A 130,440-nucleotide genomic window follows, 5' to 3' on the forward strand; every position below is an offset into this window, starting at 1 on the left:
CCTTTATTTATGTAAAAAAGTGGATGCCATTTGGATGGACAAAATGGACATATGAATTGAATACAGATGGAAAAAAATGGACAAACTAACAGCATACAGGTAGCACATAGATGACAATATGAATGAAAAATTGACATTTTTTTCTGGATGTAAAACGGATAATTTTTTATACGCTCATTTTAACCCAGCATAAGTCAATGAATGTATAAAAAACAGATCATATACAGGTTACCATCGGTATGTCATGCATTTTTCACAGATAAATTATGAAACTGTAATTAGCATTTATTACTTATTATCGTAAATTGTTCATGTAAAAAAAGGATGCCATCCCTAGGAACACTTATTACCTATGTATAGGAGAAATCACAATCTCCTACGAGCACTGGCACCGGAATCGTGTGACAGGGGCACTGACAGGCGGGATTTATGAGGCACTTCCAGCTGGCGTGAGTTAAATCCCGCTGTCAGGAACAGGGGCGGTGTTAGGGGCAGGCAAACTAGGCATTTGCCTAGACCTTCACTCCCCAAGGAGCCCCCAGCCAGGGGTGGCCACTATGAGGCAATTGAGTCAGGGGGCGTCTCTTACCCCGCATTACACAATTAAACTATCTGACCATGACATGCAGGTATTTCAAATGTCGTGAAGGGGTTAATGTGATCATATAGATACAATAACTATTCGTGATCAGTTAACTGTTCATGTTCATTTCAGTAGGTACAGAAGAAGAGAAGAAGGTATAAACCATCCAGCTTGTAGCATTAAAACACTGCCGTTCAGCTACTTGTTTCCGCTTTTCTTATGAGCACAGAACAAACATTAATTAACTTCATCGCCTCCCCTCTCCTTCTATCCGACCACCATCTGCTCACCTTCTCATCCCTGTCCTCCTCACCGGTCACCCATGTCCAGCAACATGCGCACCCCCGCAGAAACCTTGCACACCTAGACTCCCACATGCTCTCTGACTCTATCCTACCACTGGCATCCATATCCTCACTCCACGACACAGACAGTGCCACTGCTTTCTACAATGCCACTCTCGCATCAGCTATTGACACAGTCGCCCCTCTCTTCCATGGCAGAGTGCGACGTATCAATAGACAACCCTGGCACAATAACACCACTAAAAAGCTCCGGCAAGTGTCCAAGGTTGCAGAGCGGCATTGGAAGAAAACACATTCGCAAGACGACTTCACTGCATTCAAACAGGCAACACTCGCTTTTAAATCTGCTCTCACCTCTGCTAAACAGGCCTACTTCACAACCCTAGTATCTTCCCTATCCTACAACCCCAAACAGTTATTCCAAACCTTTAACTCCCTCCTCCGCCCCCCCTCCAACCTCCCTCATCTCTGCTGAGGACTTTGCCACACGCTTTAAAAATAAGATCGATCAAACAAGGCAAGTCTTCATTGTTCAACCATCACAACCCCTTTGTATACCAGGCCAATGCCCAAACCCATAACCTCCCTCTCCAAGATCACTGATGGGGGGCTTAATTGTCTCCTCTCCAAATCGCACCTCACCAGCTGTGCGCTTGACCCCATCCCATCCCACCTCCTCCCCAACCACACCACCACACTTGTCCCATCCCTAACCCACCTCTTCAACCTATCACTAACTTCTGCCACCTTCCCTTCTGCTTTCAAACATGCCACAATCACGTCTATCCTTGAAAAGCCAACCCTCGACCCAACAGCTATGTCCAGCTATCGCCCAATATCGCTGCTTCCATTCGCTTCCAAAATCCTGGAGCAGCACGTTCATGCTGAACTTTCCTCCCACCTCTCATCTAACTTGCTATTTGACAATCTACAATCTGGTTTCCGCCCCATCACTCAACTGAGACAGCCCTGACCAAAATGACTAATGACCTACTTACAGCGAAAGCTAACGGACAATATTCTGTACTCCTCCTTTTAGACCTGTCCTCTGCTTTTGACACAGTTGACCATTGCCTCCTACTACAGATCCTCTCCTCCTTTGGCATCAAAGACCTTGCCCTATCCTGGATCTCGTCAAACCTTTCCAACCGCACATTCAGCGTCTCCCTCCTCATTCCACCCTCTCTCTGTTGGAGTCCCCCAAGGCTCTGTTCTAGGACCCCTACTCTTCTCAATCTATACACTTGGCCTGGGACAACTCATAAAGTCCCATGGATTCAAGTACCACCTTTATGCTGATAACACTCAGATCTACCTTTCTGGCCCAGACGTCACCTCTCTGCTGTCCAGAATCCCGAACTGTCTATCAGCCATATCCTCCTTCTTCTCCTCTCGATTCCTCAAACTTAATTTGGACAAATCTGAACTCATCATCTTTCCTCCATCTCATAGATCTTCCATACCTGACCTATCGCAATTAACGACATCACGCTTTCCCCCATACCGGAAGTCCGCTGCCTCGGAGTAACCCTTGACTCTGCCCTGTCCTTCAAACTGCACATTCAAGCTCTTTCCACCTCCTGTCGCCTCCAGTTCAAAAATATCTCCAGAATCCGTCTTTTCCTCAACTGTCAATCTACTAAAATGCTTGTGCATGCCCTCATCTCCTGCCTTGACTACTGCAACATCCTTTTCTGTGGCCTCCCTGCTAACACCCTTGCACCTCTCCAGTCCATTTTTAACTCTGCTGCCCGACTAATTCATCTCTCTCCTCACTACTCCTCCACTTCCCCCCTCTGCAAACCTCTTCACTGGCTCCCATTCCCTCAGCGTGTCTAGTTCAAATTACTAATACTGACCTACAAAGCCATCTATAACCTGTGTTCTCCATATATCTCTGAACTAATCTCCCGATATCTTCCCTCACGTAATCTCTGGTCCTCCCAAGACCTCCTTCTCTCCTCCACACTTATCCGCTCCTCACCCAACCACCTCCAAGACTTCTCCAGAATATCCCCCATCCTCTGGAATTCTTTGCCCCAACACATCCGACTATCAACCACATTTGGATCCTTCAGACGGAACCTGAAAACCCACCTCTTCAGGAAAGCCTACAGCCTGCACTGACCCTGCTGCCTCCTCACCACTACCGAAGCTACCGCCTCACCAACACCGAAGCTCCTGCAACACTCAGCCTATTGTCTCCATCCCCTCCATCCTGTAGAATGTAAGCCCGCAAGGGCAGGGTCGTCACCACTCTGTTTCAGTCTGTAATTGTTAGTTTGCTTACTGTAAGTGATATCTGTAACTTGTATGTAACCCCTTCTCATGTACAGCACCATGGAATCAATGGTGCTATATAAATAATAATAATAGATCGCATTGTGTGCATAGACTGCTATTGGTCTTGGCACTACATGTCCTGTTTACAAAAGATGATGTAATGCCAAGTATACTGATTTGTAAGCCTGATTAAAATAATTTCACCTGACAAATTAGAGTTTTGATGAATGTATCATACGGACCTGTGCTTTTCAAGTAAAAATCGGACTGTACATCGACCAATGTAATTCAATATGGGCTGTTCGTATGACAGTTTTTCTCACATTAATTCCATGGTGCTGTACATTAGACGGGGTTACATACAAATACAAATATCACTGACAGTAAACAAAACTAACAATCACAGACTGATACAGAGGGAAGAGGACCCTGCCCTTGCGGGCTTACATTCTACAGGATTATGGGGAAGGAGACAGTAGGTCGGGGGTTGCAGTAGTTCCAATGGTGTTGAGGTGGCCGTGTGGTCATTACAGGTTGTAAGCTTTTTTGAAGAGTTAGGTTTTCAGGTTCCATTTGAAAGATCCAAATGTCATGGGGCACAGAATTCCAGATGATGGGGGATATTCTGGAGAAGTCTTGGAGGCGATTGGGTGAGGTGAGGAGCAAATAAGCGTGGAGGAGAGAAGGAGGTCTTGGGAGGACCGGAGATTACTATAGAGAGATTAGTTTGGAAATGTATGGAGGAGACAGGTTACGGATGGTTTTGTAGGTCAGTGTTAGTAGTTTAAACTGGATATGCTGGGAAATTGGGAGCCAGTGAAGTGATTTGCAAAGAGGGGAAGCAGGAGTGTAGTGAGGAGAGAGATTAATTAGTCGGGCAGCAGAGTTAAGGACAGAATGAAGAGGTATGAGAGTGTTAGAAGGTAGGCTACAGAGGAGGATGTTGCAATAGTCGAGGCACAACATGATTAGGGCATGCACAAGCATTTTGGTAAAGTGAGGGTTGAGGAAAGGACGGATTCTGGAAATATTTTTGAGCTGGAGGCGACAGGAGGTGGCGAGAACTTGGATGTGTGGTTTAAAGGACAGGGCAGAGTCAAGGGTTATTCCGAGGCACCGGATTACCTGGATAGGGGAAAGTGTGAATTAATTTATTGTGATAGATAGATCAATCAAGTAGGGAGGGTATGCGAAATGTAGGAAAGACAATTAGTTCAGCTTTGTCCACATTGAGTGTATGAAAAACATTCTCAGCATGCATGCTTCTCTTCTGAGTGTCGGATGAGAATCGCCTAGTCGGGTGAGCAAAAAACAATTGTATCCCATACAAATAATTTGTGTAGCATCTGATTTTTATGGATACATTGCTATTATTAACCCAGGAAACTATATTTGATTATGCATCTTTTCAAATGCTGATGTATTCAAAAGCATTCTGTCATGATTCCTCTTATCTGAGTGTCTGGACACAGTGAAAGACAGTTCTGCCATCCAATCTAGAAGTGGGGCGTACTGAACTGACAATGTGGTGATGCACAGCTCATCTATCCAATCGGATGCAGGGACGCGCTGAGCTGTCAGTGTCTAGAGTGACAGTTTAGCTGTGCAATCAGGGTGTGCCGAGGCTTCATCCATTTGTCTGTTATCCAGAGTTATTGTCACGGGAAAACTGTGACAGAGAGGGGCCAGAAGACTGCAGTGTCTGGTTTCCAGAACTCCTGCACTGGTTAGAAGTGCAGTATTTTTCCTTGCTCGCAGTGCAAGGGTTCAGTTGAAGCTCCTGGAGCTTTCCTACTTAGATTGTCCCAGCTGTTCAGTGTTGGACACTCCCCTCTGCTATATATGCTCCCTCTGGCACTTAAGGATTGCCAGTGTTAGTTCTTACTGCCTGGTTCTGGAGTTGGAGGTATAGTTTGTGGCTGGAGTTGGAGATTGTTCTGGAGATTGTTGCTTGGAGTTTTGTCTGAATCCACATCCTCATCCTATTTTGTTTTTCCTTCCTTAAACTTCTGTGTCCCACTTTGTTATTTGGTGTGTGACTTTTGTATGGTTGGTATTTTCATTTATCCCTATCTGTCTTCTCTTGTTTGTCTGGATAGTGTGTTCCTATACTCTTCAGCTTCCCACTACCCTGGGCGAGGGAGAGGACAGATAAGGGTTGATACAGGCGCATAGCAAGGCACATGAACCCGGCGTCACCACCTTCAGGAGTAATCCGGGGAACAGGAATAGACTAGGGTGTTCCTAGTTCTAGGAACCTGGTTAGCGCCTATAGTCCCAACACCACTGTAACAGTTATTTCCTGACCAAACATAGCTTTGCCCATGAGGTGTGTGCTTGCTCTGTGCTCCTTGTCTGGTATTCTGATCTTTGCTGCTCAATCTAGGATTTGTCTTGAATACCAGGTTGCCTAGGCCTTTTGTTGTGATCCGCTACCTTCTTCGATTATTAACATCAGACACTTTCATGACTATGCCTTCAAGAAGAAGGTGAAAAGTGCACCTCGTGCAGATCAACAAGGTAGGAGAGCTGTTAACAAATAAAATTGTGCTCACCTATGAAAGATGTGCAGCTGAGGCACATCAATGGTTAAAACTGGATGAGAGTTCTGTTACCTGTATATCCACCTGCAAGATCCCATTGGGGTCCAGAACATAGTCGGTAGAAAAAAAAAATGTGTTTTCAGGTGATACATGGAGCGCTGCCCAGAATTCTGTGTCCAACCATGTGAGAAAAATCCAAGCAATGAAAAAATATTTTAATTTTTTTTTGCTACGTGTTTCAGAGCAGAACTTGCTCCTTCATCAGGCAAAATACAAATATACCATATACAATTACTCCAGGCCATTATATACACCCTAGGGTGTCTACTGACAAATCAGGTCTTAGAACATTCAGGTGGTAATTAAGTAATCAATTATCTTTGAATGTCATTCACATGGGTTGTTACAATATAGCATTAACCATTTACAATAAACATACCTGTAAGAAAAAAAAATATATATAACCTGAGATAATGAATAAAACATTATAAAACCATTGAGAATCTGTAGGTACATGAAAACTAACAAAAATTAATTATTGATTGTAAGATAAAACCCTTTTCTCAAGGTGCACAAGACTCCCCATCCCCACAGTGTTACCCTGTATATTCTATATATTCATTCAAGCCGTCTGACTTGAGCATGAAAAGTTACAAAGGCTGATCAATAGGAAATCCAATTGGATTTTCAAACTTTCCCCGCTCAAGCCAGACAGCTTGAATGAATGTATAGTAAATAGCGTAACGAGAAAAATATCAAAACACCAAAAAAAACTGCTGCAACATTGCAATAAAGTGCAATCACATGCAATCAAAATATCATATCTACTCTAAAATGGTATGGATAAAAACGTCAGTTCGGTGCACAAAAAATAAGATCCTGAAAAAAATGGAGATGCTACGCGTCTCAGAAAATTGAGGGTTTCTTTTTACCTTTTAAACAAAAAAGAACCTAAATATGTTTGGTATCTGCAAACTCGTAATGACCTGAAAAATCATAGTGGCAGGTCAATTTTAGCATTTAGTGAACATGGTTAACAAAAAAAAAGGTAAAAAAAAAATTGTGGAATTGCCCTTTTTTTTGCAATTTCACCGCACTTGGAATTTATTTCCCATTTTCTAGTACAATATATGGAAACACCAAAGGTGTTGTTCAAAAGTACACAGTGTCGGCCTGTTAGGCTGCTGTCATACTAGCAGTATTTGGTCAGTATTTTACATCAGTATTTGTAAGCCAAAACCAGGAGTGGGTGAAATGCAGAAGTTGTGCATATGTTTCTGTTATACTTTTCCTCTAATTGTTCCACTCCTGGTTTTGGCTTACAAATACTGATGTAAAATACTGACCAAATACTGCTAGTGTGAAGGCAGACTAATGCCAAGGGCCCACCAGTAACCAACTCCAGGGTCCCACTTTTCTACTACATGCAAATGTGACATTACCCTCAATTATAAACTTATATAACAAAGAACTGAGTATATTGTTAAATGAATAAGATTCTGCCTTTGTCTGTACATAGTGATTCAAGTATATTGTGCCAAATACTGCTCATATAAGAGGGTCGTGGCCTTCTCTGGCACAGGGGCCCACTGGAGGATTCTGCTGTTCTGCTGTGGGCCAGTCCGAGCCTGAAAGTACACCTCGTGCCCCAAAAACAAGCCATCAACACAGCTATATTGACGGAAAATTAAAAGAATTATTGGAATAATGGTAGAAAAAATGAAAATGCAAAAATAAATAAGTTGGGGTGGTGGAGAGGGCAATGATGGAGGTGGTGAAGAGGGCAATGATGGCGTGGGGGAGTGGACAATGATGGGATGTGGAGGGGAGGACAATGAGGGGTGTGGGGAATTGGGATGGGAGTAAGGGAGACTTACTGTATAAAGGACAGGGAAGGGGGAGGAAGACATTAGATGTGGATGTAAAATTAATTGGGTGGTGAAGGAGGGTGCTAAGTCCCTTGTTATTTTCAGGGCTAAGAAGATCATCGTGACAAGACGAGTCATGGCTGGGAGATGTCAACATGAAGGTCTGACCAGATGGAGAAGAAACAAAAGAAAACGGCTATAATTAGACGAGACGTCAGCGGTAAGTGCCTGGATGTAGATATTATTCTGTATCTGCACTGTGTGACGGGGAGTGATAATGTTATCTGTGAAATCCCTTATTCTACATTCTCACATTTGTGTGAAATGTCCGTGTGATTCCAGATTTTTTTTATCGGACGGCACACGGACGAGAGTTTTAGGGTATGTGCACACATTGCGGATTTTGCTGCGGATCCGCAGTGGTTTTGACACTGCGGATCTGCAGCTGTTTTCCATGAGTTTACAGTACCATGTAAACCTATGGAAAACAAAATCCGCAGTGCACATGCTGCGGAAAAAAACACGCGGAAACGCTGCGTTGTTTATTCCGCAGCATGTTCATTCTTTGTGCAGATTCCGCAGCGGTTTACATCTGCTCCATTATAGGAATCCGCAGGTGTAAAACCGCATGTAAAATCCGCAAAAAAACCGCAGTAAATCCGCGGTAATTCCGCAGGTAATCAGCAGTGCAGTTTACCTGTGGACTTACCAAAATCAGCCAGGAAAAATCCGCAGGACATTCCGCAATGTGTGCACGTAGCCTCATAGGTCCATTCACACATACATGAAACATACATCAAAATCACAGATCTGACAATGAGATCCGTGAGGGTCAGAGAATGTCCTCTTCTGATCCAATTTTGAGGATCAGAATAGGACATGCTCAATGCGTCTGTAACAGCTCGCTGCACACCGACACTGCACACGCATACAGGAATATAGACTTATTATGTAGAGCACAGTCTCTTAGTATATAGTGTACTCACTCATACCATCCTCTCTATTTATATATGGTCTGTTCCTTATTATATAGCTTCCTCTGCTGTCATGTACAGTGCTGTCTCTTACATAGTGTATTTTTGTAATTTTTGTTATTCACAGCGCCCTCTTTTATTACATAGACCCCTCTCTTGTTAGATATAAAATGACTGCTGATGAAGTAGCTGGTGACCAGAAGACCAGCCCATCAGCTCCTCCATTAGAAAAGAAGCTTTCCCATGCTCCATCAGCTGTCATAGTATTATATATTTAACAAGAGAGGACGGTATGTAATGAAAAAACAGGGTTCTATACACTCTGATATGTAAGGGACGGTCACGGTGCTGTACATAGTGGGGCACTGTGTAATAAGGGGCGGCAATATACATAATAAGGGCTCATACTCATTTGTGTGAGACTCGGATGAGTCTCACATGTTGATACCCGGCGCTGCTGCCGGCACTCAGATCGGAGTGTGCGGCCGCATAGGAATACATGCAGCTACACGCTCCGCTCCTCTGTGCCAGGTGCAGTGCCGGGTATTGCCATGCGAGACTCATTCCAGTCTCACGCAAGTGAGTATGAGCCCTAAAGGAGAGACTATGTAAGATATATATAAATATACAGCTCTGGCAAAAATTCAGAGACCACCACATCAAAACCCTGTCATGGGCAGCCCAGTCTCCAGACCTGAACCCCATTGAAAACCTCTGGAATGTAATCAAGAGGATGATGGATAGTCACAAGCCATCAAACAAAGAAGAACTGCTTACATTTTTGTATCAGGAGTGGCATAAGGTCACCCAAAAGCAGTGTGAAAGTCTGGTGGAAAGCATGCCAAGACAAATGAAAGCTGTAATTAAAAATCATGGTTATTCCACAAAATATTGATTTGTGAACTCTTCCTGAGTTAAAACATTAGTATTGTTGTTTCTAAATGATTATGAACTTGTTTTTTTGCATTATTTGAGGTCTACAAGCAATGCATTTTTTTTGTTATTTTGACCATTTCTCATTTTCAGAAAATAAATACAAAATGTATTGCTTGGAAATTCAGAGACATGTTGTCAGTAGTTTATAGAATAAATGAACAATATACATTTTACTCAAAAATATACCTATAAAGAGAAAAATCAAACTGAAAATTTTGCAGTGGTCTCTAAATTTTTGCCAGAGCTGTATATGCGTTTGTTTGTGGCTCTATATATATCCATAAAAGGAGGGGGGCCCAGACACATTTCTTGAACAGGGGCCCCAAGCTGTCAGAGTCCGCCCCTGAGCAGAGAAAAAGTATAATAGAAACATGTCACCACTTCCGCATTCATCACCCACTCCTGGTTTTGGCTTACAAATACTGATGTAAAATACAGACCAAATACTGAACGTGTGAAGGTGGCCTGAGGGTTTGTTCACATGGTCAGTAAACGCTGCGGGTTGGATGCTGGGTACATCCGCAGTGTCCAGATGTTACAGCATAGTGGATGGGATTTTAACAATTCCCATGCCCACTATGCATGCTGAGACGCCCGCGGCTTCCCTGCGGACACTGACATGCGGAGCGTCTTTCCAGACCGCAGCATGTCTATTTATCTTGCAGAGACGCGAGTCTCCGAAAGATAAATTTCACCCATCCAATGTATAGGGCGCGGTGATTCCACACGGTTCAATAAACACATGCAGAATCATCTGTGTTCAAAAGCCGGCAGCACTTTGGATACAGGGGACATGCGCTGCGTTCAAAGCGCTGCCGATTACTGACCGTGGGAACGTACCCTAAGAAGTGGAAGGGATTATGTCCATATGTCATCTGTATCTGTTAGGGCACTCATTGTTTAAGGGGCAAGTCTGATCTGTAAATGGGGTCAGAGTAGAGCAGTTTGGTGAGTGGACTACGGGTGTAATCACATTCATATGACCTTTACCACTGACCTGCGCCGTTCTTTGCAGGGCCGTATTTGCCACTAGGCATGTGAGGGCACGTGCCTAGGGCGGTGACAATGCAGGGGGCGGCACCTGAGCAAGGATTGTTGTGTTTTTCTTTTTGTTTGTTTTTTTTTTCTTAATAAAAGCTGGGTCACTTACCAACCGACCCCGCCCCGCCCCCCTCGCAACCCCCTGCGCCCCCCGCCCGGCCACCCGCCTGCCTCCCACCCACCCTCCTTGAAGACGATACTCACCCTGCTCCAGCGATACCTGGTCTCGGCTTCTGCAGCGCTCCTGAATGAGTGGTCACATGGTACCGCTCATTAAGGTCATGAATATGTGCATATTCATGACCTTAATGAGCGGTATCACCTGACCGCTCAAGCAGGAAGAAGGTGCTGCGCCGGGAGTCGGGACAGAGCCAGAGGGATGTCGGCGCGGCCGCGCGGTGAGGAACAGGTAAGTATGAGGGATGGGGGAACAGGGGAGGGGGGATGAAGGAGGATGGTAAGCCGCGCCATTCAAGATGGGAGCGGGGGTGGGGGGTGGGGGGTGGGGTGGAGAGATGAGCCATGCATACAGGGGGGGGGGAAATATGAGCCATGCATACGGGGGGGAAATATGAGCCATGCATACAGGGGGGAATATGAGCCATGCATACAGGGGGGGGGAATATGAGCCATGCATACAGGAGGGGGAAATATGAGCCATGCATACAGGGGGGGGGGGAATATGAGCCATGCATACAGGGGGGAAATATGAGCCATGCATACAGGAGGGGGAATATGAGCCATGCATACAGGGGGGGGAATATGAGCCATGCATACAGGAGGGGGGAATATGAGCCATGCATACAGGAGGGGGGAATATGAGCCATGCATACAGGGGGGGAAATATGAGCCATGTATACAGGAGGGGGAATATGAGCCATGCATACAGGGGGGGGGGACATGAGCCCCATGCATACAGGGGGGGGGGGTTATTATACAGTATTAGGCATCATGTGGGATCATTATACAGTATTGAGCATCATGTGTGGCCATTATACAGTATTGAGCATCATGTGTGGCTGTTATACAGTATGGAGCATCATGTGTGGCCATTATACAGTATGATGCACTGTGGCCATATTTTTTTGGTTTATAATTATTGTATATAAAACAGTGTGATCAGCAGTGTTAAATGGCTGTGGTTGGGACGTGGATATGAGTGTGACTAGTTGTGAAATGGGTGTGGTCAGAGGCGTGGCCTAAAATTTGCAGCGCCACACTACGCGCGCCGCAAACTTTATACCTCCTTCCCTTCTTCAAAAGTTGGGAGGTATGGTACCGCATTTGCCAGATCATGGCAAGTGCCGCAAATCCCATAGGGAATGAATGAGGCCGAACGCAGTGTTGCCGTGAGTGATCCGTTACGCAGCACATGCAGAAGAACTGCCCGATCTGCTGCAAAAGGCGACTTTCACATCAGCCATTCTTGCCAAAGTCACTGCCGATAGTGTCATACTCACCAAAGGGGGAGGCAGCACTAAAAGTGCCTAAGGCTGGTTTCACACTTGTGTTTTTGTCTGCAGCGTTTTTTTGCACAAAAAACGCATGCGTTTTTTTCCCTATATTTAACATTGAAAACGCATGCGTTTTTTGCACATGCGTTTGGTCGCGTTTTCAAACGCATGCGTTTTTTGTCTGCATGCGTTCATTTTCAAAAATGCTACCTACAGTATTTTCTTGCGCGTTTTTTTGCCGCGAAAAAACGCATGCGTTTTTTCGCGGCAAAAAAATGCATTGCTGTCTATGTAAACGCATGCGTTTTTAAGGCTACGTTCACATTCGCGGCGGGCGCCGCAGCGGCGGGCGCAGCAGCGGCGCCGCATGCGTCATGCGCCCCTATATTTAACATGGGGGCGCATGGACATGCGTTGCACTTGCGTTTTGCACCGCATGCGTCGCTGCGGCGCCCGCGTCCGGCCGCAGAGGACGCAGCAAGTTGCATTTTTGCTGCGTCCAACTTTCGGCCAAAAAGGACGCATGCGGCGCAAAACGCAGCGTTTTAGCGTGCGTTTTGCCGCGTTTTTGTTTGCGTTGTGCGCTGCGGCGCCGACGCTGCGGCGCACAACGCAAATGTGAACGTAGCCTAAGCACATGCGTTTGTTTGCGCTAAAAACGCATGCATTTTTATAGAAAAAAAACAGAAAACACACTGAAAAGCCACCCACCACCATCAAGGTGATAAAGGGATCCAAACCCTAACCCTAACTCTACCCCTAACCTCACCCCTAACCGTTTAATGAACATTTTCTGACAGTCATATTGCCACGTATTTAAGTGCCACGTATCACGTATTTCAGTGCCACGTATGCCACGTGCCACGTATTTAAGTGCCACGTGCCACATATTTAAGTGCCACGTGCCACGTATTAAAGTGCCACGTGCCACGTATTTAAGTGCCACGTATTTAAGTACCACATAATTAAGTGCCACGTGCCACATATTTAAGTGCCACGTGCCACGTATTTAAGTGCCACGTGCCACGTATTTAAGTGCCACATGCCACGTATTTAAGTGCCACGTGCCACGTATTTAAGTGCCACGTATTTAAGTACCACGTATTTCAGTTGCACGTATTTCAGTGCCACGTATTTCAGTCACGTTTAGGGTTAGGGTTAGGGGGAGGGTTAGGGTTAGGGTTTTCTTGTGTTTTCTTGTGTTTTCTTGTGTTTTCTTGTGTTTTTCTATAAAAACGCATGCGTCTAAAAAACGCATGCGTTTTACCGCGTTTACATGCGTTTTCGCAAGTGTGAAACCAGCCTTTGGCAGCAGAAACTCTAAATACGGCCCTGGTTCTTTGTCCTATCTGTCCGCCATCCTTCCGCATATGGACTGCACACGGATGTAAATTACACTCGTCTTATCGGGAACTTAGGAGGCCAGAAATTCTAATGTCTCGCTAAGGAAAAATATTTAATCAGTTAAAAATGATTGTCTTTATTAGGTAAAGTGGAGGGAAAGCGGTGCAAGAATAAAGTGCAGCACTTCCAATGGCTACCAATCACAACTACTTCACTTTGAAAATGGTGTTTGAAAAACGACTGCAGAAATAGTTGCTATGAGCAACAGCACCACTTTCACGTTGCACATTAGGTGCTGTTTCCAGCTCCCGACCTCTCTTTCTCCACTTTTGGTTCTCAGTGTATCGGTGACGCCTCAGCTGTGCACAGACCGAGCGGCTTCGTACACACTCGGAACAGGTCGAGACCTAATGAGTTGACGCATGCGTGGTGTGTAGCGGCTTTGCGCCTGCGTTGGGTCTGCGGGCCAGTGTGAGGAGTCTCACGTACTAGAACGGTTGAGCCTAGAGTGTATGGGCTCCTTCCAGGTCCTGACTGCAGCCCATACACTCTAGCCGGCTCACTACTGAAGATGCTAGAGTGTATGGGCTCCTTCCAGGTGCCTGACTGCAGCCCATACACTCTAGCCGGCTCACTACTGAAGATGCTAGAGTGTATGGGCTCCTTCCAGGTGCCTGACTGCAGCCCATACACTCTAGCCGGCTCATTACTGAAGATGCTAGAGTTTTATGGGCTCCTTCCTGGTATATATTATTGTAGATACAGACTGTACAGACTCCTTTCTGGCATATATTATTGTAGATACAGACTGTACGGGCTCCTGTCAGGTATATATTATTGTAGATACTGACTGTACGGGCTCCTGTCAGGTATATATTATTGTAGATATAGACTGTATGGGCTCCTGTCAGGTATATATTATTGTAGATATAGACTGTATGGGCTCCTGTCAGGTATATATTATTGTAGATATAGACTGTACGGGCTCCTGTCAGGCATATATTATTGTAGATATAGACTGTACGGGCTCCTGTCAGGTATATATTATTGTAGATATAGATTGTACGGGCTCCTGTCAGGTATATATTATTGTAGATACAGACTGTATGGGCTCCTGTCAGGTATATATTATTGTAGATATAGACTGTATGGGCTCCTTCCTGGTTCCCTGACTGCAGCCCATACACTCTAGCCGGCTCACTACTGAAGATGCTAGAGTGTATGGGCTCCTTCCTGGTATATATTATTGTAGATATAGACTGTACAGACTCCTTTCAGGCATATATTATTGTAGATATAGACTGTACGGGCTCCTGTCAGGTATATATTACTGTAGATATACTGTAGACTGTACGGGCTCCTGTCAGGTATATATAAGTGATGATATCAGAATGTATGGGCTCCTATCAGGTATATATATATATCATTGACGGTATCAGAATGTGTGGGCTCCTGTCAGGTGTGTATTAGTGATAATATCAGAATGTATGGGCCTCTGTGAGGTATATATTACAGTAGTGATGATATCAGAATGTGTGGGCTCCTGTCAGATATATATTAGTGATGGTATCAGAATGTATGGGCTCCTGTCAGGTATATATTAGTGATGATATCAGAATGTATGGGCTCCTGTCAGGTATATATTAGTGATGGTATCAGAATGCATGGGCTCCTGTCAGGTATATATTAGTGATGATATCAGAATGTATGGGCTCCTGTCAGGTATATATTAGTGATGATATCAGAATGTATGGGCTCCTGTCAGGTATATATATTAGTGATGGTATCAGAATGCATGGGCTCCTGTCAGGTATATATTAGTGATGATATCAGAATGTATGGGCTCCTGTCAGGTATATATTAGTGATAATATCAGAATGTATGGGCTCCTGTCAGGTATATATTAGTGATAATATCAGAATGTACGGGCTCCTGTCAGGTATATATTAGTGATGATATCAGAATGTATGGGCTCCTGTCAGGTATATATTAGTGATGATATCAGAATGCATGGGCTCCTGTCAGGTATATATTAGTGATGATATCAGAATGTATGGGCTCCTGTCAGGTATATATTAGTGATAATATCAGAATGTACGGGCTCCTGTCAGGTATATATTAGTGATGATATCAGAATGTATGGGCTCCTGTCAGGTATATATATTAGTGATAATATCAGAATGTATGGGCTCCTGTCAGGTGTATATTAGTGATAATATCAGAATGTATGGGCCTCTGTGAGGTATATATTACAGTAGTGATGATATCAGAATGTGTGGGCTCCTGTCAGGTATATATTACTGATGATATCAGAATGTATGGGCCCCTGTCAGGTATATATTAGTGATGATATCAGAATGCATGGGCCCCTGTCAGGTATATATTAGTGATGATATCAGAATGTATGGGCTCCTGTCAGGTATATATTAGTGATGGTATCAGAATGTGTGGGCTCCTGTCAGGTATATATTACTGATGATATCAGAATGTATGGGCCCCTGTCAGGTATATATTAGTGATGATATCAGAATGTATGGGCTCCTGTCAGGTATATATTAGTGATGGTATCAGAATGTATGGGCTCCTGTCAGGTATATATTACTGATGATATCAGAATGTATGGGCCTCTGTCAGGTATATATTAGTGATGATATCAGAATGTATGGGCTCCTGTCAGGTATATATTACTGTAGATACAGAATGTATGGGCCCTGTCAGGTATATATTAGTGATGGTATCAGAATGTATGGGCCCTGTCAGGTATATATTAGTGATATCAGAATGTATGGGCCCTGTCAGGTATATATAAGTGATGATATCAGAATGTATGGGCCCCTGTCAGGTATATATTATTGTAGATATAGACTGTATGGGCCCCTGTCAGGTATATATTACTGATAATATCAGAATGTATGGGCTCCTGTCAGGTATATATTATTGTAGATATAGACTGTATGGGCCCCTGTCAGGTATATATGCTGCGATTGTTCTCGTATGCTGATTTGGCATGAAAAAATAATCACAGATGTGATCTGCCCCATAGATTAACACTGGTCCGAGTGCCATGCGATGCTTTCTCACATAGCGCTCGTCCATATTCTACGCTAGTGTGACCCCGGTCTTAAACTTATGAAGCGACACAGACCACCTGCAGTTCAGCCACCATCAATATTTAAATTACAAGTTTTTCACCATCCAAAAAAATGCTAATTTTAACCTAGTTCCATAGGTTTCTTAAAGGGAACCTGTCACCAGGTTTTCCCCATATATAGTACCACCAGCACCTATATGGCCTTATACACACCCTTCTAGAGTGCTGTACCGTATATACTCGCGTATAAGCCGAAATTTTTGGGGGCAGAAAGAGACCCTCTCGGCTTATACTCGAGTCATTGTCGGCGGGGAAGCGGCGGCTGTCACATACTCACCTGCTCCTGGCGCGGTCCCTGCATGTCCCATGGTCTCCGGGCAGCTCTTCCTGTGTTCAGCGGTCACGTGGTTCTGCTCATTAATGAATATGGACGCATAATGGTTAAGGCTATGTGCGCACGTTGCAGATTTGCTTGAGGAAATGTCTGCACGGTTAGTGCGTCTCTTAGCAGAAAACGCAGTGGAAATTCTGTACTTTTTTATGCGGATTTGATGCGTTTCTGTAAATCGTGAGCGCTAAATAAAGATATATTAAAAAAAAATAAATAAATAAAGGAATTTGATGCATTTCCTTATTCAAACTCTTCACGAGATACCCTCATTAATATTAACTAAAGACACACACACACCCATGTAGGAGCATTAACATAATTAACCTACATATGCTGTAAAAAAAAACAACTAAGAAACCTGCGTGAAATGCAAAATGTTTATTTTTCAAAAAATAAAGCCTGCATGGGCTCCCGCATAATTTTCATAACCAGCAGTGGGAAAGCTGACAGCTGATGTTACTATTCTGGAAAGGAAACAATAACCATAAAGGTTCCCAGGCTATTAATATCAGCTCACAGCTGTTTGCTTAGCCTTTACTGGCTATTTTACAGGGGAACACAAAATATTGACATAAAATCCAACCAGCAAATGCTAGGCAGACAGCTGTAGGCTGATATTTATAGCCTGTGAAGAGGCCATGGATATTGGCAGCCCCACAGGCTAAAAACCATCAGCTCTCAGCCGTCGCAGAAATGGCGCATCTTATAGATGTGCCAATTCTGGCACTTAGCCTCGCTCTTCCCACTTGCCCTGTAGCAGAGGGGTTCATAATTGTGCGGTTGATGTCACCTTTTTATTGTCAAGTAACATCAAGCCCACAGGTTAGTAATGGAGAGGCATCTATCAGACATCTCTCCATTACTAAGCTGGCCTAATGTCACCTTACAATACAAAGGTGAAATTAACCCCTTATTACCCCATATGCCACCGCTACAGGGCAGTGAGAAGACAGAGGCTGAGTGCCAGAATTGGCGCATCTTACAGATGCACCTTTTCTGGGGTGGCAATAACCATGGTCCCTCTCTAGGCTATAATATCTGTCCTCAGTCACTGGCTTTCCCTCTGTGGCACAGAAAATTGTGCGGGAGCAGTTTTTTCAGTGAAAACATTATTAAATACATACAGGCCCCAAATTTTACACACACACACACACACACACACACACACACACACACACACACACACACACACTACTAACCGTATTAGTCACTGACCTATATAAGTCTAACTGTTCTGCAATGGTTTACTGTATGTAAACCATGTCTCCTATCCTGTCAGCCTCTGCAATGATTTAACAGAAGCCGACAAATTAACTATCAGCTATTCCGCTGTCCGTGTGATATATTATATATATACACATATACATATACACACACACACATACATACATACACACAGACAGTATAGACCAAATGTTTAGACACACCTCATTTAAAGATTTTTCTGTATTTTCATGACTATGAAAACTGTACATTCACACTGAAGGCATCAAAACTATGTGGAATTATATACTTAATAAAAGTGTAAGGCAACTGAAAATGTCTTATATTCTAGGTTTTTCAAAGTAGCCACCTTTTGCTTTGATGACTGCTTTGCACACTCTTGGCAGTCTCTTGATGAGCTTCAAGAGGTAGTCACTGGGAATGGTCTTCCAACAATCTTGAAGGAGTTCCCAGAGATGCTTAGCACTTGTTGGCCCTTTTGCCTTCACTCTGTGGTCTAGCTCACCCCAAACCATCTCGATTGGGTTCAGGTCTGGTGACTGTGGTGGCCAGGTCATCTGGCGTAGCACCCCATCACTCTCCTTCTTGGTCAAATAGCCCTTACACAGCCTGGAGGTGTGTTTGGGGTCATTGTCCTGTTGAAAAATAAATGATGGTCCAACTAAAAGCAAACCGGATGGTATAGCATGTCGCTGCAAGATGCTGTGGTAGCCATGCTGGTTCAGTATGCCTTCAATTTTGAATAAATCCCCAACAGTGTCACCAGCAAAGCCCCCCACACCATCACACCTCCTCCTCCATGCTTCACGGTGGAAACCAGGCATTTAGAGTCCATCCGTTCACCTTTTCTGTGTACAAAGACACGGTGGTTGGAACCAAAGATCTAAAATTCGGACTCATCTGACCAAAGCACAGGTTTCCACTGGTCTAATGTCCATTCCTTGCGTTATTTAGCCCAAACAAGTCTCTTCTGCTTGTTGCCTGTCCTTAGCAGTGGTTTCCTAGCAGCTATTTTACCATGAAGGCCTGCTGCACAAAGTCTCCTCTTAAGGGCTTGTTTCCATTTGCGAGAAACACGTCCGTATCTCGCATGTGGAAACCAAGCTGTAGCACCGGCACTCCAGAGCGGAGCATGCAGCCGCATAGGAACACATGGAGCTGCACGCTTTGCTCCAAAGTGCCGGCGCCACAGCTTGGTTTCCACATGCGAGATACGGATGTGTTTCTCGCAAATGGAAACAAGCCCTAACAGTTGTTGTAGAGATGTGTCTGCTGCTAGAACTCTGTGTGGCATTGACCTGGTCTCTAATCTGAGCTGCTGTTAACCTGCGATTTCTGAGGCTGTTGACTCGGATAAACTTATCCTCAGAAGCAGAGGTGACTCTTGGTATTCCTTTCCTGGGGCGGTCCTCATGTGAGCCAGTTTCTAAGTAGCGCTTGGTGGTTTTTGCCACTGCACTTGGGGACACTTTCAGTTTTCCCAATTTTTCGGACTGACTGATCTTCATTTCTTAAAGTAATGATGGCCACTCGTTTTTCTTTACTTAGAATTTGTATTATGGCAGGAAAAAAGCAGCTAACAGTCTATTCAGTAGGACTATCAGCTGTGTATCCACCAGACTTCTGCACAACACAACTGATGGTCCCAACCCCATTTATAAGGCGAGAAATCCCACTTATTAAACCTGACAGGGCACACATGTGAAGTGAAAACCATTCCCAGTGACTACCTCTTGCAGCTCATCAAGAGAATGCCAAGAGTGTGAAAAGCAGTCATCAAAGAAAAAGGTGGCTACTTTGAAAAACCTAGAATATAAGACATAACAAAAAAGTGTGAAACTGAAATTAAGTATATAATTCCACATGTGTTAATTCATAGTTTTGATGCCTTCAGTGTGAATATACAATTTTCAGTCATGAAATACAGAAAAATCTTTAAATGAGGTGTGTCCAAACTTTTGGTCTGTAGTGTATCTCTTTAGATTTTATATACACCTATACTGTGTGTATATGTCTATTCTATTGTAACCTGTCAGTGTGATTTTACTGTACACTGCACCTGAATTGTCGGCCTTTCAAAGGACACCGTTGCGTATTTCTCGCAAGTCACACTGATGGCCCGTGTGGTGCGAGTTTTTCTTGCACAAATAGACTTTCATTGGCGAGTCTCGGCTGATATACGGTGCAAATCACAGCATACTGCAATTTCACTCGCACATATACGGCTGTGAAAAAAAAAGTGATGGGAGATTAACATTGGTTCGAGTGCTATGCGATTTTTTTCTCGCATAGCACTCGTCCGTATTCCTCTCTAGTGTGACTCCGGCCTTAAAGGGAAAATCATTAAAAATTTATATTTTTTAAAATTTGTAAAATTTCTGATTTTTTACAAAATAAATCAAAACATATCAACTCAAGTTTACCATTATCATAAAGCCTAATATAACACGAAAAAAAAAAATTATCTCAAAATCAATGGGATGTTGAAGCATTCCAGAGTTATTACTATATAAAGTGACACTGGTCAGATTTTAAAAAATTGGCCCCGCCACAAAGGGGCTAAGAGCTTGTACATGTGAACATTGTTTCAAAGGTGGCTTACCTGTCTCAGGCAGGTTTCACACCAGCGTTCGGCAGCCTTCTTCCTCCGTTAAGCCCCGCCCACTGCTGCGCCTCTTCCTTCAGCTCCGCCTAAGTCTGCATGCATCCCCCATCTAACATTGGGTACGCAGGCATGCCTCATTTTGAAGATGCGCTGAACTGCATTGAACGCAACATGTTGCATTTTATTGCAGTCGGCGCAGCGTTGAAACAACACATGTGGAGGCATCCGCTTGGCCTGCGTACCCAATATTAAAGATAGGGTATGCAGGACGCATGCAGACGTAGGCGGAACTGAATGAAGAGTTGTGGCAGTGAGCAGGGCTAAGGCTACTTTCACACTAGTCAGTCGGTACGGGCAGTCGCAAACCGTCGGCCCGACGGACAGTGTGTTTTATGTAGAACAACGTGGGCAGCGGAGGCAGTTTTACAACGCATCCGGGGCCTATTGTGAGTTCCGGGGAGGAGGGGGCGGAGTTTCGGCCACGCATGCGCGGTCGAAAATGGCGGACTCGACGCACAAAAAAGTTACATGGAACTTTTTTTGTGCCGACGGTCCGCCAAAACACGACGCATCTGTCGCATGATGGATGCGACGTGTGGCAATCCGTCCCAATGTGTTGCTAATGAAAGTCTATGGAGAAAAAACGCATCATGCAGGCAACTTTGCAGGATGCGTTTTTTCTCCAAAATGACGCATTGAGACGTACAGCAAGCGACGTTAGTGTGAAAGTAGCCTTAACGGAGGAAGAAGGCTGCCATCCGCAGCCCTGCCGAACGCTGGTGTGAAACCAGCCTACGGCTGTTATTATAGCACCTACCATGTGTTACACAGATACATCATGGGCTTGTCCTGCCCTGCGCATGAAATGAAAGGCGAAAATACAATGTGGAGACTTCATCAGAGCAATGTTTTATTTACATTGAGAACTGGTTTAAGAGGAACAAATGACCATTTCCCACAGAAATCTCAGACTTTTACTTATAGAAATACTGGATAAATATCATTTTACCATTAGATATAGAAACATTTCCAATTTTATAAGACTGCATTTTTTTGCATTGAATAACTTTATGCCTTTGCTTGTTTCATTTTATGCATTTCTAAAGTATTGTAAAACTGTAGTATGCTGTTGGTGCATGCGGGTTGGACTGTCGGTTTGGTATGTGGCTCTGTTCCCCCCAGGCCTGCCTCCGATGTCTGAGGTTTCGGTGTCCCAGACCAGAGATCGTAATACCGGCCTTGAATTGTGAAGGACACGGCAGCCGACCCTGAGAAACATCCAAGGTGGGAACGCCCCATCATGTCGAAGAGAGTCTGCTAGATCCAGGCCTAGCAGACCAGTGCTGGTGGGTTCATGGATGCCAGGAGGGGGTTGGCCTAAAGGAAGGTCTCATCTTTTCCTGGCGGGTCGGAGAGTTGTCCCGTCGGTTTTTTGGACAGAACATTTCCAAAACAAACAAAATTGAACAGCAGATGTCTTGGGAGGCAGACTTTAGTCCTCTGTTGCAGAAGCGAAGTACTCTTAAACTGATAGGTGCAGAGTAGGACACACTAGAAAGTTGGTGTGCATGATTGTTCAGGGCACTGGCGGTGTGGACCGGCCACCAGAGAAGGCCTAGACCGAAGCCTGGATATTTTAAGAGCAGGGTCACAGGAGCCTCTGGAAAACATGGAGGCTGCATGAATAGGAAGGTTTCCCCAGAAGATGTCCATATTGCTCAGGGGCAAACTAGGGCATACTTGTCCTGTCCTTTCCATTTTTTTTTTTTTTTTTTAAAGTAGCCCCCTCACTGCCTGGTAGGATATACCTGTCCTGAAGGTCACACATCATTCTTCACAGACAGATGATGAAGATGGGCATGGAATAACCTGGACGCAGACCTTTCGGCGGCTGGCACATAACGGATTAGTCTTCCCTCCCTACTCCATCTGGCTCTGGGGGGGCCAGAGGGTAGGGGGATTCGTGGCGTGGACCGTCCTCTGGGGAACCACAAACACTCTTGATGTGTTAGGGCCTTGCCTCGTACACCACAGATGATATGGTAGTGACAATTCTAGGTGGGAGATTAGAGTGACAATTCCACTGTCGCCCTCAAAAGCCGTATCTGAAAAAAAAAAAAAAAAAAAAAGAAAAAAAAAGAAAAAGGAAAATCGTTAATAAAAAAAAAAACCCAAAACCTAAGTCAGAACTGAGCTGGGTGGTCCAGACCCATGTCTGCCTCCTACTGACATTAAGCTAAAAAGGATTAGCTTCGTGCCAGTTGGTGGTGTGGCCTACTCTACAGGGAAATACCTTTTTTTTTTGCATAGCATAAGCAGCATACACTCATATTTTTTTTGTGTACCCCAATGAAGCATTAGCCCCCCCCCCCCCCCCCACATCAACCAGATGGCCACACAGCATAACCTCGCTCCCCCAGTCAGGAACATCCACCTCACATTAACCAGCGGACCCCACAGGATAAATCCAAAGCCCACTAGACATTCCCTCCCCTCAAGCGTAAATCCAAATATGGCGCCCCCTGCCCCAACCATAAATCCCATCAGACACCCCCTCCAATCGAACGCCACCCCAGCTTAAACTCTCATCGGACGTCCAACCCCCACAAACCCCCATCGGACGTCCAACACCCATCGGACGTCCAACCCCCACAAACCACCATCGGACGTCCAACCCCCACCGGACGCGGAACCCCCCACCCAGCAAACCCCCAGATGCAGACCCCCCACCCCGCACAAACCCCCATCACACGTGGACTCCCCCTCCCGAGCACAAACCCCCATCGGACGTGGACCCCCCCACCCAGCACACACCCCCTTCGGACGTCCAACCCCCACAAACCCCCATCGGGCATCCAACACCCATCGGACGTGGACCCCCCCACCCAGCACACACCCCCTTCGATGTCCACCCCCCACCCAGCTTAAACCCTCTTCAGCCCCCCCCAAACCCAACCCATAAGCAGGTCGCCCCCAATAAAAGGGATCCCCCAGTAAGCAGCAGGTCACCCCCCAATAAAAGGGTTCCATCTGTAAGCAGCAGGTCATCCCCAAATCCCACCACGGGATCCCCACATTCCACGACAAGCAGGTCGCCTCCCCACATTCCACGACAAGCAGGTCGCCTCCCCACATTCAACGACAAGCAGGTCGCCTCCCCACATTCAACGACAAGCAGGTCGCCTCCCCACATTCAACGACAAGCAGGTCGCCTCCCCACATTCAACGACAAGCAGGTCGCCTCCCCACATTCAACGACAAGCAGGTCGCCTCCCCACATTCAACGACAAGCAGGTCGCCTCCCCACATTCAACGACAAGCAGGTCGCCTCCCCACATTCAACGACAAGCAGGTCGCCTCCCCACATTCAACGACAAGCAGGTCGCCTCCCCACATTCAACGACAAGCAGGTCGCCTCCCCACATTCAACGACAAGCAGGTCGCCTCCCCACATTCAACGACAAGCAGGTCGCCTCCCCACATTCAACGACAAGCAGGTCGCCTCCCCACATTCAACGACAAGCAGGTCGCCTCCCCACATTCAACGACAAGCAGGTCGCCTCCCCACATTCAACGACAAGCAGGTCGCCTCCCCACATTCAACGACAAGCAGGTCGCCTCCCCACATTCAACGACAAGCAGGTCGCCTCCCCACATTCAACGACAAGCAGGTCGCCTCCCCACATTCAACGACAAGCAGGTCGCCTCCCCACATTCAATGACAAGCAGGTCGCCTCCCCACATTCAATGACAAGCAGGTCACCTCCCCACATTCAACAACAAGCAGGTCGCCCTCAAATCTCACCACAGGGGTCCCCCAAATAGCCTGCAGCAGGTCACCCCTCACATGCAGGTCACCCCCGCATCCCACCACAGGGGTCCCCCAATAGCTTGCAGCAGGTCTCCCCCCACATCCACCACAAGGGTCCCCCCCAATAGACAGCAGGTCACGCCCTCCCAAAACCCGACCACAAGCATGTCGCCGTCATACCCCATCACCAGGGTCTCCCCAATAGCCAGCAGCAGGTCGCCCCCACTAAAAGGGGTCCACCCCGTAAGCAGCACGTCACCTCCAAACCCCACCACAGGGGCCCATCAATAGCCATCAGCAGGTCACCCCTCCACAAGCAGGTCGCCCCCACTAAAAGGGGTCCCGCAACAAGCAGGTCGCCTCCCCAAACCCAACCATAAGCAGGTCACCCTCACTAAAAGGTGCAGGTCGCCCCCAAATCACACCACAGGGGTCACCCCAATAGCCAGCAGCAGGTCTCTCACCCCAAACAAGTCTCCCCATAAGCAGGTCACCCCTAAATCCCACCACAGGGGTCCCCCCAATTGCCAGCAGCAGGTCCCCCCCCCACAAGCAGGTCACCCCCCCACTAAAATGGGTCACCCCCAATTGCATGCAGCAGGTCGCCCCCCCCCCCCACCACAAGCAGGTCAGGGGTCCCCCAATAGCCTGCAGCCCCCCTCACAAAAGCAGGTTGCCTACCACAGAAGTCCACCACAACAGCCAGCAGCAGTCCCCCCCCACAAAATCCCACAATAGCAAGCAGCAGCAGGTCCCCCCAAAAGCCCACCACAGGGGTCCCCCACAATAGCCAGCAGCAGCGGAGCCTCCCAAAATCCCACCGCAGGAGTCCCCCACAATAGCCAGCAGCAGCAGAGCCCCCCAAAATCCCACCGCAGGGGTCCCCCACAATAGCCAGCAGCAGCGGAGCCCCCCAAAATCCCACAGCAGGGATCCCCCACAATAGCCAGCAGCAGCGGAGCCCACCAAAATCCCACCACAGGGGTCCCCCACAATAGCCATCAGCAGCGGAGCCCACTAAAACCCCACCACAGGGGTCCCCCACAATAGCCAGCAGCAGCGGAGCCCACCAAAACCCCACCACAGGGGTCCCCCACAATAGCCAGCAGCAGCTGAGCCCACCAAAACCCCACCACAGGGGTCCCCCACAATAGCCAGCAGCAGCGGAGCCCACCAAAACCACACCACAGGGGTCCCCCACAATAGCCAGCAGCAGCGGAGCCCACCAAAATCCCACCACAGGGGTCCCCCACAATAGCCAGCATCAGCGGAGCCCACCAAAACTGCAGCGGTCCCCCACAATAGCCAGCAGCAGCGGAGCCCCCCAAAACCACACAGCAGCGGTCCCCCACAATAGCCAGCAGCAGCGGAGCCTCCCAAAATCCCACCGCAGGAGTCCCCCACAATAGCCAGCAGCAGCAGAGCCCCCCAAAATCCCACCGCAGGGGTCCCCCACAATAGCCAGCAGCAGCGGAGCCCCCCAAAATCCCACAGCAGGGATCCCCCACAATAGCCAGCAGCAGCGGAGCCCACCAAAATCCCACCACAGGGGTCCCCCACAATAGCCATCAGCAGCGGAGCCCACTAAAACCCCACCACAGGGGTCCCCCACAATAGCCATCAGCAGCGGAGCCCACTAAAACCCCACCACAGGGGTCCCCCACAATAGCCAGCAGCAGCGGAGCCCACCAAAACCCCACCACAGGGGTCCCCCACAATAGCCAGCAGCAGCGGAGCCCCCCAAAATCCCACAGCAGGGATCCCCCACAATAGCCAGCAGCAGCGGAGCCCACCAAAATCCCACCACAGGGGTCCCCCACAATAGCCATCAGCAGCGGAGCCCACTAAAACCCCACCACAGGGGTCCCCCACAATAGCCAGCAGCAGCGGAGCCCACCAAAACCCCACCACAGGGGTCCCCCACAATAGCCAGCAGCAGCGGAGCCCACCAAAACCCCACCACAGGGGTCCCCCACAATAGCCAGCAGCAGCGGAGCCCACCAAAACCACACCACAGGGGTCCCCCACAATAGCCAGCAGCAGCGGAGCCCACCAAAATCCCACCACAGGGGTCCCCCACAATAGCCAGCATCAGCGGAGCCCACCAAAACTGCAGCGGTCCCCCACAATAGCCAGCAGCAGCGGAGCCCCCCAAAACCACACAGCAGCGGTCCCCCACAATAGCCAGCAGCAGCGGAGCCCCCCAAAAGCCCACCGCAGGGGTCCCCCACAATAGCCAGCAGCAGCGGAGCCCACCAAAATCCCACCACAGGGGTCCCCCACAATAGCCAGCAGCAGCGGTGCCCACCAAAACCCCACCACAGGGGTCCCCACAATAGCCAGCAGCAGCGGAGCCCACCAAAACCACACCACAGGGGTCCCCCACAATAGCCAGCAGCGGAGCCCACCAAAACCGCAGCGGTCCCCCGCAATAGCCAGCAGCAGCGGAGCCCCCCAAAACCACACCGCAGCGGTCCCCCACAATAGCCAGCAGCAGCGGAGCCCACCAAAACCCTACCACAGGGGTCCCCCACAATAGCCAGCAGCAGCGGAGCCCACCAAAACCCCACCACAGGGGTCCTCCACAATAGCCAGCAGCAGCGGAGCCCACCAAAACCCTACCACAGGGGTCCCCCACAATAGCCAGCAGCGGAACCCCCCAAAACCACACCACAGGGGTCCCCCACAATAGCCAGCAGCAGCGGAGCCCACCAAAATCCCACCGCAGGGGTCCCTCCACAATAGCCAGCAGCAGCGGAGCCCACCAAAACCCCACCACAGGGGTCCCCCCACAATAGCCAGCAGCAGCGGAGCCCACCAAAACCCCACCACAGGGGTCCCCCCACAATAGCCAGCAGCAGCGGAGCCCCCCAAAACCACACCGCAGCAGTCCCCCACAATAGCCAACAGCAGCAGAGCCCACCAAAATCCCACCGCAGGGGTCCCCCACAATAGCCAGCAGCAGCGGAGCCCACCAAAATCCCACCACAGGGGTCCCCCACAATAGCCAGCATCAGCGGAGCCCACCAAAACTGCAGCGGTCCCCCACAATAGCCAGCAGCAGCGGAGCCCCCCAAAACCACACCGCAGCGGTCCCCCACAATAGCCAGCAGCAGCGGAGCCCCCCATAACCACACCGCAGCGGTCCCCCACAATAGCCAGCAGCAGCGGAGCCCCCCAAAACCACACCGCAGCGGTCCCCCACAATAGCCAGCAGCAGCGGAGCCCCCAAAATGCCACCGCAGGGGTCCCCCACAATAGCCAGCAGCAGCGGAGCCCCCCAAAATCCCACAGCAGGGATCCCCCACAATAGCCAGCAGCAGCGGAGCCCACCAAAATCCCACCACAGGGGTCCCCCACAATAGCCAGCAGCAGCGGAGCCCACCAAAACCCCACCACAGGGGTCCCCCCACAATAGCCAGCAGCAGCGGAGCCCCCCAAAACCACACCGCAGCGGTCCCCCACAATAGCCAGCAGCAGCAGAGCCCACCAAAATCCCACCGCAGGGGTCCCCCACAATAGCCAGCAGCAGCGGAGCCCACCAAAACCCCACCACAGGGGTCCCCCCACAATAGCCAGCAGCAGCGGAGCCCCCAAAACCACACCGCAGCGGTCCCCCACAATAGCCAGCAGCAGCAGAGCCCACCAAAATCCCACCGCAGGGGTCCCCCACAATAGCCAGCAGCAGCGGAGCCCACCAAAATCCCACCACAGGTGTCCCCCACAATAGCCAGCATCAGCGGAGCCCACCAAAACTGCAGCGGTCCCCCACAATAGCCAGCAGCAGCGGAGCCCCCCAAAACCACACAGCAGCGGTCCCCCACAATAGCCAGCAGCAGCGGAGCCCCCCAAAATCCCACCGCAGGGGTCCCCCACAATAGCCAGCAGCAGCGGAGCCCACCAAAATCCCACCACAGGGGTCCCCCACAATAGCCAGCAGCAGCGGAGCCCACCAAAACCCCACCACAGGGGTCCCCCCACAATAGCCAGCAGCAGCGGAGCCCCCCAAAACCACACCGCAGCGGTCCCCCACAATAGCCAGCAGCAGCAGAGCCCACCAAAATCCCACCGCAGGGGTCCCCCACAATAGCCAGCAGCAGCGGAGCCCACCAAAACTCCACCACAGGGGTCCCCCCACAATAGCCAGCAGCAGCGGAGCCCCCCAAAACCACACCGCAGCGGTCCCCCACAATAGCCAGCAGCAGCAGAGCCCACCAAAATCCCACCGCAGGGGTCCCCCACAATAGCCAGCAGCAGCGGAGCCCACCAAAATCCCACCACAGGGGTCCCCCACAATAGCCAGCATCAGCGGAGCCCACCAAAACTGCAGCGGTCCCCCACAATAGCCAGCAGCAGCGGAGCCCCCCAAAACCACACAGCAGCGGTCCCCCACAATAGCCAGCAGCAGCGGAGCCCCCCAAAATCCCACCACAGGGGTCCCCCACAATAGCCAGCAGCAGCGGAGCCCACCAAAATCCCACCGCAGGGGTCCCCCACAATAGCCAGCAGCAGCGGAGCCCACCAAAATCCCACCACAGGGGTCCCCCACAATAGCCAGCAGCAGCGGAGCCCACCAAAACCCCACCACAGGGGTCCCCACAATAGCCAGCAGCAGCGGAGCCCCCCAAAACCACACCGCAGCGGTCCCCCACAATAGCCAGCAGCAGTGGAGCCCCCCAAAATGCCACTGCAGGGGTCCCCCACAATAGCCAGCAGCAGCGGAGCCCCCCAAAATCCCACAGCAGGGATCCCCCACAATAGCCAGCAGCAGCGGAGCCCACCAAAACCCCACCACAGGGGTCCCCCCACAATAGCCAGCAGCAGCGGAGCCCCCCAAAACCACACCGCAGCAGTCCCCCACAATAGCCAACAGCAGCAGAGCCCACCAAAATCCCACCGCAGGGGTCCCCCACAATAGCCAGCATCAGCGGAGCCCACCAAAACTGCAGCGGTCCCCCACAATAGCCAGCAGCAGCGGAGCCCCCCAAAACCACACCGCAGCGGTCCCCCACAATAGCCAGCAGCAGCGTAGCCCCCCAAAACCACACCGCAGCGGTCCCCCACAATAGCCAGCAGCAGCGGAGCCCACCAAAATCCCACCACAGGGGTCCCCCACAATAGCCAGCAGCAGCGGAGCCCACCAAAACCCCACCACAGGGGTCCCCCCACAATAGCCAGCAGCAGCGGAGCCCCCCAAAACCACACCGCAGCGGTCCCCCACAGTAGCCAGCAGCAGCAGAGCCCACCAAAATCCCACCGCAGGGGTCCCCCACAATAGCCAACAGCAGCGGAGCCCACCAAAACCCCACCACAGGGGTCCCCACAATAGCCAGCAGCAGCGGAGCCCCCCAAAACCACACCGCAGCGGTCCCCCACAATAGCCAGCAGCAGTGGAGCCCCCCAAAATGCCACTGCAGGGGTCCCCCACAATAGCCAGCAGCAGCGGAGCCCCCCAAAATCCCACAGCAGGGATCCCCCACAATAGCCAGCAGCAGCGGAGCCCACCAAAACCCCACCACAGGGGTCCCCCCACAATAGCCAGCAGCAGCGGAGCCCCCCAAAACCACACCGCAGCAGTCCCCCACAATAGCCAACAGCAGCAGAGCCCACCAAAATCCCACCGCAGGGGTCCCCCACAATAGCCAGCATCAGCGGAGCCCACCAAAACTGCAGCGGTCCCCCACAATAGCCAGCAGCAGCGGAGCCCCCCAAAACCACACCGCAGCGGTCCCCCACAATAGCCAGCAGCAGCGTAGCCCCCCAAAACCACACCGCAGCGGTCCCCCACAATAGCCAGCAGCAGCGGAGCCCACCAAAATCCCACCACAGGGGTCCCCCACAATAGCCAGCAGCAGCGGAGCCCACCAAAACCCCACCACAGGGGTCCCCCAATAGCCAGCAGCAGCGGAGCCCCCCAAAACCACACCGCAGCGGTCCCCCACAGTAGCCAGCAGCAGCAGAGCCCACCAAAATCCCACCGCAGGGGTCCCCCACAATAGCCAACAGCAGCGGAGCCCACCAAAATCCCACCACAGGGGTCCCCCACAATAGCCAGCATCAGCGGAGCCCCCCAAAACCACACCACAGCGGTCCCCCACAATAGCCAGCAGCAGCGGAGCCCCCCAAAATCCCACCGCAGGGATCCCCCACAATAGCCAGCAGCAGAGCCCCCCAAAATCCCACCACAGGGGTCCCCCACAATAGCCAGCAGCAGCAGAGCCCCCCAAAATCCCACCACAGGGGTCCCCCACAATAGCCAGCAGCAGCAGAGCCCCCCAAAATCCCACCGCAGGGAACCCCCACAATAGCCAGCAGCAGCGGAGCCCCCCAAAACCACACCACAGGGGTCCCCCACAATAGCCAGCAACACCCCCCAAAATCCCACCACGGGCCACTCCCCACACAGACAAGTAGGTCGACCACCACAGGGCCTCCCCCCAATAGCGAATAGCGAGCGGCAAGTAGCATTTTTCACCCTGAAACCACTGACCTCCATGGCGTCCACAAGCTGTCATGCTGCTTTCCTTTGCCGCCTTGGAGAACACGCCCCCTCCCGATATGACACGCCCCCGGAAATGACGTCACACCTGGAAGGAGCCCATACACTCTAGCATCTACCGTACTAGAACGGAGAGAGGGGGAGCAGGAGAAGCTGCGGAGCGGGTGGAGGGGCAGGAGCTTATAAAGTACGGGCCGGGGCCTGCGGCTGACACTCGGGAGGAAGCGGACACTTCTCGGACACGGCGCTGGGCGGCAGTCACTGAGGTGAGAGCAGCCGCGCTTACTGTGGGGCACTGGTCACACTTACACCAACTTGTGCTCCCAACTCTGCAGGTAGATGGAGGAAACTTCTAATAAGTTTCCATATTGGAGTCAGTCAGTGCCGGGCTCACATCTGCCCGTTACTTTATTGGGGTAAGCACGGTAATGGAGAGAACCTTCTCACTGGACTGTGTTCACACTACAGCCCTGTGCTGCTGCTGCTGCGGCATTTCCTCTGGTTTTCTGCACAGTCCGGTCATCGTGTGGGGGAACAGCTGTGCTGCCTGTAACCCTGTGGGGCTGATGGGATCCTCTGTGGGGCTGATGGGGTCCTCTGTGGGGCTGATGGGGTCCTCTGTGGGGCTGATGGGGTCCTCTGTGGGGCTGATGGGGTCCTCTGTGGGGCTGATGGGGTCCTCTGTGGGGCTGATGGGGTCCTCTGTGGGGCTGATGGGGTCCTCTGTGGGGCTGATGGGGTCCTCTGTGGGGCTGATGGGGTCCTCTGTGGGGCTGATGGGGTCCTCTGTGGGGCTGATGGGGTCCTCTGTGGGGCTGATGGGGTCCTCTGTGGGGCTGATGGGGTCCTCTGTGGGGCTGATGGGGTCCTCTGTGGGGCTGATGGGGTCCTCTGTGGGGCTGATGGGGTCCTCTGTGGGGCTGATGGGATCCCCTGTGGGGCTGATGGGATCCCCTGTGGGGCTGATGGGATCCCCTGTGGGGCTGATGGGGTCCTCTGTGGGGCTGATGGGGTCCTCTGTGGGGCTGATGGGGTCCTCTGTGGGGCTGATGGGGTCCTCTGTGGGGCTGATGGGGTCCTCTGTGGGGCTGATGGGGTCCTCTGTGGGGCTGATGGGGTCCTCTGTGGGGCTGATGGCGTCCTCTGTGGGGCTGATGGGGTCCTCTGTGGGGCTGATGGGGTCCTCTGTGGGGCTGATGGGGTCCTCTGTGGGGCTGATGGGATTCTCTGTGGGGCTAATGGGATCCTCTGTGGGGCTCTGTAGGAGAAATAGCTGATTCCTTGCAAGATGAGGTGACAGCAGTTAGCGGTGCAGATCCCGCAGCACACAGGGTGTAGTGGTCCAGGGGCCCCACATGATATCACTGTATTATTAGGGGGCACTCTTATGGCAGCAGCCCAGATATACTGTACAACCTTGGAAGAAAAAGTAGCTAAAACTGCAGTTAGATGTAACTAGTGATCTGCAGGGGTCTCCCCCATCCAAGCAGGGTCCACACACTGGACAAGCCCTCTTCCCATCTTAGTGTGAACGTGGGACCCTCATATAGTCCCAGTGTGAGGTCCATCATACAGTTCTAACACCGAAGGCCCCCGTGTAATCCTACTGTAGGACCCCCATATAGCTCCAACACAGCCCCCCACCCCATCTAGTGCCATCCCGGGACCCTCATCCGATGCGCTGACAGAATGGTCCATATATCGGACTGTATACCCGTCAGATGTGCACTCTGGGTTCCAGCCTTCCCGCGTTCTCGGCCACTTTATCTATAAGCAGCCCCCGATTATGGCAGCGGTGGATGCCAGTGACCCATCTGCGGTCTGCCATTGCACTCCTGCAGCCCTTGGTTACTGTACAGAGCAGAAGTTGTCCTCTTTTCTGCTTCTCCTTCCATGTAGCATGAAAAGGCTTCCCTTTTGCTTGACAAGCGTTTAACCCCTGGCGGCGCTGAATGTTTTGCTCCTTGGAATTTCAACAGCAGCCGCCTGCTAGAAACTTCTAGTGTAATCATTACATTTTCCTCCTGTGACTTATTTGGAAAAGGGTTAGTTTTCGGAGGCTGTCCGGGAGCAGCCACAGTAGACGCTGCTGCAGTCTCCTTACTGAGAGCTTTTTCCTCTATTGCACTACAGAGAGGGGTCTGACTGACATTCCCCAGTGGGGGAGGGGAGCATATATAGATATATACGTGGCAGAGCATTCCACCTTCCAGCCTTCTCCGGCATCCTCCCTGCTGCTCCTACTTTATTTACGCTAACATCCAGTTTTAAGATTTTTACTTATTCGGTGAAAGTCCCAGACTTCTGCAGTAGGAGTCTCTCATATCGCCAATTAGAAGTCATTCTGACTTTCATATTTATTATTTTTAATCACTTGCTTATTTCTTATTCCCAGAGTTTGCATTATTATTGCACAAGGGGCCCCTCTAAGTAATAACCCTATTATGTTCTGCTATACCTTTCCTTTTATACAATGCTTTTCTTTGAACACTGCACGCTTCAGCTGACACCTGACGCAATGTGGGTATGGGTTGTTATTTGTGTATTTATAGGAGTCTTTTTTTCCATTGAATTATTGACTTGTCTTGATTATATAATTTTTGGCAGAAACGACTGCTTTCTGAAACCTGCACATCTGCAAAACTCAAGCTTCATCATATTCCAAGTTTTCAGTGAACACCTCCCCACCCCACCAACAAGGGGTGGGATAAAACTGACTCCCCATGACTACGTGACTTGTGTAATTCCAGTAATGGTCAACCAGAGTATGATAAATGCTGTGGTGGAAGGGAGTAATGCTTTCTATATATTTATCGTAGTTACCGTAATTACATCTTGTCTATAAATCAAAGTGAATACCTAATTTCAATTTTGAAATTGGTTATTGACCTTAACTGTTCAGTTAAATAACCAATTTCTGTTTCAAATTCTTTCTACATTGATGATATTTTCTTTGCCGATTTCTGGGACATTTGTTTTATATGGATGTGAAAGTGATGTTCCAGATGTTCAGTGCTGAGGTGGCTGACTAGCTGCCACACTCCGCGTGTCTAGTGCACCTCCTCATTCTCTCCCTTGCCGTCAGGGACCATATGGCAGATTTCAATGAAGATTTGAGGAACGTTGCGTAGATAGTATGTTGCAATTTTGAGGCATTGTCAAAAACATGTGCGTCATTGAGTATTCATGGTGGAGCGCTAAGAGCATTTTGCAGAGTTTGTCCAATTTTACATTTGATGTGAAGCGAGCCTTGAAGATGCTGGTTTATTTGAAGGAAAATTAGAATAAAACTTGTATACATTGAAGTCAGTAGGGAGTCCGAGGAGTCAGTAAGCCAAACCTGATTCCCAACTCCACAACTTCGATTCCCCAGCACTGGTCACTACTGAGCATGTACATAAAGTGCAGCACAGATTCATCGCCGCTAAAAGCAGAGATCCTTAGATCAGGAACAGAAGACATTTGTAGGAAATTTCATAATTTTCCGAAATTACCGTATTATGAAAACATTTACAGCACTTCCTGTATTCTACTACTGTACCCAATTTATTATATATTTTAGGCGTTGTCAGATCTATTTTATTCCAACTCCACCAAAATGGACCCAGACTCCACAGGCATGCACAGTAACGTAGATTAAGTCAACACATCGTCAATATATAGACCACTAAATCCAACAAATGTGACTGAATAAGGGAAAAAAGATGCTACTAGAGCCTCTTGACAGCAGCACATCACTCCACATAAATAGAGCAGGTATGTTGGATCTCAGATTGTGATAAGTCCTCACCATACACTTTGGATAAGTCATCTAGACCCACCGATTTCAGTAGGATTGGCCAACCATCTGTGTACGGAGCGGCTTTCGAATCTCCCGGCGCAAATGATGGAAAAGAGTGATCAAGCCTGTTAGTGACCATTATTCTTCATCATCACATACAAGTTCTGCTCAATCAGGAAGGCAGAATTAATGCTAAAGGCCATCAATATAAAAGTCCTGGATAATCTTTAAAAGCAGATATTATTTCTAAGGTATAATTAATTATAGCCTTTCTTTCCTACTTGTACATTGTACAGCTGGTATCACACATCTCATTCATGGACTAAGTATGGACTACAATTTCCAAACCAGCTATGGGTCTTTTGCCCTGAACTTAACAGTCTCAGGCATAGATGAGGCTGAGTTCAGGTCAGGAAACTTGTAGCCAGGCCAGACCTCATAGTCCAGGCTCGGGCCTGAAAGCTCTTAGACTAGGCTGTTTTTGGTCTGTGTGCCAACATGCTAATGCACATGTGCAGTTGTCAATCATTGGTCCAGGTTGAAATGTGTAAAGCAGTGTATACAATAAAAGGTAGATCTTGCACAATATGGTTGAGCATGTAGAGTTACACACTGAGCCAATGACGTCTTCATTTTGTGTACATTACTGACCCGTCTCTTGATATGACCGCCTGAACACGACCTAAAACAGAGTTAGAACAGTTCTGACGCTTTTTAGTTCCAATGTATTTGTATCTTCAACTGGAGGTCAAAGTTGGTGTGAAAACCATGTTTTCACTTCCCCACGACAGCACCTTGGAGAGAGGATCTGACCTCATGGACAAGAAACCTACAGCTTTAAAAGGCGGAGCCTCTCTTTACGCTCCAGTGGACAGGTTTCCTGTCCTTGAGGGAGACATAGAATTCCCCAGCATCTGCCAGGGGTAAAAGAGAAGTCTTACCTGGGGTGGTTAGTCTCAGCAGAAGATCTATGATAAGCGGAAGAACTGGGCTCGGTGCAATGGGTGTCACTTCCGGTAGGGAATCACACACAGCGCCATACCAAGCTATCCTCAAGAGGCAGAAAACTGGTTCGGCATCTCTGGGGAGGGAAGCAAGGCCTGATATGGTGCAGTATCTTCCCCTGGAGGAGGAATATCCTTGTTGGCAATCTGGAGTGGGAAGCACAGCCTTGTATGGCGCTGTACTCCCTGCAGCCCACTATGAAAGCCAGGACCGGAAGTGGAGAGATCACTTCCCAGGTGATGTCATTTCATCGGGAGGAGTATAAATTCAACTCCTCGTGGCAATATTCCAAATTGGATGACCGCAACCAGCCAGGAGAGCCTACGGAAGAAACTGCTTGCCGGCCTTGGTAGTTCTTGCGTCAGGAGGTGTGAGTCCAGGAGTTTCCCATAAACAGCCAATCCTAATGCCTGTATTTTTACTTGTATGTATTATACGACAAGCTTAGGAAGGCACAAATAAAATATAAGGAATGCTCACTATGTAAAACTAAACTGTCATCGTCTTTCAGCAAAAGATTATGCTAAGCTTCTATTGAAAACTCTTGCTGAGGAATCCCCTTCCCTTTATGGAAAGTGTGAAATCCCTGAGGTTGGGGGGGGGGGAGGAATTGAAGGTGTTCAAGGGGCCCAGCACATCTTCAGAAAAGAAAGAAACCATGTTGGACTCTGGCCTGTAAGATGAGATTGAAAATGAGGAGCTAGGGGGTTCTACTCAGATGAGTCATCATCCTTTTCAGACAATTGAGGGGGTCAGCCTTGCTTCCCCACTGAAGATACTGATACACTGGTGAAAGCAGTTAGAGTAACACTGTAAGAAGAATAGATAAGTCATGCAGGATATAACGTTTGGGGGGGGGGGGGTGTCTACAAGTTTGTAAGCAACTTGTACGCTGGACGTGTTCCTATATAGGGTAATTATACCAACTCTGGGTTTCTATATTGAATACCATCATCTCTATACCTGGCTACCTCGAGTTTATGGTGTGCACATTACTATTGTTGCTATGTTTACTATACTATGGCTACTTTCACACTAGCGTTGTTCGGCGGACGTCGCAATGCGTCGTTTAGGAGAAAAAAAAACATCCTGCAAAGTTGTCTGCAGGATACGTTTTTTCCCCATAGACTTACATTACCGACGCATTGTGACGTATCGCCACACGTCGCAACCGTCGTGTTTTGGCGGACCGTCGGAACAAAAAAAGTTACATGTGACTTTTTTTGCGCGTCGTGTTCGCCATTTTCTACCGCGCATGCGCGGCCGAAACTCCGCTCCCTCCTCCCCGGACCTTACAATGAAGCAGCGGAAGCGTCGTAAGACTGCTTCCGCTGCCCACGTCAGGCATTTATTTCACAGCATGCGTCGGTACAACGCACTGCAACGGGCCCGTACCGACGCTAGTGTGAAAGCAGCCTAAGTGAGTGATCTTTGTTATTATTATGCATTACCATAGATATTTAAATACCCTATATTTGCACAATTAATATTACCGTCTATGCACTGTGCACTTTACTCTTGCATTTGATTTTGTTTATATTTGTCTACACTGGTTACATGATTACTTTAGGATGTACCATACTTTACATTGCCCTATTTTAGGCACAAATTTATAAACTTCATGTCCAGCATTATGTTTTTCCATCACCTGTATGGTTTACTTGCATCTCCAAAAATAATTTTTTAATTGCTCTTAAAGTTTCTGTATCTGAATAAAAATTATTTTATAATTGGAATTATTTGTTGGAGAATTCTGTTAGCTCTTACGTTTTGTTGATTTTCTGGGAAAACTTACAAGACTTTCTTCCAAGGGCAAAATTAAAGTACGCGTTTAAAATCAACAACCAGGTGACCACTCGTGAGTAGAGCAGAGCAATGTCCTTACTAGAAACCTTAATGTCTTGTATTTTTGCGGCAACTTGGGCCCGATTCCACTTTTGGAAACTTCAGTGGGAAATCTTAAAGAAGGAAAAGAAACCACAGAAACACGCACTTCTTCCTCAGGACATAACGACATACATGTTTATCGGGTAATACTAACAGTGCCTTTCTGGTCCAGAAGGACTTGGTTCACGTGGCTATGCTTGATGGCAGTGGAGACCCATGGTTCATTCCAGAGGTCCCAAATCTTCTTTCTCAGGGGCCTATCCCACATCTGACAGCATGGGGTTTGAGCAGGAGCTTTTAGCGGCTAAGGCTACTTTCACACTAGCGTCGTTTGGCCTCCCGTCGCAATGCGTCGTTTTGGAGAAAAAACACATCCTGCAAAAGTGTTTGCAGGATGCGTTTTTTGTCCATTGACTTGCATTAGCGACGGATTGCCACACGTCGCATCCGTCGTGCGACGGATGCGTCGTGTTTTGGCGGACCGTCGGCACAAAAAAACTACATGTAACGTTTTTTTTTCTGCGACGGGTCCGCCATTTCCGACCGCGCATGCTCGGCCGGAACTCCGCCCCCTCCTCCCCGGACCTTACAATGGGGCAGCGGATGCGTTGAAAAACTGCAGCCGCTGCCCCTGTTGTGCGGCGCTTTCAACGCTAGCGTCGTTGCGTCGGCACGTCGCATTGCGACATGCAGTGCACGACGCTAGTGTGAAAGTAGCCTTAGATATTCTCAAACTTTATTCTCTACTCTAATGAACTCTAGAAAGAAGATCACTACTAATATTTATTTTGGTTTGGAGGAAATTCCAAATTTACTATATATAGAGAGATATATAGATAGAGATAGAGATAGAGATAGAGATAGAGATATATACACTCACTGGCCACTTTATTAGGTACACCTGTCCAACTTCTTGTTAACACTTAATTTCTAATCAGCCAATCACATGGCGGCAACTCAGTGCATTTAGGCATGTAGACATGGTCAAGACAATCTCCTGCAGTTCAAACCGAGCATCAGTATGGGGAAGAAAGGTGATTTGAGTGCCTTTGAACGTGGCATGGCTGTTGGTGCCAAAAGGGCTGGTCTGAGTATTTCAGAAACTGCTGATCTACTGGGATTTTCACGCACAACCATCTCTAGGGTTTACAGAGAATGGTCCGAAAAAGAAAAAAAATCCAGTGAGCGGCAGTTCTGTGGGCGTAAATGCCTTGTTGATGCCAGAGGTCAGAGGAGAATGGGCAGACTGGTTCGAGTTGATAGAAAGGCAACAGTGACTCAAATCGCCACCCGTTACAACCAAGGTAGGCCTAAGAGCATCTCTGAACGCACAGTGCGTCGAACTTTGAGGCAGATGGGCTACAGCAGCAGAAGACCACACCGGGTACCACTCCTTTCAGCTAAGAACAGGAAACTGAGGCTACAATTTGCACAAGCTCATCGAAATTGGACAGTAGAAGATTGGAAAAACGTTGCTTGGTCTGATGAGTCTCGATTTCTGCTGCGACATTCGGATGGTAGGGTCAGAATTTGGCGTAAACAACATGAAATCTTTGGGATGTGGTGGAACGGGAGATTCGCATCAGGGATGTGCAGCCGACAAATCTGCGGCAACTGTGTGATGCCATCATGTCAATATGGACCAAAATCTCTGAGGAATGCTTCCAGCACCTTGTTGAATCTATGCCACGAAGAATTGAGGCAGTTCTGAAGGCAAAAGGGGGTCCAACCCGTTACTAGCATGGTGTACCTAATAAAGTGGCCAGTGAGTGTATATAGAGATATATCTATATATATATATATATATATATATATATATATATATATATATATATATATATATATATACATATACAGAGAGATATACACTCACCGGCCACTTTATTAGGTACACCATGCTAGTAACGGGTTGGACCCCCTTTTGCCTTCAGAACTGCCTCAATTCTTCATGGCATAGATTCAACAAGGTGCTGGAAGCATTCCTCAGAGATTTTGGTCCATATTGACATGATGGCATCACACAGTTGCCGCAGATTTGTCGGCTGCACATCCCAAAGATGCTCCATACAAGGCAGGATGGATCCATGCTTTCATGTTGTTTACTCCAAATTCTGACCCTACCATCCGAATGTCGCAGCAGAAATCGAGACTCATCAGACCAAGCAACGTTTTTCCAATCTTCTACTGTCCAATTTCGATGAGCTTGTACAAATTGTAGCCTCAGTTTCCTGTTCTTAGCTGAAAGGAGTGGTACCCGGTGTGGTCTTCTGCTGCTGTAGCCCATCTGCCTCAAAGTTCGACGCACTGTGCGTTCAGTGGTTGTAACGGGTGGCGATTTGAGTCACTGTTGCCTTTCTATCAGCTCGAACCAGTCTGCCCATTCTCCTCTGACCTCTGGCATCAACAAGGCATTTCCGCCCACAGAACTGCCGCTCACTGGATTTTTTTTCTTTTTCGGACCATTCTCTGTAAACCCTAGAGATGGTTGTGCGTGAAAATCCCAGTAGATCAGCAGTTTCTGAAATACTCAGACCAGCCCTTCTGGCACCAACAACCATGCCACGTTCAAAGGCACTCAATCACCTTTCTTCCCCATACTGATGCTCGGTTTGAACTGCAGGAGATTGTCTTGACCATGTCTACATGCCTAAATGCACTGAGTTGCCGCCATGTGATTGGCTGATTAGAAATTAAGTGTTAACAAGAAGTTGGACAGGTGTACCTAATAAAGTGGCCGGTGAGTATATATATATATATATATATATATATATATATATATATATATATATATATATATATATATATATATATATATATATATATATATATATATATATATATATATATATATATATATATATATATTAGAGAGAGAGAGATATATATATATCTTTTTTTTTTTTTTTATAGAGAAATTACCCAGTTTCCTGGTCAGGTATTCTGGAATTCCCATAAATGGGGCTAGAAGAGGGTCTTTAAATTGAATACCTTATTAAAGTCCAGATTTTGGCCATGGGGGTTCTCTTCAACTGTAAAATAGCAGATCACCCTTTGATAATACGCTTTATTATGGCAGTGGATCAGTTGAGTATACCGATTTAGCCACGAAGCACCCCTTGGGATCTCAACCTAGTCTTGGAGGCCTTGATCAGGGCCCCATTCAAACCATTATCAGAATGCACAATTGGGATTCTAACCATTAAGACTGTGTTTGTTTGTTTGTTTTTTTTTAAGTAGCCCTTAGGGTACCGTCACACAGTACCATTTTAATCGCTACGACGGCACGATCCGTGACGTCGCAGCGTCGTATGATTATCGCTCCAGCGTCGTAGACTGCGGTCACACGTTGCAATCACGGCGCTGGAGCGATGCCGAAGTCCCCGGTAACCAGGGTAAACATCGGGTAACTAAGCGCAGGGCCGCGCTTAGTAACCCGATGTTTACCCTGGTTACCAGCGTAAACGTAAAAAAACAAACAGTACATACTTACATTCCGGTGTCTGTCCCCGGCGTTCTGCTTCTCTCCACTGTGTAAGCGCCATAGCCGGAAAGCACAGCGGTGACGTCAGACGTCACCGCTGTGCTCGCTTTCCGGCTGGCAGACGCTCACACAGTGCAGAGAAGCTGAGACGCCGGGGACAGACACCGGAATGTAAGTATGTACTATTTGTTTTTTTTTACGTTTACGCTGGTAACCACGGTAAACATCGGGTTACTAAGCGCGGCCCTGCGCTTAGTTACCCGATGTTTACCCTGGTTACAAGCGAACACATCGCTGGATCGCTGTCACACACAACGATCCAGCGATGTCAGCGGGTGATCAAGCGACGAAAGAAAGTTCCATACGATCTGCTACGACATACGATTCTCAGCAGGGTCCCTGATCGCTGCTGCGTGTCAGACACTGCGATATCGTAACGATATCGCTAGAACGTCACGAATCGTACCGTCGTAGCGATCAAAATGGTACTGTGTGACGGTACCCTTACATTCGCCTGAAGGATTGGAGAGCTGCAGCCTCTGTAAGGAAAAAGAGTATTTTGAGTTTTTTTTACATCAGTATTTGTAAGCCAAAACCAGGAGTGTGTAAAAAATACACAAGTGGTGCACATGTTTCTATACTTTTTTCTTCTGATTGTCCCACACCTGGGTTTGGCTTAAATATACTGCTGATCTGTGTTTGATCAGTATTTTACATGTGAACGTGGCCTTACATGTGAACGTGGCCTTACATGTGAACGTGGCCTTACATGTGAACGTGGCCTTACATGTGAACGTGGCCTTACAAGTTAACGTCAAACTTGGACCAGACCTGACCCCTAGCCTTCCTTCCCAATGGTGCCTCAGTATTTCATAGTCCCAAGAGCTAGTACTACCTTCATTCTGCAATAGCCCCCAAGAAAGGGAATTTCACCTTCCAATGTCTAGGGGTGTGTTTTCTACAATTTATATAGAATTGATGGTGAGTTTCAGAAAGTCTTTCTCCCTTTTAGTTCACTTGCAGGGCCCCAGTAGGGGCCAGGTGGTGTCAAAAGGGTCTCTGGTCAATGGGTCAAGAGGGGAATTTCACTTGCATACATGTCAGGGGGTCTGGACGCTCTTGAACACTCCACCAGGGCTGTATCCACATCTTGGGCAGAGCAGGCTAATGCCTCTCTCAAGCAGATTTGTAGGGCAGCTACATTGTCCTCACCATCACTTTTTTTTCTCTGGCACTATAGGTTGGACTTGGGCTCTAATGACTTTTCTTCTGGGAGGAATGTCCTGCAAGTGGTGTTCCCTCCCTAAGGGATTCCTCTGTAATCTGTCATGGTGGAAGGGAAATGGTGCTGTCATGGGGAACGGAAAAATAGTTACTTGCTGTTAATCGGGTTTTCCAGACCCACAACTGCACCATTTTATTTTGTGCTCTCTCCTTACACTTTCTTTTTTTTCTGTGGTGGTGTGTTACACATTTGACTCACAGGGTATCGCAAAAAAGGACTACTTGTATACATTTGGAGAAATGGTGGTAAATATACAAGAGTATATCTATATTGCCAAATGTATATTTGTGTTTATTAAACTAAACCGTGTAATTCACTGATGTGCATACAGAGGCTCGGCCTTTTAAATCTGTAGGTTTCCTGTCCTTGTGAGGATGAGTCCTCCCTCTCCATGGTGCTGTGGTGGGTCTGGAAAATCCAATTACTGGTAATTATCATTTTCATGCCATCAGTCACAATTCTAATTTTTCTTAATATGTAAATGAGCTATTAAAGGGCACCTGTCACCTTGTTTTTTCAGTATGAGATAAAAATACTGTTAAATAGGGCCTGAGCTCGCATCTCTGCTTCAGGAAAATGGCCGCCGCAATCTCCATCTGCGCACGCGCGGCATCCCGCGACCATTTTCCTGAAGCCGCGGCCAGCAGAGCGCCGCTACTGCGCACGCGCGGCCAAAGGAAGATGGCTGCCCCCACCGAGCACCAATGAAATAGTGCACATCGCGCTCTTTTAACTCACCTGTGCAGTGGATTCGGGACCTTGGGCATGCGCACACCACTACGCCACCAACGGAAAACTAAGCAAGATCTGGGGGAAGACACCACGCCCTTTTGACCAGACCAGCCTGATTGACAGGCGAAAACGGCTACTTTGGTAACATATTTTGGCAGCATAGGTGGGGAATCGGGGTCCACAAAATACACTGTTGTAATGCACAGCTCAGTCCCTATTTAACAGTATTTTTATCTCATACTGAAAAAACGAGGTGACAGGTGCCCTTTAAGATCTATGAGCCGGACATAGCTTTCCCTGAGAATCTGCCTCCAGAGATTATTATAAATGAAAGGAGGCATTACCAGTGTGAGACATGTAAGTCAGGAGAGCGGACTGTCAGTCATTAGATGTCTCACACTATGAATGCATTGTTTTAAAATAAGTCCTGGAGGCAGATTTTCACTCAGATCTATGTCCAGCCCATAGATCTTAATAGCCCATTTACATTTTATGAAAAAAAAAAAACATGGTTTTCTCTGGAATAAGACATCAGGTTGCTGATACCAGGTGTCATTTTATTAATGAGTCTCCATTGCACATCATGTAAGTCCCATATTGTCTTGGATTTCTACAAAAATGTTTGCAGCCCCGAAATGGTTATCTGACATACTTGTAAACGTGCCACCACTTTCATGTAATAAGCTCCTTTCTCGTGTATTACTGCTTTGTCGTCATTCCGGTTCTGATAGATTTTGCAGGGGTCCAGATACTTGTCCTTTTTGTGTCCATCCATCTCCATGGATTTCTCTGGAGCTGTGACACGTATGAGTGTAGAGTTAACTGTTTGACTTGTGGGAGTTGTGGTTCCTGGAGGATCCTGAGTTCCACAGAAGCCTGGAGTACAGGTCAGTTGTAAGGTAACGGTCTACTCATGCCTTGTTCTCCTCATCATGGATCCTTGCTTGCTCCACAAGTAGCCATTTGTTTTCTGGAGCCAGACAGCAGTAATTGTTTCCTGTCTGCCAAACTTTTCCTATGGTAGTTCGGTTATACATGTGTTCCCAGCCACACTACAACATTGGATTAGCTTGCTTGTTAGTATTTCACTTAATCCTAATGTTTCATGTGAGGATATGCTTGAGGTATTGGGTGATGTTATGAAGGGCTGAGGCAGAGCTGTAATTGGGAAATGATCACTGCCCTGCAGCTCCTCCACAGATGCACTGAAGCATTACATGAGCTGTTTGTGTCCTTCATTGCTCAGGGATCTGTGCATGATATGAATAGAGGTCACCCATTCTTTATATAAAGTGTATATATATATTTTTTTTTTTTTGTCCAATTCTCATAAAAATACATCTTTTTATTGATCCCGTTTGCAGTGTAAACTTGCCCACTCAAGTGAATGGGTCTGTGGGGGAAATAAATTGAAAGCCATTTATGTGCTGTTTGGGTCTCTTCTTGTTTGAAGAGGCACTTCCATCAAAATTTTTATTCTCTTAAAGAATTTGTCATTTTAGCCTTGATGACCTGTCCTTAGGATAGGTCATCAATGTCTGATCGGTCCAGGTCTGACTCCCAGCTGCTTTCGCTGTTGGCGGTAGCCACCGGACAGAAATGCTTAATTTATTCAGTCGCCATGACAGCACAACGAGAGCGGGGATCTGCTCTTCAGGGACAGGAAAACTACAGACATAAAAGGGCGGTACCTCTCTCCCGCATCAGTTGGTTTCCTGTCCCTGACAGCGGAACCTCTTCAGGCAGGCCTTAAGAAGAAGGTCGAAGATAAGAAGTTGTCCCATGCCTGACAGGCTGGTGCAGGTAGCGGGGGTCCCCTACCTCGGCCTGATCAGGATGTTGGAAGCACCACACGGCAGGGGAACTGCCTAGTGTAGGTGACAGCAGGGAGAAGCAGCCTGTAATAAGTGTGGGCTGACTTCCGATGTGGGCGCGTACCTGATGACGCGGCGGGGCATGCGCAGTAGCGCCGTCCCAGCCGATGGCGGTGCTCCAGCATCTGAGCCGGGCTTGGTCCCAGGGGGGAGGCGGATTCCTTCCTGGTCGACAACGGAGGCGCGGCCTGACCTGGCATACCCTATCAGGAGACTTGGTACGGACACACCACCTGGAGATCCTGCTGTCCCCCATCCAGGGGCGGTACCTTGGAGGCATGATTTAAGCAATGTGTGAGGGCTGCAAAGGTGTTCCTGATCCATTCTCATGATGGAATCGCCAGAAGGAACACCGCAGCTGGACAGACAGCAGCAGCATCTGCAGGAGTCGGAAGAGCCTCAGGTGACCTCCCAGCGGCATTCTAGTGGCAGTAGTCGCGCTGGTGGAGCTAAAGGGGCTCAGAAATCAAAACCGAATAAGTCCTCAAGCCGCAAAGAATCACCGGCTAGGAAGGACCCCCCGACTACGGTACCGTTTTGCTGCAGGGATGGGTAAGTGATCTACGTGAAAGTTCGCTTACTGATTACTGTCCCTCCTTATATTCCCTCTCTCCTTACTAGGGGAGGAAATGTTGCAAAGGCCAAACATAGGGAGTGTGCCGAATGCGCAGAGCCACTTCCAGATGGGCATAAAAAGAGATTGTGTAGATCCTGCATAAAACACCTAATTGAGGAGGAGGCTCCTGACCTTACTTCTACGCTAAGGGAGATGGTTAGGCAAGAAGTCAGAGGTTCCATGAGGTCCAGGTCGCATAAAATGGATGCCAAAAAGAGGAAGGAGGTTGCATCCCCAGTCTGTTATAGATTCGGACTCGGGTGAACGGAGCTCAGATTCCCTCCCGTCGTCTTCCTCGTCAGAGGACATGGAGTCTAGCCGGGCCTGTCTGTCGCTCGATAGGATTAACCACCTGGTCAAAGCGGTCAATAACACAATGGGGATTGAGGAGACCCAGTCAGAATGTTCCATTCAGGACATAATGTTCAAGGGTCTAGATCGGAAATCCTGAAGATCTTTTCCAGTAGTGGATAAGATAGTCACTGATTTCAAGGAAATGGAAGAAACCCGAAAGGAAGGGGTCGCTTCCTCCAGCGTTCAAAAGGAGATATCCTTTCGAGGAGCAAGCATCATCCTCATGGGACAATGTTCCGAAACTGAATGCGGCAGTGGCCAAGGCGTGCAAAAAAACCTCTCTTCCATTTGAGGATTTAGGAAATCTGAGGAACCCACTGGATAGGAAAGCTGACGTTTTCCTTAAAGGTGCTTGGGAAACATCAGCAGGTTCCCCAAGACCAGCAATTGCAGCCACTTGCACAGCTCGGTCGTTGATGGTGTGGCTGGGCCACCTAGAAGATCAGATCAAAGATAAGGTTCCCAGAAATGAGATCTTGTCTTCCATGCCTATAATTCTGGATGCAGCAGCTTTCCTTTCGGATGCATCGGCGGATTCTGTTAAACTGGCCGCCAGATCTTCAGCCTTGTCCAACGCAGCCCGGAGAGCGCTGTGCATAAAATGTTGGCCAGGAGACTTACAGGCCAGGTCAAAGTTGTGTGGCATTCCCTGTGAAGGATCTCATTTGTTTGGACCAGTTCTGGATGAACTTTTAGAAAAGGCAGGAGATAATAAAAAACGATTTCCTTTCTTAAGAAGACCCTTTTATAGACGGGACTATAACAGAGGATGGTCTAACCGCAGAAGGTCAAACAGAGATTCAAACAGAGAATCTACTAGATATGACAGCAATAGGAGAAGAGGTAGAGGATATATGTTTAATTCCTCTCGGGACTTTAAAAAACCACAATGACTGGCGGACCAGGTGGGGGGTAGGCTTTTAGCCTTCTACCCAGCCTGGATACAAATCACCAATAGCCCTTGGATTCTAAGCATTATTGAAGCAGGTCTGAGATTCGAATTCCATCATGTTCCTCAAGACAAATTTAAATTGACACCCATCCGTTCTTCCTCTGCAGAACAATTGGCACTGGAATCGGAAGTTCAGGAACTTCAACAAAAAAGGGTTTTGATCAAGGTGCCTGCGGAAGAAAGAGGTAAAGGGTTCTATTCCCCTTTGTTTCTGGTCAGAAAACCTGACGGATCAATTCGCACCATTATCAACTTAAAAGGCCTGAACAATTTTTTGTTGGTTCCATCCTTCAAAATGGAGTCTGTAAAGACGGCAATAAAGCTTCTCTTTAACAATTGCTTCATGGTTGTCCTAGACCTTAAAGACGCCTATTATCATGTCCCAATACACGTCACTTACTGGCACAGTAGAGCACTTTCAATATCGAGCACTTCCCTTTGGAGTCGCGGTCGCACCCCGTGTATTTACAAAAATCATGGTAGAAGTTATGGCGCACCTTCACGAGCAGAACATATTAATAATTCCCTACCTAGATGATTTATTGATTGTGGGACATTCAGAATCACATTGTAAAGACCAATTAAAGAAGGTGATAGCGGCGTTGCACAGGTTAGGATGGATTATTAACCTCAAAAAATCTCGTTTACAGCCCTTAAAAACACAGGAATTTCTGGGTCTGGTCATAGACTCTAGTCGGCAGGAATGTAGCCTGCCAGATTCAAAAGTGGATAGTATAAAACAGCTAGCCACCAGGATGATTAACAATCCTTTAGTCTCTGTAAGAGTTGCAATGTCACTCCTGGGTTCACTTACATCTTGTATTCCGGCGGTTCTCTGGGCTCAATATCACACCAGAACACTATAGTGGGATGTCCTACATAACTCTCGTTGGCTAGGAGCTCATCTTGACAGCAAGTTTTCACTATCTATTGAATCTACCCATTCACTAAATTGGTGGACACACGTTCCAAACTTACATAGAGGGGTTCCCTGGACAAATCATGTAACTAGGATAATAACTACAGATGCTAGCCCCAAAGGATGGGGGGGCACACTTGGGAAATAATTGGGTCCAGGGACTATGGTCCCAGTCGGAACAAGACTCATCTTCCAATCTAAAAGAATTGTTAGCGGTAGAACGCACTTTAAATAGTTTTCTTATACCCCTACAGGGTCGACACATCAGGCTTTTCTCAGACAACCAGGTAACCGTAGCCTACATTAATCATCAAGGAGGTACGCGGTCCAGTTCATTAATGGAGGTCGCGGATCGTATTTTTCAGATGGCCGAGAATCACCTACTTTCTCTCACGGCTCTTCACATAAAGGGAAAGCTCAATACCATGGCCGACTATCTAAGCCGCAACAAACTCAGACAGGGGGATTGGTCACTAAATCTGACCATCTTCAAACAGATCGTGCAATTATGGGGATGTCCAGAAATAGATCTTTTTGCCAACCGAGAAAACAAAAAACTACACCAATTCTGCTCCTTAAATCCAAGAGACAACCCGTATGCAGTGGACGCTCTTCTAATATCATGGCACTTCAGTCTCGCATATGCTTTTCCCCCTCTAAACTTAATTCCAATAGTTCTGAGGAAGATATGCGAAGACAGGGCCCGGGTAATCCTGATTACCCCGTTCTGGCCCAGGAGATCGTGGTTTCCTTGGCTAAGGCTACGTTCACATTCGCGGCTAGCGCCGCAGCGTCGGGCACCGCAGCGGCGCCGCATGCATCATGCGCCCCTATATTTAACATGGGGGCGCATGGACATGCGGTGCACTTGCTTTTTGCGCCGCATGCGTCCCTGCGGCGCCCGCGTCGGGGCGCAGAGGACGCAGCAAGTTGCATTTTTGCTGCGTCCAAAATCAATGGAAAAAAGGACGCATGCGGCGCAAAAAGCAGCGTTGTGCATGTGTTCACATTTGCGCTGTGCGTTGCGGCGGCGACGCTGCGGCGCACACCGCAAATGTGAACGTAGCCTAAGGAAGATGTCTATCACTCAACCACGGATTCTTCCAGAATTACCAAACCTCCTCTCCCAGGGCCCAATCTTCCATCCACGAGTAGCCAATTTACACCTAGCAGCGTGGAATTTGAGAGGTCATTACTAAGGGGGAAGGGGTTCTCTAGTCATCTTGTAAATACACTTCTAAAAAGTAGGAAAACCTCTACGACAAACATCTATGTCAGGGTTTGGAAAAAATTCTTATCAATTTCAGGAGCACAAATTGACCAGAAACCTTGTATTAATCAAATTCTAGAATTTTTACAAAAAGGTCTAGAAATGGGCTTAGCCAACAGCACTCTGAGTTCAAGTGTCGGCTCTGGGGGCGCTATACAATTCTAATTTAGCCAGCAATTACTGGATATCCAGTTTCTTCAAGGCAGTTACTAGATCCAGACCAGTCGTTAAACAAAAGATAGTTCCACGGGACCTAAATCTTGTACACTCAGCTTTAACGCAAGCCCCATTTGAACCTATTGATACTATCCCGATAAAAATCCTGTCTATTAAAACAGCCCTCTTAGTTGCACTCACGTCTGCAAGAAGGGTTAGTGATCTACAAGCATTATCTAGACAACCACCATACATGCAGTTTAGGGAGGATAGAGTTATTATGAAACCTGATCCCCTTTATCTTCCAAAAGTTGCCTCAAAATTTCATAGGTTACAAGAGTTGGTCCTACCTTCATTTTGTTCTAATCCCACTAATGATATGGAACATAAGTTTCATTCCTTAGATGTGAGAAGATGTCTCCTTAAATATATTTCAGTTACAAATACCTGGAAAAAAGATAACTCCTTATTTATATCTTTCCAGGGACTTGGAAAGGGTCTTAAAGTATCTAAAAACACACTAGCCAGATGGATCAGGGAGGCGATCTCTCTCGCTTATACAGCAGGTGGCATGGAGATCCCAGAAGGTATAAAAGCTCCACTCGAGCCGTGGCAACGTCCTGGGCGGAGAGGTCAGAGGTGTCGATTGAAGACATATGTAAGGCGGCCACATGGTCTTCTCCATCTACTTTCCTTAGACACTATAGACTAGATTTGGGTAGTTCCTCCGACCTCACGTTTGGGAGAAGGGTACTTGAGGCTGTTATCTCTCCCTAATTCTTCCTTCTCTGAAAGTCTCTCGTTGTGCTGTCATGGCGACTGAATAAATACATAGGCTACTTACCGGTAGCAGTGTTTTTTTCAGGAGCCCATGACAGCACCCTTATATTCCCTGCCCTATTCTTTCTCAGATGGCTCAACACTTTCGTTTTTCCTTTAAAATTCTACGTTCACTCACATGATGAATTGTACCAAAGTTTATGCTGTATCTGTGTTACTAACCAAGGGGGTCCTCTCATGCTCTGGAACCAACTGATGCGGGAGAGAAGAAGTACCGCCCTTTTATGTCTGTAGGTTTCCTGTCCCTGAAGGGCGGATCCCCTCTTTCGTTGTGCTGTCATGGGCTCCTGAAAAAACACTGCTACCGGTAAGTAGCCTACGTATTTCAGCAGCAGAGCTGCTCAGTCTTCATGTAGTGGCCACGGCAGGGTACTGCACATCCACCTCCTATTGATTTTGAATAGGAGGCGGATGTGCAATAGTGCGCGGCCACTACAAGAAGACTGAGCAGCTCCGACACCGATTACAGCTGATCGGCGGGGGTGCAGAGTGCCTGACCCTCAGACATTGATGACCTATCCTATGGACAGGTCACCAATGATAACATAGTGGACAACCTCTTTAATGTATTTCAGTCATCCCATTATATGGCACTGTGTACTTACAATTGCACAATTTTGTCATCGTTTACAAAATTACCAAGTCATCCCCCTCTCCAACTCCTGACCCAGCTGCTCTGCTCCTCCCCCTGCCAGTGACTTCTGCAGTGATGACTCATGCAGGGGAAAGAGACCTCCTGTTTCTACATGGTGCTTAGGATTCAGCTAGTCCGCTTTGATCATGTGATGTCCTAGACCTAATGGGAAATAGAAGCAATAACTGGGTATAAAGGCAAAATTAGCAATTGTAAGCACATTGCCATATAATGATCATAATCTGATTGCGGATAACAATTTTGCTGGAAGTTCCTCTTTAATAGGAGGTAAAAGTGGTGTATTTTTCCTTCCCTCCCCATTTTGCAAGAAGACCTCTGAAGGATGCTCAACACCGACCTTCAGGCGTCTTTAGGCTATGTTAATATAGAGTTAAGAGGTGTGTGTGTGTGTGTGTGTGTGTGTGTGTGTGTGTGTGTGTGTGTGTGTGGTTTTATTTATATTTTTTTGCTTCAGAGAGGTGCACTGGTTGGAAATTTTCTGGTTGGTCTCTGTATCTGACGAGGTTTTCTCCTTATAGTGCGCTCTCTTCTGGCTCGTCACTTTTTATCAGTCGGTGAGGGAGCGAACTGGCACTGTGCGCTGAAGATTATTGCACACTGACAAGATCCTACTGAGCATACGTCAGAATTAACAGGCACATGCTCAATAGAGCAGGTCTTGCCCAGCACCTAATGATGCTTAGTTTGCGTATCCCAGCATTCACTGAAGGCTCTCAAATGAAGCGTCATCAAATAGGAATATGTAAAAAATGTTGTAAGGGAACAATAGGGCATTCTTAATTATAGAATAATATTCAACGAAGAGATTAGATGATATGGAATACAGATATCTAGGATTAATATAAATGTTTCAGACCACCCTTTTAACGGAGTTGATCGTGGATAATTTCCCAGTGTTTTGCTTGTCTTTCAGAAAATGGTCTTTCATGCTTCCACGATCCGTGACGTTCCAGCGATATCCATACGATATCGCTGTGTCTGACACGCAGCAGCGATCAGGGACCCCGCTGAGAATCGTACGTCGTAGCAGATCGTTTGAAACCTTATTTCGTCGCTGGATCTCCCGCTGTCATCGCTGCATCGGTGTGTGTGACACCGATGCAGCGATGCGTTCGCTTGTAACCAGGGTAAACATTAGGTTACTAAGCGCAGGGCCGCGCTTAGTAACCCGATGGTTACCATCGTAAATGTAAAAAAAAAAAAACAGTACATACTTACATTCTGGTGTCCATCAGGTCCCTGGCCGTCCTGGCTGTGAGCGCCGGCCGTAAAGTGAAAGCAGAGCACAGCGGTGACGTCACCGCTCTGCTTTGGCCGGCGCTTACACAGGATGCAGGAGGAGTGCAGGGAAGCGGACGCAGGCACCGGAATGTGAGTATGTGTTTTTTTTATTTTACGTTTATGGTGGTAACCAGGGTAAACATCGGGTTACTAAGCGCGGCCCTGCTCCCCAGCGACCACACAACGACTTACCAACGATCACGGCCAGGTCGTATCGCTGGTCGTGATCGTTGGTAAATCGTTTTGTGTAACAGTACCCTTAGTGACAGAGCCAATTTTGATCTTAATGACAAGCCAATTTTTACAACTTTGACCAGTCACTTTATGAGGTTATAACTCTGGAACGCTTCAACGTATCCCACTGATTCTGAGAGTTTTTTTGTGACATATTGTACTTCATGTTAGTGGTAAAATTTCATCAACAAGACTTGCGTTTATATAAGAAAAGAATGAAAATGTTGCAATTTTCAAACTTCATTTTTGTACCCTTAAATCAGAGTCCTATTGCACAAAACAATAACATTTCCCACATGTCTACTTAACATCATTGCAATTTTGGAAACATAATTTTTTTTTTTGTTAGGAAGTCATAAGGATTAAAAGTTGACCACCGATTTTTTTTTTTTTTTTTTTTATTTATTTATTTTTTTTCTCCCAACAAAATTTACAAAACCCTTTTTTTCCAGGACGTCCCCCTGACAGCACTCTGGAGGACGTCCTCCTCCTCCTTGCAGGGACAGGAAACAACACGAGAGGTTAAAAGGTCCCACTCCGCCCCCTTTCCTTTAGTGTTTTTCCTGTCCCTGCATGGAGGGACACGCGAGAGAAGCAAGCTTACCGGACCGGAGGGCTCAGGGGGATCGTGCGGCTGGTCCAATATCCTTCCCCCTCGTCGATAGCCCAGGGCACATACTTCCCGGGTGGGAGTCCCTGTGCCCAGAGACCAGTCGAGCGGACGCGCTCCTGGGTGAGCCGCTTCCTCCCAGGGGGAGGCTCTCGGCTCGGGCGCCAGGAGGAACAAGAGGCGCCGGCGCCAGTAAGGGAAAAGGCGCATAGGTCCACATGACCTCAGGTGATCATGCATGGACGGCAGAACCTCCCGGCTCAGCGTGCGTTCCACTGCGTGGAACGCGGAAGTAAGTGTGTATTGTCACTTCCGGTGACGTCAGCGGCGTCATTTCCGGCGAAGGCGGTGACAGAACTTGCGTTCCACAGTGTGGAACGCGGAAGCGTCTATAAAAAGGCGCCGGTTTTGAAAATGAGCGTCCAAGCGTTCTACTCGGCAAGCGCTACAGTGAACCGGGACGCACATTCAAACGAGCCAGAAAAGGAGGTCTGCAATGCCAGAGACAAGGGGTAAGTGCAGCAAGGCTGCTAAATCCCTATATGTATATCTGGCAGGGGATGTGCTATTTATGGTATATATATATTTATATTTAAACAGAGGATATGGATCCCAGGAGTGAAGAGACTGGGGTAAGTGCGCATAGCGCATATTACCTTTCTCACTTATTCCTAAGTCACTAAGATATACTCACTCTTATACTTAGGATAAGGAGGCTCAACAGACATCCCTGCCAGTGGCAAAAAAGTCAGGCAAGGCACTGACAAAGTCCAGACGATGCTCCATATGTAATGCAAAGTTACCAGAAGCGCATAAAAAGGAGTTGTGCGGGGCCTGCATTTCTAGAGTTGTAAGAGAAGAGCAACCGTCGTTATTATCCGAAATGAGATCCTTAATTCGGGAAGAAGTACAGAATTCATTAGCTACCATGACACAACGGTACCCCTCCAGCCCAGGTCGAGGTCGCAAGAGACCACGGATGGACCTGGACCAGGAGGATGTGGAGGCGTCATCTAAGGAAGAATCAGACGGGAGAAGTTCGGACCAAGAAGAAGGAGAATTACCATTGGAGGAACAGGACCAAGGAAGGAAGTTTCTATTTCCCGTAGAAGAAACAGAAGATTTAGTGCAAGCAGTGAGGAATACGATGCAGATGAAAGAAGAACCGCGGCCTAAGTCCAGACAAGATTTAATGTTTGGAGGGCTTACGTCACAAAAACAGACGGTATTCCCTGTAAGCGATCACCTAAAGCAGATGATATTACAAGAATGGAAGGATGCTGAACGTAGACTGATAGTGTCTCGGGAATTTAAAAGTCGTCTACCATTCGATCCAGAGGATATCAAGTCTTGGGAGGAAATTCCAAAGGTCGACGTACCCATAGCCAAGGTTACTAAAAAAACGGCTATTCCTTTTGAGGACTCATCTAGCCTCAGAGACGCTATGGATCGCAAAGCAGATATTCTGTTGCGCCGTTCCTGGGAAGCATCGGCAGCACTGATAAAGGCTAACATTGCAGCCACGTCAGTAGCTAGATCAATGTATTTGTGGATGGGGCAGTTAGAGGAACATTTGGTGAATAAAACCCCACGGGCCGATATAATTTCCTCCTTACCCATCATAAAGTCTGCCACAGCCTTTATGGCTGACACGTCAGCAGAATCCGTCAGATTTGCGGCCAGGAATAGCTCCTTATCCAATGCGACTCGTAGAGCTATATGGCTTAAATCATGGTCAGGAGATAATGCATCTAAAAATAAATTATGTGCTATCCCCTTTTCAGGTTCCAAAGTATTTGGACAGGCTTTAGATGACATTCTAGAGTCTGCTTCAGACAATAAAAAAGGGTTTCCGGAGGAGAAACCAAAAAAGCTTCAGCCATTTCGGAAAAGACCCCCACCTCGAAGTTCCTATAGAGGCAAACAGCCGGACTATAGAGAACAATGGAGATCCAACAGAGGTACCTATAGAGGAGCATACTCTCAGAACCGAAAGGGAAGAAATACCCTATTTGGATCAAGCCCTAGATCTAGGAGACCATGACGCCATAGGTATAGGGGGCAGACTCAGTTTTTTCCTGAACAACTGGAAAAAAATTACAAGAAATGCATATGTCCTCAAAATAATTTCAGAAGGATACAAAATAGAGCTAGTATCCCCAGCACCACAGAGGTGTATACCACCCACCAGCGTGGCAAAAGATTCACCAATGTTCTCGGACCTTCACAAGCTGTTCAGGTCTCAGGTTATAGTGCGGGTTCACAAAACAGAAATAGCCAGAGGTCACTACTCTTCACTATTTTCAATTCCAAAGCCATCGGGAAAAACTCGCACAATAATAAACCTAAAACCCTTGAACGCCTATGTAAGATACAAAAGATTCAGAATGGAATCAATAAAAACAACTGTCCACCTCATAGACAAAGATGCGGTAATGTGTACGCTCGACCTAAAAAGCGCTTATCATCAGGTTCCAATCCATGTAACATCTCAGGAGCTTCTGAGGTTTTCTGTAAAGATTCCGGACCAAACCTGCCACCTACAATTTCAGTGTCTCCCGTTCGGCCTGGCCTCAGCACCAAGGATATTTACAAAACTGGTAGCAGAGGTGGTGGCATATTTAAGAAACGAAGGAATTACAATAATTCCTTATTTGGACGATTTTCTGCTGGTAGCCAGAACAAAAAACACCTTAATCCTACACAGGGATCGAGCCATCTCAGTCCTAGAATATCTAGGTTGGGTTGTAAACCAGGAGAAATCACACATAAAGCCCGAATCTCGGAAGGTGTTTCTGGGAGTTCTTCTAGATGCCACCTCAAGACAATCCTTTTTACCAAGAGAAAAACAGGTGTCAATGAGAGCGTTAATTGTGGAATTCCTAAAACATCGGATTACTATAAGATCAGCCATGAAGATCTTAGGGAAGATGACGGCCTGTATCACTTGCGTAAGGTGGGCACAGGCTCACTCAAGATTGTTACAAGATCAGGTGCTCTCGACATGGGATCGACGTCAGTCATCACTGGACAAAGTAATCCATCTAACAAGAGCAGTAAAAAAGTCATTGCACTGGTGGACTCAAAACAGCAACCTAAGAGTGGGTGTTCCATGGACCTTGAACCCTTGTGTGGTGATTACCACAGACGCCAGTCAGTGGGGTTGGGGAGCCCATCTAGAAGGATCATTCATCCAAGGCAGATGGCCAGAAGATATCAGTCAAAGATCTTCAAACTACAGGGAGCTTTACGCTATTTGGGAAGCTCTAAGAAGGAATCACTCTCGCTTGAGGAACAAACATGTGAAAGTCCTAACGGACAACATGACAGCAGTATCCTTCATAAGACATCAGGGAGGTCCCAGACACAAACCACTTCAAGAGTTGGCACGAAGAATATTTTTTTGGGCAGAGAACACAGTCCTGTCGATCACAGCAGTCCACTTAGAGGGATCTCAAAACGTCCTGGCAGATTATTTGAGCAGAAAAGAAGTCTGTCCGACAGAATGGGAATTAAATCAAGAAATCTTTCACCAATTATGTCATCATTGGGGAACTCCCAGGATAGACCTATTCGCTACAAGAAAAAATTCGAAGGTGGCCAGATTCTATTCCCTCAACCCTATGGACATGCCAGAAGCAGTCGACGCTTTGAGTCAAACATGGGTCGAGCCACTCTCTTATGCATTCCCTCCAATAGCACTCATTCCGAGAGTGCTCAGAAAGATTCAGGAAGACCAAGCAACAGTGCTGATGGTGGTGCCATTCTGGCCAAGAAGGAGCTGGTTTCCATTGTTAGGACAAATGACAACAGACAGTCCAATCAGACTTCCCCTATGGAAGGACATCGTTCATCAGGGGCCGGTGTTACATCAAAACCCGGAACGATTACACCTTTCAGCATGGATCCTGAGAGGGACATCTTGAAATCGCGGGGATTATCGGATGAAGTCATCTCAACAATCCAAGCTAGTCGTAAACCAGTGACTTCAGCTATTTATTACAAGATTTGGAAGAAATTCTGTATGAAGGGTGGCAGGTTGGCCGAGACGTCGGGAAACCTGGATGTTCCCAGAGTTCTGGATTTTCTCCAATCTGGATTCAATATGGGGCTAAGACCTAGTACCCTTAAGGTGCAGATTTCGGCTCTTAGCACATTCCTGGATTACCCATTGGCCTCTCACCCTTGGGTAATCAGATTTGTAAAAGCAATCCAGAGATTACGTCCCACGTTTAGACAAATATCTCCCACTTGGGATTTAAATTTAGTGCTCAGAGCCCTATGTAAAGATCCCTTTACTATTAAAGGTGACATGCCCATTGCAATACGAACTTGGAAAACAGCTTTTTTGGTAGCAATTACAACGGCCAAAAGAGTAGGGGAGATACAAGCCCTGTCAATTAGGGATCCGTACCTCCAGGTGCGTGAGGATCATATAATCTTAAAACTAGATCCATCATTTATTCCCAAAGTGGCTTCAGTACAAAACAGAAATCAGGAAATAATCCTACCCTCCTTTTGCAATAAACCCTCTAATACAAAAGAACAATCCTTACATTCTCTTGATGTTAGACAGGCAGTACTAGACTATTTGGAGGCCACTAGTACTTGGAGAAAAGATCCCAATCTATTTATCTTGTTTGGAGGTAAAAATAGGGGTAAAAAAGCATCCAAAACCTCTATAGCTAGATGGATCACTACAGTTATCTCAAAAGCCTATACGTCAGAAGGGGTAGATTGTCCTATGGGAATAAAAGCTCATTCCACTCGGGCCATTTCAGCATCATGGGCTGAACGGGCAGGGGCATCTTTAGAACAAATCTGTAAAGCCGCAACATGGGCCAGTGCGAACACATTCTGTAAACACTACAAACTAGACGTGTTAGCAACACAGCAAATGTCATTTGGGAGAAAGGTTCTCCAGGCAGTTATCCCACCCTAAAGGAGTTTTCTTTGGTATTCTCCAGAGTGCTGTCAGGGGGACGTCCTGGAAAATGGGTATTATACCTACCGATAATTCGGTTTCCAGGAGTCCATCCTGACAGCACCGTTACTTCCCCCCCTATGTATACTATGTCATATGCTGTAAATATGATTTGGTTAAATAAAAATTCAAATGGTATCTATCCATGGTGTGGTACTTGTCAAAACACTAAAGGAAAGGGGGCGGAGTGGGACCTTTTAACCTCTCGTGTTGTTTCCTGTCCCTGCAAGGAGGAGGAGGACGTCCTCCAGAGTGCTGTCAGGATGGACTCCTGGAAACCGAATTATCGGTAGGTATAATACCCATTTTTAGGGACCACCTCACATTTGAAGTGAGTTAAGGAGGGTCATTATGACAGAAAATACTAAAAACTGCACCCCTCAAGGTGCTCAAAACCATTCAAAAGTTTATTAGCCCTTCAGGTGCTTCACGAGAACAAACGCAATGTGTAAGGAAAAAAAATTACATGTAACTTTTTTCCCCAAAAAATTTACTTTAGACCCAAACTTAATTTTCACAAGGGTATCAAGAAAAAATGGACCACAAAATTTTAAGTGCAATTTCTCCTGAGTACGCCGATACCTCATATGTGGGGGAAAGCCACTGGGCGCATAGCAGGGCTCAGAAGTGAGGGAGTACCGTTTGACTTTTTGATCGCAAAATTGTCTGGAATCTATGGCGGGCACCATGTTACGTTTGGAGACACCCTGATGTGCCTAAACAGTGGAAGCCCCTCAATTCTAACTCCAACCCTAACCACACCTCTATCCCTAACGGATGGGAAAAATATATATATTTTTTATCTAAGGGGGTGACAAGGGGGGGGGGGTTGATTTACACCTTTTTTTTTTTTTTTTTTTTTTTTTTTTTATTAATTTGATTGATAGGGTCCAAGACCCCAGAGATTTTCTGGTGCTGGGGAATGCCATACATAATTTATTTCTTAGCACCGTTAAAAAGCGGCGCTGAGGAATAATGCCCCTTAACTGCCGCCGTTAATAGGCGTATCGGTGGTCATTAAGGGGATAAAGGGATTGTCCAATGGGAACAAGTTATCACCTATACACAGGATAGATAAAGTGGTGATTGGAGGTCCAAAAGCTAGGACCCTACTTGATCAGCAGAGCATGAAATTTGTATCCCCAATTATATAATGGAGCAGCAGGTCAGACACCGACCACCACTCCATTCTTTCTTTATGGGGTTGCCAGAAAAAGCCAAGTGCTGCACTCTGTAGTGCCATAGGCAATGAATGAGGCCATGGTTGAACATGGACACTGCCGTTCTAATCCAATTAGGATAAAAGTTCCCTATGTGTCTTGGCCATTGGCATTTAACCCATCAACAATTTATTGACTGTATATACAGTGGCGACCAAAAGCTTAGCATTTTTTTTGTGTGATTACTTGTCTGGTTGTTGTGATGCCATTTTCCTGGTGATGAATTGAAAGTGCATGAAGTTGTCATCAGGCAAGACCTTAATTTTAACCAAAATGCTTTAGAATATAGGAATAGTCATTTAATTAAAGAAAACTACTCAAAACTTTTGGCAGCCATACTGTTTATTGATCACAACATAGCGAGTAATTCATTGTTTACAACGCCATAACCTCTTGCTTTAATTACTGCACCACACCGACGGGGCATTGAAGCCACTAGGGTGTTCAATACATCCTGAGGGATCTTGCTCCATTAAATTTGAAAATCTGCAAACCATTCATCTTTATAGCTATTAGTATGGGCCCAGACTCTTCGCCCTAACTCCTCCCGAAGGTGCTCTATAGGGTGCAAATCAGGTGATTGACTTGGCCATTGCAACAGGTGCACATTTTTTCTTTGCTAACGAATTTTTTACTTAATTGGATGTGTGCTTAAAATCATTGTCTTGCTGGAATTTCCAGCCCCTGCCTACATTGGTTTTACCATGTGGCAGCATTTCATTCTCCATTATATCCTTGTAAATGGTAGCATTCATATTTCCAGCAATTCTATGCGGAGGGCCAATGGCACATGCAGAAAAGCAGCCCCAAACCATGACATTGCCACCACCTTGTTTCACTGTAGGTATTTGGCACATTACCTCATTACGTTTTTCAGTTGGGTGGTGTAGATATAGTGCTTGCCATCACTACCAAACAGATTGAACTTGGATTCATCCGACCACAACTTAGACCAATCTGACTCTTTCCATTGGCTGGGTTTATTGGCAAATTCAAGTTGGTCCTTCCAGTTCTTTGCTGAGATGAAAGGCTTCTTGACTGGAACCTGTGCATTCAACGCTACTGCTCTTAGCCACCGCACCAGTTTCGCGACTCACTTTGACCCCATATTCTTCTTTCATTTTGTGCAAAATCTGTACAGCACTTTTATGGACATCAGATACTTACTTTTTCTTAATAATGTGATCAACTTTGGAGGAAGTGTTCCGTGGTCGTCCACTTCTCAGTTTCAGCTCTTCCATAACCTTCATTTTCTTTATTATACGTGACACTTGACTCTGAGAGCAGTTGAACTCCAAAGCTAAATCTTTTTTGCTTTTGCCTGACTTCTCTCTCAGAATAATAAGCTTCCTGACATCTGGTGATAAATGTGCCATGGTTTAACCGAAAAAAAAACACCCCACACACCCACATTTTTTTACGCATGATAAAATATGCAAGACATTTGTCCCAGGGAATGTTGAACACTGTCAAGTTCAATTTTCAATCTTTATAGCTGACAACCATTTGCTTCCGATTTACTAATATGGCATCACAACCAGACAGAAGTAATCACACTTTCCAAAGAAAAAATGCAAAACTTTTGGCCGCCTCTGTATGATATTTTAGATATGTTTTCAGCACTAAACTTCAGATTCAACAAGCTCGACCAGGAGCGTAAACCCCTTTGACACTCTTCATAGAGTTCTGTTAATGGAAACCTTTCACAACACTAAAATATTTTCAAAGATATACCGTATGTTAAAATGCTGCCTCTGAGAGTAGTGAGCCACATCTGACACATTGTATAACTCCAGGCAAGCCTTCTTTGTCTTGTCTTTATGTATTCCTGTGCAACTGCAGATATTGTTGTTTTTTCTGATTGCAACAACCTGTATTCCGACAGGAAGTCACATTGAATGTTAGTGTGCATAATGCTGTTAGAATACAGACTTCCATTTTCTCAGTACTTTGTGGAAGAGGTTGTAACCTAGCCAAAAGCATATAGCTACTGTAGATCTGACTTTCCCGGTCATTCTGCATGTAAGAGAATATATATTATATTCATTTTTTTTTTACAATCCCCTTATTTCTCCCCCAAACTTTAGTACTTTCTGCACACGGATCAGAATTTGAAAGTTAGGAGTTATATTTTTTTTTTCTAGTGAAATGGAAAAAAGTCTTTTAGGAAATGATGGCAGCAACACTTCTCAAAAAGGTTGGAAAGGGTGAACAATAGGCTGGAAAAATAGCACCGATGAAAACTGAATGGAGGGTCGATTTTCAACCAAATCATAACCATGTATAAAAAGAGCATGCTAGGGAGGCAGAGTCTCTCAGAAGCAAAGATGGTCAAAGGTTCACAAATCTGAACAGCTGCGTCTAAAGACTGTGGAACAACTACAGAAATGTTTTCTTCAATGTAAAATTGCAAAGACTCTGAATGTTTTGATGATCCTTAGATCAGAAATGGAAGAGACATTTCATCACATTCCCAATTTATTATGGAAATATTTACAGCACATCCTACACTTAACTACTGAACCCAATTTATTGTCGGAGACTGTCCATTTTATTCAAACTCCACCAAAATCGACCCTCACTCTAACTTCACAGCCCTGCTGGCACCATTGAGTTAAAAACACATGATTCAGCTGTGCAAATCCATTGCATGGGCTCGGGAATGCTTACAGAAATCATTACACCAAACTATGATCACAGACAATCTACAAATGCAAGTTAAAGTTCTATCATTTTAAAGAATCAGCTACAGTGCCTTCTGAAAGTATTTGGCCCCTGGAACTTTATATCCTTTTTCCACATATCATGCTTCAAGCATAAAGATGCCAAATGTACATTTTTGGTGAAGAATCAACAACAAGTGGAACACAATTGTAAAGTTGAATGAAATGTATTGGTTATTTTACATTTTTGTGGAAATTCAAAAACTGAAAAGTGGGGCGTGCAATATTATTCGGCCCCTTTAACTTAATACTTTGTTGCGACACCTTTTGCTGTGTTTACAACTGCAAGTCGCTTGGGGTATGTCTCTATCAGTTTTGTACATCGAGAGACTGAAATTCTTGCCCATTCTTCCTTGGCAAACAGCTCGAGCTCAGTGAGGTTTGATGGAGATCGTTTGTGAACAGCAGTTTTCAGCTCGTTCCACAGATTCTCGATTGGATTGAGGTCTGGACTTTGACTTGGCCATTCTAACACCTGGATACGTTTATTTGTGAACCATTCCATTGTAGATTTTGCTTTATGTTTGGGATCATTGTCTTGTTGGAAGACAAATCTCCATCCCAGTCTCAGGTCTTTTGCAGACTCCAACAGGTTTTCTTCAAGAATGGTCCTGTATTTGGCTCCATCCATCTTCGCATCAATTTTAACCATCTTCCCTGTCCCTGCTGAAGAAAAGCAGGCCCAAACCATGATGCTGCCAGCACCATGTTTGATAGTGGGGATGGTGTGTTCAGGGTGATGACCTGTGTTGCCTTTACGCCAAACATGTTTGACATTGTTGCCAAAAAGTTCGATTTTGGCTTCATCTGACCAGAGCACCTTCTTCCACATGTGTGGTGTGTCTCCCAGGTGGCTTGTTGCAAACTTTAAACACTTTTTATGGATATCTTTGAGAAATGGCTTTCTTCTTGCCACTCTTCCATAAAGGCCAGATTTGTGCAGTGTACAACTGATTATTGTCCTATGGACAGACTGTCCCACCTCAGCTGGAGATCTCTGCAGTTCATCCAGAGTGATCATGGGCCTCTTGGCTGCATCTCTGATCAGTCTTCTTGTTTGAGATGAAAGTTTAGAGGGACGGCCGGGTCTTGGTAGATTTGCAGTGGTATGCTACTCCTTCCATTTCTATATAATCGCTTGCACAGTGCTCCTTGGGATGTTTAAAGTTTTGGAAATCATTTTGTATCCAAATCTGGCTTTAAACTTCTCCACAACAGTATCACAGACCTGCCTGTTGTGTTCCTTGGTCTTCATGATGCTCTCTGTGCATCAAACAGAACCCTGAGACAATCACAGAGCAGGTGCATTTATACGGAGACTTGATTACACACAAGTGGATTATATTTATCATTAGGCATTTAGGACAACATCGGATCATTCAGAGATCCACAATCAACTTCTGGAGTGAGTTTGCTGCACTGAAAGTAAAGGGGCCGAATAATATTGCACACCCCACTTTTCAGTTTTTGATTTTCCACAACAATTTAAAATAACCAATAAATTTCATTCAACTTCACAATTGTGTTCCACTTGTTGTTGACTCTTCACCAAAAATGTACATTTGGTATCTTTTTTTGAAGCATGATATGTGGGAGAAGGTTAAAAAGTTCCAGGGGGCTGAATACCTTCGCAAGGCACTGTATATAGCAACACAATCCAAAAATGATTCCGTCTTTTCGGGGCAAAGCTTTAAATTGGACTGTGATTAAAACTTTTGTGGTAGTGACGAACCAAAAAGAGAAATCCTTTATGAAAACCATAGATGCAGTGTCCTGCAGACTCCACAGGGGATGGACCATCAAATTTGTGAACAGCGCAAACTTCAGATGCCTCCATCTCTCGTGAGATGCATTAGTGCATATGGCATGGGCAGCTTGCTTATCTGTAAGGCACTATTAATGCTGAGCGTTATGTAGAGGTTTAGAACAGCATAAGCTCCCATTCACGCAATGTCTATTTCAGGAAAACCTTGCATATTTTTTTTAGCAAGACCATGTTAAACCACATACTGCATCCATCACAGCAGCCTGGTTTCGCAGAAGAAGTCTTCAGATGATGAACTGGCCTCCTGCAGTCCAGACCTTCCACCAATAGAAAACATTTGGCTCATTATGAAACTAAAACTCCCGCTCTGGTGAGCCGCTGGAATCCTACGTCGGGCAAGGATGGGGATGTTGATTCCTGTCCCAGAACTCCAGCAATCTGTTTACTTCCCTGATGTTTACAGATTGTTGTAAAAAGATGACGGGATGATGCACAATGGTGGACATGGCCCTGTTTCGGGTCTTTTGAGATGTTGCTGCCAACCATTTCAAAAGGAGTTAATTTTTTTTTATGGAAAATTCTCTAAAATTCACTTTCTGATCTGTGATCATTGGTTTTGTTGTGAATAAAATATGGCTATAAGAATTCCAAACCACTGCATTCTTCTTTTTTTTTTTTTTTTTCCTTATATTTTTGCACAGCTATCCGACTTTGTTTGATTTGGGGTTAGAGTCAGATGAAGGCAAAATGACAGATTTTGATATCCTGGAACTTTCTGTGCTTTCTATTCAGACTATTTAGTTGTTAGTATTGTATGTGTCTAATTCTTGTGTTTCAGTTTAGGGCCACATGGTGCTTGATACATACAGACCCGAAATGTCTGTCCTGTGATGGTATCCCACTTACCCAATATTGCCACATTAAGGCTACTTTCACACTAGCGTCGGGCCGAGGTTCCCGACGCTAGCGTTGTCTCCGCCGCACAACGGGGGCAGCGGATGCATTTTTCCAGCGCATCCGCTGCCCCATTGTGAGGTGCGGAGAAGTGCGGGGAGGTGGGGGCGGAGTTCCGGCCGCGCATGCGCGGTCGGAAAAAGCGGACCGTCGGGAGCAAAAAACTTTACATGTAACTTTTTTTGCTCCCGACGGTCCGCCACAGCACGGCGCAACCGTCGCACGACGGTTGCGACGTGTGTCATTGCGTCGCAAATGCGTCGCTAATGTTAGTCAATGCAGAAAAAACGCATCCTGCAAGCACTTTTGCAGGATGCGTTTTTTCGGCAAAACGACGCATTGCGACGTAATGCAGTTAACGCCAGTGTGAAAGTAGCCTAAGATGTGTGTTTGGACTGTCAAAAAGGCACGTTTATGGCACACTCTGTCTTGGGGTGGATTAATCAAAACTGGCATAGCACAAAGTGGTATATTTAATATTTTATGTACCAGTCTGGAATACTGGGCAAAGAATTGGACCTGTTTGATTTCAACATACCCAATTCTTTCTTACAGAAAATAAGCTGCCACCTAAAGAGTCTGGCAATGGCCTTTTCCCTTCTCGCTTTTGAGAATATATGCAGGTTTCGCGTTCTTGTACAAGTAAGTCAAGAGAAGTCTTTTGGCCAGACAAGTATTCAGCCTTCAGTTTTCTTAAGGTGTTTGATCACCTCCAAGGGGATTGATTGTCTGCGCTTATAATACTGATGACCTAACCTAAGGATTGGTCATCAGTGTTAGATTGATGGGGGGCCAACACTTCACACCAACACGATCAGTTGTTCGGCTCCTGCAGAGACTGGATGTAAGCAGTTAACGAAGCTGAGTAGGCACAGCTCTATTCTCTCGGTAGCCGCCAATGTCAAACAGCAGCTTTGCTCTTATTGAATTAAGCTGAAAACAGCTGATCAGTGGCGGTGCTAGATGTTGGACGCCCATTTATCTACAACACCTGGTCTAACCTTGGGTTCACAATATCATACGCTAGGACGATCAAACTATCCAAAACAAAGATGGCTATTCTAGCTCCTCCTATATGGTGGGCAGTGGAGCCTGCCACCACTGAGCAGTGCTCTCAGCCATTGGGCCTCAAAGCGACACCAGGCAGAGATTAGTGGAGAAGAAAAGGCTTCTCTTACAGCAGTGTTCCCCAAGTCCGGTCCTCAAGAGCCACCAACAGGTCATGTTTTCAGGATTTCCTTAGTAATGAACAGGTCATTGAATTCTTGCCTTTCCAGGTGGTGCAATTATCACCTGTGCAGTACTAAGGAAATCCTGAAAACAAGACCTGTTGGTGGCTCTTGAGGACCGGAGTTGGGGAACACTGTCTTTCAGCATATAGAAAGGTGAAGGCTGGAGGAGATGGAATAACCTATTGGTAGTACAACATAAAGCTGTAAGTGTCTAAGTTACTTTGTACAGAAGTTTATTGATGATGAGTGGTAAGTAGACCATTGGCGGATGTGCATTGGTGCCTCTGGCTGCAGATGAAAATAATCTGTGAAGCCTTCCATTATAGTAGCAAACAAACTTCAGAGTTCCTAAAATATTTGGAAGCCTGACATTTTATGGATTTAAGGAAGAAAAAGTCTGATCAAATAAGAAATCTTGGGCACTGTCCAAATCCAAGAGGGGAGGGTTTGGCAGAACGGTTTGTTCAAATTATCTACTCCAGTGAGTGTTCCAAGAAAACTGGCAGCTACTTAGCCTGGTGCAAATAACCTACTTATCTGGTCTATGTAATAGTGTGCTTATTGACCATGAAAAATCGCATTTCAATCAGGCATAGACACTAGCAGACAAATATACCTATGCAAGCCGGCAGTCACCAGCTCGCACCCTATTGTTTAATCTGGGGCTCTGGATATTGCACAATAAAGTGATATTAAAGGGAGTTTTTCACTAGGGTGGGTTTTTTTCTACCTCCTCTGAGATCAGCATGCTGTAGGAAGAAACTCTGATTACAGCGATGTAGCACTGCATCAACTGCTGCACCCAGTAAGTGTATGTGCACACGTTGCGGATTTGCTGCAGGTTCGCAGCTTTTTTTGCAGTGCAGAAACGCTGTAGATCCGCAATTGATTTACAGTACAATGTAAATCAATGAGAAAAAAAGCTGTGCACATGGTGCGGAAAATTCAGTGCGGAAACGCTGCGGATTAATAGAAGTAGCATGTCACTTCTTTTTTGCGGATCTGCAGCGTTTTTGTACCCATTCCATTATAGAAATCCGCAGGGGTAAAAAAACGCAGAAAATCCGCAAAAAAATCTGCAGCAAAACCGCACCAAAAAACGCTGCAGATGTGCACAAAAACGCGACAAATCCGCAGCTGCGTTTTCTGCCAAGACATGCAGAATCTGCACCAGAAATTCCTAAGGCTAATCCGCAACGTGTGCACATAGCCTTAAGTATCATCTTAGATGTAGCAGAGCTCAGAAAGCTAGCCTCACCCACACCACCGCTTTCCTGGGCTGCTTATCAGAGAAAGGGAGCGTGGTCAGACCAGGGCTCACATCAGTTATACTCCAGGCAGTGATGATGATCTCATAAAACATTCATTGCATTGAACCTGCAAATGGCCTAATAAGTAACACATCCCCTGAGGTGTGGCTATTGCTGTCCTCAATTACATAGCAAAAACCTGCTGACGGATTCTCTTCAAATCTTTGCTCCAGGCAGATTCGGAAATAAGCGACTCATCAGATTATTCTGTATAGTCCAGTTGAAATGTATTTCTGCCTAGTGGGGAAGGCATTTAGATGTATGCCTTTTTTTTGAATTTGGGGTCTCGGATATAGCCCAAAGGTCACCCACCCCCAAACATCTGCTGTGTTTAACAGTTCAAGCAAAGTGGCTGTGATTTCATGGTGATCCATACTCTTAAAGCATTGTGCATATATATTATGAATGCTGGGGGGTTTCTTTTTTTTTCCTACTTTTATCCAAAATACACGAAAACTGTCTTCTTTGTTTATTGCTACACTATTTTATGCCTTCTTTCCCCACAACCCGTTTTGCTTTATGCAGTTTTTTTTTTTTGTACAGAACAGCTTGGTCCTGCGCTTAAAAACGTAAGTCAATGTGATTTTTTTTTTGTTTTTTTCCATCTCCCCAAAGAAGCCGGTAGGGCACATCAGCTTTTCTAGGCCTGTTAAATGCAGCATATTCTCTGCAATAAATATTACAGTATTCACACTGTGACAACATGGCCTTATATTACTATAAGGGTTGCCTGTGTGAAAAAAGAAAAAAAACCAAACCTTAATCTGCATAAAAAGGAGAGCACAATAAAAATGCGATAACCATACCAAATTTATATTACATATTTTTGTCTAGGCATCAGCAGCAAAATCACAATTTTTACTTGTGGGGACATTTCCTTAGGTTTTGTCTCCTCCCTTCAGGAGCACACTTCTCCCCCTGGATTGTTGTTCTCCGGGGTCAGGGTGTTCCCGAGACAGACATTCAGTGTTGGTGTGACCGGAGCGCTCTACAGAAGGCAGCTTTGATTGCTGTGTGGGAGAAGCGTAGAGGCATTGGAGCTGGTCGGAGCCAGCGATCTAGACTTCTTCAGAGCAGCACTTGCAAGGCTCTAAGGCACTTCAGAATGCACGCACTCCACGCCTAGGTTACTGGCTACTCTGAGCCTGCAGGGTGTCGAGTAACCTTGATACCATCAGTGAGACTGATGGCCTGTGCTCAGATTGGCCATCCACATCAGTGGGAGTCTGGAACCCCCACGGTCAGTGGCTGGATGGAATTGTGTATGCAGTGAACCGGAACAATGTTTAGTGGATAACCCCTTTAAAGGCAATCTGTCAGCAGGAGAGTAGTATAATGTAGGGGCAGAGACCCTGATTACAATGATGTTGCCAGGGTACGTTCCCATGGTTAGAAAATGCTGCAGGTTGGATGCTGCGTACATCCGCAGCGTTCAGATGTTACAACATAGTGGATGGGATTTCTGGAGATCCCATATCCACTGTGTGTGCACCGACACCCACGGAGACGGACATGCGGTGTGTCTTTCCAGACCACAGCATGTCAATTTATCTGGTGGAGACGCAAGATAAAGCTCACCCATGCGATGTATAGGATGCGGTGATTCCGCACGGTTGAGTGAACATGTGCGGAATCACCTGCGATCAATAGACTGCAGCGCTTTGGATGCAGCACATGTCCGCTGCGTCCAAACTGCTGCGAATTACTGACTGTGTGCACCTTCCCCTAGGCTGTGATTTGCTGACTCTATACAATGTGCTGTTCTGCCTAGTGGCAGGAAGACCTATAAAAGTCAGACTATCACATCCTGTAATAGTCTGCGAGAGCTGCTCACCGAAGACAGGAAAAAAGGAACATACACTCTGCTATAAATAAAAGGAACAGTGCACATACAGTTGAAACCAGAAGTTTACATACACTATAATGTGCATGATTTTCTGAATATCTGAAATCAGAATAAACCTTTCTCGTTTTAGGTCAATGAAGATTACCAACATTATTTGCCAAATGTCAGAATAATGAGAGAGAGAGAGAATGTTTTAGGGAATGTGCACACGTTGTGGATTTTCCATGCGTTGTACAGTACCATGTTCTATGGAAAACACAATCCACAGTGCACATGCTGCGGAAAATTCAGCGCGGAAACACTGCTTTTTACTTTCATGTCAATTCTTTGTGCGGATTCCGCAGCGTTTTACACCTGTTCCATAATTGGAATTCGCAGGTGTAAAACCGCAGGCGAACTCCGCACAGAAACTGCGGTAAATTCGCAGGTAATCCTCAGGTAAAACGCAGGGCGTTTCACCTGCGGATTTTTCACAATCTGCGCAGAAAAATCCACAATGGAATCCGCAACATGGGCACATACACTTGAGGCATTTTATTACTTACTGCAAAGTCATAAGGTTTATTCTGACTTCATGTCAGATATTGATAAAAACATGCATATGTGTCTTTTTATATGGTGTATGTAAACTTCTGGTTTCAGCTGTAAATAGCGTACTTTGTAAACATTGTTTTTGATTTAAAAAAAAAAGTCGCAAAAGCCATCCCACCGCCTGTATGAATGGCACCTGAATAAATCATTACTGTAAACTCTGCTTTCAGTGATTTGCTGTTAATTAACAAGGGCCAAAGTACAATCGCACAGCTCGCTGAGGATGGCACAAAGTCAGCTAGATTTGCTTTATTCCATTTTTCAACACTGGCTTAAGTGACAGGATAGTCTAGTTCTTGTGTTCCCCCTGGTATACAAAGCATACAGGTAGAGCTTAGCCATCAAATATAATGGGCTTGTGGGGACGGCCTGCTCTTGTTCTCCATTATAAGTGAAATGCACATACATCATCCTCGCATATACGAAGATGGATGGATTGATTGCTTAACAACCGTAACTCCCTGTTACATTTGACAAAGACCAAAATAAATTACATTACCACAAGACCAAAAACCTACCCCCCCCCCCTTTTTTTTGTTAACCCTTTTACACTTCTCGCTCACACATTTTGTGTATAACTTTCATTTGAATGTGGGCCACTTTATAATTGATGGCTCTTTTACAGGAAATCCATAAGTTAGTGTTCGCAATGTAATCTGAGCACCGTGATGTAAAGGAGGAGACCCTGACTGCAGCAATGTGTCACTTACTGGGCTCTGGTTGGCTGATATAACAATCAGTGTTATATCAGCAGGGGATTATCACTACAGGACAACTGGCCTTGTGCCTCCTAGTCCAACCCCAGCACTGATTAGCAGCTCTCGCTGGACATTGTGCACAGAAAGCTGTGGTGTGGACGCTGTAACACTGGGCTTAAAAGCTAAGCTCTGCTAGATCTGTAGCCGAGAAAATGGAGACGATCATAACTGCTGCACCCAGTAACCTCAGTGATATATGGCTGTACACAGGGCTTCTGTCTTTATGCTGCTGTCAGACTCAGGTGATGTACATGGGTTTTCTTTTTTTCTTCTTCCATCAGTGTCTACATTAAAAGAACAGATGCTCTTGGCTTATCCTTGAATTATTCCTGGGAACCATTTTTTTTCACTATGGGCTTGAATTTCTGCCAAGTGCTAGTCATGGATAATGTTTTTTCATTTTCTTGGAAACTGTCCTATGCTGTAGAACATATTGGCACGTTATGGCCAGAACCTATAACGTTTTATCTGAATGTGTATATTTTACATTTGTTGCAGTTGGTTTAAACTAATTACATCTGGCTGCAAATTTTGGCTTAAAAGGGGTTTTCTGTGTTCAGAAAATCCCTGTCCCACAACTACTGCAGTTTGGCTGTAAAAGGAAAATAAAGGAATTAACTTCACCTTCCCAGGTCCATTGCAGTCACTGCCACTGGTCCTAGTGTGTCATTGTCTGCAGCACTGACATCCCGATGATGGCGCTGCAGCCAATCAGTGAGCTCAGTGACTCTGAAGGGCTCATGTCATCAACTCAGGCAGGGACGTTGAGTTCCCTGGTTGCAGTGCGATCAACAAGACTTCACCGCTGCAGACAATCACACACTAGGTGCATTGGCATAGACTCCGTGGTGTCCCAGCGAATATGAGCAAAGTGCAAGGTTTTTGTTTTTTATTTTTGTAAGAAAATAAACCCCTGAAGCTGGAGAACAGGATTTTTCCAAAACCAGAAAACCTTTTGTAAAATGGTGAGGGACGTCTAACCTTCTTAATGGCTTGTGACGTACTATGTCTGTCGTAAGTAGTCTCCCTGCCTTTGATGCAAGCCAAGCCCAGCCATCATCTGCAGGGAAAGATGCAGACCATTCAGCCATCATCTGCAGGGAAAGATGCAGACCATTCAGCCATCATCTGCAGGGAAAGATGCAGACCATTCATCCATCATCTGCAGGGAAAGATGCAGACCATTCATCCATCATCTGCAGGGAAAGATGCAGACCATTCATCCATCATCTGCAGGGAAGGATGCAGACTATTCATCCATCATCTGCAGGGAAAGATGCAGACCATTCATCCATCATCTGCAGGGAAAGATGCAGACCATTCATCCATCATCTGCAGGGAAAGATGCAGACCATTCATCCATCATCTGCAGGGAAAGATGCAGACCATTCATCCATCATCTGCAGGGAAAGATGCAGACCATTCATCCATCATCTGCAGGGAAAGATGCAGACCATTCATCCATCATCTGCAGGGAAAGATGCAGACCATTCATCCATCATCTGCAGGGAAAGATGCAGACCATTCATCCATCATCTGCAGGGAAAGATGCAGACCATTCATCCATCATCTGCAGGGAAAGATGCAGACTACTCATCCATCATCTGCCTCTAACCGCTATGTGTAATCTGTGACAGCGGCACTAACAGCACACTGGCAGGTTGGCGTGCCGTTCTATCTCATCGTCAGCGCTGCCATGATGTGATTCCAGGATGCCAATGTGTTGCCATGACAGCCAGGGGTCTGCTGAAGATGAAGACCCCTGTGTCTGGTTACGCTTGTTAAAAGCAACTGGTGTTCATAGGAATCCATGATTTTTGCTACATACAGAAATGCCATCAGGTGATCGCAGGTTTAAGTTCCCTTAGGAGACTAACAAATGCTGTGAAAAAAAAAAAATATATATATATATATATATATATATATATATGTGCATATCAACCCCCTTTTTACCCCAGTCTGTTATCTCCTAAACTTTTATGTGTTTTGTAACCTAGTTACTTTCTTTGTAGGTGCTCACACAATAAAGGCCATGAAGATCCTCAAGGTGTTGCCACTATTGGTGCTATTTTCCTTGTGCCAAGCACATAAAGACTTCTATACTTCAATTGGTAAGCTTGTGTCTTTCTAAGCACTGTATTATTTTTAGTGTCTTGTTTTATGGAGGAAAGGGTTCAGGAACTGAATAAAATCAACCATGAGCACTTGGATATTTACATTAATGCAATACAATTTTAGCATCCAAAATTAGACTAGAAATGTGTTTATAAAGGGGTGTGCGCCTCCACTCACGCTAAGTGTGTATTAGATCTTTGGATGTGTTTCACCCCTCTTTGTATAATCTAATATTCTCATTTTGTTTTATTTATTTATTTTTAAACAAAACTAAAAAACACTAAAGTGTATAAAAATTTCTGGTAAGTCCTGTTGTATATTCATCTTTTACATTTTTGTTGCAGGGCACATGACTGACTTGCTGTACACCGAAAAGGATCTCTTAATGTCACTAAAAGAGTACATAAAGGCTGAGGAGCTGAAATTGCAGCAGATTAAAAAGTGAGTTCATGCCAAACTCATGCCTGCTTTCTTTATAATGTGGTTTCCTAGTATTCATTCACAAAAGTTGAACCTAGCCTCTAAAAGAGCTGTATCACTGGATGGACCTTTTTTTAAAAGGAATCTTTCAGCAGCAGTTTCAATACCATGAGTGTTTTATCAGAAGAAGATTATCACTGCAGGACTAGGGGTCTCTGCCTGCCAGACGCGCTAATCTGTGTAACCCTACCTCTACTACTGATTGTCAGCTTGCTGTGTACACTGTGCAGTCAGGAGTGTGGGTGGGGATTGTACACAGCGCAGCGTTCATAGCACTGCTACATCTACAGCATACAGCTGAGAAAATGGGGAATTGCACCAAGGGGCCCAGAAAGTGATACATCACTGGAATCAGGCTCTCAGGCCTACTTTCAGATTCCTTGGCAAAACTCTGCCAACGGATTCTGTTTAAAGGGTTAGTCAAATCTTTGGAAGGTATCCCTAATCAATGGGATACATGATAAACAGCTGACTGGTGGGAGTCCAACCCATGGAACATCTACCAATCTATAAAATGGAGCATTGAAATGCCCTGTCTCCATGAAGTGGTGTCAGGACTTACAGCATTCTCTTTTAAAGACTGGTGGAAAAAGCCCAAACACTAGATAGACTACAACTAAAGATGGCAATTGCCCCCTAGTCTATTGTACTAATAAGTGACACTAATTGGGCTTCTCCAGTTGTTGGACAATATAGTGGTGGCCCCAAGAGTCGTAATACTTAATTAATAGAAGTGATACGACTTTTGGGGCCACCACTACATTGTCCAATTTGTGACTTAATGCTGCCTGTCATGTTTCTGAGTTGGAAACCACTGGTTTGATCTGTTGCTTTATCATCTGTAAATTGTGCCCCCCGAGATGGTCAGGAAAGGGACCCAGCACATTGAATTTCAGCAGCTCATCTTCTGTTTGGGGTGGAGATAAACCGCTGCCAGAGGAGTCTGATGGACAATGCAGGAATGCTCCGCAAAACGCCCCTGTGTCTGGGGGACTTGGGAGGGAGCTGTGGACCAACCAAATGAGTGGAGACTTTGATCTCCTTGGTAGTCATGATGTTTTATACTAGTTACACCATATATCTGGTCTGAGATTGGAATGATTTGTCATAATGAATCTATTAGATTTCTTACTAAAGCACCACTCCAGCAGTTTTTTTTTTATTGCAGCTCTGAAGTGGTGCTACTAATGTAAGGTCCTTGCACTTGGTCTTTTACTCACCGGTTGTCGTCTCTCGTCGCGGCTCCAGTTGTCTTCTGCTGTGTAGTCTGCCGGATCGCTCCAGTGTTGGCTTGGTGAGCCAGAGGTCACTACTCAAAGTAAATCTCTGAGGGCCAGAACAAGGCCACAATGAGGCTCTGCACTGAGAGCGTGTGACTGTCACCTGTGACTTCTGGTCAGTCAGACATTTGGGTCACAAGATGGCGGAATAGCACTGGGAAGAGCTGAAGACTGTGATGGGCGAGAATGAGACTAGGTGCAGGGAGCATGCATTAATAGCACCGCTCCAGTGCGGAAATAAAGGGAAAGCAAATGATTGGGTTTTGCCTTTAATGTGCATAATAATTTGTTTCTATTGTCAATATTTTCCTTCCATCACTCCTGGTTAGAAATGCTTCCTGTTAGCAGGATGGATTTCTCTTCCTTTGTTTAGTATAATCTCTTTCATTAATGAAATACCCTTGTCCTGTACATTATGCACGCACCTGGCAGTGTGCACGGACCTTCTGGGATGGGGTTTGTACATCATGCATGCACCTGGCAGTGTGCACGGACCTTCTGGGATGGGGTTTGTACATCATGCATGCACCTGGCCGTGTGCACGGACCTTCTGGGATGGGGTTTGTACATCATGCATGCACCTGGCCGTGTGCACGGACCTTCTGGGATGGGGTTTGTACATCATGCATGCACCTGGCAGTGTGCACGGACCTTCTGGGATGGGGTTTGTACATCATGCATGCACCTGGCAGTGTGCACGGACCTTCTGGGATGGGGTTTGTACATCATGCATGCACCTGGCAGTGTGCACGGACCTTCTGGGATGGGGTTTGTACATCATGCTCGCACCTGGCAGTGTGCACGGACCTTCTGGGATGGGGTTTGTACATCATGCATGCACCTGGCAGTGTGCACGGACCTTCTGGGATGGGGTTTGTACATCATGCACGCACCTGGCAGTGTGCACGGACCTTCTGGGATGGGGTTTGTACATCATGCATGCACCTGGCCGTGTGCACGGACCTTCTGGGATGGTGTTTGTACATCATGCATGCACCTGGCAGTGTGCACGGACCTTCTGGGATGGGGTTTGTACATCATGCATGCACCTGGCCGTGTGCACGGACCTTCTGGGATGGGGTTTGTACATCATGCATGCACCTGGCCGTGTGCACGGACCTTCTGGGATGGGGTTTGTACATCATGCATGCACCTGGCAGTGTGCACGGACCTTCTGGGATGGGGTTTGTACATCATGCATGCACCTGGCAGTGTGCACGGACCTTCTGGGATGGGGTTTGTACATCATGCATGCACCTGGCAGTGTGCACGGACCTTCTGGGATGGGGTTTGTACATCATGCTCGCACCTGGCAGTGTGCACGGACCTTCTGGGATGGGGTTTGTACATCATGCATGCACCTGGCAGTGTGCACGGACCTTCTGGGATGGGGTTTGTACATCATGCACGCACCTGGCAGTGTGCACGGACCTTCTGGGATGGGGTTTGTACATCATGCATGCACCTGGCAGTGTGCACGGACCTTCTGGGATGGGGTTTGTACATCATGCATGCACCTGGCAGTGTGCACGGACCTTCTGGGATGGGGTTTGTACATCATGCATGCACCTGGCAGTGTGCACGGACCTTCTGGGATGGGGTTTGTACAACATGCACGCACCTGGCAGTGTGCACGGACCTTCTGGGATGGGGTTCGCTGCACACTTTATCTGTTTTTTAGCACTTAAGCTAATGAAATGTCCTCTCTGGTAATAACTCTCTGATTCTGCTGCAGTTGCTAGGTTGTAAAATCACTTTTTATTTATTTATTTTTTTTCCAAGATGGGCAGAAAAATTTGATTCGCTGTCAGAAGCTGCTACAAAGGACCCAGAGGGCTTCTTGGGTCACCCAGTCAATGCTTTCAAATTAATGAAGAGGCTCAATACCGAGTGGCTGGAACTGGAGAATCTTGTGCTGACGGATATGTCAGATGGTGAGAACCTGACCAGCTACAAAATGACATGGATGATCTGTAATCTGAATTCACAAGGCATACCGTATATACTTGAGTATAAGCCGACCCGAGTATAAGCCGACCCCCCTAATTTTGCCACAAAAAACTGGGAAAACTTATTGACTCGAGTATAAGCCTAGGGTGGAAAATGCAGCAGCTACCGGTGAATTTCAAAAATAAAAATAGATGCTCCATACCGTTCATTATGGCCCCATAGCTGTGCCATATAGTGCTCTGCACCGTTCATTATTGCCCCATAGCTGTACCATAGAAAGCTGTGCCATATAGTGCTCTGCACCGTTCATTATTGCCCCATAGCTGTGCCATATAGTGCTCTGCACCGTTCATTATTGCCCCATAGCTGTGCCATATAGTGCTCTGCACCGTTCATTATTGCCCCATAGCTGTGCCATATAGTGCTCTGCACCGTTCAGAATTGCCCCATAGCTGTGCCATATAGTGCTCTACACCGTTCATTATTGCCCCATAGCTGTGCCATATAGTGCTCTGCACCGTTCATAATTGCCCCATAGCTGTGCCATATAGTGCTCTGCACCGTTCATTATTGCCCCATAGCTGTGCCATATAGTGCTCTGCACCGTTCATAATTGCCCCATAGCTGTGCCATATAGTGCTCTGCACCGTTCAGAATTGCCCCATAGCTGTGCCATAGAAAGCTGTGCCATTGCTGCTGCTGCAATAAAAATAATAAAACACATACTCCCCTCTCTTGCTTGCAGCTCCTCAGCGTCCCGTCCCGGCTTCTCTCCGCACTGACTGATCAGGCAGAGGGCGGCGCGCACACTATATGCGTCATCGCGCCCTCTGACCTGCACAGTCAGTGCGGAGAGAGAGAGACGCCGGGAAGATGGAGCGGCGCCCGGCATGTGGAACGCGGACAGGTGAATATGTAATACTTACCGGCGTCCCGCTCCTTCCCCCGGACAGCTGGTCTTCGTGCCGCAGCCTCTTCCTCTGTCAGCGGTCACTGTTACCGCTGATTAGAGAAATGAATAGGTGGCTCTGCCCCTATGGGAGTGGAGTCCATATTAATTTCTCTAATGAGCGGTTCCACGTGACCGCTGACAGAGGAAGAGCTGCGGCACCCGGAGACCGTGGGACGGGCAGGGGGAGCGCCAGGAGCGCCGGAAGCAGGTAAGTATGCCTCAGCGCCCTCTCCCCCTCACCCGCCGACCGTGACTCGAGTATAAGCCGAGAGGGGCACTTTCAGCCCAAAAATTTGGGCTGAAAATGTCGGCTTATACTCGAGTATATACGGTAGATTATATAGTTTACATTGGGTTCTGTTTAATGGATGTCTTTGGTACTGATTAAACATTAATTGAATAAATACATGTCCCTTTTTGTTTTGAACTAGTGATGAGCGAGTATACTTGTTGCTCGGGTGGTCTCCTAGTATTTGTGACTGCTCGGAGATTGTTTTCCTTTCCGCAGCTGCATGATTTGCGGCTACTAGCCAGCTTGATTACATGTGGGGATTCCCTAGCAACAAGGCCACACCCACATTTACAGCTGCTAGCCAGCCTGAGTACATCATGCAGCTGCATCAACAAAAACTAAATCTCCGAGCACTCACAAATACTCGGAGACCACCCGAGCGTGCTCAGGAAAGCCCAAGCAACGAGTATACTCGCTCATCACTATTTTTAACCTATTATTTTTCCGGCAAGGATTCATTTCCAACTTGACAATCCAGCGTCAGTACTTTCCTAACGATGAGGATCAGACTGGAGCGGCCAAGGCTTTGATTCGCTTACAGGACACTTATAACCTGGATACAGAAACCATTTCCAGAGGAAACTTGCCAGGTAATGTGACGGCTACATTATACTAGGTTTGGTTTTAAATGACCTTGAATTGCAGCCTGTCAAGAGCTTTTATGTCATAATTTCATGACAACAATTAGATTTTCCACCATTAATAAAAAATAGCTTAAAGGGCATTTTCACACAAAGTTAATTGTAATCAATAGATCTTTGAATAATAATAAGTTCCACAATTGGATGTGTTTAAATAAAATGTCCCTGTTCTGAGATAATCTTATAAATGTGCCCCTGCTGTGTACTGTGTGATGGCTGTGTCTGACCGTACAGGAACTTGGCCTGATCATACCACAGCTCCTGGGGAGGAGAGGACAAAAGAGTATACAGACAGGACAACATGGGTTCTCAGCTGATTTATTTCTTTCAGATAAAACATTGCTTAAAAAACAGACAGTAAAATGTTTTGCCTCCCAAAAGGAAATGTTTGTGCTGTCCTGTCTGTATACTTTCTTTTGCTTGCCCCCTGCCCAGGAGCTGTGGTATGATCAGACCATGTTCCTGTACGGGCAGACACAGCCATTACACAGTACACAGAAGGGGAACATTTATAAGATTATCTCAGCACAGGAACATTTTTAATGAACACATCCAATTTTGGAACTTATTATTTCAAGATCTATTAATTAAAATGTACTTTGTTCATTATATAACTCCTTCATAACTGGGCCATTTTTCGTTTTTTGCATTTTGTTTTTCGCTCCCCTTCTTCCAAGAGCCATAACTTTATTTTTCCGGCAATATGGCCATGTGAGGGCTTTTTCTTTGTGGGATGAGATATACTTTTGATACTTACCATATCGTGTACTTGAAAACAGGAAAATTCCAAGTGTGGTGAAATTGCAAAACAAGTGCAATTCCACAAATGTGTTTTTGTATTTTTTTTATTTTTTGCTAGGTTCACCAAATGCTACACCCAATCTGCCATTATGATTCTCCAGGTCATTACGAGTTAGTAGATACCAAACATGTATAGGTTGTTTATTTAAATGGTGAAGAAAAAAAAATCCAAAGTTTGTTAATTTTTTTTTTTTTGTCATTTTCCATGACCCGTAACGTTTCCATTTTTCGTGATCTGGGCCCAGGTGAAGGCTTATTTTTTGCATGCCGAGCTGATGTTTTTAATTATACGATTTTGTTGTGGATACGATCTTTTCATCACCCGTTATTGCATTTTTAATTCAATGTTGCGGTGACCAAAAAAAAAGTAATTCTGGCTTTTTTTTTTTTTTCTTGCTACGCAGTTTACCGATTGGATTCATTCTTTTTATAGCTTGATAGATTGATAATTTTTTTTTTTTTTATGTATATAATTTCTTGTTTACTTTTTGCATGCTTCAATAGTCTCCATGGGAGACTAGAAGCTGCAGTTGTCCTATCTCCTCTGTTACACACAGGCAATGATCAGATCGCCTGTGTGTAGCAGAAATGCTCACTTGCTATAAGTGCCAACCACTGGGTGGCGCTTATGGCAATGACAACCATAGGGGTCTCCTGCAGACCCCGAGTTATCATGCCAACTTATTGGCAACCTGTGGTTATGTGACACGGGAGATGGGTGGGATTAGTGACTCCCTTCTGGCACACTCACATTAAATGCTGCTGTCAGAGATCCACTCGCGGCTGTTAGTGGCATATGTCAGCTTTTCAAAACAGCTGACATGTGCCAGGAAAGATGTGGGCACAGGGCTGGAGCCCACATCAAAGGGAGGGATACGACATGTGCTGTACATGTACAGTGCATGTCGTGAAGGGGTTAAGTTCACCCATTCTCTGCATTACTCTCCACCCGGGCACAACAATCATTTGCTTTAATGATGTCTTTAATTAGCAGTGCTGAACTGACACCCATGAAGCACATGGGGGGGCTATGCCAGTCACGTGGCCCTCCGCCCTCAGTGCTCTTGCAGACTCATTTACATAAAAATTTAACATTGATTTTTCTCTGTACTGCATAATCCATTTCCAGCCTGTAAGGGGTATTTTCAGAATGCCCTTTTGATATCCTATCCAACAATATAATTAGGTCGGTAACCCTAAATCTCTTGACATATTCCCTTTTTTAAAGTAATGAAGAAGAACCCTATAAAATAAAGAATTCATGTTATAAAGGTCTCTAACCTGTTGGTCCTAGGTGTAAACAACAAAGCAACGCTGACAGCTGAAGACTGCTATGAGTTGGGGAAAATTGCATATACGGAGGCGGACTATTACCACACAGAGCTGTGGATGGAGCAAGCTCTGCGGCAGCTGGATGCAGGAGAGACCTCCACTATTGATAAGGTCCTGGTTCTAGATTACCTCAGCTATGCTGTATACCAGCAGGGAGACTTGGAAAAGGCCTTAGCATTAACCAGAAGGTTGCTGGAGCTAGGTAAGCCTCAATAACTGTTCACGGTGTCCTTAACGGATACAACTAATATATCCATATACTTTTTTTGGGGGGGGAGTTTGTGGGGGGAAGGGGGTGGTACATGTACTGCTGCAGGGAGGGCGTTATAGGTATTCCCATCTCCAAGATCCTATCCCAATATGTAGTAGGTGTAATAATATTGGAATATACCTCCAATTATAAATGTAGTATAGTTTTTCTGATTCACTTTCCTCATGTGCAGGGATTGCAGGACCTTAGGTATCCATGGTTATAACGACTAATCCAGTGACAGTTAGCTTGTTGCTATAGGATGTAACCATGGATACCTAGTTGTTGTTGATGATATTTATTATCTACTACATATTGGGATAGGATCTTGGAGATGGGGAACACCCCTTTAAATTTATGTTTCCGGTACAGCAGCAGTCCCCAGGATCAGCACCTAGGGGAAAGCATTTTTAGCCCTGGGTATCTGCAGTATTGCGAAACTGCTCCTTTAAATATAACCCCAAAATATATAAATATTTCAGTGCAATTTATTTATTTATTTTTTAAAGCCGTACAAACCTAGTGAGCTCTGAGGATAAACTGATAAGCCTATAACTAGTTCATCCTATTTACCATGAACCCTGCTCAGATCCCGCAGCTTCTTATAATAACTCATCCTGCCTGTGGGGAAACGCTGCTCCATTGCGGGAATATGAGCTGTCACCGTTAATTACAAGCTGGTCACGTTCATGGTGAAGTTATGTCGCCAGACATTCATGTTGTTCTGCTAATAAATGAGCGCAAATCTATTAATTTAACAAATTTAAGGGGCTTGTTTTTTTTTTGTGTTCATATTATGTATTCATAGATCCACTTTTTGTTGGAGCAAGACTTGTAATTTTAGGCATGTAAAATTGTGGTAGAAAACTTGTGGTTTCCAGCGCCGGTACGATTAAAATGTCAAAATTGCTCAGGAAGCTACTTGCTGCATTAGATCTCCAAGTAAAACCTCTGATTTCAATTAACGTCTATTCTTGTAATTCTGATTAACTCTTTACAAATTGCGCCCTCCCAACTAGAACTCGAATGTGTGTCCCAATTCTGCGAGTGGCTGTCCTGTGCTGTTGCCTTACAGTTTCTATTCAGAAGTTCAGAGGTACATTGATAATTGACAGTCAGCATTGTAGCTGCTATAGGGGCTGTCCGATAACAACAAAGTGAGTGGTGCATCCATAGAAGAACTATAAAAGTGAAAGCTATCCTATGCCAAAACAAAGTCTGTTAGAAGTCTGGAGAAGCTGACTGATTACTCTGGAATTTGTCAGTGATCATGTCTAGTAATGTATATACCTGCTATATGTAACGATATATATTATAGTTGCAACCATTGACTCTCATAGTGTATTAGATTATGGTATACTATACAACCTTAAAAAGGGTTTTATGTTAATAGAAAAAAAGTAAAAAAAAATTTTTTAATAGTTTGTGGTATCATCAGTATTGGATCAGATAGATATGGAAAATGGCAGTGTGAGCAGCCTCTTCTTACCTCGACACCCCTGATATCTCCAGTATTAGATCAGCTATACAGGGTGGACAGCAGTGTGAGCAGCCTCTTCTTACATCAGCACCCCTGATATCTCCAGTATTAGATCAGCCATACAGGGTGGACAGCAGTGTGAGCAGCCTCTTCTTATCTCAGCACCCCTGATATCTCCAGTATTAGATCAGCTATACAGAGTGGACAGCAGTGTGAGCAGCCTCTCCTTATCTCAGCACCCCTGATATCTCCAGTATTAGATCAGCCATACAGGGTGGACAGCAGTGTGAGCAGCCTCTTCTTACCTCGACACCCCTGGTATCTCCAGTATTACATGGTGTCACCAACCGACACGGTTAACGTCCGGCGGGCGACACAACAAATACAACAACGGATGGAATAGGGAGAGAAGGCCCTCACCAAGGGGGACAAGAGATGGAGTACCTCCTGAGCGCCAACCTGTACCTGTCCCTAAGCTCCCCTAAAGCCATAAGCGGGACCCCCTGCTCAATTCCCCCCCCCCCCCGCTGCCACATTTCTAGTCCGATTGTCACCTCACTACTCCCCAGGCTAGTGCCCTGGCTGGCAAGGACGCTAGCCTCACCACTTATGATGGTGAACAACACAGGGAGAGGGACAACTACAAAACAGACAAAAAAAGAGGAAGTACGTAACACTGTCCCTGCTGTACAGCACCACACAGCTGAGGATACGGCACCCGGACCATGAACTCCAAGAACACAGCAGAGGCACCACTGACAAGAGAGCTTTTTACTCCAGCCTTGGTCTACATAGAAAACTCTATCACAGACTGTCAGCTGATGGGTCATATGACTTTTTAAAGGATAGTGGAAGTGGTCACCACCCACATCAGCTGACCTAGCAACAAAATGGCTGCCAGCAAGGAAAACACATTAACCCTTGCTGGCCCGAAAAGGAAAAAAGCTAAATTTAAATTATAGCGGAACCAGAGCTGCCACGAACCTGAAAACGAATTGGCACAGGGTGGATGGCAGTGTGAGCAGCCTATTCTTACCTTAGCATTCCTGGTATCTCTAGTATTCGATCAGATATATGTAGAAGAGACTGCTCACACGCCTGTCCCCCATGCTGAGGTAAGAAGAAGTAAAAAGCTGCCGCTGTGATCTGGAGATACATTATACATGTTATATACTGTAGGTTATCGCAGATCATGACAGAGGACTTTCTGCGGTACATACTGCCAGGCGCCTGTTCTAAGGACACTCTAGGTTTGTCAGCGTAACAAGACGGCAGACATTAATGCTATAGTGATTACCTCCCCAGACAAACTTTGTATTGCTTGCTAATTATAGGCATTTAGGAAGTAATGTATGATAGTTATGTTAGGGGGGGTGTCCCGTGCTCCCTCCCCAGAGAAACCCTTTTAAATAAGATAAGACTTGTGCCACAGTGTCCTGCTTTGGCTTATGTATAGTTGTGAATGTGTGAACATAACTCAATATTTCTCGTCATGTTGGTTGTCATATATTTTCCAGAAACTGCTGTGAGACATTGTTGAATCTGGCACTTCATGTAGTTGTACACTGCAGGTTTGTGGCTCAGTAACGGATCCCGCTCTCTTCATTCTAGATCCTGAACATCAAAGAGGAAATGGAAATCTAAAATATTTTGAATATATCATGACAAAAGAGGACAATAAATCAAGCACCACTGATTCTGACCCTGTAGTGCCAAAAACAAAGAAAGGTCGCCCCAAGGATCATTTACCGGAGAGGCAGAAGTATGAGATGTTGTGCCGTGGAGAGGGGCTTAAAATGGTAAGTGCTCTATATATGGGGTACACTTGGGTATGTATTAGGGTGCCAAGGAAATGCATGGTAAAAATTAAGTAGCAAGTTTTTGAAGGTCTTGCCTCCTAATTTTGTTCCTTTTTGGTCATAGATATTTCATAATTTTCTTTTTTTAAGATTAGTTATCATTACTGTTTGCTCAATGGCGCATCATATTGCAGTTTTAAATGTTTGTTTAGTATTTATCTTCATGCATATCCCGCGTTATGTATGGTATGTTATGCCGTTTAGCGATCAGATTAATTGATTTTATATTTTGATAGATCGGGCGTTTCTGATCGCGGCGATACCAAATGTGTTTGTTTGTTTTTTTTAACCCTTTAATTTTCAATAGTGCGAAAGGGGGGTGATTTGAACTTTTAGCTTTCTTATAAATAGTATATCCAGTTAAAGATATGATGACAAACTGGTTATTGTGTGTACAATATTGTGGAAAATGAGAAACATGGAATAATTCACACGCCTTGAGCAAATGGTAAATCTAAACTTAATGTCAACATAGTTTACATGGTGAATCCTTATGCCAAAAGGAACAAATTTGAGGGGTAAGACTTACCAATTTACAAAGTTCATTTTTCCTTGGCACCCTAATATGTATTGTATATGTGTAGCGTCTTATTTTCCTTGCACGCCTTTTTGTGTGAATTAGATCACATAAGGGTACCGTCACACAGTGCCATTTTCATCGCTACGACGGCACGATTCGTGACGTTGCAGCGTCGTATAAGTATCGCTCCAGCGTCGTATACTGCGGTCACACGTTGCAATACACGGCGCTGGAGCGATAATTTCATGACGTATTTGCGATGTAGAAGCCGTTGGTTACTGTGCGCACATCGTATACAACCTGTGTCACACAATGCAATCATGCCGCCACAGCGGGACACTAGACGACGAAAGAAAGTTTCAAACGATCTGCTACGACGTACGATTCTCAGCGGGGATCCGGATCGCAGTAGCGTGTCAGACACAGCGATATCGTAAATGCATCGCTGGAACGTCACGAATCGTGCCGTTGTAGCGATCAAAATTGCACTGTGTGACGGTACCCTTATCCTCATTTTATCTCCCTTCCCCAGACTCCCCGCCGACAGAAGAAGCTGTTCTGCCGCTACGACAATGGAAATAAGAGTCCCGTCTTCATTCTGTCTCCTACAAAGCTAGAAGATGAATGGGACAAACCTCACATTGTGCGATACCACGATATCATCTCAGATCTGGAGATTGAGAAAGTGAAACAGCTTGCCAAACCCCGAGTGAGTCCTCGTTGCTTCTCTCTGAACCACTTTCTACTTCACTGTGGTATTTGCTTGTAGGCATCTGTTGCACCTTTGTGCTTCTTCAACTAGCACCAAAATTTAGTTTTGGGTTTTGTTTTTTTCATAGAAATTAATTCTATTAAGTCAGCAACATGGCAACTTCACCCGCAGGTGACATGGAGGCTGTAATGGTCTCCATTTTTGTGACACTCACTTGTTTGTGAAATTACTTTTTGCAGATTTGCACCAAAGGCGTTTTTTTTTTTTTTGTTTTTTTTATATTACTGGATGGTACAGGGAACGCATAATTATACTTCTTATAACCCTTTAGATACTGCAAGAGTCTGTTCACACACTGGCGCTTGTTTGACCACTGCACTATTTTTCTCACCCCAGTCGCGCTATCATTGTGGCTTTTCTTCTCCCATTCACATCAGTGTAGGAGAATGGGAAGTGGAAAACGGCAGTGTGGCAGCCATTACCTCATCCAATTACCAGTGTGTGACCATATCCTTAACCTAGATTTCAGGTGCTCATTATTTGAATTGGGAAACTAATTTGTGGTATTTGACCTATTAGTTGCTATAAATGCCTGTCTTGCTATTAAGGGAACCTGAGGCTATAGCCATGCTGCCTGAGCCACGAGCAGTATGACTCAGAGCCAGGTATGGCTTTCTGTGAAATGCTTTGGCGTTTCAGAGAGAAAACCTAGTTTGAAAAGTTGGCCGGGGACCATAGGTATAGATGAGACTGGTCCAGCACAAGCCCTGGGAGACTCTCCCCACACCATTCAGTTGACTGACTGCTCTCTCCCTATGTATACACGTGGGAGCGACCTGTCAATCATCTGGAGCGTGCTGGGAGAAGTCCGGTCTCTCCCTGTCGTCTCCTGCGGTGTGTACTGAAGTGTGGTGTGTACTGAAGTGTGGTGTGTACTGAAGTGTGGTGTGTACTGAAGTGTGGTGTGTACTGAAGTGTGGTGTGTACTGAAGTGTGGTGTGTACTGAAGTGTGGTGTGTACTGAAGTGTGGTGTGTACTGAAGTGTGGTGTGTACTGAAGTGTGGTGTGTACTGAAGTGTGGTGTGTACTGAAGTGTGGTGTGTAGTGTTGAGCGATACCGTCCGATACTTGAAAGTATCGGTATCGGAAAGTATCGGCCGATACCGGCAAAGTATCGGATCCAATCCGACACCGATACCCGATACCAATACAAGTCAATGGGACTCAAGTATCGGACGGTATCCCTGATGGTTCCCAGGGTCTGAAGGAGAGGAAACTCTCCTTCAGGCCCTGGGATCCATATTAATGTGTAAAAGAAAGAATTAAAATAAAAAATATTGCTATACTCACGTCTCCGACGCAGCCTGGACCTCACCGAGGGAAGCGGCAGCGTTCTTTGTTTAAAATTCGCGCTTTTCTTTCCTTACGTGAAGTCCCGGCTTGTGATTGGTCGCATGCCGCCCATGTGGCGGCGACGCAACCAATCACAGCAAGCCGTGACGTAATTTCAGGTCATTCAGTATTTTAAAATTACGCTCCGGCTTTGTGATTGGTTGCGTCGCAGTCACATGGGCGACGCAACCAATCACAGCAAGCCGTGATGTAATTTCAGGTCCTTAAGGATTTTAAAATTACGTCCCGGCTTGTGATTGGTTGCGGCGCGGTCAACCAATCACAAGCCGGGAGGCTGGACACGCGCGCATTTTAAAATGCGCGCGTGTCCAGCCTCCTGGCTTGTGATTGGTTGACCGCGCCGCAACCAATCACAAGCCGGGACGTCACGGGAGGCTGGACACGCGCACATTTTAAAATGCGCGCGTGTCCAGCCTCCCGGCTTGTGATTGGTTGACCGCGCCGCAACCAATCACAAGCCGGGACTTCACGGGAGGCTGGACACGCGCCCATTTTAAAATGCGCGCGTGTCCAGCCTCCCGGCTTGTGATTGGTTGACCGCGCCGCAACCAATCACAAGCCGGGACGTAATTTTAAAATCCTTAAGGACCTGAAATTACGTCACGGCTTGCTGTGATTGGTTGCGTCGCCCATGTGACTGCGACGCAACCAATCACAAAGCCGGAGCGTAATTTTAAAATACTGAATGACCTGAAATTACGTCACGGCTTGCTGTGATTGGTTGCGTCGCCGCCACATGGGCGGCATGCGACCAATCACAAGCCGGGACTTCACGTAAGGAAAGAAAAGCGCGAATTTTAAACAAAGAACGCTGCCGCTTCCCTCGGTAAGGTGCAGGCTGCGTCGGAGAGGTGAGTATAGCAATATTTTTTATTTTAATTCTCTCTTTTACACATTTTTACATTAATGTTGTTTCGATCCCGATACCACAAAAGTATCGGATCTCGGTATCGGAATTCCGATACCCGCAAGTATCGGCTGATACCCGATACTTGCGGTATCGGAATGCTCAACACTAGTGGTGTGTACTGAAGTGTGGTGTGTACTGAAGTGTGGTGTGTACTGAAGTGTGGTGTGTACTGAAGTGTGGTGTGTACTGAAGTGTGGTGTGTACTGAAGTGTGGTGTGTACTGAAGTGTGGTGTGTACTGAAGTGTGGTGTGTACTGAAGTGCGGTGTGTACTGAAGTGCGGTGTGTACTGAAGTGCGGTGTGTACTGAAGTGCGGTGTGTACTGAAGTGCGGTGTTGGTCCAGAGAAGAACATGTAGCTGTAATAGCGCAGACGGGCTCTGATTCATGCTGCTCGTGGTTCAGGCAGAATGCATCGAACAGGTTCCCTTTAAATAAGGAGCTTTGGTCATGATTTTTACATCTCCCATTTTTGGTGATTGTGGAAACCTTTTGCTATTCTGATGTGGGGTTTCAAACTCATTATAAACTGGTCACCAGGCCATTTCAGTCTGTAGTCTCCAAAATGTCTGGTGGTTCTGGTCCCTCACAGAAGACTCATTCGCTGAGTAGTGAGTGGTTAATGGTATTTCATCTCACAAGGGTCAATGGCAAAAATACAAGCCTTATTGGAGATATAAAATGTGGGACATTAACGTTTTCTGCGCTTACAACATGACTTGCATCCAAAGGGCTTCTGATTGGTTGGGTGAATTGTAGTTTGTTTTTACAACTCTTGTGATTGGTTGGCTTCACAGTTGAGGCGAGCCACCATCTCCAACCCTATCACAGGAGTCCTGGAGACTGCTCACTACAGAATTAGTAAAAGGTAAGTCCTAAGTGTTTCATATCCCTATGTGCAATCCATTTCTTGGGCTTAGGTGCTTTTTTTCTGTGCAAAGGAACTGAAGTATCAGGATTACTTTCCAGATAGATCAGTTTGATCTTCCGTCACAGCTGGTGCAGAGTTATCCAGCCTTTTAGTTGGAATCACTTCTGTCCTGGTGACATGCTACTACATTGTTAATTATTAGAAGGCTTTCATCATGCAGCCTGCTATATGGTTATCCTAAACAAATCCACAGTAACTCTTATTAAAAATTAAGGAAAAATAATCTTCAGATACTAAAAGGATTGGTCTACAACTCTGCACCACGAAGTGATCATTTCCGGTGTCTCTGATTAAAAAGCGAAAGGACATGTAATTGCAGACTGAATCATTGCTGCTGGATAGTATTACTGTATTGATAAGAGTGGCTGCCTAGTGAAGACTGAATTCACCCAGACCAATCAGAACCCCTAGCACGGCACGTATCATGCCTGCTCCCAAATTAAACCATAGTCCTTTCTCTTTTTGTAGCTGAGACGGGCTACAGTGCATGACCCTCTGACAGGACAGTTGACCACTGCACAATACAGAGTTTCTAAGAGGTAAGGGAAAGCCCTGTGGGCATGTACATTGGATTCTTGGGGGAGAACAGATATCCAAACTCTTTTGACATCATGTTAAAAAAAAAAAAAAAAAAGGAACATTTCTTCTTTAATCAAGGAACTGGTGAATTTAAATAGGTTGTCTGGGCCTTTTTTTTTTTTTTTTTTTTTTTTTTTTTTAAATTCTTCCCTAGAAGGCTAAGAAATTATAGGCAATTAGTTACTAATTACTTGCCTGTTTGGCCAGTCATCGAACTCTGCCAACTTCAGGGCTGCCTCAGACTTCATTTGACCTCGCGTCAACAGAGCAGCTCTTCCTCTTCTTTTTTTATTCTGTCAACCGTGCGTCGCTGCCGATGTCATGCTGATTGACATTTGGGTCACTGCAGGTAGGTATCTGGCTGTCCGTCGACAGAAGATCAGGAGCTGCACAGTTGTCTGTGACAGCTGAGTCGCCAGAGATCAGCGCTGGGCAGAACAGGCAGGTAGTTAGCAACTACCTGCCTGCAAGTTCTTGGCCCTATTGGGTAAATAAATGAAGTCTTGGATAACCCCTTTAAGCATTGCTTCCATTTATCAACTTTAAAAACCTTCAGGCACGCATTTCGCTTCATAAAATTTTCAATGTAGAATTATGCAAATTGCCTTTTCACAGAGAAAGAGGACTTGAACTCTATGGCGCCACCTGTTGGAAGTAGCGATCCTACAAGTCACAATCAACACTTTAACGAGTCTTGCAATATGATTTAGGATAAAAGCCAATGCTGTTACATTTCCCAGAGGAGCATTGCATGGCGAATAAGCCTCCTCACCTTGACATGCTGGAGCTGGTATGTCACTCCACAAGTAGAAATGTTACCACTTGGACCCTAATCTAGAACTAAACACCTAGTACTTTTATATTGTTTAGTAGTTTCATTCACTTGTGGCCTAAACAAGACCTTAACAAGACCTTCAAGTAGGAACAAATCTGAATTCCTACAGCTATTTACTTTTTCTCTATTGTCATCTACAGGAGAAAATAATAGAAATGTCTTATCCAAATCAAGAATTACAACTGTTTTTTTCTTTTGGGGGAACTTGCCAGTAAATAATGTCATGTAATTACAGCAGCCTTGCCACAAAGTCTGCCAGTGTTCAGGAATTTCCTGACACTAGTGGGGAGGAGTGGGAAGTGTAATGTGAGCTAGATGGCATGTAGAAGCCATGACAGTGCCCGGGCTGCAGGTCCGTTACATCTGTAATGACTGACCGTGATAACCTCTTCCGGTTAGTACGGTACATTAGGAAGAAAGAGCGGTCTAGAGGACGAACATCTGAGCATGGACAGGGAAGACTTCACAAAGTTTCTACGAGGATCTAAGAGCACTGACACTTTAGTTTTGCACTGGCGGTACACTTTAGTTCCTGTAGCCTAGTTATCGAATACTCATTTCTGGGCCACTGTGTTGGTAACAGTTTGTCCAAGAGCCTGTATGTCTGCATGTTCATTCTCTTATGAGTACTAACCATAAAATATCGCTACCCTCCTATGTCTAGCTAAATATTCTGTCGCTGACGCACAACTTGGGACTTCATTATTTATTTTATAAAACTTGAACTAACAACTCTTTCTGCTATTACTTTTTTTTTTCTAATATGTAATATTAAATTACCTTAATGTTTTATTTAAATAGTCTACATTATAGAGGTGAAAATAAGTATTTGATACACTGCTGACTTTTTGCAAGTTCTCCCACCTACAAAGAATGGAGAGGTCTGTAACTTGTTTTTATTGTAGGTACACTTCAGCTGTGAGTGACAGAATCTCAAAATAAAAACCAGAAAATCACATTGTCTGATTTTTACATACGGTAATTTAAATTGCATAAAATAAGTAGTTGCTCACCTACCAACTAGCAAGAATTCTGGCTCTCACAGACCCGTTAGTTTTTCTTTAAGAAGCCCTCTTACTCTGCACTCATTACCTTTATTAATTGCGCCTTGTTGCCTGTATAAGACACCTGTCCACAGAGTCACACCCAACCTCTCCACCATGGCCAAGACCAAAGATCTATCTAAGGACAAAATTGTAGACCTGCGCATGGCTGGGATGGGCTACATACAGGAGAATAGGCAAGCAGCTTGGTGAAAAGGCAACAACTGTTGACACAATATCATTATAAAATGGAATAAACACAAGATGACTGTCAATCTTCCTCAGTCTGGGACTCCATGCAAGATCTCGCCTTGTGGGATAAGGATGATTCTGAGAAAGGTCAGGAACCAGCCCAGAACTACGCGGGAGGACCTGGTCAATGATCTAAAGAGAGCTGGGACCACAGTCTCAAACATTGCTGTTATTAACGCACTATGCCGTCATGGATTAAAATCCTGCAGGGCACGTAAGGTCTCTCTGCTCGCACCAGCACATGTCCAGGCCCGTTTGAAGTTTCACCAATGACTATCTGGATGATCCAGAGGAGGCATGGGAGGTGGTCATGTGGTCAGATGAGACAAAAATAGATGAATAATGAGTAGGGTGCACTAAAATATGATAGTGAGACAGATAAATATCAAGGTGCTACAACTTGTATGGGTAACAAGATGCAAGCCAAAAGAGAAAAATGCAAATTCAAATATGACGTGGACACCTGGTAAAATGTATAGCAACTTTTTTTTTTAAACACCAGGGGACATACAGCAAAGAAATTAAAACAATCTAAAAAAAATGTGCATAAGTAAACCATGATTTATCCAACACTGCAGAGCACAATTGGAACAAGGCAACAATAGGGGCAGTGAGTCGGGGTAAATACATGAAACATCAATGTGATATGTGCATGAACAAGGTAGGGTTTGCCCATATAATACTTATATAGAAGGATGTTGTGTATGCTCGTAAAGATACAGACATGCAAGAAGATGTGACACACATTCCAGCCAGAGGGAAGTCAAATGGGCATGCAGCGAGTGCTGGACCGCCTGGAAGAAATAACCTGGGAAGTATGAGGACATGGGCCCAGAGATGATGTAAAGTATTTGTGACCCTCTAATCATAGCATGAAAATACAGCGTGCCCGATGAATGTGATTCATCCTAATGGTACTTAGATTGTTGTTTGGCACTTTCTCCATGTGATGTTCAAAGACCCATAAAATAAGCAAGAGAAGAGGGTGCATGGTATAAATGCCAAAGGAGGAAAAAAGGGAAAATTACATAAGCAGGAATGCAAAGATATGAAGGATACTCACTGCCAGGCCAACAGAAGACTTTGTTCATGTGAACACCAAACTGATATGCTCCAAGTGAAATGACAGAGCCATGGTGGATTGTTACCCTGAGAAACGGGTGTGGGAAGGAGCCCCAAGTGTAGCGCTGTACACAACTGCTTTGTCAGGGGAAATATGTCACTAGATGCAAGTGAAGATATACAACCTAAAGCAAAATGAGATGAGCATTTCCCAGTGTGTTACATCCAGTCAGTGATGAGAATAAGGTGGGTGTCCGGCACATGCATCGGAGACGGAAGGCATAAGTACATCACATCCAAGAATGGCCACTCTCCTTAGTGCTTATGGCAGAGGGTGAGCGAGCATGGTATACCCTGCGCATGCGCAGTACAACGGGAAAGAAAGGAAGCCCTGTGGTATAGTGATAGAAAAAATCATTGGGGCAAAGGAGAGCCTGACTATGATAGGTTGCTATAGACAATTGTTAAGTACGATGGCAATATAATGGTTTAAAAAAAAAAAAAAAAAAATTATGATATTGCTTCTGATGCTGAGCTATGAACAGTCTGGAGGTCCAGCAATGATAGTATGGACTCCGTAAAGCTAGGGTATGACAAAGTGAGGAATCCAGCAATATGATTATGGATCCCAGTCAAGCCAAGGCTGTGTAATGGTATGTTCAACGTGACCAGCAGATACGGTATATATAGATGATGTCCGCTAATTGAATGTAATGACTTTGGAAACCAAGGCTAGTATATTGGATTGAGCACGGTGTAAAGCAAAGAATATTTAATATGAAGATACATTTACAGGGGATACCTATGACATTTAATCCGTAATGGGGTCAAGGTATGAATTAATCACACCCCTATAGCCCAGATACCGAATAACATTCAATAAATGGCAAAGACCTGAACTAGCGCAAGAACGATAGGATGTAACAGATACCATGCATCCTTTTGAGTCCCTGTAATGAGACAGGAGAAAGGGAGTCACAACATGGGGGCAGAATAAACTAAATCTATAAATGGGGTCCATAGTTTGTTCCTCAAATTGGGTCATATGTCCTATAAAGAAACTATTAAGACTTTAGAGAAGCCAAATATATTTAATAATTCGGGAACAAACACAAGACTGCCCTTTACAGTAATGCACACTGCACCCTCGGGTCCCAAGGCCCCAGGGACAGAAATCTTAGAACAGTAAATGGACAAAAGGCGAGAGTTTTTGAATCTGAATTAGATACACACTGGTAAAGTTCGTCTAAGCAAGACCGTATATAGATGTAAAGAACATATTCCAGGTCTAGGATAGTGTGTTAGTGTTCCGCGGATGCTTGGCTAATGTTAAATGATTACAGAAGATGGTAGTCCATTGAAAGCTTCCAGAGCAAGATTGAGGGAGTCCATCCAGAATGAAGAGACATAAAGAAGTAGAGGTGCTAGAAGGATGTAGGTGAAGAGGGTCAATATAGGGTCAATGGAACTTATAGGTATAAACTTCTTGTCATGTTTGGAGGAAGAGGGATGAGCACATTCCCAAGAACTCTGTCCCATCCGTGAAGCACGGTGGGAGAAACCTCATACTTTAGGGGTGCTTTTCTGCAAAGGGGACAGGATGACTGCACGGTATGGAAGGGATGATGGATGGGATCATATATCGTGACATTTTGGCCAATTTCCTTCCCTCGGTAAGCGCATTGAAGATGGGTCGTGGCTGGGTCATCCAGCTTGACAATGACCTGAAGCACACAGCCAGGGCAACTAAAAAGTGGCTCCATAAGAAACATTTTAATGTCCTTTGCAAACAAAGGTTTCCGTACCAAATATTAAGTTTTGTTTTTCTATTGAATCAAAAATACTTTTCATGCAGTAAAAAAAGAAAATGAATCATGTTAAAATCATACAATTTTTTTTTTTAATATATAAAGATTCTCATTTGTAGTGTACCTACGATAAAAACTTAGACCTTTCCACTCTTTTGTAGGTGGCAAAGTTGCAAAATCATCATTGTATCAAATACTTATTTTCCCCACTGTATATGTAATTAGATCTTGTAAAGCACCAGGTCTTCCTAAGACCTGTCAGGTAGTATTAGGAATTCCTAATACTACCTGACAAATTATTTTATGGCCCTAGACTAAGGTAAATGGCTTTAGTTTGTATATTTATCTTGGACTGAGTTAATATAGACATAGAGCTAAATTTATGTCCTTAGTATTCGGTTCTAGATATGAGGGTTTTTTTGGGGTTCATATTGCTGGTATATGAAGTGCATTGCCAAAGATTGTCTGGCAGTTAAAGGGAACCTGTCACTCCGTTTTTTCGGTATGAGATAAAAATACTGTTAAATAGGGCCTGAGCTGAGCATTACAATAGTGTAGTTTGTGGACCCCGATTCCCCACCTATGCTGCCGAAATACGTTACCGAAGTAGTCGTTTTCGCCTGTCAATCAGGCTGGTCAGGTCAAAAGGGTGTGGTGTCCTCCCCCAGATCTTGCGTAGTTTTCCGTTGGTGGCGTAGTGGTGTGCGCATGTCCAAGGTCCAGATTCCTCTGCCAGGGGATTTCAAAGAGCGCGGTGTCCGTTATTGCATTGGTGATCGGTGGGCGCGGCCATCTTCCTTTGGCCGCGCGTGCGCAGAAGCGGCGCTGTGCTGGCCGCGACGCTCTGCTGGCCGCGGCTTCAGGAAAATGGCCGCCGCGATATCCATCTGCGCACGCGCGGCATCCCGCGGCCATTTTCCTGAAGCCGCGGCCAGCAGAGCGTCGCGGCCAGAACAGCGCCGCTTCTGCGCACGCGCGGCCAAAGGAAGATGGCCGCGCCCACCGATCACCAATGCAATAACGGACACCGCGCTCTTTGAAATCCCCTGGCAGAGGAATCTGGACCTTGGACATGCGCACACCACTACGCCACCAACGGAAAACTACGCAAGATCTGGGGGAGGACACCACACCCTTTTGACCTGACCAGCCTGATTGACAGGCGAAAACGACTACTTCGGTAACGTATTTCGGCAGCATAGGTGGGGAATCGGGGTACACAAACTACACTATTGTAATGCTCAGCTCAGGCCCTATTTAACAGTATTTTTATCTCATACCGAAAAAACGGGGTGACAGGTGCCCTTTAATAAAGGTGTCTGATTAAGGCTAAGTTCACATTAGCGTATTTGTGCACAGCGTGTCATCTGCATGCTCAAACGCATGCCAAAACACATTTAAATGCATGCTTTCGCTGCGGTTTTTATTCGCATCAGCTTACGCATGGCTCAAAAAACCCGCTGCGTGTGCATGCATTTGCGTTCCTATAGACAGTAATGCGTTGTTTATACGCACTCATCCGCATTCGTATGCCTGCGCATATTTGATGCCTCAAAAAATGCAACATGTTGCGTTCACCGGACACTGCAAAACGACGTACGGGGACGCATCCGCATACAGACTGATGCCAACACATGTCCCTGCTTACACAGTGTTAAAGATGGATATGCAAAATGCATGCGGACAGTACGCAGGCCTACGCTGCACAAAAAAACTCTAATGTGAAACCGGCCTAAGCTATGCACAACAAGACACGGATCAGATGGGATTATTGTTTATGTGCAAGGATAAGTGGTGCCAAATATATCTGGCAACCACATGTCAATCAATGTTTTATTAAAATAAATTGTATATTTGAAGTTTCGTGTAGAGGGAAAGGGAGCTGTAGGTTGACCATATACATGCATATGCAACCAATGGAATTCCTCACAAAAAAATGATCACTTCATATATAAACCACAAAAACCAATAGCGATAGTGAAGGAACAAATGATCAATAATAATATAATATAACAAATTTATTTAGATATTTATAATGAACAATCAATATAATTTCGTACAGAAGTAAAATCACAATGATACATCGTGAACAACACCACAAAACCAACATGTACCACATTCAATAATTGAATATATCAGGAATTGTATCAGTAATATCTATATAGCCTCTACCTCCCAACTAAGCTGCATGGGCGATGAAACGCACGTCGAGGTGCATGTCCACAGACTACATACCCTGCAACTGTGGCTACAGGTAATTTGATTCCCCTATGGCTGTTATGCGCTTTTATTGTGCCATTCCTACTATGGTATTTGTGGTATATTCCATAGGTGTCTTGACTATTACACTATTGTAATCCATCCTTTACCTGTGCTATATTGCAATTCAGCTTGATGGAGATCAGGATCTAGATATATCCTTACTATATATCTCCATTATAGATATAGTGACATTACTGTTTATACAATTCCTGATATGTTAAATTATTGAATGTTTTATAGTTTGTTCTGTTTCTCATTGTGATTTTACTTCTGTGAAACTTTTTCATATGGAAACAAACTTAAAGGGGTTGTCCAACGAACAAAGTACACTTTAATTGATCTTAGAATAAAATATTATAGTATAAAATGTCATGTAAGAGCAGCAAAAAAGTACATGGTCTAAATTAAATATGTAATAAAAAATAAAAAAAACTTTCTGTATGATGAAAACAAGAGACCCCAAACATAGTTAGATATCCTCCATGGTACCCTACGCATACACTGTATGGCTGACCCCGACACAGTATAATACTCCAACTGTAACCCCACACAGCCCTCCATACGGTATAATTGGAACAAAAAGTGCTCCAAACAGTATAATGAGCCCCGCCTAGTCCTCCATACAACATAATGGGTCCCACATAGTCCTCCATACAGTATAACGGGGCCTTGGATTGCCTTCCATACAGTATAATGGCCCCTGTAGTGTTCCTTACAGTATAATGGTCCCCAAATAGTCCTCCATACAGTATAATGGGGCCCTGTATTGCCGCACATAGGGTGTCATACAGTATAATGTCCTTATATAGTGCTGTATATAGTATAAAGGGCCCCACCCTAGTGCTCCATACAGTGTAATGGCCTCATAATGCCTCATACAGTATAATGGTCCCACATAGTGCTCCATACTGTATAATGGGCCCCGCATACTGCTATATACAGTATAATGCAGGGCTGTGGAGTCTGTAGGCCATACCTGCGACGCCTCAATTTCCCTGACCCCCGACTCCCCAGCACTGGTCACTACTGAGCAAGTGCAGCACAGATGTATCTAAACTAAAAGCCGAGATCCTTGGATCAGGAACAGAACAGATATTTGTAGGACCCTTCATAACTTTGTCAAATTCTTATGAAAAAATTGTACAGCACGTCCTGCACTGAACTACTGTACCAAATTTATTACTGTAGATACTTTAGGAATCAGAGTTGGTCCATTTGATGCAGACTCCACCAAAATGGACTCCACAGCTTTGGTATAATGGCCCCATATAGTGCTCCATACAGTATAATAGCCCCACATTAAAAAAAAAACAAAAAAAAAAAAAACCCTCTCCCAGTTCCCTCCACTGCTCCGGTCTCTTCATGGTGTCTTCAGATCCTCTGTACAGCGGGCGTGTTGTAATGATGTTATGACACTAACTGTTCTGAGATGTCAGACACAGAGGGGGAAAGATGGGAGAGTCCGTTTCAACTGTATCTGTGTCCAGAATGCCGACATAGCCGTGCGTGGGGACCCGTTGTCCATCGGGCCAAATATACTTACTCTGCAGGCCAGAGTTTGACATGTGCCTTAGACCATCTATTGACAAATGTACCACTAAGGCTACTTTCACACATCAGGTTTTCGTCAGGCTCAATCCGGCTAATTTTCAAAAAAACGGAAACGGCGAATGTTGCCGTCGGATCCGTTTTTTTCCCATAGACTTGTATTAGTGCCGGATTGCGCCTAATGACCTAGGGTTTCGTCCGGTTTTCGCCAGATCCGGCGCTTCCGGCTGTTTGCTAGAATGGAAGTCTATGGGAGCCGAAAGGTGCCGGATCCGGAAAATGACGGATTCCGGCACCAGATTCCAGTTTTCTAAACTGAGCATGCTACAACATTTTTTTTGTCCAATAATCTAGATATGCTAGCCGGATCCGTTGCATCAGTTTTTCTAACATTTGCCGGATTGTGCCTGATGCAAAAAACCTGATGTGTGAACGTAGCCTGTGTGAAAGCAAAACTGTAGATATTACAACAGCTCTAGAGATAAATGGATGGAACCATAAGGAAGTATAAACCTATCTCAGACGTGCTTTGTCATAAATAGGAATATTTATACTAAGATGCAAATGGGGTATGGGTGGTAATAGAAGAAGCCGAAAAAAAACTAAACTAATAGCAATGCCACAAAAGAGGACTAAAATCCTCCCAAAATTCAACAAAAAAAACAGCAGAAAAAAGGCAGTACCGCTTACCTGCCCAGGTCTCTGAACAAATGCACTACAGGATACAGCAAGCCCATATAGCAAGTGTTGGCAACACAGGTGCAAAATACTAAATAGACAGCCACTCGCCACATACCCATTCATGGAGGGGGTGACTGCTTAGTATACATTTGCACAATAAAGGCCTGTATAGGACGCTGTTCACATTTTTCGGCTGTTTTTTTTTTTTTTTTTTTTTTTTTTTTAATCAAAGAAGCCGAGCAAAAAAAGCATCTATGCAACTTTGTCAGGGGTCGTCAAGGGAGCGCGCCATTAGGACCATGTAACATTGATTACATTTCGTTTCCATATTTTATAAACTTGTGAGAACATCTTGCTTGACATTCTCCAGAGCCTCCTGCCATGTATGATGTAATGGCCAACATTAGGCAGGCATTGCTCTGAAATGTGTGCTTTATGGTACAGAGTAATCTTCATCTGCATGTAGCTTCTTACAGAGGTTTTTTATTTCAATTTTTTTTTTTTTAAACATTCCTGACCACAGCCAAGTCTGTGAATGACAAATACAGCCTTGTTTGTAAGTTACTGTGCCTTCTGCAGTTACGTGGCAATTCATGATGGCGTCTGTCCAATATCCACCAAGCTTATTCTTAATGAGCCAGGGCAGCCTGTGATGTGTCATGTACAGAATACACAACTGCTGGCACTTGAGGAATTCTCCCTTTCCAGAAGGGTCACTGTAATTTTATGACTGTACAAAAGGATATTTTTACCTTGGCCCATTCTGTAACCTCGTTCTATGCAGAAAAACAGGGAAGAAGTCGGGAGGAGGTCTCTGGTTTGGCTGGTGTAAGGACACAGGTATATTGGTTCTATATACATGGCAGTTAAGTGATCCAGAATTAATGAGTTATTTCAGTTCCAGCAAATAAAAATAATACATTTGTAAAATACAAATTATACTACTTTCGACTATTCTGTTCTTTCTGTATCAGTTTCTCATAGTATTCTTGATCTCGCCTTGGATTAATTCAAGAACACCTTTTACTTTTCACTTTTATTCTTTATCCATTAGAAAAGAAAAATCTGGCCCTATAATGGAGGCACGGGCAGCTCCTTATAGCCCTAATGATCCCCGGACCTGTGTGTATGTCCCATCTGGGACCAGCCTATGTCCTGGTACCCCCACTTTGGTTTGGTGGGATGATTTACATAAGCCCTGCACCTTTTTGCCCTGGGATGCAGTTTGTCAGGATAATGTGTGAAAATTGTAGACAGTTGATCAGTATAAAACAAACTCCTATATAGAAAAGAAATACCAGAAATAATGACCTTATATAGTCAATGAATATAACTACAAAATATAACCCTCAAAAAATATTCATCAGACCAAAATTTTTCTTTTCAAACATTTTTATTAACTTTTCAAACAGTTATATAGAAGGATGGGAAGTGTGGGGAAAGGAGAGGAAAGACAAGGCAGGGTATCATAAAAGAAAACATAGAGAATTCAAACTATTTACATAGATATTTAGTCTAAGAATAACCATATATAAACATTAGTAATTATAACAAGCGTAATGTAATACATTTTCAGCTTTATTTATTTTGTAACAAGTCTAAAAGACTAACGAGTCCAGAGGTCAAATTATTTCTACAATGCAAGATATTTAGCGTTCCACAAATCCCATTTTATATGGTATTTATGGAGGAAGTTGTTGTTCAAAGCGAACCTTTTTTCAATGGAGCTGTGGAGTTGAATTGTATTAATAATATCCGAAAATTTTGGTGTTTGGAATTTTTCCACCACAATGCAATTGAGTTTTTAATTACCAGGAAGATATGAATAATTATATATTTAATTGAAGGGTCAACACTCTCGAGTCCTATCGAGAAGAGCGCCATTTGTGGCGTAACTATGAGTTTGATATGTGTAAGAGAATTAATCTGTAGTATAGCATCTTTCCAGAGTTTCTTTATTTTTGGGCATGTCCAGAAAATGTGATATAAGTTAGCAGGTGATCCACATCCTCTCCAACAAAGGGGGGAGTTATCTCCATTGATGTGTGAAAGTCGTATCGGTGTGAAATACCATCTCGTGATCAGTTTATAAAAGGACTCATGGAGGGGAATGGAAATATTTGTTGCATAAGTGTGCTTGATAGCATTTTCCCATGTTTCCATTGAAAAAGCTCTATTTAAGTCAGATTCCCATCTTCGAATATAAATATTTTTAGTCTCATTAGTATCTTTATTGAAGTGGCTGTAGATGTTTTTAAGACTCCATCTGTTTTTATGGTTAGTGTTTTTGAATAGGGAAGAAATTATATCAAAGTTTAGGGATCTACTTGATGATGATTTTTGGATATTTTCTTTTAAGATTAAATAAAATAAAAATTTGGAGGAAGGCAGGTTATAAATACGTTTGACTTCGCTGTATGAATAGAATGATTCACCGTTGTAAATGTTGCCTACAGTTTTTATTCCAGCTTCTGACCAAATAGATGGGATCGAAATTTATAAATTATAGCTATTAAAGACATGGGACAGTTCTTAATTTGACTTAGCCTCGAACCTCCCCTCCCCGGCCTAGTCAGTGACTTCCATATTGACAAAACTTCTTGAAAAATGGGTTGATGATGCTCCTTTTGAACTGGTCCTAGTAAATATCTAAAAAAGGAGTCTTGTAAAGAAGTATTATTGTTTTGAGTTATTTCTAGGTCCAGCCAGGCTACATGGGAATTGTCAGAAAACCAGTTTTGGCTATGCCTAATCATAGAAGCCTGGTAATAGGCCAGGATATTTGGCAAGGCAATGCCTCCCCTGCTTTTCTTTTTGTAAAGAACGTCGTTAGCTACCCTCGCCTTTCTGTTATTCCAAATAAAGGATTTTATTAGGTTTTGTATCTTTATTAAGGAGGAGGAATGAATCATCAGAGGAAGGGTTCGAAATAAGTATAGAATTTTTGGCAAAATGATGGATTTCACCACCAGAATTTTACCTAATGGAGACAAGTTTAAGAATTTAAAGCGGGCAAAGTCTTTGGATATGGTTTTAGTCAGGTTGTCTATATTCGTAGGGATTAACAAGTGGAATTTATTTGTTAGTGTGATTCCTAAATACGCGATCTTTGTCTTCCCATAGATAATTAGTATGCTGTTTAATTTCTTGGGTTAAGTTATGGTTGAGGCAAACGGGTAGGATTTTAGACTTCTGAGGATTGATTTTAAAGTATGAAATTTTCAAAAAGGAGTCCAAATCTGATTTAAGGGCAGTAATTGATTTTAAAGGATCCTTAATTGTTAAAAAGATATCATCAGCGAATAAGGTAATTTTATGCTGGCGGTGTGGAGTATTAAATCCCGTAATTGAATTATTTAATCGAACCTTTTCAGCCAATGGCTCCATTGCCAGGGCAAAGAGCAAAGGTGATAAGGGGCACACCTGTCTTGTGCCATTTGTTATGGGGAACAATTTAGAAAGATGGTTATTGGTATAAACTTTGGCATTTGGGTCTGAGTATAGTGCAAAAATGGAAGATATAAATTTATCATTGAATCCGAATTTAAATAAAGTTGCTTTGAGGTAATCCCAATTAATTCTATCAAAGGCCTTTTCTGTGTCTAAGGTTACAAAAAGTGAGGGGGTATTCAGGGATTTAACTATGTTTAATATATTTAATATCCTTCTTGTGCCATCTGAAGCCTGCCTTCCTGTGATAAACCCGATTTGGTCATCTTTAATGAGTGAGGGAAGAAAATTTTTCATTCGATCGGCTAAAATTTTGGAATAGATTTTGATATCCCCATTAAGGATATAGGCCTGTAGTTTTGGACCCTGTCTGAATCCTCCTTATCTTTAGGAATAATAATGTTGGCTTGTAGCATTTCTCTGGGGAAGGTTCCAGTTGTGGAAGCGTGATCAAATAAGAGTTGTAATTGAGGGGTGAGTTGTAATTGAGGGGTGATTATGTGAGAGAAAGTCTTGAAATAGTCGTTTGTGAACCCATCCGGCCCAGGCGATTTTTGGGATTTGAGTTTATTGATAACATTTGTAATTTCTTCTATTTTGAAAGGCCGATTCAAGGATACCAAATCAGAGGGCTCTAACTGTGGGAGATTAAGGTCAGATAGGAAGGAGTTTATTGATTCCATATCTGGGGTAGGAGTTAAAGGGTACTGATTTAGATTATAAAGTTTGTAGAAAAAGTCTGCAAAGACGTTTGCTATTTCTGAGGGGTGGGTTTTTATTGACCCCTGAGGGTGTTTTAATTTTAAGTATCCTTTTCCTTATGCGGTCTTGTTTCAATCTATCCATCATGTGTTTAGTTGGTTTGTTAGTTGCTGAATAATAATTGAATTTTGAGGCTTATTACGGCGTCGTACTCGGCGAGAATGGCTTCCTTGAGTTTTTGCCTTAAGTCTAGAATCTCCCGGTGGATTTCTGAGGAGGGAGTTGTTAAAAATAAAAGAGAATTTACAGAAAAACTTATTTGAGACTGCAGGGAGGTAATCACTTCCCTGTTTTTCTTTAAGCCTGGATGAAAGTTGGATCAGGCAACCCCTCAATACTGCCTTATGTGCACACCATAGGACAAACGGGTCTATGCCCTCTGATGAGTTTTCTTTGAAATAATTGGCTATTGTCTTATCTATGATTTCCTTGTATTCAGGAATTTTAAAAAGGGTTGGATTCGATTTCCATAGAAAGGTATTATTGAGGGAGGGTCCGAGAATAAATTCACCCATAATTGGGGAGTGGTCCAAAAAAGGATTTATCTAATACGTCAATTTTTGTAAATTTGGATAGCGAAAATATATTGGTCAGAAACAAGTCAATTCTCGAAAATGATTTATGGACTGTAGAGTAAAATGTAAATTCCCCCTGGAAGACGCGTTGAGACAGCGAAATACGTCAAACAGTTCATTTTTATTGATCCAATTATTAAGGGACTGCGATTGTCGGCGTACCGAAGAGGAGTCCAAGAGCATCTGGCACCACATTAAAGTCCCCTGCTATTATCAAATCTCCTCTCCTGACCTCATTGACCTTTTTTATTAGCTTATTAAAAAAATGGATGTGTCGTCTATTTGGTGCATAGACATTTACGATTGTGCAGACCTTAGAATTTAAGTTGGCTATGAGGATGTGGAACCTTCCCAGCGGGTCAATCACTTCATTTATCAATTGGAATGGGACATTATTATTAACCAGAGTGATAACCCCCGCCCTCTTGTTTTCTCGTAATGATTTGAAAATGTGGGGATAGTTCTTATGTTGAAATAGTGGATGATTATCTCTTGCAAATCTTACTTCTTGCAAGCAAGTGATATCAGCCAGGTAATTTTTAAGTTCCTTCCAAGTGATAAATCGTTTGTATGAGCTATTTAGACCTTTAACATTATATGAGAGAACTTTTAATTTCATGTGGAATACTCTAGGCTCTTCTGATAACACAATAGTAGCTAAAAATGAGAACAAAGAAAAGTAAACTTATCATTAAGAAAAAAAGAAAGAAGAAAATGAAAGAATCAGAACAAATACAAATTCGTGAATTCCCCTGGAGGATATCACCTAAAGTGATGTCTCTCCTACTTTGGGGGCAAAAGAAAATGGGCACGAACCTGTGACATACCCATCTATTAGTTAAACTGAACTATTTGTTGAATAAAAATGGCAACCACTATTATTTGAGGAATCAGATTGAAACAAGGTATCCATTAATTTAGAGCTTCAGCCATTATCTATATTATTGTGGACCCCCTGAAGGGAAGAAATAAAACGCATTCCTTCTTCCGGAGTGTATAATGGAGTATTTTTGCCCCTGTGCCAAACCAGGATTTTTGTGGGGAATCCCCATCTATATAATACTCCTATAGATCTCAGTTTTGTGGTAACCTCTCTAAAATCCCTTCTAGCCTCAATCGTCGCTTTGGAAAGGTCGGCAAAGATTTTTATATTTACATACGGGTCTGGGAAAGTACCCCTATCTCTAATATAACTCAGTATTTTTTGCTTGGTTTCAAAAAAATGCATATGTAATATTATGTCCCTTGGTTTGTCTGGAGCAATATTCTTTGGTCGTGGGAGCCTATGGATCCTGTCTATGGTGAGGTCTACATCCGATAATCTTGGGATAGCTTTTTTAAATAGATTTTTAACGTAACTAGAGAGATCGTTCTGCATTATGCTTTCAGAAACCCACCTTATTTTTAAATTATTGCGTCTGTTCCCGTCTTCTAAGTCTGTAAGTTTGATCTTCAGAGTGCGAATTTCTTGTTTAAAGACAGTGTTTTCATCTAAGAGGTAATTAGTTTTTGTCTCGACCTCTGAGATTCTTTTTTCATTGTCTTCTAATCTTTGAGAGAAAGAACTCTGCATTTCCTGGAGTGTTTTGTTTTGAGCTTTGAAACCTTAATGGAGTCATGGAAAGATTTGCATAGTCTGGCCATAAAGCCTTCTGTTAAGGCCCCGTCTCACATAGCGAGATCGCTAGCGAGATCGCTGCTGAGTCACAAGTTTTGTGACGCAACAGCGACCTCAGTAGCGATCTCGCTATGTGTGACACGTACCAGCGACCAGGCCCCTGCTGCGAGATCGCTGGTCGTGTCGGAATGGCCTGGACCTTTTTTTGGTCGTTGAGATCCCGCTGACATCGCAGGGCCGCGCTTTATTAACCCGATGTTTACCGTGGTTACCAGCGTAAATGTAAAAACAAAAAAACAGTACATACTCACCATCTGATGTCCGTCAGGTCCCTCGCCGTCCGCTTCCTGCTCTGACTGAGATCCGGCCGTACAGTGAGAGCACAGCACAGCAGTGACGTCACCGCTGCGCTCTGCTCTCACTGTACGGCCGGATCTCAGTCAGAGCAGGAAGCGGACGGCGAGGGACCTGACGGACATCAGATGGTGAGTATGTACTGTTTGTTTTTTTTGGTAACCAGGGTAAACATCGGGTTACTAAGCGTGGCCCTGCGCTTAGTAACCCGATGTTTACCCTGGTTACCCGGGTGCTGCAGGGGGACTTCGGCATCGTTGAAGACAGTTTCAACGATGCCGAAGTCGTTCCCCTGATCGTTGGTCGCTGGAGAGAGCTGTCTGTGTGACAGCTCCCCAGCGACCACACAGCGACTTACCAACGATCACGGCCAGGTCGTATCGCTGGTCGTGATCGTTGGTAAATCGCTATGTGAGACGGGGCCTTTACTTGTCTATCTGAGGAGAGAAAATCCTCATAACTTATAACAGGGAATGGAGTGTCTGGTGGACTAGTAAGCTCTGAGCATATTTTTTTGGGACATTGTTTATTTGGACTTCTGTTGGGGGAGAACTTGTCCAATAAGCTATCTGAATCAGCATTTAAGAAGTTCTTATCTGGGGCTCTGGAGTCTGAACCTTTCCTTTTAGTAGTGTTTGAAAGATCCATACTTTCAGATGTGTTGATCTCCAAAGTAGCATCATTTTGTCCATTAGTAGTACTTTGAGGACAGGATTTTAACACTGTGTGATTCATATCATTTCCCTTTTTTGAGGTTTTATTAAAAATGGGTATTGAGGAAAATTTGGCTGGCTTAATAAACGATTCCTCTTTAGACCTTGGAGAGCTTAGCAAATTTTGTGCATCTTCAGTAGTGTTCAATGTTAGTTGTTGTGGGGTTTCTTTCCCTTTTGAGTTTTTTGCTCTATTAGTAGAGTGTTCTCCTGTTTTATTAGAAGATTTAGGTCTAGCTCCACCTGATTCCATAATGAAGCTTAGTATTTTGTTTATATAACCACTCAAAAATGATAGATCTTAAGCGCAGGTCTATGAGCTGTTAAACTATATAGTAGGTTTAATCTCCTGTCTATTTTAAGACCACTTATTGTTAGCAAACTCACACAATCTTATACACTTTTCCGTCGGTGTGCATATAAGTACCAAATGTTCTGCAATATTTTTGTCCACCTAGGTATTACCTCCTTCGGTATAAGGAACTAGAAATTATTCACCTGAATAACAGTAGAATGAACTCAATATCTTCTACCAGCACTTAGTAAGAGAGCACCTTATATTACCTTACCCACTCTGTCAATATGAGATTAGCATATATATGAGAGTACATGAGAGTAGTATATGAGAGCAGCATATTCCGGTACCTTCTTAATATTCTGTTATCAAGGAGCTCTATCTACAAGCTTGATCTATATTTTAAATTGCAATATTGTCCTGCAACTCTTCTAATATAACCAGGGACTTTAAATGTCTAGTGCTGAATTATCCGAGTTCACACACAAGTTGGTGAGTCTCTGTAGCTTCCCCGCTGTCAAAACTCCAGTTCCTTTCTAGGTACAACGGGTAAACACAATCCCAGTAGCTTCAATTAAGAATATTAAGAGAAAGTCAATGATAGAGCCAGGAGTCATTTATTAGTCTGGGGTCCTGCTCTTATACTGCAGAGATCCAGCATTCACTTTTAGTGTTACTGAATAGTCGCTTTGTAAATTAAATTTACTGTTACCAATCCGTAGTCTCTCAGGAGCTGTCTGTATTCTCTGTTGCCGCACTATGGCGCCTCCCACTTCAGCGCCTCACCGTTCTCTCCACAGCAGCGTCTTTCCTCACAACAACAGAAAAGCCCAGATTCACAGGCACAACAGTACTGACAATGACAGGATAAATACCGGGTGTATTCTTAGTCTTCTGTGAAGTCTGCCATCACACTAGTTTTCATGCTTCAGCAGCATACATTTTGGACACAGGCTGTAAATCACCTCAGGCTCCGGCTCCGCTCCCTTCAGAGGGACACAGTTCAAATATTACTGAACCAAAATTCACGTTCTTGGTGTCCAAAATGATCCCATTTAAAAAGGGAACATTTTTAATAAAAAATGTGAGGAAAAAACCTCTGTGTCGAGTTGTAAGTCGCTTCAATGGGTAGTATCACAGGAGCTGAGCACTCACACGACTGCCATCTGCAGCGCCCGAAGCCACGCCCCCCAAAAAAATTTTTTAAAAACAAAATATCAATTTTATTTTAACAGAACCACAATTATATCACCACAACAATTCATATGCTTGAAATCTTTATTATATTGACAAGAAAAAATAATTAAAAGCAATTAATAATTTTTTTTTAAAATATATATAAAATATAAAAAATGTGTATATATATCTCCTGTAAATGCGGTTTGTGGAGATCAAAATTTGTTGAAACCTATGTATGCGCAGGGCAGGGCATACCCAAAACTGATTGGCACAAATAATATTAATAATACGAATATATGCAATATTATAATATAATTAATTGGCAAAAATAAATAATTCATAGAAAATATGTGATAATATATATAAAAAAAATAAAATAAAGCAAATCCAGTGGTAAAAACTATATATGTGTGTAATATAATTTATCCCAATTAATATAATCAAAAGTGCCAAGTGTAAATTCCTCAAAATACATGCAAAACTAGATTCAAATGTGTAACACAAAGTAATAGTAAGTGCATAAATCCAAAGAATATCACCAAAAATAGTTATACCCAAGATCACAATTGCTGCCAATATAAAGTACCCATGAAAATTAGTGCAATTACCAACCAGTATCAGGACGCCGCTGCCCCGCACACACCACTCCAACGTACGTTTCGCTTGCCGCTTCGATCAGTATGCCTGTATGTGCATTGAAGGTTAAAAGGGTTTTCTGGTTTTAAAATCCGTTCACAACCTGTGCAGTTTGGGTTAATAAACTAACCTCTTTGCTCACTTTTCCCGGGTCCAGCGCGATCTTTGGAGCTGCACCTGGTGATTGCCTGCAGTGCTGACATCACATCGATGGCACTGCAGCCAATCAGAGAGCTCAGTGACTCATGACGTCAACTTAGCCGTTTAGCTCAAAACCCTGGGAGCAGCGGCAGTAAGGCAGTGTATTTAAAGCAAACTGTCGGCAGTGAGGGTTTTTCTGAAATGCTTTTCAAAGATGACTTAAATTGGAAAATGTTTTAACTTTTCAATGTACAAAACTTTAGTCTGTCAAAACCCTTTGAACTAGGGTTACACAACCTTTCTTGGTCTATGACCATACTGTAGAGTTCTCAGGGCCAGAATGAAACTTCTGAAAGGATCAGCCCGAAATGTCTCTACGCTGAGGTTCCATTTCTGTGACTCCCTTTTACCAGGAAAATTGAGATTTCATCTTCTGTTTGGCACTCCAGAAAAGGGGCAACAACGTGGCTGGCCGTGTACATGGATATCTCAATTGTAGTTTGTGGGAGTCCTAGAAACCGATGAGTGATATTCTACAGTGGGGAGAATGTCTGTGAGTTCTTCTTCTCCCCCTAGGGCTAGCACCTGATTATTGGTCACCGCACTCTCATTTGACCTTCCAGACCTTTAGGGCTTTGAACCACAGCATGTGTTACGGTTACAGGTTCTCGGGTGGTGTCCTGTTACTTTTTGACTCTCATTTCTGCACAGCAATTCTGGTAAATATGCCTATAATGTGGTATTTGCACTTAATATGTGTTAAACCATTATAATCCAAATATTATGTCTAGGTATTACAAGGTATAGCTGGTAGCAGATTGGTCTTTATTGTTGTACACCTATTGTCTGGATAATTGATACGTTACTAGGTGCCTAAATAATATTTTTCTATCTGCCTGGGGGGTCTATATGGCCTACTAGCCATGTCCTTTTTGGCTTTTAAATGTTTTTGACATTGTGTCTTGCCCTGTTGTATTTTGTACAAATAAAAATTATTTTCTAAGGTTGATCCCATCGGTATCTTTTTTCCTTTCTTATTTCTATTGTCTTTCTATATGCATATCGTTGATCCCTGACCTATATATGCGGTGCCCGCTACTCTTTTTCTTATATATCTTGTATACATGAGAATGTCTGTGTCCTGATAGTTGGGCTCTGTTGCTTTTTAACCAGCACACGTTGTATGTAATGACGTATTGCGCTTTTGAGGCCCTTCATAAGCCTAGACCATTAAATACAAACTTCATTGTGGCAGGATGTATCACTTCTATCTACTCCTGTCTAGGTCATTAGGTTTACTGCAGTAAGGCATGATTGTTAGCTTCTCGTTGGGAGATTGTCCCATGAATACTGTATGCTTACATTATTGCAGGCAGCCAGCATCCCATGGTTCGGCCATGTGCATTGCGGTTCACTGTGGTGATGGTTCTCTAATGCATGGTAACCGGCCTACTCGTATACAGTCCTGTGTGCGGAGCAGCATTGCTGACCTGTCTCCAGGGCACTAAATCACTAGCGCTGTGCATGTTCAATGAGGCTGTACAACTCCTCTGTATCTGACCAGAATACTAATCCATGCCCATGTGCTTCCATTTACACCAGTGCTTGGCTGTCTAGCTATGAGGACCCTGTCATTGCTCGCATTAATGCAAGAATACAAGAATTAACAGGTCTAGATATGTCTACTGCAGAGGAACTACAGGTATGTTGATGAAAATGTTTAAAAGGATTTACTGTGATAATAAAAAATTGTTAAAAAAAAAAAAAGTACCCTTGGCTTGTGCAAGCTTCCTGCAGCTGTTCAATCACCTATTGCTCCCAACTGTCCCCTTGTTGTGCAATATGTGTTTATTCAGAAATTGCCACAAACGCGTTCACACACAGTCTTGTATCTGCAGGTGCTCACACAAGATTCATAAAGAATCAGTCTCTTGCACATGTCATTGTGTATCTTGTATTCCTTGGCGTTCATTACATATGAGACATGTGGTGCATGTTGTAAACACACAATGAGGTCAAGAACAAACTAAGAATGCCAAATGATCTTTTCTCTTCCTTATTTTTAAGGATGCTTTTTTTGCGATTATTTTTCAGTATAACTGAAGATTTTTGTCTCAGTGCTTGCACAGTAAAGATTTGCCACCTTTCCTCTATGTAGAGGAAATAATGTAGGGGATGCCCCGTGTCATTGTTGCAGGCCTAGATGTGAAAAGATCATTAGAAAGATTTCTGTATTGTCCCTTCATATGCATAGTTGTACAATTACTAGGGATGAGCGGACCTGGAGATGTTTGGGTTTGACCGAACTGTAGTCAAAATTTGGTTCGGGCATCAGAATTTGACCCCGAACCCAGTAGAAATCAATGGGGACTGGAACGGTAGGGCTTTAAAATGGCTGTAAAATGGTTGTAGTAAGGGCTAGGGGGCTGCACAATGGGGGTAAGGACAGGAAAATTGCCATGCAGACAAATGTGGATAGGGAAATTACTTACAATAACATAGAATAAAAAATAATAATCATGAGCCAGGAGGCAGAGATCCAAGTGGAGGTGAAAGAGGCTGAGGAGGAGGTAGCCACCACCAGCCAGATGCTGTGGCGTTTTCCACATTTCGGCCAGGCTAACCCCCCCTTCCGAGGTGGCACCTGTGCCCCAGATGTGTTGGCGACTTCCTCCTCCTCAGCCTTGTTCTTTTACTGAGCCCCCCTGTCAGGTGGGGATGACATCAGTAGTTTGGTCTACTAGCGTGCGCTTATATTCCCGCATGCCCAGTCTCTCCAGCATATGCAAAGTGGCGTTCCACCTTGTGGGTACGACACATATAAGATGGTGAGCGGGAAGGCAGGAGTGACGCCCGCAGCAGGGTGAGGATGCCTAAAGCGCACACAGATGGCCTGCACTTCCAGCGGCAGCTCTGACCTATCGAGGTAAGTGTTTCAGGAAGCTCTGCACCACCAAATTCAGCACATGCGCCAGTCAAGGGATGTGCATCAAACCAGCTAGGCCCAGAGCTGCCGCGCAGCCGTTCAGCAAACTTCATTTGGCACCAAACCCAAACAGTAAAACTGACTTCCAGAAAAGTTTGTGTTTGGCATCGGACTCTAGACGTCTTGTATAAACCCCAAACTTTACACTTTGTGTTTGCTCATCCCTAACAATTCCAGCTTGGTTGTGCTTTCAGTAGAATCACTTGTATGAACAATAGGAGCAGTTTTAGTGTATGGTGGGAAATTTCATATTTATTGGTGGGTGGGGGACATATAAACTACTTTCTGATATTTCTCTCAGGTTTGTTTCACACCTATTCAGATTTAGGGTAGAGGATCAATTTGCTGGTTATGGACAGTTCTGATCCAAGGGCCCCATGTGTCTGACCTATCCTGTAAAAGACCTTTCACCGTTCTGCATGTTACTCGCCTCCTGCTGAATTCCATCTTCACAACTGTTCCTAAAGATTCAACGTGGGGAATGTAACACAAAAGTCTATCCATTCTCATTCGTCACTGTGTTCTTCTCATAGGTGGCCAACTATGGTGTTGGAGGCCAATATGAGCCCCACTTTGATTTTGGAAGGGTAAGTGTATCTTTTAGAGGACAGATAAATATTCCCATGTATTGTTTTCTTTATCTCTTTCAGGTGGCAAATTATGGCATGGGAGGACAATATGAACCCCACTTTGACTTTGCACGGGCAAGTAACGCTCTGGGGTCCTGCAAGCTGCACTTCCATCTTCGGGCTCTGATTACCGCAATAGCTTGTGGTATTCACTACTTGAGCTGAAGCCGATGGGACTGCTGGTTTCAGTGATGCCACCATACTTGTGTGTCAGCATAAATCTTAATATTGGTCATTTAATCTGTCTCAGTAGAGCAATTTCTAAAACCACCAAGAATAAAATGGACAAATAATAGTCAAAATGCTGACAAAGCCTTTATGGTTGTTGCATTGGGAAGAATGCATTTGTAGCCATTAATTTTTCTCGATTGAACTCGTGGTGGTTTTCTAGAATGGGATTAGATTTTATGAACAATACATCAGTCGGAGTTTAGACTATTTCTTCTCTCTGAACGTAGTACATTGATGCTAATTCTTAATTAATGTGAAGTGTTTGTCTGAGCATGTATCTGAACGTCCGTAACCTGATGACTGTATAAACCACATGTCCGTACATCCTGGATGCTAAATCATTCTTCATATTTTCCAGTGATACAGCGAGTGCATGATGCTCGGACAACTCCTTAAGCTGATAGTCCACTAACCTATTCTTGTGTGTTCCACAGAAAGACGAACCGGATGCTTTTAAAGAGCTTGGTACAGGCAACAGAATTGCCACCTGGTTGTTTTATGTAAGTTGCTAGTCTCAGTTTATCCATTATGGCAGCAGGCTGTAGATCTGTAGGTGCCAATAACACCACGTGCCGTGCCTCCATACTGCCTACACCTTTGGAACACTTTTTTTGGAAGCACAATAGTGTTGCGTGACTATGGCCTTTATATTACAGTCCCCACCTGATGGATATCTTTTGATTGTTTAAGGGGTTGTCTAAAATTGAGCGCAAAATCTGCAGTCATACTGTGTGAATGTCGACTTCTGAATCATGAACGCACGCAGTGCACACTCTGGATTTCTCAGTATTGCCGGTGTGCGCTGTTACATGACCACATGGACGCCATTTGTATCTGTGATCACCGGCCGTCTAGTCTCATCCAATGTCTCTCAATAGAAGCGAACTGAGAGAATTGGAACACGTCTAGTCAGCACATGACTGTGTATCACATCCGTGCCGTCGTGTGACCACCCACTCGCACTAGCAATATCGGGGGTTCAAATCAGCCTGCACAGAGCACACTGTCACAGAAGGCTGCAGGCACATACAGTAACTGCAGCCTTTGCTCTCAAACCTGGACATTTTTTATTTTTCTATTGGGTTGTTTGAATAGGCCACTAATTGCCATGTGGCTATATAGGCCCGGCTAAATGGGCCTTAAAGTGTATCCCCAAGCTTAGCAGACATATGGTCATTGTGTTTGTCTTGTCCTCAAATTTCATTTTCACCTGTAAAATCTTTCTAGATCTGTAATCTGTCCATAAAATGTACTTGCAGATGAGTGACGTGGCAGCAGGTGGCGCTACAGTCTTTCCCGAAGTAGGAGCTGCAGTCTACCCTAAAAAGGTATCCGGGGCCATGAATACTTTAGTGTCTGTGCATTTCACGAAGGAGTACACATCATTGTTAAGGAAAAGGGATATTCCATGCTACTGAGGCATCTTGGTATCACAACACTAATTAACCCCTTCATGACCCAGCCTATTTTGGCCTTAATGACCTTGCCGTTTTTTGAAATTCTGACCAGTGTCCCTTTATGAGGTAATAACTCAGGAACGCTTCAACGGATCCTAGCGATTCTGAGATTGTTTTTTCGTGACATATTGGGCTTCATGTTAGTGGTAAATTTAGGTCGATAATTTCTGAGTTTATTTGTGAAAAAAACGGAAATTTGGCAAAAAATTTGAAAATTTCGCAATTTTCACATTTTGAATTTTTATTCTGTTAAACCAGAGAGTTATGTGACACAAAATAGTTAATAAATAACGTTTCCCACATGTCTACTTTACATCAGCACAATTTTGGAAACATTTTTTTTTTTGCTAGGAAGTTATAAGGGTTAAAATTTGACCAGTGATTTCTTATTTTTACAACAAAATTTACAAAACCATTTTTTTTAGGGACCACCTCACATTTGAAGTCATTGTGAGGGTTCTATATGGCTGAAAATACCCAAAAGTGACACCATTCTAAAAACTGCACCCCTCAAGGTGCTCAAAACCACATTCAAGAAGTTTATTAACCCTTCAGGTGTTTCACAGCAGCAGAAGCAACATGGAAGTAAAAAATGAACATTTAACTTTTTAGTCACAAAAATGATCTTTTAGCAACAATTTTTTTATTTTCCCAGCGGTAAAAGGAGAAACTGGACCACGGACGTTGTTGTCCAATTTGTCCTGAGTACGCTGATACCCCATATGTGGGGGTAAACCACTGTTTGGGCGCACGGCAGGGCTCGGAAGGGAAGGCACGCCATTTGGCTTTTTGAATGGAAAGTTAGCTCCAATCATTAGCGGACACCATGTCGCGTTTGGAGAGCCCCTGTGTGCCTAAACATTGGAGCTCCCGCACAAGTGACCCCATTTTGGAAACTAGACCTCCCAAGGAACTAATCTAGATGTGTGGTGAGCACTTTGAACCCCCAAGTGCTTCACAGAAGTTTATAACGCAGAGCCGTGAAAATAAAAAATGTGTTTCCTTTCCTCAAAAATATTTTTTTAGCCCAGAATTTTTTTATTTTTGCAAGAGTAACAGGAGAAATTGGACCCCAAAAGTTGTTGTCCAGTTTCTCCTGAGTACGCTGATACCCCATATGTGGGGGTAAACCACTGTTTTGGCACACGTCGGGGTTCGGAAGGGAAGTAGTGACGTTTTGAAATGCAGACTTTGATGGAATGCTCTGCGGGCATCATGTTGCGTTTGCAGAGCCCCTGATGTGCCTAAACAGTAGGAACTCCCCACAAGTGACTCCATTTTGGAAACTAGACCCCCAAGGGAACTTATCTAGATGTGTGGTGAGCACTTTGAACCCCCAAGTGCTTCACAGAAGTTTATAATGCAGAGCCGTGAAAATAATAAATGTTTCCTTTCCTCAAAAATATTTTTTTAGCCCAGAATTTTTTATTTTTGCAAGAGTAACAGGAGAAATTGGACCCCAAAAGTTGTTGTCCAGTTTCTCCTGAGTACGCTGATACCCCATATGTGGGGGTAAACCACTGTTTGGGCACATGCCGGGGCTCGGAAGGGAAGTAGTGACGTTTTGGAATGCAGACTTTGATGGAATGGTCTGCGGGCATCATGTTACGTTTGCAGAGCCCCTGATATGCCTAAACAGTAGAAACCCCCCACAAGTGACCCCATTTTGGAAACTAGACCCCCCAAGGAACTTATCTAGATGTGTGGTGAGCACGTTCAACCCCCAAGTGCTTCACAGAAGTTTACAACGCAGAGCCGTGAAAATAAAAAATCATTTTTCTTTCCTCAAAAAAGATGTTTTAGCAAGCAATTTTTTATTTTCACAAGGGTAACAGGAGAATTTGGACCCCAATATTTGTTGCCCAGTTTGTTGTGAGTACGCTGATACCCCATATGTGGGGGTAAACCACTGTTTGGGCGCACGTCAGGGCTCGGAAGGGAAGTAGTGACATTTGAAATGCAGACTTTGATGGAATGGTCTGCGGGCGTCACATTGCATTTGCAGAGCCCCTGATGTGCCTAAACAGTAGAAACACCCCACAAGTGACCCCATTTTGGAAACTAGACCCCCGAAGGAACTTATCTAGATGTGTGGTGAGCACTTTCAACCCCCAAGTGCTTCACAGAAGTTTATAACGCAGAGCCGTGAAAATAAAAAATAATTGTTCTTTCCTCAAAAATTATGTTTTAGCAAGTAATTTTTTATTTTTGCAAGGGTAACAGGAGAAATTGGACCCCAACAGTTGTTGCCCAGTTTGTCCTGAGTACGCTGGTACCCCAAATGTGGGGGTAAACCACTGTTTGGGCGCACGTCGGGGCTTGGAAGGGCGGGAGCACCATTTGACTTTTTGAACGCAAGATTGGCTGGAATCAATGGTGGCGCCATGTTGCGTTTGGAGACCCCTGATGTGCCTAAACAGTGGAAACCCCTCAATTCTAACTTCAACACTAACCCCAACACACCCCTAATCCTAATCCCAACTGTAGCCATAACCCTAATCACAACCCTAACCCCAACACACCCCTACCCACAACCCTAACCGCAACACACCCGTAACCCTAATTCCAACCCTAATCCTAACCCTAATCCCAACCGTAACCCTAATCCCAACCCTAACCACAACTGTAACCCCAACACACCCCTAACCCTATCCGTAACCCTAACCACAAGCCTAATCTTAACCCTATTTCAAACCCTAGCCCTAATTCCAACCCTAACTCTAATTCCAACCCTAACACTAAGGCTATGTGCCCACGTTGCGGATTCGTGTGAGATTTTTCCGCACGATTTTTGAAAAATCTGCAGGTAAAAGGCACTGCGTTTTACCTGCGGATTTACAGCAGATTTCCAGTGTTTTTTTGTGCGGATTTCACCTGCGGATTCCTATTGAGGAACAGGTGTAAAACGCTGCGGAATCCGCACAAAGAATTGACATGCTGCGGAAAATACAACGCAGCGTTTCTGCACGGAATTTTCCGCACCATGGGCACAGCGGATTTGGTTTTCCTTAGGTGTACATGGTACTGTAAACCTGATGGAAAACTGCTTCGAATTCGCAGCGGCCAATCCGCTGCGGATCCGCGGCCAATCCGCTGCCAATCCGCTGCGGATCCGCGGCCAATCCGCTGCGGATCCGCTGCCAATCCGCTGCGGATCCGCGGCCAATCCGCTGCCAATCCGCTGCCGATCCGCTGCGGATCCGCTGCGGATCCGCGGCCGATCCGCTGCCAATCCGCTGCGGATCCGCGGCCGATCCGCTGCGGATCCGCGGCCGATCCGCTGCGGATCCGCGGCCGATCCGCTCTGTGTGCACATGCCATAACCCTACCCCTAACCCTACCCGTAACCCTAACCCTACCCCTAACCCTACCCCTAGTTCTAACCCTAGTTCTAACCCTAACCCTAGTGGAAAAAAAAAAAAAAAAAAATTCTTTATTTTATTATTGTCCCTATGGGGGTGATAAAGGGGGGGGGGGGGTTATTTATTATTTTTTTTATTTTGATCGCTGTGATAGAACCTACCACAGCGATCAAAATGTACCTGTAAGGAATCTGCCGACTGGCAGATTCGGCGGGCGCACTGAGCATGCGCCCGCCATTTTCCAAGATGGCGGCGCCCAGGGAGGAGACGGCCGGACACCGGGAGGATCGGTAAGTATGAAGGGGTGGTGGGGGGGTGGATCGGAGCACAGGGGGGGTGATCGGAGCACAGGGGGGGGATCTGAGCAAGGAGGGAGCGGACAGCAGGACGGGGGAGCCGGCAGGCGGACGGAGGGGACCGGAGGACTAACGGAGCACTGGGGGGGCGATCGGTGGGTGTGGGGGGGGGGCACTTTAGTATTTCCAGCCATGGCCGATGTTATTGCAGCATCGGCCATGGCTGGATTGTAATATTTCACCAGTTTTTTAGGTGAAATATTACAAATCGCTCTGATTGGCAGTTTCACTTTCAACAGCCAATCAGAGCGATCGTAGCCACGGGGGGGTGAAGCCACCCCCCCTGGGCTGAAGCACCACTCCCCCTCTCCCTGCAGATCGGGTAAAATAGGAGTTAACCCCTTCACCCGATCTGCAGGGACGCGATCATTCCATGACGCATACGCTGCGTCATAGGTCGTTTTGGCACCGACTTTCATGACGCAGCGTATGCGTCAAAGGTCGTTAAGGGGTTAAAGTCCAATGTATCATTGGTTTCAGAATTATAGGTTTTTCCAGCATGGTGTATGGAAAAAGAAGACTGTGCAAATTTATTTCTCACGTCAGCTCTTGGCTAGTTTCGTGGCACGTGTTTTTTTTTTTTTTGTTTTGTTTTTTTTGTTTGTGTTTTTTTGTGTTTTTTTCTTTTCTTTCCCCTTATCCCCATTACCCCCCAATAATTAGCAGAAAATAACAGAACGGACCTTGGGGGTGGGGGGCACCCCCAAGGTCCATTCTGATATTTTGTGCTAATTATTGTATTTAAGGCAGCACCGCCTGGCGTTTGTCTGTACACTCAGGCGCAAAATGCACACAACAGTATAGAATGCTTTACAGAGTAACCGTAATTTTTTTAATTTGTATTTCTTAAATCAATAGTGCACATGAGAATCAGAAATTTTGTAATACAAATTACGAGAAAAATCTGCAAGGACTGATCATTGAATGAATACAGATTGTACTCGTAAATTAAACATTTTTTTTTTTTAAATGAAGATCGATTACGACATTACTGAGATAGAAGTAGTAACTGTCATCTCCTATCTCAGTAATGTCGTAATCCGTCTTCATTGAATACAGATTTTACCTGAAAATCGAGCATTTCATAAAGGAATATTCATCAGTCCTGGCAGAGAAAGAAGCAGATACAGTTGTGCATTTTCACATATATTATTGATTGAAATAAGGCTTTAAATTTAATTTTAGTATGTATACAGTGGGGCAAAAAAGTATTTAGTCAGTCAGCAATAGTGCAAGTTCCACCACTTAAAAAGATGAGAGGCGTCTGTAATTTACATCATAGGTAGACCTCAACTATGGGAGACAAACTGAGAAAAAAAATCCAGAAAATCACATTGTCTGTTTTTTTATCATTTTATTTGCATATTATGGTGGAAAATAAGTATTTGGTCAGAAACAAAATTTCATCTCAATACTTTGTAATATATCCTTTGTTGGCAATGACAGAGGTCAAACGTTTTCTGTAAGTCTTCACAAGGTTGCCACACACTGTTGTTGGTATGTTGGCCCATTCCTCCATGCAGATCTCCTCTAGAGCAGTGATGTTATTGGCTTTTCGCTTGGCAACATGGACTTTCAACTGCCTCCAAAGGTTTTCTATAGGGTTGAGATCTGGAGACTGGCTAGGCCACTCCAGGACCTTGAAATGCTTCTTACGAAGCCACTCCTTCATTGCCCTGGCGGTGTGCTTTGGATCATTGTCATGTTGAAAGACCCAGCCACATTTCATCTTCAATGCCCTTGCTGATGGAAGGAGGTTTGCACTCAAAATCTCACGATACATGGCCCCATTCATTCTTTCATGTACCCGGATCAGTCGTCCTGGCCCCTTTGCAGAGAAACAGCCCCAAAGCATGATGTTTCCACCAAAATGCTTTACAGTAGGTATGGTGTTGGATGGATGCAACTCAGTATTCTTTTTCCTCCAAACACGACATGTTGTGTTTCTACCAAACAGTTCCAGTTTGGTTTCATCAGACCATAGGACATTCTCCCAAAACTCCTCTGGACCATCCAAATGCTCTCTAGCAAACTTCAGACGGGCCCGGATATGTACTGGCTTAAGCAGTGGGACACGTCTGGCACTGCAGGATCTGAGTCCATGGTGGCGTAGTGTGTTACTTATGGTAGGCCTTGTTACATTGGTCCCAGCTCTCTGCAGTTCATTCACTAGGTCCCCCCGCATGGTTCTGGGATTTTTGCTCACCGTTCTTGTGATCATTCTGACCCCACGGGGTGGGATTTTGCGTGGAGCCCCAGATCGAGGGAGATTATCAGTGGTCTTGAATGTCTTCCATTTTCTAATTATTGCTCCCACTGTTGATTTCTTCACTCCAAGCTGGTTGGCTATTGCAGATTCAGTCTTCCCAGCCTGGTGCAGGGCTACAATTTTGTTTCTGGTGTCCTTTGACAGCTCTTTGGTCTTCACCATAGTGGAGTTTGGAGTCAGACTGTTTGAGGGTGTGCACAGGTGTCTTTTTATACTGATAACAAGTTTAAACAGGTGCCATTACTACAGGTAATGAGTGGAGGAAAGAGGAGACTCTTAAAGAAGAAGTTACAGGTCTGTGAGAGCCAGAAATCTTGATTGTTTGTTTCTGACCAAATACTTATTTTCCACCAGAATATGCAAATAAAATGATAAAAAAACAGACAATGTGATTTTCTGGATTTTTTTTTCTCAGTTTGTCTCCCATAGTTGAGGTCTACCTATGATGTAAATTACAGACGCCTCTCATCTTTTTAAGTGGTGGAACTTGCACTATTGCTGACTGACTAAATACTTTTTTGCCCCACTGTATATGTATGATCTGTATCCAAAATAATAAACCTGCCGGTAATTGTGTTTCTTTGCAGGGAACAGCAGTTTTCTGGTATAACCTTTTTGAAAGTGGAGAAGGAGATTACAGCACAAGGCATGCGGCGTGCCCAGTTTTAGTTGGCAGTAAATGGGGTGAGTATGGATTACATATATCTGGAGAGTATTGTGTTAATTGACAGCAGGTATGTGTTGTTGTCCCAGTTGAAAAAGAAAACACCTTATTGAACTTTTACCATGGTTTCATTTAATTTTTTTATACATTGAAAAGTTTAGATCTACATAGCCATATGAGGACTTGGTTTTGTTAATTTTTGTAGCCCAAGGTCATACGAAGTTTTATAAAATGTTATCTTGATATCCGCGATCTGATGTCTTATTCCACATAAATCCCTGTTTTCCTTGTAAATGAGTTGCTCAGGGCTGTGGTCAGGACACTTTTTCATAGGAGCGCTGTCATGACAGACATGGGGGTCTTCAGCAGATCTTTGGCCATCATGGCAATCCACCGGCATCCCGCGATTGAGTCACTGGGGTGCCAATGGGCGGTTAGAACAGTGCCCCGGGCCAGGCGCTGTAAATGTAGCGGTGTCAACATCTAACAGCCGCAGGCGGAGCGTCGTTTCACTAGCGGCTGTCAGAGGCTGCAGCCGACATGATGTATTAGTATGTTGGTAAGGGGTTAAAAAAAAACCAAGTTTGTGTGGGGACAGACTTTTTTTTTTGTAATAAGCTATTAAAAAATTATTTCTATTGATTTATGGAGAAACAAAATTGTAAATTAAAATGTGACAATTTGCTTTGGTTTACGGTCATGTATAATCACAAATTTCTTTATATTTCAGTATCGAATAAATGGATCCATGAGCGTGGGCAGGAGTTCCGAAGGCCGTGTAAATTGTCAGAATTGGAATGATCCAAACCTACGTTTTGTGAAATAGGAACATGTCTCAGCCACAAAGCTCTCCAGACTGTGCTTTGCCCAGGTTGCTAGCAATGAACTATAAAGCTGTAGTCCCAGAAATCTCGGGGAAACGATCTTTTGTGGAGGACACGCTTCATTATTTGTATTAAATCCTTGGAGGTGGAAAATCTGCACACATTGCTAGTATGCATGGATTACAACTGGAGCCACGCAACACAATTCCAAGACAGTAGGTGGATCTTTACCTGCCCCAAACTCCTCACCTCTGTGATCTGGTGATCCCAAGAAAATGATCTTACTGAAATGTTTGTTTATTGACCACATGTTTGGTGCAGGGTTTTATGTTTATTCCTTGTTATAAATTCTAACTTGGCATTTAGGTAAAATTTGTTATACAGTCATGTGATATATTGATTTTTTTTTTTTTACTCCTTGAAAATGATTGCATTTAGTATTTGACTAAACCAAGCAAACAATTAAATGTAGATTTAAAATATCCCAAATCCAGCTACCAGTTACAAATGATTCAGTTAATTTTGTATTTAAAAGATCTTTAAAACTGTAAAAGCACTGAAGAGTCATACATGTTCTTTATTATTCTCTGTACATTGCAAAGTAATGAACTTTTGTACTTTACCTTATTTTGCTTCCTTCTCTCCCAAACACTATGCTGCACTGTTGTTTCAATTCCCAGTTCAAACTCCTTTAGAAGATACTTTCATCTGCTGCTCTGTAAGATCCATAAACTATATTCAAACAGTCTGTGATTTGGACTCTCCATGTCTGAGCTCCTCTGCTCCACTCCCGCATATTCATACTGAGAAATTCCTGTATCTTGAACATGGTATATGGATCTTACCAAGCAACACTTGTAAGGAGCTTCTAAAAAGAATAAATAAATTGGGTCTTGAAACAGCATTGTGCATAGTGTGGGGAGAGAAGGATGCAAAATACAGTAATTAAAGGGAACCTGTCACCACGTTTTTGGAAGATGGGATAAAAATAGCGTTAAATAGGGGCAGAGGTGGGCGTTACATTAGTGTGTGTGTTATGCGTTTATTACCCACCTAAGTTGCCGAAATAACTTTGCAAAGTCTCCGTTTTCGCCTGTCAATCAGGCTGGTCAGGTCACATGGGCGTGGTGTCTTCCCCCAGATTTGGCGTAGTTTTCCGTTGGTGGCGTAGTGGTGTGCGCATGCCCAAAGTCCGGAATCCTCTTCCAGGGGATTTAAAATAGCGCGGTGTTCGTTATTGCATTGGTGATCGGTGGGCGCGGCCATCTTCCTTTGGCCGCGCGTGCGCAGAAGCGGCGCTCTGCTGGCCGCGGCTTCAGGAAAATGGCCGCGGGATGCCGCGCGTGCGCAGATGGATATCGCGGCGGCCATTTTCCTGAAGCCGCGGCCAGCAGAGCGCCGCTTCTGCGCACGCGCGGCCAAAGGAAGATGGCCGCGCCCACCGATCACCAATGCAATAACGAACAGCGCGCTATTTTAAATCCCCTGGCAGAGGATTCCGGACTTTGGGCATGCGCACACCACTACGCCACCAACGGAAAACTACGCCAAATCTGGGGGAAGACAACGCCCATGCGACCTGACCAGCCTGATTGACAGGCGAAAACGGAGACTTTGCAAAGTTATTTCGGCAACTTAGGTGGGTAATAAACGCATAACACACACACTAATGTAACGCCCACCTCTGCCCCTATTTAACGCTATTTTTATCCCATCTTCCAAAAACGTGGTGACAGGTTCCCTTTAAGTATTTTGCAATATTACAAAAATTCATAACTTTTTTTTACTTCTTGAATAATAATGGGAACCTGTCACCAGGTTTTTTTTCCCATACAGACTTATGCCAGCACCTGTAAGCCCTATATGACAACATTCTAGAATGCTGTATACATGTCCCGACTGCAGCCTGCATAACCCAAAAATAGCTTTTATTATACTCCACTACGGTCTGGTTCCATGGGTGTTGCTGGTTTTGATCTGACTCCTCCTTTCTTATTGTGATCACTGTTGTCCTCCTTGAATTGCGGATGTGTCCTCCTTGATTTGTGGATGTGTCCTCCATCGTGCTCCTGTGCAGTCGTACTTCTCTTTGCCCTACCGAGGGTTGAGCCAAGTATTAGTGCGCATACAACAGCGCTCCTTGGCCTTTGCCTGCACATGCGCATTACAATACTTTGCTCTGCCCTCGGCAGGACAGAGAAGTATGACTGCGGAGCAGCGTGATGGAGGACTCTTTGTGGATCGCATAGGATGTGTCATCCACATGAAACAAGAGGAGAGGAGGTGCCGGATCAAGACCAGCGGCTTCCATTGGACCGGATCACACCATAGGTGAGTATATTAGACACTTTTGTGTTATGTACAGCACATACTAGTATGCTGTATATGAGGGCTTAGAGGTGCTGGCCCTACTTTACAAGGGAAACACCTGGTGATAGGTTCCCTTTTTAAAGAACATTTTTAGTTACATTAAGTAAGCCTCCCCCTTTTAAGTATTATTAGTACTCCCTTAGAACTCAGGAAGGGGGGGGGGGAAGTACACACAAAGGTCCAATAAAGAGATTCAGTAACATTTCAAATAGAAAAGTTGTTCTCCCTAAGCACCACATCCATGTACTCATATCAGCCAAGGGTAATAGTGTCATGGAGGAAAAAAAAAACACATGGCTTACTACAAATTGCTGCCTATCGTTTGAAAGTTCAGGCACAAATCCATGATCTTCACCTGTATTTCTTGCAGATCCTTGGTAAGCCGTTACTTGTACTGTACTGTGTGACATATTTGTTGGCTGGGTTCAAATCAGCTCTACACTTTTTGCTACTTTTACCCTTGAGCTGACACTTCCATCTGTACCGGAGTATCCAAGCAGATCAGATATGTACGGTAACGATACTGACTTAGAAGAACCTTTTCTCATTGCTTTGTGTTGGTACTGTTGGTATCCAACTATTAAGGCAAAAGTGACCAAATTAATCAACTACTTTAATGGCTTTTAGACCTTATCCCAATGCATGAAAATTATTTTGATTTGGGTTTTTACGCATTTGGACAGGTTTCCTTGTATAAGTGCCGCAATAGAGTAACCATTGTTTTAATATATATTTGCATAGATCAACAGTACATGTGAAAATGAGGAATTTATGTAATAATTTATTTGACTAAGTTCATTCATAGATAAAATCTGCCTTAAATGAATACAGATTTCCTCATTTTGGAGACAGAAAATGACAATTGGGTCCCCAATTTCTGTGGAGAACCGTAACTGACTTCAGGAGAACTTGCAGCAGGATGGCTCTCTGCTTCTTGCTCATCCTCCTTTCTCCATTCTTCATCCTCTTTCTCCTTTTGATTCTTTGAATTTTTAAAACCCCAACTGTCTTCACCGAAATGGGAAAATTTGTCTTTACTGAATACAAATATTAACCATAAAGTTAGAGGGAAAGATCAGTCCAGGAAAAGAAAGAAGCAAATATCTCTAATTGACGATATATTACATGAATTTAATTGCTGCTTTTTAAAGGGGAGAGTATTGTGTTAGCACAGGTTCAGGTTATCTTTTTAGCCTTACTATTAGTATTAATGTTCAGGTGCCAAAAGTACTAGTGATCCGTTCTCATTTCCTATATCCTAGTCTAACAAAGCAGAATTGTGCTGGAGAAGTTGTCACACTATGCTGCTGAAATAAGGAGCATTAAAAAAAATATACAGTATATTTTTTTTATCTGATAAAGTGCCCTCTCCCCTCTGGCATTGGTGTGTGAATGTGACATGTATTCAATGTAATGCACATATTACTGTAGTCACAGAACAGCAGAAGCCAGTAACGAGTCTGTGCCTTAGCTTCCCATATACCAGCCTAAGGAACAGTGTTAATATTGTGCCAACATTTTTCTTTTTCTTCCATGCATCTGCCAATTTAAGTTTATCTTCCCATTTGGTCCTTACCTTCATAAACATGACATTGTCACCAGCTGCAGTAATGTTCCTGTAGTTTTTGTACATCAAAATCTATTTTTGTGGCAAAAGTTACCTATTTATAACCCTTTTAAATGATCCTTTTTGTACGTCTGTGGGGTCCTGGAATGTGAAGTGTTTTATATTTAGATAATTCTATGTATGAACAGGTTGAAACATGCTTATCTCTGTTCTAATGGCGATCTTTATATTGTTGTGCACTGCATTCTTCCCCTAAATACATTTCTGAAAAAAGTCTTGTGTCCTGTGTTTAAAATTTATTTCGGCCAAAGACATTGCTAGTATTGGACATTATAAATGTGTGTATACAGTCCTGCTCATTGTTATTGGCACCCATGAAGCTTAAGTACATGATGTGGAATATCTCCTGAAGAAAAAAGCAAGTGAGTTTTTTTTGTTGTTTGTTTTTTTTTAATAGAGCACTCATGTTTAATACAAAAGAGCAAATGATAAACAATAATTTAAAACAAAAACAATGGGAGGGAAAAATGGAAAAACCTAAAGCTGCTGTGACGCTGCTATTTGCACCCATTAAATTAGTATGGAAACCTGTTTTGATTCATCTGTGGTAAATCACAAATGAGAATAACAAGTGATTGTTGGTGCCCATGTGTCATGAATTACCCAATGAATGATGACTTCAGTGTTTTAAAAAGCCTTCCTTTGTCCCAATGGTGAAGATAAAGGAGCTGTCTGAGCACATCAGAATTGACATTAGCAAATACAAGACTACCAAAGGGTATAAGTTCATATCCCAGTTTCAACAGTGCGCAATGTTAAGTTTGCCATGCATGGTACTATCAAGAACCTCCCAGATGATGACGAAATAGGAAAATTGACAAGAGATGTCTTCTAAGGTTGGTACAAAAGGTGGAAAAAACACCACGTCAAACATTTAAAGGCCTGAAGGCCAACCTGGAACACTCTGGGGTCATGCTTTCAATAAGTACCATATGCCGTACACTAAGCCAAGTAGAACTTTATGAACGAAGGTCAAGGAAGAAACCACTGCTGAAGAAGACATAAAAAGCAACAGCTGATCTTTGCCAAAGAATACTTTGACAAACTACAATCATTCTGTTCTATGTACAGATTAAATAAAAATAGAGCTTTTTGGCAATGCAAAGCAAAAGTTTATTTACAGACGACGCAATTAAGCTTATAAGGAAAATAAACCGTTAAGCATGGTGGAGGATACATAATGCAATGGGGTTGCTTTGCTGTGTCTGGTAGTGGAGGCCTTGTCTGTATCACAGGAATATATAAATTGTCTAAGGGTCTGTTTCTGCAACCAAAATCCCATTTTGCGGATTGGTCGAGGCCGGCCTCGACCAATCAGCGTTCATAAATAAACTACATACATATGCTAGAACAAAAATAACATGGACAGTTTGTGAGGGAGAAAATAACATGGAGGACAGTGTGTGTTTGAGAGAATAACACTGAGGACAGTGTGAGGGAGAGAATAACATGGAGGACAGTCTGTGAGGGAGAAAATAACAGGACAGTCTGTGAGAGAGAATAACACAGAGGACAGTGTGAGGGAGAGAATAACATGGAGGACAGTGTGTGAGGGAGAGAACACGGAGGACAGTGTGAGTGAGAGAATAACATGGAGGACAGTCTGTGATGGAGAGAACAACATGGAGGACAGTGTGTAAGGGAGAGAATAAAAATTTTCCCCATTTTTTAGTTTATCATATGCTAAAATAAATGGTGTCTTTGAAAACTATAAGTCATCCTGTAGAAAACAAGTTGTCATACAGCGATAGATGACTAATAAAGTTTTGACTCTTAAAATAAAGACAAGAGAAAAACAATGGCAGTGTGTCCAATGGGTTAAAACATAAATGTAAGCACCAATGTTTATATGAATACTAGATGGTAGCCCGATTCTAACGCATCAGATATCTACTATATAATCGTCTAATTCTGTCTCCTTGTCTGTAACGGAAATCCCGCATCGCTGATTGGTCGCGGGCAGCTGGCGAGACCAATCAGCGACAGGCGCAGTCCGGCCACGAATTGGCGCGGGATTTGAACCACGCTTCGCTGATTGGTCGCAGCCGGCCGATCAGCGATATTGGCGCAGTCCAGCCGCGAATTGTCATTTGAACCATGCTTCGCTGATTGGTCGTGGCCGGTCAATGAGCGATATTGGCGCAGTCTGGCCGCGAATTGGCCCGGGATTTGAACCACGCTTTGCTGATTGGTCGTGGCTGGCTGGACATGACCAATCGGCGATATTGGCTCGAGATTTAAACCCCACTGCCCTGATTGGTTGCGGCCGGCTGGGCGCGACCAATCAGTGATATTGGCGTGGGATTTAACCCCTTAACGACCTTTGACGCATACGCTGCGTCATGAAAGTCTGTGCCAAAGCGACCTATGACGCAGCGTATGCGTCATGGAATGATCGCGTCCCTGCAGATCGGGTGAAAGGGTTAACTCCGATTTTACCCGATCTGCAGAGACAGGGGGAGTGGTGCTTCAGCCCAGGGGGGGTGGCTTCACCCCCCCGTGGCTACGATCGCTCTGATTGGCAGTTTCACTTTCAACAGCCAATCAGAGCGATTTGTAATATTTCACCTAAAAAACTGGTGAAATATTACAATCCAGCCATGGCCGATGCTGCAATATCATCGGCCATGGCTGGAAATACTCAAGTGAACCCCCCCCACACCCACCGATCGCCCCCCCAGTCCTCCGTTATGGGGTCCGGTCCCCTCCGTCCGCCTGCCGGCTCCCCCGTCCTCCTGTCCGCTCCCTCCTTGCTCAGATCCCCCCCCCCCTGTGCTCCGATCACCCCCCCGTGCTCCGATCCACCCCCCCACCACCCCTTCATACTTACCGATCCTCCCGGTGTCCGGCCGTCTCCTCGCTGGGCGCCGCCATCTTGGAAAATGGCGGGCGCATGCTCAGTGCGCCCGCCGAATCTGCCAGTCGGCAGATTCCTTACAAGTACATTTTGATCGCTGTGGTAGGTTCTATCACAGCGATCAAAATAAAAAAAATAATAAATAACCCCCCCTATGACCCCCATAGGGACAATAATAAAATAAAGAAAATTTTTTTTTTCTTTTTCCACTAGGGTTAGGGTTAGAACTAGGGTTAGAACTAGGGGTAGGGTTAGGGTTAGGGGTAGGGTTACGGGTAGGGTTAGGGGTAGGGTTATGGCATGTGCACACAGAGCGGATCGGCCGCGGATCCGCAGCGGATCTGCCGCGGATCCGCAGCGGATCGGCCGCGGATCCGCAGCGGATTGGCCGCTGCGAATTCGAAGCAGTTTTCCATCAGGTTTACAGTACCATGTACACCTAAGGAAAACCAAATCCGCTGTGCCCATGGTGCGGAAAATTCCGTGCAGAAACGCTGCGTTGTATTTTCCGCAGAATGTCAATTCTTTGTGCGGATTCCGCAGCGTTTTACACCTGTTCCTCAATAGGAATCCGCAGGTGAAATCCGCACAAAAAAACACTGGAAATCTGCTGTAAATCCGCAGGTAAAACGCAGTGCCTTTTACCTGCAGATTTTTCAAAAATCGTGCGGAAAAATCTCACACGAATCCGCAACGTGGGCACATAGCCTTAGGGTTAGGGTTGGAATTAGGGCTAGGGTTTGAAATAGGGTTAAGATTAGGCTTGTGGTTAGGGTTACGGATAGGGTTAGGGGTGTGTTGGGGTTACAGTTGTGGTTAGGGTTGGGATTAGGGTTAGGGTTGGAATTAGGGTTACGGGTGTGTTGTGGTTAGGGTTGTGGTTAGGGGTGTGTTGGGGTTAGGGTTGTGATTAGGGTTATGGCTACAGTTGGGATTAGGATTAGGGGTGTGTTGGGGTTAGTGTTGAAGTTAGAATTGAGGGGATTCCACTGTTTGGGCACATCAGGGGTCTCCAAACGCAACATGGCGCCACCATTGATTCCAGCCAATCTTGCGTTCAAAAAGTCAAATGGTGCTCCCGCCCTTCCAAGCCCCGACGTGCGCCCAAACAGTGGTTTACCCCCACATTTGGGGTACCAGCGTACTCAGGACAAACTGGGCAACAACTGTTGGGGTCCAATTTCTCCTGTTACCCTTGCAAAAATAAAAAATTACTTGCTAAAACATAATTTTTGAGGAAAGAACAATTATTTTTTATTTTCACGGCTCTGTGTTATAAACTTCTGTGAAGCACTTGGGGGTTGAAAGTGCTCACCACACATCTAGATTAGTTCCTTGGGGGTCTAGTTTCCAAAATGGGGTCACTTGTGGGGTGTTTCTACTGTTTAGGCACATCAGGGGCTCTGCAAATGCAATGTGACGCCCGCAGACCATTCCATCAAAGTCTGCATTTCAAATGTCACTACTTCCCTTCCGAGCCCTGACGTGTGCCCAAACAGTGGTTTACCCCCACATATGGGGTATCAGCGTACTCACAACAAACTGGGCAACAAATATTGGGGTCCAAATTCTCCTGTTACCCTTGTGAAAATAAAAAATTGCTTGCTAAAACATCTTTTTTGAGGAAAGAAAAATGATTTTTTATTTTCACGGCTCTGCGTTGTAAACTTCTGTGAAGCACTTGGGGATTGAAAGTGCTCACCACACATCTAGATTAGTTCCTTGGGGGGTCTAGTTTCCAAAATGGGGTCACTTGTGGGGGGTTTCTACTGTTTAGGCATATCAGGGGCTCTGCAAACGTAACATGATGCCCGCAGACCATTCCATCAAAGTCTGCATTCCAAAACGTCACTACTTCCCTTCCGAGCCCCGGCATGTGCCCAAACAGTGGTTTACCCCCACATATGGGGTATCAGCGTACTCAGGACAAACTGGACAACAACTTTTGGGGTCCAATTTCTCCTGTTACCCTTGGGAAAATAAAAAATTGTGGGCTAAAAAATCATTTTTGAGAAAAGAAAAATTATTTTTTATTTTCATGGCTCTGCGTTATAAACTTCTGTGAAGCACTTGGGGGTTCAAAGTGCTCACCACACATCTAGATTAGTTCCTTTGGAGGTCTAGTTTCCAAAATGGGGTCACTTGTGCTGGAGCTCCAATGTTTAGGCACACAGGGGCTCTCCAAACGCGACATGGTGTCCGCTAATGATTGGAGCTAATTTTCCATTCAAAAAGCCAAATGGCGTGCCTTCCCTTCCGAGCCATGCCGTGCGCCCAAACAGTGGTTTACCCCCACATATGGGGTATCATCGTACTCAGGACAAACTGGACAACAACATTTGGGGTCCAATTTCTCCTATTATCCTTGGGAAAATAAAAAATTCTGGGCTAAAAATAATTTTTGAGGAAAGAAAAATTATTTTTTTATTTTCACGGCTCTGCGTTATAAACTTCTGTGAAGCACCTGGGGGTTGTAAGTGCTCACTATGCATCTAGATAAGTTCCTTGGGGGGTCTAGTTTCCAAAATGGGGTCACTTGTAGGGGAGCTCCAATGTTTAGGCACACAGGGGCTCTCCAAACGCGACATGGTGTCCGCTAACGATGGAGATAATTTTTCATTCAAAAAGTCAAATGGCACGCCTTCCCTTCCGAGCCTTACCATGTGCCCAAACAGTGGTTTACCCCCACATGTGAGGTATTGGTGTACTCAGGAGAAATTGCCCAACAAAATTTAGGATCCATTTTATCCTGTTGCCCATGTGAAAATGAAAAAATTGAGGCTAAAAGAATTTTTTTGTGAAAAAAAAGTACTTTTTCATTTTTACGGAT

General features: G+C 44.9%; 1 protein-coding gene across 4 annotated transcripts; it reads left to right on the forward strand.

Moving 5' to 3' along the window:
• Positions 1–31,062: 31,062 nt before the first annotated feature.
• P4HA1 (prolyl 4-hydroxylase subunit alpha 1) lies at positions 31,063–121,286 on the forward strand. Of its 4 annotated transcripts, none has more exons than XM_077259118.1 (15): positions 31,063–31,218; positions 72,280–72,378; positions 72,727–72,823; positions 75,925–76,076; positions 77,789–77,926; positions 80,073–80,312; positions 83,452–83,639; positions 84,752–84,928; positions 88,052–88,122; positions 109,581–109,680; positions 111,498–111,551; positions 112,259–112,324; positions 113,084–113,152; positions 119,856–119,952; positions 120,663–121,286. In XM_077259118.1, exons 2-15 carry the CDS (start codon positions 72,300–72,302, stop codon positions 120,731–120,733), a joined length of 1,599 nt encoding a protein of 532 aa, XP_077115233.1. In that variant the 5' UTR covers positions 31,063–31,218; positions 72,280–72,299; the 3' UTR covers positions 120,734–121,286. The 4 variants fall into 4 exon arrangements, with proteins under 4 accessions (XP_077115233.1, XP_077115234.1, XP_077115236.1 ...); XM_077259119.1 differs by lacking the exon at positions 88,052–88,122 and adding an exon at positions 88,654–88,724 and having other exon boundaries at positions 120,663–121,242; XM_077259121.1 differs by lacking the exons at positions 88,052–88,122; positions 111,498–111,551; positions 112,259–112,324; ... (1 more) ...; positions 119,856–119,952; positions 120,663–121,286 and adding exons at positions 88,654–88,724; positions 111,615–111,885.
• Positions 121,287–130,440: the final 9,154 nt, after the last annotated feature.

The sequence above is a fragment of the Ranitomeya variabilis genome, chromosome 4 (assembly GCF_051348905.1).
Source record: "Ranitomeya variabilis isolate aRanVar5 chromosome 4, aRanVar5.hap1, whole genome shotgun sequence".
Classification (NCBI taxonomy): Eukaryota; Metazoa; Chordata; class Amphibia; order Anura; family Dendrobatidae; genus Ranitomeya; species Ranitomeya variabilis.

Bases quoted from the DNA above. Each gene is read 5' to 3' on its own strand.
- P4HA1 (XM_077259118.1), top strand. From the start codon at position 72,300: ATGAAGATCCTCAAGGTGTTGCCACTATTGGTGCTATTTTCCTTGTGC. The intron at 88,123-109,580 runs GTAAGTCCTAAG...CATTTACACCAG, and splicing joins CACTACAGAATTAGTAAAAG to TGCTTGGCTGTCTAGCTATG. The intron at 113,153-119,855 runs GTATCCGGGGCC...GTTTCTTTGCAG, and splicing joins CTGCAGTCTACCCTAAAAAG to GGAACAGCAGTTTTCTGGTA.